The sequence below is a fragment of the Leguminivora glycinivorella genome, chromosome 10, assembly GCF_023078275.1.
Source record: "Leguminivora glycinivorella isolate SPB_JAAS2020 chromosome 10, LegGlyc_1.1, whole genome shotgun sequence".
NCBI lineage: Eukaryota > Metazoa > Arthropoda > Insecta > Lepidoptera > Tortricidae > Leguminivora > Leguminivora glycinivorella.
Window position 1 is genome coordinate 24,064,774 of NC_062980.1, and position 144,179 is coordinate 24,208,952.

At 37.5% G+C, this 144,179-nt stretch overlaps 1 protein-coding gene and 1 non-coding gene across 2 annotated transcripts; both read right to left on the minus strand.

The window, feature by feature from the left end:
- Positions 1-20,321: 20,321 nt before the first annotated feature.
- LOC125230708 (RING finger protein nhl-1-like) lies at positions 20,322-63,731 on the minus strand. The gene is given in 11 exon segments (XM_048135964.1): positions 20,322-21,213; positions 28,242-28,459; positions 29,680-29,820; positions 35,959-36,099; positions 51,139-51,311; positions 51,409-51,465; positions 51,468-52,340; positions 52,425-52,632; positions 52,833-54,257; positions 54,359-54,516; positions 63,610-63,731. Coding segments are annotated over 10 exon segments (3,585 nt in total). The 5' UTR covers positions 54,494-54,516; positions 63,610-63,731; the 3' UTR covers positions 20,322-20,999.
- A 13,398-nt stretch (positions 63,732-77,129) lies between these two features.
- On the minus strand, positions 77,130-77,203 carry Trnas-gga. The gene has a single exon. It is a non-coding gene; the product is annotated as a tRNA-Ser (tRNA).
- Positions 77,204-144,179: the final 66,976 nt, after the last annotated feature.

Below are 144,179 nucleotides of genomic sequence, written 5' to 3' on the forward strand. Positions count from 1 at the left end.
GTGGTGGATTCCGAATTCGATTTCCACTTGTACAGTTACTAATGTAACTTAATCATAAGATAATGTACACATATTACCAAAAAAAACTTGTATTTTTTTTTATATTTTATCAATAAAATTTAATGATCTATCTATCTATGTGTAAGTTTCTTTTTTTTTTTCAAATATTAATTGTTCATTATTGCAATGTATATAAAATCTTTAACCGAAACAAAATTTAAATTAAAAAAACCCCGACCGCGAAATAGTGGCCCGATTTTCATGAAACATGGCTAAGAACACTCCCGACTAACTCAGCTTTCAATCAAAAAAACCTAAATCTAAATCGGTTCATCCGCCATGCCACAGACAGACACACACAAAGACAGACAGACAGACACGTCAAACTTGTAACACCCCGTCGTCATTTTTGCGTCGGGGGTTAAAAACATAATGTCAACATTTACACATGATACACAAGAAGTTTATTTAAAAAGTTTAGTTCCCGTCACAAGATGTCCTTATGTTAAGCGTACATTTCTCGGTAAAGCGTCCGTACGTGAGTAAATTTGAGTTCTCAGCTAAAACATGTCTAACGCCTCCGTTATCGTATTACATACGATATTGCGGTAGTTATCTTATAATTGTTCTAGTGATGTGCTATTACGGGGAATGTGAGGTCCGGGAATGTAACGGGAATATAACAAAAATGTTCTGTTTTTTCAAAATCACGGATCGAACGCGATGTAATAACATTATTTTAACTTTCTTCAGACGATCTTCCATGCTGTTTTGCATGACCACGACTAGAGTAACCTAATATCCTAAACGTTGAAAAATTTAAATAGTACCTGCATTACGCTACAAGTGCGAAAAGGAAAGAAAACACAGTATAATAAAGTTAAAGAGTACTATCGTATCGTATCGACCAAAGGGTTTTTTTTAAATAAACACGAGACAGTTCTAAATATTTAACAAAAACCAGCCAATTTAATATTAGTTTGTGAAGCACATAAACATCTTTAGATTATTTCTGTTTTAGTTATGTTCCCGATGCGTTTATAAAAAAGCCTCAATACTGCTGAAGAAAATATGTTCTTTTAAGTTGTTTTGAATACCTTCCGTCGAAGTCTCAATGAGGAGGCACACTGACACTTTATCCCGTCTGGCTTCTTATACGAAAGAGATAAAAAATATATCATTTTCTCGTTCACACGTATGAAATTCTTTATCTATGCAATGGACTAGTAATGTGGCTTCATCTGTCATAACCTTTGAGTGTGCCTCCTTACTCGACATTCCCATATTTCGGGAACATAACCAAATCAGGAATATTCATCCCACGACTACTCCCAGAGCCCACGTAATCCATAACGCGCCCTAATCACCCGGAGCCGTAACTGACACCCTTTTTAACTTGAAATACGCCATTTTGAGTGACACCAGACCCTACCATGAGTTTCGTCGATTTGGAATACGTAAACTTAGGAAATTGTAGGTATTTTATGAAATCGGGTGTTTAATTAAAAAGAGCCAAAAAATCCGAGTAGCGTACTAACCAATTTGAGGCGAAGCCAAAAATTGTTAATAAAGACGCTACGAGTATTCTTTGACTCAGTTAAACACCGTTGCATACAATACTTTTTCTACGACCAATAATTGTTTAGTAATATTTCTAGAATAACTTTCGTGAAATACACACTGTTTCCAGGATTTTGACACAAAGGTTGACAGCTTGAAAAACATGTCTATGGTTCACATGACTGTATTTTTATCATATTTCGAAACGCAAAGGATAATAATTCAAGAGGTAACTCGTAAATTTTGCGGCGTTTTCTCTATAAAATTTGTAAATATTGAGAACTAGCGCCATCTAGCCGAAGATCAACCAAAGGTGTAGCGCCATCTAGGCGACCGTACATTTCTTTTGATCGTTCTGAGGTACGTTTTGGTTTGTCTATAAGTACTGATATTATTAAAATAAATAAATAAATATTATAGGACATTCTTACACAGATTGACAGGCCCACGGTGCTCAAGAAGGCTTGTGTTGCGGGTACTCAGACAACGATATATATAATATATAAATACTTATATACATAGAAAACATCCATGACTCAGGAACAAATATCTGTGCTCATCACACAAATAAATGCTCTTAACGGGATTCGAACCCGGGACCGCGGCGCAGCAGGCAGGGTCACTACCGACAGCCAGACCGGTCGTCAAACGGGTCGGGATTATTTTTGTAAAGTTTATTGTATTGAATAAAGTATTCTACGTCAAAACTCGCGGTACAGGTTTGTATGCACGACGTCGCGCAGATGATGGCGTGGTGTGCGCTGAATTTGACGTTGGTTTTACTTAGAGACACATTGTACATAATATATAATTTTCTCGTTTCCTAATAAATCGTTTGTCGGTCTGGCTTGGTGTGTTAGTGATCCTGTCTGTGAGTTGTAACCGAGAGCGTTTAGCTATAAGAGCAATTAGAATAGAATAGAATAGAATAAAATTATGTTTGTGATGAGCATTTGGCTAAAAGTAAGTCCCGAAAAACTCATTGGTGCGGGCCGGCGTTCGAACCTCCGGTTTGAAAGTATATAACCTATCTAGTTCTGTTACCTGTATTGACCGGACAACCTACATATTCTGACTGTGTATATATGCCACCTATATACTTCAGTATATAAATGAGGCAATCGACAGCCATACGTCAAACAAATAACCATTACTGCCGGTAATCGACGATTGTTCCCGGGAGGCGCGAACAGAGGGGTCTTGTTAGAGAAATCGCTTGGTGTGTGGTTTAAGTTGGGAGATTACAACGGTTTTTGAAGGTCAGGGTCAAGGACTCAACATGGCTACAGACACAAGTTCGAAATTCAAAGTAAAACTTCTAGGTCTAGGTATTTTTGCCTCTACTATTATAATTTTAAAATTATTAAATACGTATTCTACAGCGTGCAGTGTAAACATTACAGAAAATTACATTATATTGAATGAACCAAGTGAATAACGCCAATCAAGCGGTTAGGTACTTAATCATCATCGTCCTCCTTGCGTTATCACGGTATTTGCCACGGCTCATGGGAGCCTGGGGTCCGCTTTGAAAACTAATCCCAAGATTTGGCGTAGGCACTAGTTTTTACGAAATCGACTGCCATCTGACTTTCCAACCTGAAGGGTAAACTAGACCTTATTGGAATTCGTCCGGTTTCCTCATGATGTTTTTCCTTCACCGAAAGCGACTGGCAAATATCAAATGAAATTTCGCACATAAATTCCGAAAAACTCATTGGTAGGAGCCGGGGTTCGAACCCGCGACCTCCGGAACGAAGTCGCACGTACTTACCGCAAGGCTACCAGCGCTTCTTAGGTACTTAATAAATAAATAATTGAGTCTATATACGTCCCACCGCTGGGCATAAGACTAAAGCATGATGCTCGGGCTATTAGTCCCCACGCTAGCCCACTTCTGATTGGGGAATTCGCATACACATTTGAATTCCTTCGCAAATGTATTACCTAATGTAGGTTTCCTTACGTCGTTTTCCTTCACCGAAAAGCTAGTGGTGAATATGAAACGAAATTTCGCACGTATAAGTTCCGAAAAACTCATTGGTACGGCTACTTTTATCGCTATAACCAAAAATCGCATAAAGTACAGCGGGATAAATCCCGATTGGGGACCAATTGTAACTAATCCATTTTTTTTCCATTCTGACACTATTAGATCAAGAGCCCAGGCCCGCCAGACCTTCCTCAAATTCTCAAGGATGAAACTTTGGGACAATGTAGAGTTCACATCGGCGTTTAATGTGTGCATATTTTCTAGTTCGGCCCATCGGCCAATTTTTTGCTATCAAGTGATGAAGGTGAAAAAAAAAAGTGCTTACTTTCCTTAAATTCTCAAGGCTGATTTTTATATATGTGTTAGAGCACGTTGTTAGAAATTGGTTATCATCAATGCCAGACCGTTTCCGCCGGCCATAACTTTTACCAGACGCGACAAAGTTGGCAAAAAACGACTCTAACTTACCTCATTTTCTCAAGCCTGATTTTGATATATGATACGCAGGGACCTGTAACTAGACCGTTTGTAAGCAGCCAGACCAATCGGATGGACCCAACCATCCGCCAGACCGACTTAAAGTTTCGATATGAGCATTAGTAGAATTGAAATATTCCGGGTCTATAAAAGCTAAAAACTTGAATTTTCTACATTAAGCTACGTGTTTATTGTATACTTGACGTAATAAGCGACTTTCAAAAATTTTACTTCTAAGGAAATAAAAAAATTAAAGTTTATATGTGGTGCAAGATTAATTTTAAGCTATGAATTTTATTTACACTGCGTAAGTACATGTGTATTTTATTATAAATATAACTTTTACCAGACGCGACAAAGTTGGCAAAAAACGACTCTAACTTACCTCATTTTCTCAAGCCTGATTTTGATATATGATACGCAGGGACCTGTAACTAGACCGTTTGTAAGCAGCCAGACCAATCGGATGGACCCAACCATCCGCCAGACCGACTTAAAGTTTCGATATGAGCATTAGTAGAATTGAAATATTCCGGGTCTATAAAAGCTAAAAACTTGAATTTTCTACATTAAGCTACGTGTATATTGTATACTTGACGTAATAAGCGACTTTCAAAAATTTTACTTCTAAGGAAATAAAAAAATGAAAGTTTATATGTGGTGTAAGATTAATTTTAAGCTATGAATTTTATTTACACTGCTTAAGTACATGTGTATTTTATTATAAATATAACTTTTACCAGACGCGACAAAGTTGGCAAAAAACGACTCTAACTTACCTCATTTTCTCAAGCCTGATTTTGATATATGATACGCAGGGACCTGTAACTAGACCGTTTGTAAGCAGCCAGACCAATCGGATGGACCCAACCATCCGCCAGACCGACTTAAAGTTTCGATATGAGCATTAGTAGAATTGAAATATTCCGGGTCTATAAAAGCTAAAAATTTGAATTTTCTACATTAAGCTACGTGTATATTGTATACTTGACGTAATAAGCGACTTTCAAATATTTTACTTCTAAGGAAATAAAAAAATGAAAGTTTATATGTGGTGCAAGATTAATTTTAAGCTATGAATTTTATTTACACTGCGTAAGTACATGTGTATTTTATTATAAATATAACTTTTACCAGACGCGACAAAGTTGGCAAAAAACGACTCTAACTTACCTCATTTTCTCAAGCCTGATTTTGGTATATGATACGCAGGGACCTGTAACCAGACCGTTTGTAAGCAGCCAGACCAATCGTATGGACCCAACCATCCGCCAGACCGACTTAAAGTTTCGATATGAGCATTAGTAGAATAGAAATATTCCGGGTCTATAAAAGCTAAAAACTTGAATTATCTACATTAAGCTACGTGTATACTTGACGTAATAAGCGACTTTCAAAAATTTTACTTCTAAGGAAATAAAAAAATGAAAGTTTATATGTGGTGCAAGATTAATTTTAAGCTATGAATTTTATTTACACTGCGTAAGTACATGTGTATTTTATTATAAATTTAAAGAATAAAAGTAAATTAAACTTTTTTTTCGGTCGTCGAACAAGGTGGTTTAAAATTAGTTTTAAGATCGATCCTTTTTAATTTGTGGGCGAGGGATCTCACACTATGTATAAAAGCACTATGTGTATGTTGCATATAATATCAAATCCCTCGCATACTACAAAAGTTATTTAAGCATTTATATAAGTTCAGTTAAAATGAGGTGGAAAGTATAAGTGTATATGTTGTGTACACACGTAAAGTATTCTAAACTTTTTATAACGGCATACATGTATTTGAAGAATGCCAAAAATGTATTCGTGTCTGAAAATTCAGCATCTCCGACATGGGTTATAACGGGGTTGATGATGTTCGTATTGAGTACAAATGTTTAAACTTCCTAAACTTGTAATTCTAAAGTTCGTCACTTAGGTATGTTACCATGTTTTGTAGGAGAAAGGAAATTCGTTTAGTTATATACCGTTGTAACATTGATTGTTTACTTCTTTGAATTGAATATTTAATTTATAATGCACTGTACCAATTTGTTTTTTCCTTGTTTACGTTATTTATAATATAAAATGAAAATGAAAATATGAATATACAAGTTTACAAGTATTATTATTATGGTACAGATAACAGTGTGAACAAACGACAGTCGATTTAAGTGATATTGCTCTACAAAATCTGTATAAATCTACACGGCCATATAAAAAGGACTAGCCATAATTTTGCACAGTGAGTTTGATGTCAATAATGAACAACTTTTATAATGAGACCAATCTCGAAAAAATGCTGAAATCGCGAAAAAAATTGGCTGTTCGACCGACGTGACGCCGCTCATTTCCATGGAAAAGCCATTTTTTTTTTCGCGATTTCGGAACTCGTTCCTTAATAAAAGCTTATGTTCATTATGACCTCAAAAGTCACTTTGCAAAGTTTGGCGGGTTCTTTTTATTTCAGAATGTCTAACTAAAGGCGGGCCAATCAAATTAAACAATTTCGGTATTACCCACATTTGCAATGTTTATTAATAATTGTATAGACATGTCATACTGAGTTGTGCTTAGATAGACGTCACATATATATTAGTGAACAAAAACCTTATTAAAATACATTTTTGTTCCAATACGGATATTAGAGAGAACACTTTCCTAACTCCGTTTATGAATAACAATCTGGTTAAATAAAGGTGTCTTTACCTATTAATACAATACGTAGCTTAATGTAGAAAATTCAAGTTTTTAGCTTTTATAGACCCGGAATATTTCAATTCTACTAATGCTCATATCGAAACTTTAAGTCGGTCTGGCGGATGATTGGGTCCATCCGATTGGTCTGGCTGCTTACAAACGGTCTAGTTACAGGTCCCTGCGTATCATATATCAAAATCAGGCTTGAGAAAATGAGGTAAGTTAGAGTCGTTTTTTGCCAACTTTGTCGCGTCTGGTAAAAGTTATGGCCGGCGGAAACGGTCTGGCATTGATGATAACCAATTTCTAACAACGTGCTCTAACACATATATAAAAATCAGCCTTGAGAATTTAAGGAAAGTAAGCACTTTTTTTTTCACCTTCATCACTTGATAGCAAAAAATTGGCCGATGGGCCGAACTAGAAAATATGCACACATTAACCGCCGATATGAACTCTACATTGTCCCAAAGTTTCATCCTTGAGAATTTGAGGAAGGTCTGGCGGGCCTGGGCTCTGGGTCTATATTAAGATGAGTTCCACATCTTACGCTACCATATATAACCGGTGGACACTCTATTTAATAATGCTAAGATTGTAAAACGTGGAAAAAAATTAATCGCTGTACCTTACATTTTCCGTGATATTTCCGCTACCAAGTCATGTCAAAATCTTATTGTAACAGTTATCAGGGTAGCTTAACAATAAAATCATAACAAACAATAAAAGTAAAGCAACTCAAACATGAATTAAATAAAAATCACATGCAAACTCCCATTTTAATGGTTCCTCCATTATTCATTCTTTGATGTTTTTCCTGGAAGAAACATCCGCTTCCGCTCCGTATCTTGGCCTCGTTAGTTAAATTGATCTCACTTCCATTTGAGTTCAATTTTATATTATCTAAGGGCATTTTCAGAATTTGGGACCCCCCATTAGCGAAAGTTGTGAACAAAAATTAACTCACTGTCAGTTTTGTGACGATAATTAAAACAAAATAAAAATAAAAATATTGTTTTTGTGTTAATTAATAACATAAACTTTAAGCGATAAGATACATTCAGAATGTGAAAAAAGTAAATTTTTAGACAGATGTTATGCTTAATTGTCGTCACAAAACTGACAGCGAGTTATTTTTTTTTTAACTACTTTTGCTAATTGGGGGGACCCAAATTCTGAAAATTCCCCTAGTAAGGTGATTATCGTCGTTGCTCAACTAAAATTATCTCATTCTTTGTATTAAATTAACGCAGTGTAAACACATTTTTATTTTGTTGTCGATTTCACTTTTCTGCTCAAAATCTCATGAGCCTTTTCGATTCTAATAGAAAAGAAATGTCCCAAAATTTCCTTACATTTTTGTCTTCCTCTGAGTTACGATCAAACAAGTTGTATGACAAATTGTAACTCAGTGGGAAAAAAATGTGAGACATTCTTTTTCTCCTGCGGAATCGAAAGAGCTCATGATTCTGAGTAGAAAAAGTACAAAAAATCTCACATCTGGAAGAAAACATAAAACAGACAAGAAAATAAAAATATGCCCGTAAAGAGCGTACCCTTTATTGGCATATTTTTATTTTCTTGTCTGTTTTATGTGGCCAGTTTGAACTGTGTGCAATATTTTTCATCATTTCTTACTTTTTCTTTAGGGATTACAATCGCTTCTACATTTTTATTCGCAGAAAGACAGAGATTTATTTTACTTTATGCCCCAGTACTTACTTGGCTGGCGCAATAGCCCAAAAATCCGATGTACTTGGGATATGTTTTGGAAACTCAACGATAGAGGGCATGAAAAACAATTATATGCCGTAGTGTAAGTTGTTCGCTAGATGTCACAGTTACCCCCGCAAACTGAGTAAATTGACTTGTTGTAAAATGTGTAAGTATTTTTTGATGTCCAAATTTTTCGCTAGATGTCGCTGTACCACCTGCAAACTAGTGAACTGCATTCTACGGTTAATTATATGTAATTAAATGGTAAAATTTATTATTGTCATCTTTTTTGACAAATAAGTCTGTGTAGAAATATTTATATGTGTGATTATAAATTGGTTGATGGATGAATGATTACATTAAAGATCCCGCCATAAATATGTGGCGTTGCATGTTTAAATGGTCCACATGCTTTATGTGCTACAAGGAACCTTTAGGCATGGAAAGTCACATGAAAAGTTGTCGTAACTTAGTATCTATTACTGCCCTGCATTCGAAAATCTTGACTGATAGCTCTATACCATACTATTCAATATACTCTATCCCCCTTATTCATAAACGTTCACTAAAGTTATCAAGCCGATAAAGTTCGTTTGTCCCTTTCTATCACACCAATACGTCGGAAAGGGACAAAAGAACTTTATCGGCTTGATAACTTTAGTGAACGTTTATGAATAAGGGGGTATGACTAGCAGCAGAGCAGAACGGCGTCCATTCGGTCTCCCCAAGGTTAACTAATTTGAAATGGTGTCCAGAAAACGCATTGCGAAATAGTGCTTTCAAACGCGTGTTTAACGCTTCCCGCTACGCTTAACGCTCCGCCTGACACTCTCACCGGAGACCGTACGCAGAGAAATCGCTCGCACTTACAGGCCCGTTAGCGATAAGAGAAATAAAACGAAACGCGCCACCGTCGCTATAGGCGATAGTTTCAGTAATCTGTGACGGCAAAGGTTACAACTGTTTGTGTAGAGGCCTTTAGAGTTGTATTTTGTTTTATTGGTAGAAGAACTTGGCAAAGCCCTAATCTATAGTGATTTAAAACTATAGTACATTGAGCTAAGAAACAAAATATTAAGAGAGTAGTAATGCCACCCATGGTAATAAAGTAGACGAAATATAATTTGACCCAATTTTTCATACAAGTTGTTTGTGAGATTGACCTTTATAATTTCGTAAACGGTAATTTATAGTAACCTAAAATGATTTTTGGCCTCCAACACAAGAGCACGCCATTTTGCTCGTTGTTGAGCGGTATCGCGCCAGCTTTCGCCGACGCCGAGCTCACGGAGGTTTTGGGTTATCGCGCCACCCAAGTAAGTAAGTAGTAGTAAGTATAATTTATAGTAACCTTACTGCCGGATGCAAACGTTTTTGTCTGTTAAAAAAATATAAGTGTCCATAATCTGTACTCTTAACACCGCTGCGTACGTTTCCATTGGAAACCTAGGCCATTGTAGAACTGTGTCATGGTGACGTTATAAATCAGATTGTAAGAAATCTTTGTCATTTTGACATTGTTGTGGAGTGGCCCTTGTAGAGTTGACGTTTGTAAGCAATGTTTGATGTAACTAATAGTTTTGATGACAATCCATACTTTTAGGTGAGGCTTCTGAATATGCCATAATTATTTTTCGGATTTATCTAAAAGTGATATTAATAAACCTGATAATAAACCTAACAACTAGGGATGTACCGACTATTGATTTGGCCGACTAGGCCGACTACCGACTAGTCGGCGCTTGGGTGGCCGATTAGTCGGCCGACTAGTCGGCTAGTCGGCCAAAACTTAATTTTCGACTAAATTCACATTTTGAATGTCATTTTTGGTCCTTCGAACGCGCTTTTCATGATTTTTTGCAAGTTCAAAGGTTCATGACAATGTTTATATACATTTTCCACTTTTGACAACCGGCTTGGCTTAGTGGGTAGTGATCCTGCCTATGAAGTCGATAATCCTAGGTGGGATATTTATTTCTGTGATAAATATAGATATTTGTTATTTAGACAAAAAAAATGGGAATTACTAATAGTTACATAATACAACCATAATTTTCAGATGGTAATTTAATTTTGTACTGTTTTTCTATCACTAATGAAGTGCCGACTAATCGGCCCTTTTTGCCGACTAGTCGCCGACTAATCGCCGACTACAAATGTGGCCGGATAGTCGGCATTCCCGACTAGTCGGCGACTAGTCGGTACATCCCTACTAACAACGTGTCAAATGAAAAACAAAAAAAAACGGCCAAGAGCGTGTCGGGCCACGCTCAGTGTAGGGTTCCGTAGTTTTCCGTATTTTTCTCAAAAACAACTGAACTTATCAAGTTCAAAACAATTTTCCTAGAAATTCTTTATAAAGTTCTACTTTTGTGATTTTTTTCATATTTTTTAAACATATGGTTCAAAAGTTAGAGGGGGGGGACGCACTTTTTTTTCCTTTAGGAGCGATTATTTCCGAAAATATTAATATTATCAAAAAACGATCTTAGTAAATCCTTATTCATTTTTCAATACCTATCCAACAATATATCACACGTTGGGGTTGGAATGAAAAAAAATATCAGCCCCCACTTTACATGTAGGGGGGGTACCCTAATAAAACATTTTTTTTCCATTTTTTATTTTTGCACTTTGTTGGCGTGAGTGATATACATATTGGTACCAAATTTCAGCTTTCTAGTGCTTACGGTTACTGAGATTATCCGCGGACGGACGGACGGACGGACGGACGGACGGACGGACAGACAGACATGGCGAAACTATAAGGGTTCCTAGTTGACTACGGAACCCTAAAAAACATGGTGTAGACTATTTCCTTGACAAAATAAAAAAATAAAAGTTCGTCAGTCCAATCTAAAGCCTGAAGTTCACGACTGAAAATAAAACCGCGCTCCGATAGTTCCCGTTAATGGAAAAAGTGAGATCCTTTCACGCATCTAAATTTACGACGAAACCTCAAATTTCGACTTAAAGCATCAAATTTTAAGTTGAAATTCGAATGAACTTGTGGACGAAGTAAGTCGGCTTTTGTTGATATCTTGAAATTCTAAATTGAAGTCTATCTTTCGAATTTCGAACTTAATTCTTGAAAATAGAAGTGAAGTTAGTTAGAGTTGGAATATTTGGTAATTCTGAGATTTGGAAATTTGCCGTTTGCCGGGCATTTGCCACGGCTCATGGGAGCCTGGGGTCCGCTTTGACAACTAATCCCAAGATTTGGCTTAGGCACTAGTTTTACGAATGCGACTGTCATTTGTCCTTCCAACTCGAAGGGAAACTAGACCTTATTGGAATTAGTCCGGTTTCATCACGATGTTTTCCTTCACTGAAAAGCGACTTGCAAATATCAAATGACATTTCGCACATAAGTTCCGAAAAACTCATTGGTGCGAGCCGGGGTTCGAACCCGCGACCTCCGGAACGAAAGTCGCACGCCGCTAGGCTACCAGCGCTTCAGATTTGAAAATATTATGGGATCAATCGTGAGTATGTTAATAATTATAATCTAAGCTAGGTACAGTCACTTACTATTTAGCACCGCCGCTCAAAAAGATGACTGCATAAATATCTGACATACTCTTATGGCTCTAGAAATAAAATTGTGTCAGATATTTTTGCTGCCTTCTTTTTGTGCAATGTTTTTTCCGGTGACTGTACAATGTACATTCGTGAGAGTAAAAAGGGTAGGTTAGGTTAGTTAAGTACTTTGCCACAACACTTACAAGTACTTACGTGCCGCTCAATAAAATTGTTCAATTGTTCATGGCCCGGTAATCACGAGTAGATACTTACGCGCTCTTGCCGTTCAAAAGGTTAAACGAAACGATACGCAAGAAACAATAAAAATATTATTCGGTCTATCATTTCATTTATCCATAATATGGGACTCAAGCAAGAAAATTGCAAGGAAACGATCGGAATAAGTAAGTAGGTTGGATGTTTCCTAGGGTCCACTTTTCTGGAATTAGCAAATCTAATAGTTATCAATCAATGCCCCTTAGTCTATGAAGCCATTGTGCAAATTTTCAGCTTTTTAAATCAACATCTTCAGCCTCCGCATTAGGTTTGAAAAACTCATACAAACCTGAAATTTCAACTTTCAGATAAAAAAAATTTTTCGACAGTATTATGTTCAGTATACATTATTGATACATATTATTACAAGAAATTACCAAAAGTTGCGAAAATAGCGTCAAAAATCGCCAAAGTTTGCCTAGTTTCAGTACATTGGCCAAAATAGCCGCTAAAATACTGAAAATTGGCGATTTTTAACGCTATTTTCGCAACTTTTGGTAGTTTCTTAATGTATCAATACGTGTTTGTCTGTCTGTCTGTCTGTCTGTTCAGTCCATCGGTACAGTTCATCGGTTCATCGGTTCATTCATTCGGGAGCTACGATGCCACAGACAGACACCTGTCTGTGGCATCGTAGCTCCCGAATAGATGAACCGATTTAAATTTAGTTTCTTTTGTCTGAAAGCTGAGTTAGTCGGCAGTGTTCTTAGCCCTGTTTCATGAAAATCGGTCTACTATGTCGCGGTCGGGGTTTTTTTTTAAATTTTAATTTTGCGAACATTAAGGGAGTGAACCTTCTGTACTTGTCATCGATTAATATAAATAAATATTATAGGGACATTTTTGTACGAATTGACTTATACCAGTAGGAGTAGCATTAGTCACAATTTTATGGCATAAATAAATAAATAAATATTATAGGACATTCTTACACAGATTGACTGAGTCCCACGGTAAGCTCAAGGCTTGTGTTGTGGGTACTCAGACAACGATATATATAATATATAAATACTTATATACATAGAAAACATCCATGACTCAGGAACAAATATCTGTGCTCATCACACAAATTAATGCCCTTACCGGGATTCGAACCCGGGACCGCGGCGCAGCAGGCAGGGTCACTACCGACTGAGCCAGACCGGTCGTCAAAATGTCCCATTTATTCACAACGCAATTTCAAGTGATAAAATTATCACTTGAACTTGAGAGATAAATATCTCTAAACTAAAATAAGTGTTACTTTCACGATATTATGCATAGATCCTTCAATTTGCAGCTGTAGTTCAAATAAACACGTAATGAAGTCGTGACTCACGTTACTTTTACGTAGATTCACCCGTTTGTGGTACTAGGATAACGATATGAATAACATAAATAAATAAATATTATAGGACATTCTTACACAGATTGACTGAGGCCCACGGTAAGCTCAAGAAGGCTTGTGTTGTAGGTACCCAGACTACTTTTATACATAGAAAACATCCATGACTCAGGAACAAATATCTGTGCTCATCACACAAATAAATGCCCGTACCGGGATTCAAACCCGGGACCGCGGCGCAGCAGGCAGGGTCACTACCGACTGCGCCAGACCGGTCGTCAAAATGTCCCATTTATTCACAACGCAAGTTTAAGTGATAAAATTATCACTTGAACTTGAGAGATAAATATCTCTAAACTAAAATAAGTGTTTCTTTCACGATATTATGCATAGATCCTTCAATTTGCAGCTGTAGTTCAAATAAACACGTAATGAAGTCGTGACTCACGTTACTTTTACGTAGATTCACCCGTTTGTGGTACTAGGATAACGATATGAATAACATAAATAAATAAATATTATAGGACATTCTTACACAGATTGACTGAGGCCCACGGTAAGCTCAAGAAGGCTTGTGTTGTAGGTACCCAGACTACTTTTATACATAGAAAACATCCATGACTCAGGAACAAATATCTGTGCTCATCACACAAATAAATGCCCATACCGGGATTCAAACCCGGGACCGCGGCGCAGCAGGCAGGGTCAATACCGACTGCGCTAGACTGGTCGTCAACAATACATCAGATATTACACACGGCCGATTTGGATCTGGTTTGCAATACTTCGTTTATGTATGGAAAACACCGTGACATGAAAAAAGTACTGGTAGCCTCCGCTCGGACCTGACCCGGTCTTTGTTAGTGTGAGGGTCTCTCCAAACCTATCGACGTGGAATCGGATTTCACAGACTATAAATCGCTCATTAGATATATTTATTTAGACTAACACGATTTGCACTCATAATTTTAGAACAAAACGGGACTTAATCGCTCATCGGGGCTCATTAGATGTATGAACATACGTCGTCATACTAACGAGCGATTTTGGTCGGCTATTAGAGACGATTCCTTGTCGATACGTCGCGCGGTTTGGTTAAACCCTAAGTGTAAGTGCGTTTTCCGATCCGATATCGGATGTAGGAAGGATTTCAAAGGCAAAAATCAAAGATGGCGGCTTAAATGTATGGGATATCGGTCTTACATCCGATATCGGATCGAATAATTTGAAAACGAACAAGGCCTGAATGGACGCTCGGACCGTTTGTTTGAGCGGGGCGTGCAGCGGAGCGGGAGAGCGTGCGTCCACCCTATGCAGCGTCGACTCAGGACACTTGTATGAGCTTCAGTTGTTTGACATGCACGCCGCACGCCCCGCCCCGCTGCACGCACAATATGAGCTTTTAAAACCCGGCCTCCGGGTTTTTTTAATAATTGGAATACGCCTATCACAGCAAACACACTGATATGATAATTATAATCATGTCAGCGGGAAATAATTTGTTAGAAATATCAATGAAACAGCATTCAATAACAAATCCTTTTATTAAACTTGAAAAACTTTACAAAATGTATTGCAACATACGTATAGATATATTATTTACTTAATAAGTCCTAGTCTGAAGCGGTGGCTTGCGTGGGCGACGGTCGCGCGATGATCGCGCGACGGCGATGCGACGCATACGAAATCAAACCTTATCGTTATGGAAGTAGACGATGCGATGGCGACGGTCGCGCGACCGTCGCCCACGCAAGACAGGGCGTAAGGTGAATTAGGGTCCATTTAGACGGTACGAGAACTCGCATACGAGTTTTATTACGTTGCGGTATCTGATGGCTGTGCAAAATTGTATGTAACAAACAGCCCGCAATGTAACTAAAATCGCATGCGAGTTCGCACGCCGTCTAAATCAGGTCCTTTGTTTTTTGTGATTATGACAACAAAATTATATCCACTGTGCATAATATATATTGTTTTTATATTTAATAAATACGTATATAAATAAGCAAACTTAGGTTATGTAACTGCACATAATGAAGCATTAAAACACTCGCGTGATATTTTAATGAACACAAATTCGTATTTCAATGCCTTCCATTTTGTAGGTAGCAATTACATAAACTACTCGTACTATTAAGTTGAAGCATAAGATGCATTATGAAATAAATAAATATGTTAAAAGTCCAAAATCGTTTCTCGTTTTGAATATTATTTGGCATGTATGACTAGATAAATATTTTTGGTAAGATATTTTTAAAACTAAGTTTGAATTCCTTCTAGGATTAATTTACTCTATAAATTTGAGCTAAATTTCGTTAATAACCAATCTCACCTAAGCATATACATAGTGATTAGAAATGAAAAATTGTAATACAAATTTATGGCGGTAAAATAATACATTTACCCTTTTGTCTGTCAATACGGAATAAAAATAAAAATCCTTGCTGTCCCAAAATATTTCCACGAAAAAAGTACCACTATCGCAGATTCTATTTCAATTTGCAGATATAGCAGTCCCGAAATACGAATTTTTAACACGCTCTTAGAGTTAAGGTAATCGTAAAGTATTCAATATAGTTGCGGACAAACAGCCAAAAATTTGGTTCTATAACCACCGTGTAAGCAATAAATTCATGTATACATAATTTTGGCACTTTGGTCGCATATATTGTAATCCCTTGACTTGACAGTACACCCCATAATTTTCGCGCACATTCCTTACGTCTTAGCTTGTTACATTTGATTAATGTTATTTATATAATTAAAGAGGTATACGAGCAGATGAATTTTATTGTCTGTTGAGCAATTTCGTTATTACAGAGGGGCGGAAATGTCAGATTTCAAGATAGAAATACCATCTTGTTTCTTAGATATTTATGTCAAACGTACTTTTGTAAATCTGTATTTTACCGTTTACTTTTTGTTATGATGTTTGTTGTGATGAATAAAAAGAAACTTAGATACCTATTTATTTTTTCTTGCAAGCAAATAACTATCAATGTGTTGAAGTCGAACCGATGACACTTGATTTTGAATAGAAGGGAATTACTTTAATTATAAACAAAAAAATATCAACCAAATTTAGATAAGGTCATCTGCATTAGTGTTGTATCTGTGCCAGTCTTATGTAGTCTACGATAAAGGTAACACGGCGTTTCCTATACGACACACGTAGATCGTAATCTTGTGTTTGGAAGGCTGACTCCAAAAAAATGAGGTCGAAAATGCTTTTAGGGCAGAAATAATGTACTTTATGCTCTTGGTATAGAAAAACTCAAAGGAAGGACTTTAAAGATGATTGAATGGATTATAATATTGTCATTTTTTTGAAATACTTTTTTTTATTTTCATTTAAATATTTTTTTAAAGAAAGCGAAATACTTAATAACATATTTAAATAATATTGTCTTCGGTTACCGCGATAGTTACTCATGAAATAAAACTATGGAAACGGATTAAATCGCGTATAATGAATTTAAAATACATCCCGACGTTTCGAACTCTTTACAGCGTTCGTGGTCAACGGGTGACTGAGGAAAAATTAAAATATGCAAAAGCTACCTACTTACAAGAAATATTAACGAACCATGACCACAAATAATATAGATTTCTAAGGCAGGTTCACACACTATTAATAAAGCCAGTTATACAATATTCAAGAAATTTTTTACCATTACTTTGTTAAAAAATAATTAACCAATTAATCTACACAAAATTGACAAAGAAACAAACTGCAAATGTCCAACACCATACAACACAAATGCCTCACAGCCTTCGTCGTGCTTGTTCCATTATCAGATGTACTACTGGATCCCAAGCCGGTGGTAAAGTAAAGCCATCCTCTCTATTAAAGTTTGGATATTTCTTGATCTCAATGGCCTCTCGCAACATTCTGGGTATATATCGCTTCTCCTTAGCGAGAACCAGAGGCTTGTCAAACTTTATAGCATGATTGACTTTATCCATGACATGTTCATTATACGCGATTTAATCCGTTTCCATAGTTTTATTTCATAACATATTTAAATGTTTATAGAGATGGGTATGTTTTTGAAATTAAGATACTTATTTTCACTTTTTTGCAGTGCATAATTTATTTTTTCTACTCCCGTGTTGTTATTCGTCATTTACCGTGTCGTGCATAGATCGTTAAAACCCTACGTAAAAGATGCCCGCCCCCGGCCGGCGCCCCGCGCACCCACGCATACGTTATAGCTCTTACAGCATTGTTACGATGCCTTTAAGGGATATAGCGGGCCGCGTGGCGCCGGCCGGGGGCGGGCGGCGGCGCGGGGGAGTGCGAGCGACAGGGTGAGTGCAGAAACATTGCAGAGGACATGTCAAAATACTTATAGGAAACAGTGCGTATTTCACGAAATTTATTCTAGAAAACTATTCAAAAGTAAGTGCATGGTCGTAGAAAAAGTATTGTATGCAACGGTGTTTAACTGAGTCAAAAAATTCTCGTGGCGTCTTAATAACAATTTTCGGCTTCGCCTCAAATTGTTACCTACGCCACTCGTCTTTTTTGATCTCCTTTAAACGCCTGTTGCATAAAATACTATATAATTTTCACCCTACACAACGAAAATTCTAGACGAAATTTTGTTTTGATGATTATTGAACTAAATATGTGGGTGAATTTATTACTTATTTCTTCATTTCATTCATTTTTATTAAATTTAAAAAAATACATAACTCCCCCTCGTTTTAAAACTGAGAAAATAAAACATTTTTTTTTTCATAATTCCATCATCAATCATAAATAAATTATTGTTTTTTCCTTATTCCATCAACCAACAGAATTTACAGTAAGCCCTTATGGAGAAAAAAATCTTTGTACACGAATGACTACAAGTAAGTTATCAATAAATATTTATGAAGCTCTGTACACTAGTAGGTACCAGATCCCTAGTGTATTTTTTTTATTTACATTACTCTCGCTTTTCATGTCGGAAAGATTATTCTGCGTGAGCGATCTGAAATGTATCAAAATAGATACAATGTCATGATTAAAATGTATCAAACTTGATACAGTATTAACGAGTTAACTGAGTTCAATGCCCATTTTTATATTGCTTATTTTCAAGTTTTTATTTTTAAAGAGTGCGTTATGGTTTTTTAATGTGTTATATTTACAAATTTTAGCAAAAATAACTTCAATAACGAATCCACCCTTATGTTACAAAATTAATTGATGTATCTGTAGCCAGCCAAAAAAAAGTTCAAGAGACACTTTAAAATTGAACATAATTTTTGGTAGCTCGAAACAAGCTATGTAACGTTACAAATAGACCAAAACACTTTACAGACAAATAATAATTATCGCTGCTTTAATCAAATATTTTAAATTATTCATTTATATTTAATATTACGTCTTTGTATAATTAATGTGAATCCTGTGAAATGCTCATGTAATTCAGACATCCTTTCACCGCGTAATTGTCAAAGCGTTTAATGATTTTTCAAAGAAATACCAAAGAGGAATCTGTTCTCAAATACATCAATTATTTATATCTATAGTCTGTAGTACCTTATTTATACCTTAGCCCCCTTATTCATAAACGTACTCTAAAGTTATCAAGCCGATAAAGTTCGTTTGTCCTTTTCCGATGTATTGGTGTGATAGAAAAGGACAAACGAACTTTATCGGCTTAAAGTTTTACAGTACGTTTATGAATAAGGGGGTAAGTATTTAAATAAATGTAAGCAAAATCTACCCTAAAAAGGCTTCTTGAATCAGTTGAGGGTACATAAATAAAAAGATTACACGACCAAATAAAGAGGTTAAAACCAGGGTCACTTAGTAACAGATCCGCTCGGTTTTGTATTTGATTGATTAACCAACTAGTTTTGTGACTACCCGAAATTTTACAAATTATTTGTTTACGTCTTTTTAAACGCCTACCTTAAAAAGAGCATAGATATGATATGGATAGAATATGGTAGGTTGCATTGGGGTAATTTCGAAGCACAGAAAGGCTCGGGTAATTCCGAAAGGTCAATCTTGATAATGATGGAAATTATGGTGATTTTTATGTGACTTTTGAAATTAGACGACTTTCGGAATAACCCCAATGCACCTTACTGACAGCTCGGTTGATATGATATCGCAGAAACATCTTACTCACATGAATATATTTTTCAAATACAGAAAATTAATAGTGCATGTGCGAATGATAAAACAAGATGAAATTAACATCAACATGTGTTCGAACCAGCCCTGTTTGCTTTGAGTAAACCGATTGGCGGGACTGTTGGAATTTATTACAATTTCTTTTTATTTGTGCAAACGTGCGGAAGTGCCGAAAATGTATGGGATATTACGCGTGTATAAATGCATGCTCACTCGTGTAAATATATTGTTATGTTATCATAAAGGTCACGGTTTGGGCATCAGCGGGTACATTTAAACGGACGAGTTTAAGCGAGGCCATTTAACAATCGAGACAGACGTACCCTAGACAAATTAGTTATTTATATTCTTAAAATGCAAGAACATCAATTATATTATTATATTTACGATAACATTTTTATGTATGGTACAAGTCAATATTATAGATGTAATAAAATAACTAAGAGTTTTTTTATATCTTTCCGTGCATTTTTAAGAAAAAAATATAAAGGAATATTAATGCATTTGTATTGTTAAAAAGCAAAAAGCAGTGAAAGCAGAGGGCAATGCGCAAACCTAGAAATAATAAATCACTGCTAGTTTTAAATTTGTAATAAATATAAATATAATACATAATATAACTCATAATGTGAACAATTTATTATAGATATATGATAGTAAAGCGGTGCAAAATAGATATAATTATAATTATTTTTTTTACTATTTACAAGTAAATATAATTTGACTAATAAAACAAAATGTTTAAATGATACAACCATAGGGTACAATTATTCAGAGCTCATAATTCATTAATGCTCAGAATACAGAAAACGATATATTTTGTCATAACAAAAAAATTAAGAATAAAAAGCATACGATTTTGTTTAATTTCTGGCTATATAGAAAGACAGTAATTACATATTTAAGTTATAAATGTTTAATCAATCTTCAACACTATTCTTAAAAGTAATATCCTTCAAAAAATGCTCGTCGGTAAAAAAAAAATATCAAAAGTAGTCTGGTTATCAATTGCTGTAGTTATAAAATCACTTGCCAGCTAAACAGTTTGATTTAAAACATAAATAAACCAAAGTATCATATAATTTGATACACTTACCAATAAAATAGAGCTTCCAACTCAACTATAGTTACAATCAAAACCAAAACAAATATCCCCATAAACATTAAATAAAGATTTCTAAGATTTATAATATCTCCATAAACCTTAAGGTTCATAAAAAAAGGTAATTTTCAATCCTGGTCACGGCACCAATTGAAGCAAATACTCAAAGGAGTTTAAAGTTAAATTACTAAAAAGGCTCCTCAAACCCTTAAAACACTTGTACCCTATGGTTCTCCCGATCGCACACGATGATATTTCCACCGCTCATGACGGCGATGCCTTCGAGACCCTTGAACTCTCCGTCACTGGAGCCCCAGGAACCGAAGGCACGGAGGAAGGTTCCGTCGGGGTGGAAGATCTGGATTCGGTTGTTGCCGGAGTCGGCTACTACTATGTAGCCTTGGTCATCAACGGCGACACCCCTGGAGACAAAGAAGTTGAAGTAAGTATTATCCATACTAATAAATGGAAAAGTATGTGTCCCTCTTTCATCAAACGGAACGATGGATTGACGTCGTTATTTTTTAAGTGGAGATAGACGGAAGGATGGAAAGTGACATAGGCTACTTTTATCCCACTCCCCTAAAATTGTGTGTGGTGAAAGTTTGTATCCAGCACTCCGAAATCTTCGAATTCAACGCAAGCGAATCCGCGGGCAAAAGCTAGTGTTTATATAAGTAAATGTTGGGGACACCTTACACAAATAAACTTAGCCGCAAACTAAGCAAAGCTTAAGATAATAAATGGAGATAACGTTTACATTATCAAATGATAATTATTATGATTCGTTATTTATACAACAGCACTGCATAAACAAAATTGTTTGTTCTTTGATGATAACAAACTCAATTTACATAAACGATATTTTAATTTACCTACTTAAAACTACATTACGTACATTTTAGTAGGCATATCTTTTAGAAACGTTGCTTTATTGCGGTTACCATTACTCATTTAAATAAAAAAGTTCCAGTCTAAATTCCCGAGCAGGATCATAAAGATTATATCAAGTGGACTAGTAATAAAGATACAACATATTAAGATAAAACATATTTTTATGATATTTTGGCAGCAAAACGAAACGCTACTAAGGCACTCGTTCCTCAACAAGTGCGAGTTGTACTCGCATTGCAAGGGTTCCGTACACTACAAGAAAGGCTTAAGCGCATCATTTTTTGCTTATTTTCTTAAATTACTTGAAAATTACTTTACTAAAAATTATTTAAAAAAATATTTTTGAAATACTTATAAAAAGCTCTTACATTTGATATGTAAAACAATATAGTTCTAGAAACTTTGATTTTTAATTTTCACTTTTACCCCCCAAAAATGGCTCCTATAATTGAATTTTCTTAATTTAAACTACATGTCCGTCTTTGGGTAACAGGTTTACATATGCGTGCCAAATTTCAAGTTAATCGGTTTGGTAGTTTCGGAGAAAATTGCTGTGACAGACGTACTCGTACATACAGACACACGAGTGATCCTATAAGGGTTCCGTTTTTCCTTTTTGAGGTACGGAACCCTAAAAAGCAAGTAAGTGATTATCTATCGCTAATAAAAACGAACAACAGATAGTCGCTCCCGTGTAAATAAAAGAGAGAGCAAGCGATTCATAGTAGAACTATAAATCTTCTTTCTTCTTCTTCTTCTTTAGAATTTCTTCTTCGAGTCTTTAGAATCTTGCCGATAGCTCATCACTTACTTGCTTCTGGTGAGACAAGTGCCTAACAGTATGAAAATATATCTTCGTTCCATCTATAGCTAAGGCCCAATTTAATTTCAGACCACGAAGTTGTCAACTTTTAGCTGTGCCTAAAACTCGTACTGTATCCCATGGCAAATCACCACTTGTCCGCGCTCTACACTGAGAAAAAATACAACCAGTTTTCATGTTCGTTCAACAAGTTTTTTGGTTAAAATAGCACCTACGTGCTCTTTGGTTCAAACAACAAGCTACTTGTCATTTGAATCGGCAATATATTTGAATCAACAAGTCGATTTTATAAAAACAACCTGACACATATTGTTTTAAACATACGTTTGGCTGATTCAAACGGATAAACCGCAACAAGTCGAACTTGTTAAATTCACAATGCAAATTTCTCTCAGTGTACAGTATATCAATGCGCTGCTCGCATCAGCACCGGAATGTGATGTGTTTGCAAGTGGTTGGTTGGATCTGTGTAAAGAATGTATGAGGTTCTGTGAGATGATGGATAAACGTGAATCTTCTGTCTTGTATGAGTTTATCTGTGTTTTACTTTTTTTTTAAATTTTAAAGATTGTATTATGTACCTAGTTAAGTATAAATGCTGTCTGTTATAAATTTCACAGTGTATTAGTCCGCTGTAATGCAGTGTAATTTTTTTGGATCAATAAATAAATATCTAGATTAAAAGACACAATATTTCTTACACGTCATAAACTTTTCCTAAACATTTTCAATTAACAAATGTTTCGAAGTTTCGAAGTTGGAAGCAACCGCCTGGCGTATTCATTTCCCTCGCAGCGACATTTGTATGGAAAATAACAATTTTTGAGGTCCTCGATGGCCCGGAATGATTGGATTGCCAGGCGGAGTCATTGAGTTATACATGAGCGCAGCTTAGAACAGCTGGAAAGTTATTAAAATTAAACGCCTGGTTTCTATGAGTCTGCCAATCATTTATTTAATAATAGTTATTTGTTTTACACGGGGCAAAGTTGTTGTTTAACCGCACGTCCGTACCCGAGAAAGCGACAGATTCCAATATTGAACCGCGATCGTAGCGAGTGGTTCAAAAAGTGGAATCTTGAGCGTATCGAGGGTTTCAAGACTTTCAAGGCAAGGCAGGCATTCATTATTAATTTTACCAAAAAGAACTCATAACTATATTCATTTAGTAGCTCTTGCTATAGTTCTGATAATCCATCCATCCATATCCATACTAGTCCATACTAATATTATAAATGCGAAAGTAACTCTGTCTGTCTGTCTGTCTGTCTGTCTGTCTGTCTGTCTGTCTGTCTGTCTGTTACGCTTTCCCGCTTAAACCACGCAGCCGATTTTGATGAAATTTGGAACAGATAATCTTTAGACCCTGAGACAAAACATAGGCTACTTTTTATTTCGAAAAAAAGGGATGAAGGGGTTGAAAAAGAGGTTGAAAGTTTGTATGGGATTTCTTAATTTTAAAAGATAAAACCATGAAACTTTATATTTTAGCACTTGATAAGAAATCATTAAACATATATTTAAAGTTACATACAGGTCGAACGCGATTAATTAACATTATTTTTACCTTTAAAATAAACATGGTGGGAAATAAACATTAACTAAAAGCGGGTAGATTATATTTATTTGTCTACCCCGAACATTTATATAAATTAATATCGGGTAGTTTTGTGTTGTTTACATCTCCGGTGACATTTTGCTGGGACGTCAGTCTTCCGCGACCATGGCCAGTGCAACCTGGCCGAAACGTTGGGAAAAAAGGTAAAAATAATGTTAATTAATCGCGTTCGACCTGTGACTTTAAATATGTGTACAAAGCGCGAGAACTTAAAGTGTTATATCATTAAACATCTTGATAAGGGATAGGGATAGCGATAGGGATAGCGATAGGGATAGCGATAGGGATAGGGATAGCGATAGGGATAGCGATAGCGATAGGGATAGGGATACGGATACGGATAATATGGGTATCGTTAGAGGGATACGGATAATCGGTCGGCGGTCTCTTACAATCAATGTGCTCTAAGACGATCGTTGTTTGCTTGCTTGAAGATTACGTTTGCGATAAGTATAAGCAAAATGTAAAAAATTGTAAGGGATAATAGAAAAAAGTACTTTTTACCCACCGATCATAGTGTCGAAATACGGGCTATGTGGGATGTTTATAAAGGTTTCCCCAGCGTATATAGAATTACCTACGCTGTGGTCGATGTGTAATATTTCTACAATCATTGCAAGCAAAAGTATTATGTGCAATCGAAATAATCGCAGATAAATATACCTACAGAGAAACCTAAGTATCCAAATGAAAATCTTAATGAATACTTTTATTACGCGGGCGAAGCCGCGGGTAAAAGCTAGTACGTTAATAAATTTAAATATAACGTATTATCGAATTTAAAAGTATTAATCGATTTTGAAAAAAAAAACACATTTTGTGTGATTTCATTTTCATTTTCAAAAATGCATCGTTGCCGCAAGTATTATCGTTGTCAAATGAATACGATCATGTTTATCAAAATTTTCTAGCGTTTTTCTTCCACTGACTTTCCTGTTATATTCTACGTACTGTATGTTCGACATAAATAAACATAGACATTCGGTACTACAACACAATTCGCTCCAGAGTGCCTGTCTCGGGTGTCGAGTTAAGTTTCGTCGTATCTGATATTGTTATGTTAACTATTGTACTGAATAACGGTTCTGGTTTCGCGATTTAATATGGTTATGTTAAATACCGTTATACCGATAGTATCGATACCGGTTCTGATTTTAAAATTTGATATATAGACAGTCAACCAAATCTTGGCACTAAAAAAGGCGGTAGAATAATGGAGGGCTCAGTCGCCAATAAAATTGTCTTCATAAGGGACTATACACTACACACACAGGTGACGCACGTCGTAAGACGCGGAACGGACATCAATGCCGCGCCGCCCGAGTGTAATTTAAAAAACGTCTCCTCAGTTAATTTTGTATAGGAAATACGTAAGACGGGCTCGCTTGGGGCGCGTTCCGCGTCTTACGACGTGCGTCGCCAGTGTGAGTTGCCGCTCAAACGAGTGCCTTCCAAAACCTTAGCGTAATCATCGACGAAAGTAGGTATTGGAAATGTAGGGGTAAATGTTTAATTCCCATAGAAAATTAGAGTGTTTATGCCTTTTTAGTGCAGAGATTCAGTTAACCTTGAGTCAGTTTGAGCTGCTGTAGAGTGTATACGAACCTGTCCAGGTGCCGTAGCCGAATGGCATTATTTCTGCGACGCGAAACGAAAACGTAACGCCGCGAAAAGTAGTCTGGCTCTGTCGCGCCAATACGCAAGAGCGATAGAGATCGATATCTACGAGCATCTTGTCTTGTGAGCCATTCGGCTACGTACCCTGATGGTAAAAAATATCGCCTGATCGGATTGTGGACGCAGAAATGATTTTGGCTCGCCGATTCCAATTGCCGATTCCATACAATCACGCCTGTATCCCATAAAGGGGTAGGCAGAGCACATGAACTACTCAAGTTTCAGTGCCACTCTTGGCAAAAAGGGGTTGAAAGAAAACGAAAATTGTGACATTGCAGTGACAGGTTGCCAGCCTCTCGCCTACGCCACAATTTAACCCGTATCCCACAGTCGACTTCTACGACACCCACGGGAAGAAAGGGGGTGGTGAAATTCTTAACCCGTCACCACACGGGCACGTTAAGTATATGCCATTCCAATTTATTCTATTTTAACCTTTTTGATTTATATTAGAGATGTTTCTTGACTTTTCAAATACAATAGAAGGCAAAAGCAATAATGCCAATTTTTGACGTAAATGAAATAATTTATAAATTTTACACATTTTAAACGTCAGTGAGCATATTGCAATGCAGATTAAGGTCGCAGGGTCGACAATTTGTGAGTGTGTGTTTAGTAAAACGTCTCACTTTGTCGGTTACTATTCAGGCGAGATTAACTTGTATCTATATATGTATGAATAAACTGACAAAGCGGCTTTATACAAAGTGGGACGTTTTTCCGTGCACACTCACATTTTTTGTCCGTCCATCAACGTCAAGAGTCTGTTTAGCCTCAAGATTAGAACAAAATGAAAACTCTAAATCAGAACCATTAGCAGAGAATTGGCCTACTGTTTTCGCAACACGTTAAACAATACAAGAGACTTAAGCCATTTTGAAACTAACTACATTATTGTTGTATTGATGTGATTATGTCGAACTTCAAAGTGTTGGGAGCTATTGGTTAATGATTGGAAACCATTTCGCTGTCATCTGTATGGTTTCCATTAATAGTAAACTTACGACAAAGCGTTTGTATTGTGGGTACAAATTTAAATACCTATGTACATGTGACGTGTAAAAGTGCCCCTGTGGCCTATTTGCTGAATAAATTATTTTGATTTTTGATTTTGGGGTGTTTATACACAGCAACTTTGACTATGAGAGTGAATTGATATGTGTTTAAAAATATTTATTATTTTAAATTACACATTTAAGTACCCTGTGTTATTTCAGGTGACTCAACAAACACTTTATGTAAATTGCCCTAATTTTAAAAGTCTACTAAAATTTTTACCACATCATTTATCATACATACTTACAATCGTACCTGTTTCCCATTAGGGATAGGCAGAGCATATGAAACTACTCAAGTTTCAGTGCCACTCTTGGCAATAGAGGGTTGAAAGAAAAAGAAATTGTGACATTGCAATGACCGGGTTGCCAGCCTCTCACCGACGCCACAATTTAACCCATATCCTACGACACTCACGGAAAGAAAGGAGGTCCCATGACAAATTATTTATCAGAAAGTCCAAAACATAGAAATCGCAACTAAAAGCAGACTTTTCAAATAGTTTTCATATTCGTAGCTCTAAAAGCTACTAAACACTGTTTAATAGCGCGTTTCATGTACCATTAAAATATATCATCGTTAACAAAACTGCCAAGTAGGACATAAAATAACTTAATGCAGTTCTATATAACTTCCTTTGAAAGATATCACGGAATCTAGTCCTTGCATACTTAAAATTTATTACTCGACTGTTCGTGGACGGTTCTTTATTTATATTGCAATATTTATGTTCTTTGAGCGTTTTCATGTTCTTTTATTATAGAGTGTGAGATTTTTATATGTAGGAGTATATCGTAAGTCTTGATATAAATTCTTAATACTCTGCATGTTAAGTATGAGAAACCGCTCGTTAGTAACTATGAAGACGCTTACGCGAAGGAAAGCTAAAAACATGTTTTTCATTCGTCTATTCATATGCCCTGGTAGTTGGAGCCAAACAGCAACACTCAGTGGTTCCGGACGATGAAAAGTGGTGATATTCCACTTTAAAAACTTATCCAGAAGTAATAGTTGGAGGTGGTGAAAAGTTCAAATTCTAATTATTAAATTCGTTGTTTTGTAGTGAAGACTGTCTTGTTTTGTACTGTACACAACGATGCAGTGACTTCTATTTTAAAGACTGAATGGAAAAGTAATGGTTAAAGAAATAATTTTGATGTTACAAGCAAACTTAAACTGTCCATCCTCAGACCCCTTATCTCCGAAAGACGATAGCACCCGTCCGTTGTTGATATCAAACACCTGGATTCTATGGTTGTTAGAGTCTGAAACTAGGACTCTGTTGGTGCTGGACACAATGACGTAGTCACGATACTCCACTTTGCAGACTATCCAGAAGTTAATGATGAAAGAACTACATTTTTGATGTAACTATGGCTCACCTTGGGAACTTAAACTGTCCATCTTCAGAGCCCTCGTCTCCAAAGGACGATAGCACCCGTCCGTTGACATCAAACACCTGGATCCTATGGTTGTTAGAGTCTGACACTAGTACTCTGTTGGTGCTGGAGACGGCGATGTAGTGGGGATGCTCCAACTGGCCAAGCTTGGAGCCGAAGCTGCCAAACTTGCCGACGAATGTGCCGTCTGATTGGAACACCTGGAGGAAAACCTCTGGATAAGTCATGTGTTAGTAGGTCTCATACAAAACGGGTACATGACATTTATATTTAAGGTACATTACATTTTGAATATCTTGAAATAAAAGTTTATTGCAATCTTAAATTAAAAAACATGTTACATAGCACTTTATAAACTACATCCACAACGCAGGCTTCGTCAAAGTATGTTACCATAATTTATGTAAAATGGGTCATTAATACAAATCAGGATATAAACGTTACAAAAACCAAAATATTCCTCGCCTTTTCGTACCTGGCCCAAAAGTCTCCATTATTCCCGCTGCATTACAGTCGGGTTCGTAAATATGTGCACATTTTTTCATCTCAATAGAGTTAAGGTGAAGAAATGTACACTCGACTGCACCACACTGAACTGCAATGGAGACCTGTTGGACCAGATATGAACCAGAACCAGGATCGCAGCCCCTCTCCCGCAAACGACGCCCTAATTCTTTGAAACAGGAGCGAAATCTTGAAATTGACTTGAATGCATTTGCTTTTATGTGATATTTCACGGCAATTGCATAACTAAGCACTTAAACAGTAAACCATAACTGTCATCTATAGGTTATACTATAAAACTTTCCAAGTGGCGAATCATACCGTAAAATGCAGGTACCATTACTTTTTACTTCCTGCACTACTGTTTTGATTTCCGCTCCATAAAACTAACTGCGAAAAGGATAGTTGATTCAAATTATTTGCGACCTCTCTCACCATTTAGTTTTGTTGCACGAGTGTTGCACGCAAACGCAAATCAAATTAATTTTAAAAATGTTTTGTGTATAAAGTAGTCTGCCTGTCTGTATCATAGAAAGGTACTGGCGCCTAAGATAGTCCGGTTTTTAAGCTTTGCTGCAAAAATTGGCTACGTCTGTCACCTAAGAGCGTATCAGAGCAACTCAAGGGTACGGTAGAACCTCAGTATAATAAAGAGTACTATCGCAGTATGGCCACTCCCGCTCCCCGCAGAAAGTGCCGCCCACCCACTCTCGGTTACCACACAGTTAACGCCTGTCGAGAACGCGACCAGTTGACCTGTATACCTTACTCATAAAAGCATGGTACGCGTTCACCTACACCAGCTTAGAGCGTGTGCGTAGGAACGCGCCTCTTTCATATATTTGATCGCCATTATCTGAGGTGTGTTAGAACGCACTCGCTGGCTGACTAAACGGCTGGAGACAGATGGACATACCTGAACTCTATGGTTTTCCTTGTCACACACGTATATGAAGCCCAGCGCATCCGTCGTGATGCCCCACGGGTAGTTGAACTTGCCGTCTCCCGTGCCCTGGCTGCCGAATGCCCTCAGAAACCGGCCTTGAGGGTCGAACACCTGTGAAAGAAGGACAAAAATGTTGTTAGCTATAATATAGCTATAAATCTATAGGCTTCGACGACCGGTCTGGCCTAGCGCGTAGTGACCCTGCCTGCTAAGCCGCGGTCCCTGGTTCGAATCCCGGTAAGGACATTTTCATTTCGTTACTCTTTGAAAAAGATCCTCGGAAACGGATTAAAAACGTGAGTAACCCTCTTAAAATATTGTAAATAACAACGACAACAACAACATACAATCACGCCTGTATCCCATAAAGGGGTAGGCAGAGCACATGAAACTACTAAAGCTTCAGTGCCACTCTTGGCAAATAAGGGGTTGAAAGAAAACGAAACTGTGACATTGCAGTGACAGGTTGCCAGCCTCTCGCCTACGCCACAATTTAACCCAATCCCACAGTCGGCTTCTACGACACCCACGGGAAGAAAGGGGGTGGTGAAATTCTTAACCCGTCACCACACAGGCTATTGGTATTGTAAATAATTATGTTTGAATCTCACGAGTTTTAGAGTTATGAGTGAATGTTTCTATAAATGTATATGTACTCGTATTTCCAAATGAATTACGATAGAGTGTAACCAATTGAGATTCTGAACTATAAACCAATTTTCCAAGCCAATGGGTCAACAAATACATCAAGTATATTAATAACAAATTAAAAACAATAATCGTAGTTGTTAAAGAAGGCAATGAATAAATTCGAATAAAAACATAGTAGAATTTGGATATGAAATTTAAGTAAAAATTACTTACAACTAACGTTACAACACAATAATAACTATTATTATTTAATACTGGACTGACAAAGCGCAAAACAAAAAAGCGTACCCCTGAAATCTATGGGCCTTTTAGGCTTGAAACTAGATGGCGCTGTTCGCAGCCTGGAAGTGTCCAAAATCATATTTTCAACAAATGTTTTTGCGTGTTTTTATGTTTTATAAGAACAAATGACATATTTTTTTTTTATTTTAAAATCATGATATCACGTCAATTCAATACACATTTTGGAAAAAATGAATTTGTAGGCATCATCGGTGTAGTTATGATAGTATTTAATAGGTGGCGCTAAAAAATCGAGGTACGATTTTTAGAATGAAGTATGTTAATCCTATATAAATAATCCTTGTTATGTAGGTATACTCACTGAAAAAGTATTAAAATTAATGTTCGCATTAAAGCATCTTCCGTATCTAACATTTCTCCATAAACGAATAAAAACTCCGGTAAACACTCGACTTACTCAAAGAAATACAAGAAATTGAGCAGAATGTTCTATCTGCCTTTCAAAAGGTCTTAACTGCCATATATTTCCAATGTTCTTAAGACCTTTATCGGAGCTAAAAGTAACTTTACCTCTGGGAAATCTACTGTATCAAAACCATTCTACTCTTTGGGGGATTTAAAAAGGTTTTTATAATACATTTGATAATTATGTTTCTTCGTTTAGTGTCTTATTTTAAGTGTAATGATATTATTTGATTCTTAGTATCTGTTACGTTATTTGGTTTGTCTCCTTTGTATTTATATTTAATCTTTGATTTAATCTTACTATATAATTATGTAAGAAATATCTCCTGATTATATTTTTTGTATTTTGTCTATCTACGCAGCCGATAGGCCACAGGCGATTTCCTGCATTTTCTCAAAAGTAGATTAGAAAAGCTATCACATATTTTCCAAAGAAATAAGTTTATAACTGTATCCTGTGGCCCTTTTCACCACAGTGACATTTGTCACTCGACAGTGACACTTCACCGTTCATTGCTGTTCAATAAATAAATATTGACGCTGAGTAACAATGTTACTTATCAATCCAGACATAGGCACAGAATTGTCAGTGTCAATATGTCACTGTGGTGAATTAAGCCCCTGTATATTTAATCAATATTTGAATGTCTCACGAAAATTTAACGTCTATAAGCCACTGTGTGTTCTGAGTTTTGTATCACGCAATATCTTACCCGCGCCAAATTTAAATTACCTACAGTTCTCAACCCCCGACGCAGAAACGACGGGGTGTTATAAGTTTGACGTGTCTGTCTGTGTGTGTGTCTGTCTGTCTGCCTGTTTGTTTGTCTGTCTGTCTGTGTGTGTGTGTGTCTGTCTGTGGCATCGTAGCTCCCGAACGGATGAACCGATTTAGATTTAGTTTTTTTTTTGTTTGAAAGCTGAGTTAATCGGGAGTGTTCTTAGCCATGTTTCATGAAAATCGGTCCACTATGTCGCGGTCGGGGGTTTTTTCAAATATTTAATTTTGTGGTTAGGTTATTGCGAGACTTTTCTATGAAAGTTGAGTATGAAAAATATTAATAATTTTCCGCTCACTTCACTTTGAGTTAAAAACGAAATTCATCTTTCTCCAGCACGTGAGTTTCAGGTTGTATTTGTTTCAACGGATTCTGTCAAGAAATTTTCTAAAGCAATATGTCTGTGTCATGAAATGCAGTCTGCACTTGATATTTTGATGGTTCAAACCTAACGATTCGAAATGAATTTTTCACCACACCAACTGGTTTCGCGCTCGATTCTTCAAAACGTTGAAATTTTTTTAACCCCCGACGCAAAAACGACGGGGTGTTATAAGTTTGACGTGTCTGTCTGTCTGTGTGTATGTCTGTCTGTGGCATCGTAGCTCCCGAACGGATGAACCAATTTATATATTTTTTTGTTTAAAAGCTGAGTTAGTCGGGAGTCTTGTTAGCCATGTTTCATGAAAATCGGTCTATTATATCGCGGTCGGGGGTTTTTTCAAAATTTTAATTTTGTGGTTAGGTTATGTTAGTTTTTTTAGCTTTTTATCCACAAGAGTGCAAAGTAATTTCATACAACTTACTTAATTTCATACATTTTAAATGACTTTAAATGATGATTTGAACCGTAAATGTTCATTTAATTGATATACCTATTTGTTTAGTTTCATGTTTTAATATTTAGTATATTTCTGGTGTTGGTGTGGTGAAAAAAAAATTGAATTTCATTCGGTGGCAAAATTTCTTCTTAACCCTTGCAGTGCTCAAGAACTTCTCGAACCATTCCCTACCCTTTGCGGTTCAATATAAGAATCTTTCGCTTGCTCGGGTATCAATATTGACACATTGACAGGTTCGGTTAAATAACAACTTTGCCCCCTTGTTAAACAAATAACTATCGAATGTATTGAAGTTTAAATTTTGTTGAGTTAACAATAAAATACAGGTCTTGAAGCATCAAAATTTAATGATCCGAATCCCGATAGAATTGTGAATCTTGACTACTTTAAAGTTTCTAAAGTTTCGGGCGTCTCCAAAGTTTTTATGACACTGCTTTCCAAGACGCATACATAATGTAATGCTTTAGTAACTTTAGGTACTAATATAATACCTACGTTACTCGTGACTTTTTATGACAAAAAATGTCTTTTTTAGGGTTCCGTAGCCAAAATGGCAAAAACGGAACCCTTATAGTTTCGTCATGTCCGTCTGTCCGTCTGTCCGTCTGTCCGTCTGTCCGTCTGTCACAGCCGATTTACTCGGAAACTATAAGTACTACAGTGATGAAATTTGATGGGAATATGTGTTGTATGAACCGCTACAAAATTATGACACTAAATAGTAAAAAAAAGAATTGGGGGTGGGGCCCCCCATACATGTAACTGAGGGATGAAAATTTTTTTTTCGATGTACATACCCGTGTGGGGTATCAATGGAAAGGTCTTTTAAAATGATATAAAGTTTTCTAAAAAACATTTTTCTTAAAGTGAACGGTTTTTGAGATATCAGCTCTCAAAGTCGTAAAAAGTATGTCCCCCCCCTCTATTTTTATAACTACGGGGTATAAAATTCTAAAAAAAATAGAGGTGATGCATGCTAATTAACTCTTTCAACGATTTTTGGTTTGATCAAAGTATCTCTTATAGTTTTTGAGATAGGTTGATTTAACTGTAATTTTTATTTGCTGCTACGGAACCCTTTGTGCGCGAGCCCGACTCGCACTTGGCCGGTTTTTGCTTTTATGGAGAAAAATAATTTGAGTAAACGTTAAACTAAATTTATTGAGTATGTCGTAGGTAAGACTTATACTGACCGGAATATAAACCGTGATTACTTTTCGCGCTGTCTACGCAACTTTGACATCCACCCGCCTTCGTCAGTTTTCCGTGATCATGATGCATGCAACTGCGTCGAAATATCGGGAGCTCGACAAAAATCAAAAAGTTAATGACGGTCTATATCCCGGTCCATATAAGTCTAATGAACATAACCGTGAATCATTTAAAACTCTTATTTTGTAGGTTTTTTTTATATTTTTAATAGGTGTCTCTATTATTGCAGTTGTTTATTCATTATTAAATTGGTTACATACCTGTCCTGATGATTAAGCGGGTACCTAACTACGCAGACGTTTTAATAGGTAAATAATTGAGCATATACACGTCCCACTGATGGGCACAGGCCTTCACGCATGAGAGGGCTCGGGCTATAGTACCCATGTTAGTCCAATGTTGATCGGGGACTCCATAAACCTTTGAATTTCTTCGCAAATGTAGACTTTTTAATTCACAAAATTGTAATAATTTCAAGTGGCAAATAACTGAAATAATACTTAATAGTTATCTTGTAATTTGGTTAATTTGATAATATAACTAGGGCTTGCGCATTAGTGTAATTGTTTTACTGTCATTATGATACTTTAGAAATTTTATGATACGTGTCAAGTATTATTTACGAGGACATTAATGTTTTATCGCCTAGATGTTAAAGTTGCAAGATAAAGTTTTAAATATTTTTGGGACGAAACCGTTGAAGGCGAGTGTATTAAATTAATAGCATTGTTACGTAGAAGTTGACTGTGTGATATGGGTTCGATCACAGAACTTAATTTAGATAGAAGAAACAAATTCATATATTTGTATAGGGGCCGAGCGTGTCAAATTTTGTACTGAAGTTGATTCTTGCCTGTAATTTTAAATATGTCTCAGGCTCTTGATTGTTCATAATTTTTGTGTTGTTGCAATTGAATATCACGCAACGAGGCATTTTTTATGTTTTGGTTGACTTCAACTTACAAAAATTGACGCCCGAATGCTGCAAGCTGCGAGTAAAGACGGACAACTCAGTGGATTTCACTGAGTTCATTTGACACGCTAAGTAGATACGTTTGCTTGATCTAATGGTATATATGACATCTGTGGGTTCGATTGTGTGAGCGATAGGCTAGCAAGCTGTCACTTCAATATCACAACTTTTCACCTTTTTGCTAAGAGTAGCATGAAAACTTGGTTTTGCCCTGCCTTCTCAATTTTGACATACAGTCGAAGTTATGTGTATATATGCAGGATTGTATCTATCTATCAGCTGCAAAAGTGGATGGCGAATTTAACAATGAATTCATTCATAATTTTTCCATGGACTTTTGCAGTTGATAGTACATTACTGTCTAATTTCCGGCGGCTATATTCCCGAGCTCATATTATAACGGTTATAACCCGGCAACCTTCAAATTAAGGGTGAACAGGCATCTTCTGGATAAGGTCACTCCATCGTAGGCCACGGCTTTGCCCATTTTATATAAAAAAGAAACTGGTGGACTATTTTGTCAAATCCGTGAAATAAGGTATTTTTGGGTGTTACCCTTATGCAATGTTTATGTCGGTTAGCAATGATGACATGTATTGTCCGAATCGGTTGACATCGACGCCGGAGAGGTTCTTTCACGGTTATCTACTCAAACTTGATAAAGAGGTATTATAAACAGCGCTAAACAGTATTTTTGTGTGTTACTTGTATGCGATGATTCTCCGATCCGATAACGATCTTCTTATGAAAAACGATAATAATAACTGTTCTTATATCGTTCTCTGTTTTGTTGACGTGTAAAAGTGCACCTGTGACCTATTTTCTGGATAAATGATTTTGTGTTTTTTTTTTCTGAATGCGATCGGTCAGCGATGATGTTGTCTGATCCGGTTGACACCAGCGAACGACTGTTTCTAAGCCAATTTGTTCAAAACGGTATTATTCACAGCACTAAACGGTATTTTGGTGTGCTACCTGTAGGTATGCTATGGTTCTTTAGGTCCGCGATGCTGTCGCTACTGTCCGATCTCATTATTTATCTTATGAAAAACGTAAAAAAATGTTTTTTTTTTAAATTTCTTACCTGTATGCGGTGGTTGTATCGGTCAGCGATGATGTATTGACCAATCCGGTTGACGGCGACGCCGGCGAGACAGTCGAACTCGCCCTCCCCGCTGCCGTACTGACCGAATTCTTTCACGAAAATGCCGTTGGAATCGAACACCTGCAACAGATTTGAACCGTTTAATCGCTGTTTAATTTTAGCACATGATTAATTTTATTAAATAGTGTAAGTGCAATTTCATATTATCCGATCCGATATTGGATGTAGGACCGATATCCCATACATTGAAGCCGCCATCTTTGATTTTTGCCTTTGAAATCCTTCCGACATCCGATATCGGATCGGATAGGTAATTTGAAAACGCACTAAGGCCGGTGTGCCCGCTCATATTGGACGTGAAGCGGGGCGGGGCGTGCGGTGTCCAATAATTGAAGCTCATACAAGTGTCCTGAGTCGACGCTCAGGGTGGACACACGTTCGACCGCCCCACTGCACGCCTTGATCCGATCGCTCCGATGAATGCTCTGATCGTCCTATCAGGGGCCCGTTTCTCGAAAGGTACAAGCCTTGTATTACAAGTGTGTTTCCATAACAACCCATACGATTTGACAGTTCGCGCACTTGTATTACAAGGCTTGTACCTTTCAAGAAACGGGCCCCAAGCCTTACACTTTAGACTATTTAAAAATATGAATATTGTTTTGACCCGGATGCATATTTCTTAAAATTTTACCGCAATCGATCGTTCAAAAACTGAATTCAAATCGCATGAAGGTATTGAAGGTAGGTGATAAAATAGTAGTCCAATTTGAAATTGTACTAAAGGTACCACAGATAAAAATACCTCACATAATATTACGTGCTCATTTAAAAAATGTTTACTACTATTTAAATGAAATACCTAAATATAAAATGAGGTTTATCTAAGTAATTAAACTGTATCTTATAAAACGAAATAAAACTAAATAGGTACTTAAAACGGCGTATAAAACTAGAAATGTGTTAATGTTTTCATTTAATTCTAACAACAATTTTATTGTTAAGCCTGTTTTATTGTTTGACATATCGCTCCTTGAAAAACATAGTGTCATTAAATGAAAAACGTCTTTTTTGGGTACAATGGTTTAAAGTTTTAAAATTTTTGAATTGTCAAAAATTGCAATTTTTACAACAAACTTGTAATTTTTTGGCAGATCTTGTTAGTTTTGTGACTAAACCTGATATATATAATAGTAAATTGTATTTTTTTTATTTTGTTTCTAAGATAATTAAGCTTAAACAAAATGGTAGTGACACTTTTCCATTTATTTTTGTTTAGGGACACATGACAATTTTATATCTTCGTTTTACTTTGTGGAAAAATGACACTATAGCCATTTTTTTATGAAATTTACCTTTTATTTCAATGAATAATTAGCAATCAAACCACTTTTTATGTATATACATTGAAATTTATTGAATTAAATGACATTCGGTCTCAAGCCCTGTATCTATTTAGCATTACTGCCCTTAAAAACTAGTGTAAACACTCCTGGCTTGCCCTCTTAAACAATAAAATATAATTACTTAAAAAAATATTAGAAACAAAAATCACTTTCAGTCTTGACATTTGCGTTAGTAATACAACATTTATTTTAATATCCATAAAATTCATGACATTTTATAAAAAAAATTAAAATTGTCAGGAAAAAGTAACCAAAGTGCATTCAGGTTAAAATTTAAAAAAAATCAAACGCAATAAAATCAACAAATATCGAAAAAATGACTTAAAATTAACCTTAAAACCCAGTGTTCCTCCCTCTGGCCCTTCCTGTAGCTTCCATGCGATCAGTTATGGACCTGATCAGTGTTACGATCAGTTTTTGAGGAATATTTTCCCATTCCTCAATAACTACGGCTTCCAGCTCGTTGACGGTGGCTGGAGCAGGATCCCGTGACCAAACAAGCCGTTTTAACTCATCCCAGAGATGTTAGATGGGGTTCAGGTCGGGGCTCGTTGCTGCCACTCCATTACGGTGCATTCCGACCTCATGCATCAGGGAGTCCCGCACTATCAAGGCAGTATGGCAACGGGCGTAGACGTGCATGAATTGGAAATCAGGTCCAAAAAACTCAGCGTACGAGACCATACGTTCTTCTAAGATCTCCATAATGTAACTGCCTGCAGTTAAGGATCCGTTTTGCCGTCGATGGAAATGCCGCCCCAGAACAAGCACGAGCCGCTCCCGTAACTGACTGTTTCTTCGGTGAAGACTGGTGTAAACTGCTCTCCTTGACTCCTGTACACCCTTTTGCATCTATAGTTGGTGTAAATGATCTCCTTCGTCTCGTTGGGGAACAAAACTTTCCTCTATTGCTGCAACGTCCAATCCTTAAGCCTTATAGCAATTCGATTGGGGTATTGGCTCTGGCTTTACAATTGGTAGCCTCTGTCAGCTCTTCGGGGTAACATTTTCTTCTCCCTCAATCTTCTTCTGATCATGGAGACACTCACTACAGTTCTTCGAGCTGTTCTAAGCAGTATCTGCAGCTCAGGAGCGATAAGAAAGCGGTTCCGCAAAGAGGCCGATACAATGTACCGGTCGTCTCTAGCGGTGGTGGAGCGTCTTCTCTCAGATCCTGGCCTCCTGATGTAGCTACTGGTCTCCAGAAACCGCAACAAGACTCGTCGCACCCAGAAACGGATTATGCTTAGGCGTTCAGCAACTTGCTACTGCCGTAGTCCGTTTAGGAGCAGTACCACCACTTGAGCTGATTTTTCTGGTGTTACCCCTATTGCCTTCAAGGCTTTTTTTTCTGCAGGCGTTCATCCTCGGTGACTTTTGGAGTGCAAAAGATCCACATGACACCTTTACAGCTCCTTCTAAAACCGTCTGGGGTAGCACACCTAGAGTCCCATTAAAATCGCATCAATACCTTTTTTTTTAAACCACGGCAGATTGGCGATTATTTTTTTTAAGAAAGTTGTACACCTTTTCTCTTAAAGGGCTTTAATTGTAATTTGAAATGATACAAATATTGATAGATTACAGTCAATAAGATTAGAGATATTTTTGCTTGAAACGATTTTGCGCGAGGTGCGATTTTTTTTGACGACGTGGTATACCCTATAACTTATGCAAAGTTTAGTCGGCCGCTTGAAATGTGCATGTTCGTGGCGATGTAGCAAATAGGTGATCTGTAGATGCTGGTGTGTTTATACTATTGATGATTGCTTTGAATTTTTGAGCCTTGAATATCGTTGAGCCATTTTTTACAAATATACTTATTTATGCCTAATAATTTAGTTATATTAATGCACAAGAAATTTATCCACTAGCAATCATAGTTTTTATATTGTATCTTAAATTAGTAATTGTGTCTTGTAGATCACAAAAATAGCAATTACTTCGTAAAAAATAATTATACAAAAAATAACCTTCATTTTTATTAGCGCTGTTTATAGGTATTTTACAAAAAAATAGAGTAAAATGTCTTTTTCATAGAATTTCATCAAAATTGTGTAGATTTATGTGCTAAACTTAAATAGAACACTGGTATTAAACATAATATGTCTAGAAGGTAATTAATCATTAACTGTTTTTGTCGTAAATAGCCCCAAAATATAGGTAAATAACGATCTCGTAGGTTAGATTTAAGATAATAAATAATAAAGAAATATCGATTTATATTTGTTCTTTTATTTCCCACCAATCCTAAGCACTTCACTATACGACTGAACTTTAACTAGTAGATTCTTACTTACCCTTAAAAAACCCAAGCATAGTTCAGTCGTAAATACATAACTATATACCAAAAACAAATGGCAATTAATATAAAGTAAGTATCTGGCACCGATACTTACAATCTAATTAGAATATTAATATATATACTTATAAGAATGTATAAGAAGATTGTTAATGTTTATCTTATAAGAATTATATTTGAAAAATAAAGAATTGCTGTTACACGATAGACACACATAACACCAATACATACTTGACGAATGGTACACGAGTCTCGCGGCCGGGAAAGCATATATATACCCGCCCCGACGCTCGGAGCGTCACTTGAACACCGACGGCGAGAGAGCGCGCACGCGCTGCTCCCCCATACACACCACCGCAGCAAATTGAAAATAAAAAACTGGAGTTTTTTTCTTCGTAACCTGGTAGCCGCCTCCATCTACAGTCAACAATGGTCCTTCGAACCGGATATCATCGTGCCAGTATCCAGCAACTAAGAAGAAAGAAACACATACAGTCATCGATATAAACTAGACGAGTAGCGCTAGCCGCGAAAATTTAGTAGGACTGATTTATCAGTTATCGAGAAAAGTAACGTGGGTAACGTAACCTTAACGGTGGCGACCTGGACGACATTCTCCCCCTCCTCAGACGGTCACCTAACGGTGTCAACGACTGTCGTGAGCCTGGGCAGCGGGTCTTCGTGTACGAACGAGAACGTACACCGTGTCACGCAAGTGATACGTACATACTCGGCTGTGTGTGCTGGCACGCAGTGTATCGAACGGTGGATTCTATGCCGTCTAACGGATTGAAACCAGGCTGTTAAGCTGAGGACATTCCCAGTCATCAGTGGGCACCCGTAAGGTACACTGCCACTACCAGAGCAGTTCCGCAAACCTTATCCTATCCTGATCGGATCCCCTACGTTAGTACCCGGTCAGGCCCTAGGGACGATAGGGACCGCGCACGAGTCAACCTATCAGGGGGTTGACACGTTGCATAGGGACAGTGAAGTGCTAGGATTGCGTTATTGCCAAGTGTAAACATATACAGTGCCACGTACAAATAATGAGTGTGTAGAGTCACGGGTTGTTATATAAGTGTTATGCGTAGTGGTTAAGTCAATCATAATATAAGTGTTAATTTGTTTTGTTCGTTTTTGATTATTTTTTGTAGTTTCCATTGTATATAGTACTAATTATTTGCACTCATTATATAGGGCGTTACCGTGTGATAGAGATTTGTACGATTCAATCATGAGCGAAAGCGGGAGGGTATTACGATCGGGTAAGCACACGCCGTTAGTAGGGTCTCGTACAAATACAGCTTCCGAACAGGAAAGCGTAAGCGGTAGCAAACGCGCGAATAGTACTGAAACGACAAATAAGAACGAACAGGCGTCACCCCGTCAAAGCACAATGTTGGACGACACGGTTGTGCCAGTGGAGGCACCGCGGCCTACGGTCATCGACAATAGTTCTCACGAGAGAATAACCGAGGCTAGGTTACTAATACTCCGCAGCGAACAGGCCGTGCGTGACGCAGAATTAGCACAAGCTAGGGCGGCAGCGGCTGCCGCCAGTAGCGCATTAGCTCTAGCCAAAGCAGAGGCGGAGTTTGCCGAAGTCTGTACTCGTAAACAGACACCTGCGACGATGAACAAACCCGCACAGGTGTCAGACGTACCCCGGTACAATGTTGGGTTAACGAACAGGCAAAAATAGAACAAAAAGATACTATAAGACCGAGAAATACGGCACCGATGCCGTATGTAGGTACAAGTAATAAAATAGCAAGTAATGACATTGAATTGTTAGCGCAACGATTTGAGAACGCGGTAGGTAAAGGTAGGCGCGACCCGGTAGTACAACGGCACGTTGCCGAGTTACCCAAATTCGACGGTTCAATATCGGAATGGATAGCTTTCAAGGCTGAGTTCAACGACACTGAGGCTATGTTCTCAGAAGTAGCAAATGTAGGTAGGATTAGGCGCGCGCTACGCGGCGACGCCAAATACGCAGTTAAAGCCCTACTATATACTACGTCGGATCCTTTCGAAATTATGGACATGCTCGAGTTGCAATTCGGCAACCCCGAGGCCTTAGTACTAGCAGAAATAGAAGAGGTCAAACGGTTACCTAAACTATCCGAAGACAATCACAATATCGTATCGTTCGCCGGCCAAGTCGCTAACGTGGTAGCCACCATCAAATCACTGCATCAAGAACAATATCTCATGGCCCCGGAGTTGGTCAATAGGCTAGTCGATAAAATGAGTGTTCTAATGCGACATGAGTGGAATAAACACCGCGTACAAAACCCTAAGGAATTAGGTTTAGTGTCATTATCAAAATTCCTAACAGAGGCCAGCAAAGCGGCAGGTCTAACTGTTACCCACGCATCGCGTAGATCCGCACAGAAAAAGCATAGCGTAAACGCGGTAGCACAGTCGCGACACCGTTCACGCTCACGGTCGACGAGTAGGGAATCGTATAGCGAAACGGAATATTCCTACAAACGTTCAAGTAAACCTTTCATTGCACAGGTCAGTAAAAAACCAGTAGAGAAAAAATCCGTGAAAAATAATAAACCTAAAACACATACGAACGCCCCGCGAGTTAGAGAAAGTAATTCAAATAAATGTACGGTATGCAGCGGCGAACATTATATAACGAAGTGCGCCGATTTTTTAAAGCTTAATGTTGACGAGCGATGGACGAAAATGAAGGAATTCAAATTATGCTACAGATGTTTAGGGCCGTATCACAGACGCTTTAATAGATGTAAATACGTACCGTGCGGAACGGGCGATTGCGAGGCGGCACATCATAAATTACTACACGGCACTAGAAAAGAGAGCGAAACCCGCAAAGTGCAGTCGTCCATAAGCCACTTACACGATAAAGATACCTATTTAAAGGTTATGCCAGTCGAAGTAAGCGGGCCATTGGGCTCCGTACAAACATACGGGCTTTTGGACGAAGGGGCGGGGCTTACTTTAATAGAGCGCCATATAGCCGACCAAGTTACGCCTAGAACGCGTTCGTGTGAATTATCTCTAAATACAGTAGGAGACAATACTCTGGTAGATAACGAGTCGTGCGAGGTAAACGTGTCTATTCGCGGACTAAAGAGCGAGAACGTAAATAATCTTACGGCATTTACAGTCGAAAAGTTAGGATTACACCCGCAAGGAATAAATAAAGAAGTGTTAAGTAAGTGCGCTCATCTCGAGGAACTACGAGACGAACTCACATACGCTACGGGTATACCTACTGTACTTATAGGCCAGGATAACTGGCATTTAATTGTTACTAGAGAATTGATAGAGGCCGACGAGAACCTGCCCGCCGCATCCTATACCAAGTTGGGCTGGGTCCTTCACGGCGCGGAAGCAAAACCGCGAAAGTTAATAGCAACAATTAATCACGTATCTCGTCGCGACGAACAAGATACGCACGAATTAATAAAACAACATTTTAACATAGAGTCGTTAGGAGTAGAGCCTAAAATAAACAGATCCGATCCTAATAACCGCGCTTTCGAAATCCTAAACGCAACATGTAAAAAAATACAGGGCGAAGATAGGTACGAAGCAGGATTATTATGGAAAACGGACAACGAAACTCTACCTAACAACAAAGACAAAGCAATGAAACGGCTAGTAAGTTTGGAAAAAAAAACTAGACAGGGATGACGGGTTAAAGGCAGAATACTCTCGACAAATACAAAACCTCCTAGACAAAGGGTACGCCGAAAGAATACATAAGCCTAACACGTCTCCCAGGGAATACTACCTTCCACATTTTGCCACTTTCCATCCTCAAAAGGGTAAACCTAGATTAGTATTTGACGGAAAATGCAAAATGGCGGGTAAAAGCTTAAACGAAGCACTATTGGTAGGGCCAGATTTACTGCTATCATTGTTCGGTGTGTTGATACGATTTCGCGAAGGCAAAGTGGCCGTCATAGCGGACATAGCCGAAATGTTCTTACAAGTTCGCGTGATAGAGCAGGACAGAGATAGCCTCCGATTTCTATGGAGGGGAGATAGGCGCGAAGGCCCGGCCGATGAATACCGAATGACTTCGCTAATATTCGGCTCCGCCTCTAGCCCTACTATCGCACAGTTCGTAAAAAATAAAAACGCAGAAGAACATAGTGAAAAATACCCACTAGTAAAAGAAACTACGCTAAATAACTTTTACGTAGATGATTTATTAGCCAGTTTTGACGACCCGCATGTCGCACGCACGTTAGTGAACGATATTGTAAAAATACACGCAAAAGCTTCCTTTCATTTACGCGGGTGGGCTTCTAACGTTCCCGAAGTTCTAAAAGACGTAACCGACATCTCTAGCAAAGAGGTATCGGAATTAGGGAAGCACGAATGCGAACGAACGTTAGGCCTATTATGGCATAATAAACAAGATAAACTAGGGTTTAACGTAAACTTTCGCAACACACCTAAAGAAGTACTGGAAAAAGGCGTCATACCTACCAAACGACAGGTGACCTCGGGGGTAATGAGCTTGTTCGACCCCATCGGTCTTATTTCTCCCATTACGGTAACGGGAAAAGTACTCATTCAAAACATATGGCGTACGCGTAAAGACTGGGATGAAAAAATCACCCCCGAAGATCACCAATTATGGTTAGAATTCATAAATAACATGAATAAATTGCGCGAATTAAAAATAGAACGGTACGTTCCCGCGCCGAATCGAAAGGTCGTAACTCATACTTTTTGTGACGCGTCAGAAAAAGTATACGCGGCCGCGGTATACATGGTAGGTACGGACGAAGAAGGGAACAAACAAGCCACTCTAGTAGCCGCGAAGGCAAGGGTTTGTCCTTTGAAACAAGTGTCAATACCTAGGCTCGAACTGCAGTCCGCTACGTTAGCTAGTAGATTAACCGAATCAGTAAAAAGAGAATCTAGTTACGTCATAGAAAAATCATATTACTGGTCAGATAGTTTAACGTGTCTGTCGTGGATAAGGTCGGGACCTCGTACATTCAAAACCTTCGTCGCACATAGATTAGCCGAAATAGAGGAGACTACCTCGCCAGAGGATTGGCGATGGGTGCCTACCTCACTAAACGTAGCCGACGACGCCACACGCGGCATACCTAAAGATTTCGACGCCAACCATAGATGGTTTCGTGGCCCAGATTTTATAACACAAGACAGTAGTTCGTGGCCCGTAGAAAAACCCTCGGCACAACCGTTTCCACCAACAGGAGAAGAACGCGTACAACAGAAGGTAAATGTCGTTAATAAAAACAAAACTTGCGTCTGCTTACCCGACATAGATAGATTTCCTACCTATAAACGATTATTACGCGCGTCCGCTTACGTACTATCAGCAGTTGAATCGTTCAAGTCTCTCATACGCGGCATAAAACTTACACTCACTACAATGAATGAAAAACTTAAGATTGCGGAATTGTTATTAATCAAACGAAGTCAGAGAAAATCATTCAGAGAGGAAATCGCCAACATAGAGGCTGGGCGGCCTATATCAAAGGGGTCACCGCTGAAGAAGCTCGCCGTGAACGTCAGCAAACATGGAATTCTACTACTAGATGGGCGCACAGATCGAAACCAGTGCATACCAGTCCTACACGCAAAAGAAGCTCTAACAAAGTTACTCATAGCACACTACCACGCTTTGTTTAACCACGCAAATCATGAAACTGTCATCAATGAGCTACACAAACAATTTCATATAGTAGGACTGCGTAGTGCCATACGGTATATTAGCAACACATGCCAATGGTGTCGCGTATACAGAGGTACTACCCACAAGGTGCCTCTGGGCGATTTACCTGCTGAAAGGCTTACCGCTAATCAACCTGCATTCACAGCTACAGCGTGCGATTACTTCGGACCTATGACAGTTACAGTAGGCAGACGACATGAAAAAAGATGGGGCGCACTGTACACTTGCCTAACCACTAGGGCAGTACATATAGAACTAGTGCCTTCCCTATCTGCATCATCTATGATATTGTCACTCAGACGCATGATGGCTCGTCGAGGTCAACCTACTGTATTATATACTGACAACGCTACCTGCTTCATAGGGGCCGAACGCGAGATAGCTGAAGCATTAGCAGACATAGAAGAAGAAGTGCAGTCGTTCGTAACAAATAAAAACATAATCTGGAAAAAGATACCACCTGGCAATCCAGAAGCAGGAGGATCTTGGGAACGACTGGTGGGTGCTACCAAAGCTGCTCTTCGCGTTACACTGAAAGAACGGCATCCACCGGAAGAAGTGCTACATACCTTACTTCTAGAAGCCGAACATATCATCAACTCTAGACCACTTGTTCCAGTCCGATTAGATGACCGTCAGACGGCTCTGACGCCCAATCATTTCCTGATAGGAAGGTCAAACGCCATGTCACCATTCGGCGTATTCACCGACATTCATCTCACAGAAAAATCATGGAAAACGGCACAAGCTCTATCAGATATGTTTTGGGATCGATGGACAAAAGAATACCGTCAAACGCTAAGACCAAGACGAAGCCCCAACGATCCCAAGTACGAAAATATAAAAGAAGGAGATATAGTCATCATAGCTGACGGCACTATGCCTCGTAATACCTGGCCACGCGGCAAAGTAGTAAAGACGTTTCCTGGTCCAGATGGGCGAGTACGAGTTACAGAAGTTGAAACCGCTGCAGGAAGAATTCGTCGCCCAGCCTCACGACTTATCGTTATAGGATTTACTCCGTTGTAACTGTGTTAAAAACACGTAGGGGGAATGTCGTAAATAGCCCCAAAATATAGGTAAATAACGATCTCGTAGGTTAGATTTAAGATAATAAATAATAAAGAAATATCGATTTATATTTGTTCTTTTATTTCCCACCAATCCTAAGCACTTCACTATACGACTGAACTTTAACTAGTAGATTCTTACTTACCCTTAAAAAACCCAAGCATAGTTCAGTCGTAAATACATAACTATATACCAAAAACAAATGGCAATTAATATAAAGTAAGTATCTGGCACCGATACTTACAATCTAATTAGAATATTAATATATATACTTATAAGAATGTATAAGAAGATTGTTAATGTTTATCTTATAAGAATTATATTTGAAAAATAAAGAATTGCTGTTACACGATAGACACACATAACACCAATACATACTTGACGAATGGTACACGAGTCTCGCGGCCGGGAAAGCATATATATACCCGCCCCGACGCTCGGAGCGTCACTTGAACACCGACGGCGAGAGAGCGCGCACGCGCTGCTCCCCCATACACACCACCGCAGCAAATTGAAAATAAAAAACTGGAGTTTTTTTTTTCGTAACCTGGTAGCCGCCTCCATCTACAGTCAACAGTTTTGTAATTTTAATTACCGCAAAGCATGACATAAAACATAAAGTGACAATAATCAGTCATCGCGCTTAAAGCTACCATTACCAGTTAAAGTGGCTTTAAACTCATAACAGCGGTATTCCATTTCTTTGCAAGCGTAATAAAGGTAATTCATACAATCAAAAATGACACTAAACAGATAATGACGATTCATTCATGCAAATTCTTTTTAGCGAGTTAAGACCATAACGTCATTTTAAGTAAAAGTACAGTACAACTTTATTTTTAACCTGCATTAAGCCTAATAGTTTAAAGCTAAACCGTCATTACGTGCACAGTGTCACTATACCTATCTCAAAACGTTTAGAATTGTTAAAGTACTAGTGTCATTATAGCAAAAATGACACTGTTACTTTAAAATGAAACTCAATATTGAATAGTTATTACAAGTTCAAAGTGACACTTTAAGGATTGATTCAATGTTCCATAAGAAAATTGTCATACTTACCATTCAATCTCGCGGAACACCGTCACTAAACACAAAATGACAACTTTCGTCTTAGAGTTCACTACATTTTGATCGGCGTCCAGGTCATTAATGCAAACATGACATTGTTCCCGTCCCCCACGCGTCTATTCCCACTATTCGCCATAGTGACATTAGCGCCCCCTGTCGCTTCTAAGCGAGCTAAATCGATAGGTGTCTTTGCATTGCGTTCGTTATGAACGCGCGACCTAGATGGCGTTGTTAACTAAAAACCTATGTTTTTTGGATAGTGTCACTATGTTTTTCAAGGAGCGATATTAATTTAGCTAATGGAATTGAAGATAGATTTCAATTAAATAAATTGATTATTCTATTAGTCATTTAATTTACTGTTCTGACTTTATAAGCACGATTGCACACTACTCGCATTGATACATGGTATACGGTACGGTGTAAAATTCCAAACATGACTGTGTTTGTAATGGGTACAAGAAGTGAATATGGTACAGTGTGAGTGTGAGGTGCAAAATTGCACGGCAAAGTGTGGTGAGTGCTGAGGACTTGGGGGTCCAGTAATTGAATTATTAATGAATTCATTCATAATTTTTTCATGCAATTTTGTAGGTCACTGTACATCACCATGAATTTTTTTTCTATTTGAAATATTGTATTAAAAAATATTTAACTATTGCATTTTTTTTTCGTCTGTTTTTAATCTGTTTTTTTACTATTTTTGTGCTATACGTATTGTTTTTATTTTTTAGTTTTACAGTGCATTGATTTAACTGTTATGCTGTGTAACTTATTTGAATAATAAATAATAAATAATTCCGCAATAGCATATTAAACTAAAACATTAAAAACTACTATACCTAATTAGAGAATTTCTTTTTTTTTGCCAATAAAAAAATTTTGATTGTTTTAGGGAATTTTAGGTCAATTGTACTCAGAATCACGAGTACTTTCAATCTCACTGGGAGACAAAAAGTGTCCCAAAATTTCCATACATTTTTGTTACTTTCCTCTTTTGTTACCCCATACAACATGTACGGAAAATGGTAACAAAATAAGAAAAAATCGAAAAAGCTAGTAATTCTGAGTAGGAATAGCATATTTTTTTTTTCAAAAATATCACACTTCAAAAAAACAGAAATGCTCATTAAGTTTTGACTTTAAAATACACATTTATTATTTAAATATCAACGATGTTGTTCGTCGAAATTTATTATGGTTATTATTCTATATCTATAGTAAAATGGCCTATTTACTTGTACTCAACAAGTTCAGTATTCTTAATGCCTGTTCTGGGAACCGAATTTTGAATTTTCATCATTCTATTTCGTGATTTACCTTCATTATACAGGTTGGAAAAAATGGACCAGCCATCACTGAGAGAAATTTGCATTGTGAATTTAACAAGTTCGACTTGTTGCGGTTTATCCGTTTGAATCAGCCAAACGTATGTTTAAAACAATATGTGTCAGGTTGTTTTTATAAAATCGACTTGTTAATTCAAATATATTGCCGATTCAAATGACAAGTAGCTTGTTGTTTGAACCAAAGAGTACGTAGGCGCTATTTTAATCAAAAAACTTGTTGAACGAACATGAAAACTGGTTGTATTTTCTCTCAGTGCATGTTTAAAAAAACAAGTTTATCCCGTAATAAAAGTTGTTCATCATAACCTTAAAAATTGCTGTTCAAAGTATGGCTTGTTTTTTATTTCGCCCAGTATCTCCACTACCAGGATCAGTACCACTAGATTCCCAATTTCCCAATGTCTCTCACTCGAATTAAAACAGAGCATTTCAGAGATTTTCGGGTGACGAAATCGAGCGCTCCAATTTCAAAAATCTATTGCCACGCACATTTATATTAGTCGAGCAATATTTATGCAATTAACAATTTTTTAAGATGTGACTAACAAGCCTTGAAAATACTGTGCGGATAAACAAATTGATGTTAAAATTTAATGTAGTATTCATTTTTATGTATATTTATTCAGCTTAATACGATCCCATCCTGTAAGTATATAAATAGAAATGACAGCCCAATTAAGCACTGAGTATAGAAGTGTATATCAAAAGTTACACCTATAAATTTTGTATTCATGTAAGATTCGAGGAATGTCTGGAGGTCGCATATAATCAATAATCAAACATAATTGAAGTGTATTCAAAATAACAAACTTAGTAATAGAGCAATTTACTACAAACAATGAATTAATTTGCATGTACTCGAAAGATTAAATAGAAAATACAATCATTTTACTTTAGTTAAAATAATAAGTGAGTAATATTGCGATATTTCTGCGTTATTTAATTTAAACCGTGCAATGAATAATATACAGCGTGTAATCGCAATACGGGCGATAAATTAAACCAGGCATAGAATTCATTGGTGTTATCATTAATTGAGAGGTGTTTTTGAGTTTTTTTATACCACGTCGCGTCGGTGGCAAACAGGTATACGGTGCGATCACCGTAACCTATGGACGCCTGCAACTCAAAGGGTGTCAACTCAAGGGGGGTCACTCTTAACTCCACCCCATGGTAATTTTTTGGAAATTTTCGCAACGGCAATGTACTTTAAAATTGATTGCAATGACAAGCAATGACAACTGCCAACGAACGTAACGCGAGTATGTTTGCATTACATTGCAGACTGAATTATTTTGTGTGGATATTTTTTATTTAAGTTTTAAGTAAAAGTTTTCTAATTACATTTCTTATGTCCTACACCCGTTAAGACATTTTCCCGTATTATCTTTACACACTGTATATTAAACTGTATTGTACGTGTAAAAAATAATCAAATCATCGTGTTACCCAACAAGGCGTAAACTCTATAATAGTTCGATCGTGCAAATTCCACGAATAGTTGTTACATACGCTGACATTTTGGCGCAAGTTCAAAATGAGACGATAACTATTCCCGAAGTTTAATGAGAATGTAAACTGTGGACGGACGCTGGATAGTTCTCACGACGAAAGACAAATATACGGTTAGTCTACTTACGATTAGTGTAAGGCCTGAGTGCACGCTCATATTGGGCGAGGGGTGGGGCGTGCGGCGTGCATGTCAAACAATTGAAGCTCATACAAGTGTCCTGAGTCGACGCTGCATAGGGTGGAAGTATGTTCGCCCGCCCCGCTTCTCTCTCTGCCGAACGAGCGGCCACTGTCCTTACGGCTCAACCACGACATTGGTTTAAGCGCGACAGCGGTGAGCGGCGGCCATACATTGGAGCAAGACACAGCGATGGGACTTTTCATTCACACGTATGGCTGCCGCTCACCGCTGTCGCGCTTAGACCAATGTCGTGGCTGGCTGGGCCGTTACCCTTAGGATGCTTAGATTCTGTCAGTTCCAATCCAAACATAAAAGTAGGCATTGAATTCAATGGCTGATTCAATTGCTGAGAGAACGTGTTATTTTTGAATGGCAGAAACATTGCAATATAAAATTTTACACCCAATTTTGCATGCCTCGGCAATATTGGTAGCCCCCATAAACCGACTGCATGTGCAATTAAGTTCTGAATTCAATCACCCAGTTTAATGTTCGGCACGGTGTAAGCAACGCAATCCTTAATGCTCCTTTAATTTGAACAGTGCTGTAAATAGACTCACCTGCACTCGGTGGTTTGACGAATCGGCCACGACCATTGTGTTGTCGGGGCCCACAGCGATACCACGAGGCCAAGTAAAACAACCGGGTTCGCTCCCCCGACTCCCCACGCTGAATTGTAAACGGCGTTTCTGCAGATACTGGCTCCTAGGGGAGGAACCTGCTGCTGCGAAACCTAAAGAAACAAAAACAGCGTTAGAAAAGGAAGTGATTGTAAACCTCAAGTGAAACCGAAGCGGTAAACCTATGTACACGCCACGCGTTTTTCTAACCTGCTACCGCTGCTGTAGCCGCCGTAGGGGAGATGGGGGAGCCTGCCGCGTTTTTGAATCGTCATCAGAACTGGCAAGCTCGTTAGCCGAACGTAAGGGCAGCCCGAGAGACAGGCGGCGCGACGTGCTCGACGCGCTGCCGCTCGTGTCGCGATCCTTGCCCCGCGATCCGTACTTATTCTTCAGGTACCTGGCCCATGAGCTCAAGGCCGCACCGTCTTTCTCGCCGGGCGGTGGGCGCTCGGGCGAACTTTCTCTAGATTTTAGCGCGTGCGATGATCGGCTACGAGACAACTCTGTACCTCCGGTGCCAGAGCCGTATCGAGCCGCGAGATACGCGGATGGCGACGCCGTCGTGGGCGAGACCGGTTCATCTGCGTCGTCGTCGTCTCCCATGCCAAAACCGGTGTGAGTGCTCTTGCTTCTCGCGAGACGGTTGCGTCTCTCTTTCAGCGCAAGGTATCTCGAACGCGCAGTTGGGTACTTCGATTCATCATCGATGGAAGATACCGGTTCTTCTTCTTTTGGCTTGGTGGTGCCGTAACGGTTGCTGTACGAAGAACCGCTGGCGCCGTACCTAGGCTCCTCCTCGGCTTGAGACGTTGTACGTGTACGGTACCGAGACGGGGTAGGACTCTCTTTGGTCTTATTGTCTTGGGCGTCGTTGCGGGCATTGGTGCTTCGCGCGAGAAGCGGACCGATGTCGCTGCGAGCTATCGCCTGGCTCTCGGGCTTCCTTTGCGACGCAGGCTCCTCTTCGCTCTCCTCTGACGAGTCGGTCTCCTCCTCGGAGCTCGTGTCGGAGTCCTCCTGGGCCGGCTCGGCGGGCGCCGGGGCGGGCGCGGGCCGCTGAGAGCCGATGAATCGGCTCTGGACCCGTTGCGCGCCACCGACCGTTCCGTTCGTTGTCGCCGGAGCTGTTCTATCGTTGCCTGCGGAAATAAACGTTCTGGTTTTTGATTGTGGCTCATAATTGTTATATTTGGCTTTTAATTCTGCGATGGATAGTATCGCACCTGTGTGTTTAACCGCCGAGCCGGAACTTTCTGTCGAAGCGCTTGACTCAGTGCTAGGTGCGCGTCCTCCAGGGCGATGGGCGGTAGCTTCCGTTGCTGACGGTCTCCTGACAGGTGTCGGTGCCGGTTTAGGAGCTGGAGCAGCATTTTTACGCTGAGTTCGTTGCAGCGATCCAAGGGATTCATCGGATTCACCGTCGCTGGAAGCCTGAGGAATATATTGAAATTCGGTATTGACACCAAAACGGTAAGGACATTTTGTATTGTGTTGTGTGCATGTTAATTAAACGTGGAGTGTATTTTATGGAATGCCGTTAGTTGTCGCGTTTTTCTTGTTAGTATATCGATGATCTGCTAAATTGTCTACGTCGCTTCGCTCGTTCAATCTGTATCTTCTTCCCAACTCACCTCCCGGGCTGGTGTGGGCGGTTTACGAGCGATCGAGGTGCGTTCTTCCTGCGCGGGCGCTCGGTCAGGTTCTTGGGAAGACGCCGCGCCCTTGTTCTGCTTCTTTAGCCGGGAGATCTCGTCATCTTCACTCTGCTGCCTCTGCGCTGGTGGAACTCGTCTCTGAGGCTGAGGTGCTGGCTGCACTGGTTTCGGCGGTGGAGGTGGTTCCTTTTTTTCCTTTTTTTTTTTACCACTGTCCACATCCATTATCCTCTGCATGACACGAGGACAGTCACTAAGCCTGAATATCCCACTAAGTGGACCCCGAGTGGCATCTTCAGTATCTGCGACCTTCTCCTTTTCTTTTTCTTTTTGCTCTGCCTTTACGGTACGAGTAGGTTGTTCCGTATCAGAATCATTATCTTGGTGACTCCTGACAAATCTTGAACGGAATCTTCTAGAAGGCCTATGTTCGGATTCATAGCCACTGTAATCATCCGTTACTCCATAGGGGTCCCTTACTTTTTCGGGTGGTGGGGGTCGCCGTTCTCCAAATTTACGCCCACCTAAGACCGGTTCGTCATTCTCAGTGTAGCCTTTAGATTCTTCTTGTTGACGGAACTGTGTTGCAAGACGGTGATCACTCTTGGAACGGGTAAGTCCTTGGTTTTGTTGTAATGCTGCTGAATAAGCGTTAGGCTGGTTAATATTAAGTTCACCGTAGCTTGCAACGTGCACGACCAGTTGGTTAGGATCGTGTGTCATAACAAACCTAATCCTGCGGTTATAGTCCCCAGCTTCATAATCGAAGTTTCTTAAGAACTCTACCGTTTTGAGGAAAATTTCTTTGGTATCCACTAATTCAGTGTCTTCCCATTCGACATCGTCGTTCATGTACTTGTCTGCAAGATCACAATTACTTTGTATATTACTTAACTCTAGCTCGAGGTTATCTTTTAGATGTGTGAGGTTTCTAAGTTCAGTAGCTAGATAACGATCAACTTCAGTCCTTAAGAAATCAGTTCTATCTTTAAGTGCTTTAGCTAGTCTTTTGTGGATCTCATCAACCTCCCCTGCCACTGCAGCGCAGTTTGTTTGCAGGTTTGTAGTGTTACGTTCGACGATTGAAAGAATATCTTGAAGCCTGTTGACTCCTCGACGTATTTGATTGTTGATCCTGGCGATTTCTCTGCGGAGAACTTCCATGTGCGCGGATTTGCAGTCTTCGCAGACTTTCTTGTCGCAATGAGCGCAGGGCGCGCAATACGCCTTTTCTGAGCAAACATTGCATCTTTCCATCACCTGCCCAGCTGTGGGGTCAGGTAGCTCTCCTGCTATGTTAGCGTGTAGCTCTAGAAACCGCTGCAAGGTGACATTGGTCGGGAAACCTTGTACACCTTGGTACGGAATACGATGCTCTGCACGGCATTCTGGACATTTGACCTGAAAAGATAAATGGAATCATGGAGTAAAAGCGTCCACTCAACAAAATCCATAGTTTTATAATTAAATGACCGTTATAGATGGTCTCTTGTGATGCTTACCTGTCGTCTGACGTAGTCGACAAGGCCGTCCATACACGGTTCCATGCAAAAGCTGTGCTGGCATGGCAGCAGCTTTGGATTCCTGTACCGGTCTAGGCAGACGCAGCACGTCAGAAGTGACTCGAACTGCTCCATATTTTCTTTGCTGCTTTACGTATCTGTAGGAAAAAACGTATAAATTTCACACTTCTGGTACATTAAGGAATTAAGGGGCGTTTTAAAGGGAGGTTCAAATTAATAGGAGAAATTCATTGTCAAATTATTTACAAAATTAGGTATTTATCTACTGCTTAGCGAAAATAACAAAGGGAAACAAATGAAATCATGTGCATTGAAATCAATACTAATTAATTAAACTTAATTGAGATGTGGCCGAATTTTAGGCAACTATTTCAGGCAAAAAGGAGATGGCGGGACGACCTGGACGCATTCTACCCAAAATGGTGGGAAAATGCCAACAACAGGGTCGAGTGGAGAAAGCGAGGGGAGGCCTTTGCCCAACAGTGGGACACAAAAGAGGCTAATTAAAAAAAAAATTCAGGCATATTAAAGTTCATGAAATAATATTATGAAATCTTATATAAATTTTATAGATACATTATAGACTGTACTCTAAAATATCATGGCATATTCTAATTCAAAATCATTCAGCTTTAAACTTTACATTAAATTATGTAAATTGAAAACTCAAGTTAAACCATATATCACTAATTTCATCAGATACAATTCTAAAAATACTGTTATTAGATCGAAAATAAGATGAATTTTCTCATTGATTACTAAAACCGGTTCTGTTTAGAAAACCGTTTCCACAGATTTAAAGTATTCACGTGGAAGCTATATTTGGATATCGCTATTCGGCGAAGATCCGTCGAAAATATAAATAGATTCTACGACTGCCGTTCCACGCGATTTAAAAGTGGAAAGAAATTCGTCTGAGCAAAAGAAAGTGGATGCGAATTTGGCTTTTATATAATGGATTTTAAAGTCTTTTTTGTATTTGAGCAAAATGTAACTTTAGAAATAGTGTGACAGTTTGGCGATGAGGTAATTACTTGTGTCTCATGTGATGTGTCTCGATAGATGAGACGTACTATTTTGTTTTTGAGTCAGAGTATTGTAAATTGGTCAGTCTGAGTGACTTGCTTGGCAGTAGTACCGGCCAAAAGTTTTTCTAGTTAAACTTCTGAGTAATCAATTTAGTCAGCTTTAGAAATGTGTCAACAGTAAAACACTTCAAATGCCTATTGAAACTGTTAACCTACATTTGTGGATTCATTTAATTTTAGTTTGTGTTTACTTGCGTCCTAATAGTTAGGTATGTTTTGTAGAAACACAGTCATAACATTCTTTTTCATAAAACTGTAACTCACTGAAAACTTTATTATTAACTAATCACTCTTCATTATCGAAGTCATCAGCAACTTAACCATTAAGAACTTTAACTATACTTTGACGAACTCCATCAATTCTTTTTTTGATGCTATCAAAACTTTCTGCTTCAGTGACGTTGTCTTTATTTTTAAACTTCCTCCGAGCCGCGTCAGAGCACGCGTCATTGTCTATTCTCGTCACATTAACTTTCGATTTCATTATCTTGTGATAATAACATGGACTTAGTAAATATAGACATGTTGTGTAGTCAGCATTGATAATATTGTGAAAGACAAAGCGCAAACAAAAATTTGTTACCGTATTAACAAAAAAAAAATATCGTTTATTTCAGACCAAATGGCTCATATTTTTCGAAGTGATAATTTTGTTTGTTTTTACTAATAACTATGTTTTTGCGTGATCTTGTAAATGACGGTTCATCTCTCGGCAGCCTTAGGCCCTGCCCCCTAGCAGAGGCTGCTGGCAGGACTCTAGATTAGGGTTTTAATAATGTGTTTAAAAAACAATTAAATATATACAAGATAATAAAAAAAACATAATGTTTTGTAAAAACACCTCATTCTTTCATTCAACCCTTCACATTACATTCATATGTATAATATACTAGCTTTTGCCCGCGGTTTAGTTCGCGTTAGAAAGAGACAAAAAGTAGCCTATGTCACTCTCCATCCCTTCAACCATCTCCACTTAAAAAAATCACGTCAATTCGTCGCTCCGTTTTGCCGTGAAAGACGGACAAACAAACAGACATCACACTTTCCCATTTATAATATTAGTATGGATTCATGAATATATCTTATGTTCTTATATTCATGCATCACATTTAGATTTCGATTTCATTATCTCGTGATGACAATCAATCTATTTTCGACAATGGATAATAATAAACTACGCGTGTTGTGGCAATGCAATTATTGAACATCAAAACTTGATTATGATTATATTACATTATAATGGTTAGGTATTATAGATAATAGGACACTTAATGTTAATTCAAATTGGGTGAAATTGGGTTATGGTAATTTGTATTGTTTTGAATCTATAGTAAATATTTCGTTACAGAGATTCATGATATGCCTCCTAATCAGTTCCATGCCCGTGACTAATATTATTGGTGTATTTTTTTTATTATGTACATACGTAAGTGTAACAACTGCGGCAGAAAAGCGACGACCCTAAGTCCGGCCATTATTAGTGCAGCAAATTTTGCTTGTATACAAAGGCAACGTTATCAGTGTATTTATTACGAGATACATTTACTAGGTTACCCCTATCGACCCCACTTAATTTATGTAGGTATTATAGTAAAAACTTATTTTTAACCCCCGAAGAAAAAACGACGAGGTGTTATATAAGTTTGACGTGTCTGTCTGTCTGTCTGTCTGTGGCATCGTAGCTGAACGGATGAACCGATTTAGATTTAGTTTTTTTGTTTAAAATCTGAGTTAGTCGGAAGTGTTCTTAGCCATGTTTCATGAAAATCAGCCCACTATGTCGCGGTCGGGGGTTTTTCAAAATTTTAATTTTTTGGTTAGGATATTAAGTATTTTTGTTACTCAAAAACCCGTACCATTATAATATGTACTAGTAAATATCCTTTTGGATTTTATTTTGTTTTTAAATGTATGTAATTATATAATTAAATAAATAATAAATAAATAAATATTATAGGACATTCTTACACAGATTGACTGAGGCCCACGGTAAGCTCAAGAAGGCTTGTGTTGTGGGTACTCAGACAACGATATATATAATATATAAATACATAGAAAACATCCATGTCTCAGGAACAAATATCTGTGCTCATCACACAAATAAATGCCCTTACCGGGATTCGAACCCGGGACCGCGGCGCAGCAGGCAGGGTCACTACTGACTGCGCCAGACCGGTCGTCAAATTATAATTCATATGGTCAAGTTTAAAAAAAATGCGAAAATATTTTTTTTTTTTAAGTTATTCCAGGACCTACAATATTGTGTATTGATAAGTTGATTGACAAATACTCGACTACGACTTCCAAATGTAACACAATTTCAGTTTAATGCAATGAGTCAAAGATATACACTTAAATGTAATGAGTCAAAAACACATGCTTCATTATGACCAAGGCACTTCCTCAACAGTTACATCAAAGATTAAATATAAGAAGATCATACCATCCCATACATTAAAATGCGACCGCCTAAGAACGCGCATACACTACACCACACATAGATGGCGCCACAAAAAAATGTTTTGTAGCTTTCGATTATACTTGTAGACTTAACGAAGTGTCACTTTTGACATAGTTCAATGGCTGGAAAGTGACACCACGCCAATCTACAAATAATTGATGGCAACAAGGCATTTTTGTGGCGCCATCTGTGTGGTGTAGTGTATGCGCGTTCTTAGACGGTCGCATTTTAATGTATTGAATCCGATTCTTCTATTTAATCTATGGTTTCATTCACAGTCACGTCAGCCAATCAGCGTGACGCATGTTTATATGGAACCCGCCCACTGCCGTAACCAAATAAACATATATCGTCATTGCTGAAATTGCTAAAAATAGGCGAACCTTGAAAAAGAGGTGTAAACACTTTCTTTAGGCCCTGAGAGGCCCAGTTTGTTGGCAAAAATTATTGTCGCAAAGAAGAGTGCCATTTTTCGATCGCAAAAGCTGACCAGCCTAGATTTTTTTCTGAAGAACAGATTTTTTACTAACCTTAGTAATTGTATAGATAACAGGCTATAAATGAAATAAAATGTGATACTCATACAAAGAAACATGACCAAGTATTTGAGTAAATTAAGTAGTAGGTAGTGTTTTAATAGTTGTGTGAGTACTTACTTTAAAATACATATTAAAATATTTTCTATGAAAATAATTCAATTTGTTCTAACAGTGATAAAAGGCTACTATTTATAATGACAATTAAATGTGATCTAAGACATTTTTTACTCTACTGGCTTAGGTATGTAATCTGCATGTAGGTACTTTAAAATCTTAGTGGCTGTAGGTACTTACATTAAAATCATGTATACATGTTTTTGCACTGTGGCTGTATTCATATTTTTGTTGCTGGCTGCACTATCATTATAAGTATGTAGTGATCACTAATAATCCACAAAAAAAAACATATTTCAAAGCCAAAATGTCTAACAACGTTCAATTATGTGTACTTCGGTTAGTATTCGAATAGCCTTGACCTATATTGGTCTTAAAATTTTCGCGTTTCATTTCAACTTCCGAAATTTTATTGAGGCCACCTGAACGCGCAAGGTTACAAGAGAAATGTGAATTAATTTAGAATTTCAATTATATGCAAAATAAACAGTGAATAAAAAAAGATTGGATAGAAAAAAACCGCGTTTTTACTTTTTAATTTCGTCGAGTTTATGTGGGAGGTGTGCAAAATCGAGGCACCTAATTCTTATTTAAAAACTTTTTTTTTTAGTATGAATAGGTAGACATTTGACCACGATCACACCTGATGGTAAGTGATGATGCTGTCTACGGTGGAGCACGCTTACCTATGAGATACCTATTTACTTTTGCTTTAAAGAGACTTGGAACTTGTTAGGGTTTTAATGTGTCCTTGACTATTTTCTTGGTGATTGGCTCATGATTAGCCACAAAAAAGGTCCTATGTGTAAGGCCCGTGTGGACGGGACAGCGGGGCGGACGAGCGTGCGTGCACCCTATGCAGCGTCGACTCAGGACACTTGTAAGAGCTTCAATTGTTTCACATGCACGACCAATATGAGCGCGCACTCAGGCGTTATAAGCTAGCGCAAGATCTCGCTACGAGCGTAGCCGATGCAAGGAAAAGCGCCTACGAACCGAGAAGCCAGCTAGCGGTTCGCTGAAAGCGTAGCGTACCGATGTGTTAAATCCAAAAGTGATGTATACGTACGAAATCTTGCCGTGAAGTCATTGTTTCATCTTAGAAGTTATGCAGAAATTCTTTTCGACACATTGCCGACGACGCGCGAATTAGAAATGCCGCTATGTGGCAAAAAATGTCGTAATAAAAGCCTTTTAGTGAACCAAAATATTTGCGGTAGCCGAGCTACCTACGGTCATGATATCGGCCATTTTTAGATTTCGACGTCATATAGCATGGATAAAGGAAAAATAATAATATACATACATACATATAATCACGCCTGTATCCCATAAAAGGGTAGGCAAAGCACATGAACTACTAAGTTTCAGTGCCACTCTTGGCAAAAAGGGGTTAAAAGAAAACCAAATTGTGACATTGCAGTAACAGGGTTGCCAGCCTCTCATCTACGCCACAATTTAACCCATATCCCACAGTCGACTTCTACGACAACCACGGGAAGAGAAGGGGTGGTGAAATTCTTAACCCGTCACCACACGGGGCCATATAATATAAATGTTAAATAAAATACATTGAGTGGTAAAGATACATTACTGGTAATTCTATAATCTGAATCTTTTACTAACTTGTTAAGAAGTGACGCTTTTCGATGCTCAATATCACGTGTACAATGAAATTACGACTTGTCAACCAAAAGGAATAATTCCCGAAAACTGGAAGCTGAGGCCAAAATGTGTTCTCCAAATGATATCACAGTTATAAACGACTTTGGCACCGGTTCTTATATTTTTCTTCCTTATTTCTTGTTATTTCGTATTTGGCGTCCGGACGGACAAAGGAAGCGTATATATTATTACGCACTTAATGTGTCTTGTGTTGATTTTATTTAGTTTCTTTTGTTAAAAGTGGAGGGTTTCTTATGAGGAAAGACGATCGCCTTAAACATTTTTTTACTAACGTAGCCCTCAGTTTTCTGCCTGAATAATAAATAATAAATAAATAAATAAATAAATATTATAGGACATTGTTACACAGATTGACTGAGTCCCACGGTAAGCTCAAGAAGGCTTGTGTTGCAGGTACTCAGACAACGATATATGTAATATATAAATACTTATATACATAGAAAACATCCATGACTCAGGAACAAATATCTGTGCTCATCACACAAATAAATGCCCTTACCGGGATTCGAACCCGGGACCGCGGCGCAGCAGGCAGGGTCACTACCGACTGCGCCAGACCGGTCGTCAAAGTCGTGGTCGTCTGAGTACCTACATTGTGCAACAAGGGAAGGAAGTTGAGTATTACTAACGAGAGTAAGTTTTAAAGACTAGTAGTTACACTAAATGCAATATTTTTTAACACACTTGCAATAAATATAAAAAAAAATCTAAAAAAAAAAGTTAAATCCGGTACTAGAAATTTCATAACTGCCTTCGGAGGACGATTTTTCTAACTCCATGCATGCATAATCATATTTAGTGTGCTAGTGTGATGAAAATATTTATTTTTACTTAATTATATTGATTTTAATAGTAGCTTAGAGGCAACCCTACGTTTATTTAATGGTTGTAAAATAAGGAGGTAAAAACTAATATTATTCACATTTTGAAATGCTACTCTCATAATACCTATAATTATTTCGAAAACTTGAAAAAACCTGAAGACATATTTGAAAAAAAAAATGGCATCAAAATGTTTAACCGTATTTTTTTAAATTCCAATGTCCCCCAAAGGAAAAATTGCATCTGGGACATGTAAACAAGAAGAAAATATTTCGCAGATTTGAATATAAAGAACGAAGAATTACGTACCATTCGATTAAAAAAAAAAACTTGGGGTATCAAAGTAACCCCAATGTCAGTTTAAGTTTGATCATAACGTTTTTTTCTTTTCTTCTCCGTACATTATTACTTATGTTTGCTTTTAAAAAAAGTTGATGATCCCGTTTTTTTTTTTCTAACCAATTAATTTAGATTTTAGAGAAGTTAAAACTTTAAAATTGAAAATGAAAAATGAAAATGAAATATTTATTTTTCAAGTAGGCATATTACAATGCGCATATGAACGTCAAATTGATCAATGTAACCCCAGTTTACGATACCAGGGTACCACGTAGCAGGGTAAAGACGAGGAATAATTACGATAAAAACAATAAACATTCTTTTTATTTGTCACCATCCATATAAAGTTCGTTTGTCCCTTTCTATCACACAAGGGGCAAACTTTAGTGACTTAAGTGGACGTTTATGAATAAGGGGGTTTGTAGATACTTGTATACTTTGCATTACGTTGTCTATCAAATGGATACTCAAAAAGAAGTATGAATAAAATGCCTTATATTGTATGCCCTTTAGAGGAACGCTGCTGATGTTAAGCCGCCCTAAGTACACAAAACCTTGACTCAGAGTTATCCGAAAAGTGACCACAATTGGGAAAAGTATGAAGTATTCAGACTTTCGAATATATCTTAAGAGGTCAAGGATAAACTATACTATTTTTTTTATGTCTTACCGAACATGTTAAATGACTTTTTTTAATAGCCAATGCGTTGTTTACGGTCCGAGAATTTTATATTAGTAAATGTAATTTAAAATGATTAATGTAATTTTTTTTATTCACATTTTTTTTGTGTCGTTGTTTTGATTTTTTTTATATATTGTACGTCACCGGCAAAAATAAGTGATGATTTAAGTACCTTGTTATATTAACGTCTTGTTTGAAATGCCATACGAAATTGTCAACGATTAAAAGCGACAAGGTACAAAAATCATCAGTTCTTTATGCCGGTAACTGTAGGTAATGTTTTTTTGTTGTATTTTTATTTTTGACATGACATGACTGTGTTGTTTTGACATTAAATACATTCAATTCAATTAAATTCCTTTTTGCTGTGTACTTAACACAGCAAAAGGGAGTGTACAAGTTTATAATAGGGTGGCAACGCGCTTGTGACACTGTTACGGTGACAGCTTTACATCAGGCGGGCCGTATGCTTGTTTGCCACCGACGTAGTATAAAAAAAAAATGTAGGTAATCCTTAATTTTGGGTTTGTCCTCACCGTGGGTGCTCACATTTGGTGGAAACAATATCTTACGTCAGCTGATTTTAACAAATTACAAATTTTGTAATTTGTTCACACTTCAACTTTATGAAATGTCAGAAATTCGAAAACGTTTACCGAGTCATTTATCAGAGTTAGACGTTCAAATCATAAAAAAGAAGGTCTATGTTATTTACTAATAATCTCAAGATGAATTATTGTCAATAGTTCTTTTGAAGCAAATTAAAACAAATCAAGTATTCGAAAGACTCAAATTAAAATATTCAAGTTACTATTGACCCTATTCTGCACGTATTAAAATAATGAAAATTTAATTTCTGACTCCATATTATAATTTATATCAATGAACATCCGGCATTCAATTGTTTCAGCAAGCATTAAAATTAGCTTGAAAGCGCTTCATTTTGCATGATTAGTTCTCAAATAGCGCCCCATCTCTTTCATCCGCATACTGAAAGAAAGAGTCGGACAAAAATATTTGCGGAATGACGTTGCGTCAACATCCCGAAACAGATTTGATTAGGATTTAAAAAGTGGCAATGCATTTTAAATTACCAAATTAAAAAGGCATATTAATCGTTGAAAATAAGTTAGTACTTTACAATGGGGCATATTAATAATAAAAAAAATGTTTTATATACAAACAGGACTGACAATTGTCACAAAAAACAATATTTCGAAATGGAATTTGAAAAGCTGTTTTAATCATCGGATAAAAATATGCACTAGGTCAAAGCGCTTAGGCTTTAATATTATCAGATATAAATAATAAATAAGAGGTTAAAATTATTCATAATGTTAATAGTAATAATTGCTATAACTATTCAAAATTTGAAGTATCTACTTCTTCTGAGACGTATTTCCGAGACCAAAGAGACTCCGTATTAAGAGCTCCATCTATTGAGAAAGTATTGCACTAAAAGACAATTAAAAAAAAGCTTTGACCTAAGCGGTACTTACACACAAACACGGTATCCGTTAGTAAAAACACTAGAAATTACTTGTCATGATGAAGATGACGATCACTCGACTAGGTTTATCACAGGCGGTGCTCACAGCTTTCACAGCGGTACTGAGGAGAGGACACACGATACGGAGCAAGAGTCTATTTCTGGATGCGCGTGCGCGGTATTTTCACCGTGATATTTTACTTTTGGACCGGGAAAGGTCGTTGCACAGTTGGTTTTGTCAAAACACGTTGACACTGCCGGTTGTGCTTTTGCAAGACACGGTGGAGACGGAACTGTGGGACCCACGTGGACATAGAGTGAGAGAGAAACAGTTGAAGGACGGAGAAAGTCTAGGATGTTATCGACACGAAGTGGACAGAGATTGACGCCAGATTTGATAAACACCCCATCCTCTGTAGACATACGTCAAATATAAGAACTAGACTATAAGCCGTATTAATTAAATGTCAAAAGGATTGGCTTGAATGTAATCTGCATAATTTTATTCATGGGCCACTAAGAATTACTGAATACAAACACTGAACATTGATGAAAAAACCGGCCAAGAGCGTGTCGGGCGGACCACGCTCAGTGTAGGGTTCCGTAGTTTTCCGTATTTTTCTCAAAACTACTGAACCTATCAAGTTCAAAACAATTTTTCTAGAAAGTTTTTATAAAGTTCTACTTTTGTGATTTTTTTCATATTTTTTAAACATATGGTTCAAAAGTTAGAGGGGGGGGGACGCACTTTTTTTTCTTTTAGGAGCGATTATTTCCGAAAATATTAATATTATCAAAAAATTTTCTTAGTAAACCCTTATTCATTTTTTAATACCTATCCAACAATATATCACACGTTGGGGTTGGAATGAAAAAAAAATTCAGCCCCCACTTTACATGTAGGGGGGGTACCCTAATAAAACATTTTATTCAATTTTTTTATTTTTGCACTTTGTTGGCGTGATAAATATACATATTGGTACCAAATTTCAGCTTTCTAGTGCTAACGGTTACTGAGATTATCCGCGGACGGACGGACGGACGGACGGACGGACGGACGGACGGACGGACGGACGGACGGACGGACGGACGGACGGACGGACGGACGGACGGACGGACGGACGGACGGACGGACGGACGGACAGACAGACATGGCGAAACTATAAGGGTTCCTAGTTGACTACGGAACCCTAAAAAAGCAGCAGTCCAAACGGTCGCAGTTATCCCGTCCAATCCTTCACTCAAGTGATCACTGATTATTGTAAAAATCACATACCTAAAGAGGTCATGTTTGAAACTCGAGAAGTGAATGTCAAAAGTGAAGTTTTGACTAGAATTTATTCTGCGGAAAAATCGGAATCATTGAAAAACAAAAGATGCTGTTGAGTTTATTTTAAACCCTAAGTTGTTGCAGTTTTGTGATAAGCAATAAACTGCAGTTAGGTGAAAATACTAAACGGGTGAATCAATTTTTTCTTGCTTGTTATTGCCATGGTTACGGTATCCTGAGTCACGCTGGTTTTATGCAAAATTATGCTACTTAAACTATGTAAACATGCATTTTTCTGCTGTTAACAAGCCCTTTCCTTAATTTGTCACCTACAAACATGGACTACATTACTTTATAAGTTTTTAGCATTAGTGTTCATATTTTATAAGGTTTTAGCAAAAGTGTTTTTTATTGTTTTTGTAGTGTGTGTACCACACCTTACCTACACATGTGCATAGCTTAGTATATATTGGCATGTACTTGTTATTTAAGACACATTAAACGTATACTCCATACGAAGTAGTTATCATTTACGCTCCACATCACATGGCGATCCTGCCAGTGCGGCCTCGAGCTGCACTGGCGGCGCGCCGCGCCAGCCAGTATTACTGACCGTGAACTTTCGTAAATAAATATTTGGAACTCTAAGTGAATGAAAAGGACTATTATGGCCATTTCTCAAAATTTTGGCACCGACAGGTGAAAGATTTGTGTTTTTTTAAATGTCGCATTTTTAAATTTTTTTTTGTAGGTATCGTTTGAATGCGTCTCAAACATTTCAAAAATGTCAAAGGCACCGATATCAATTAATTATTTTAGAAGTTATGATCGATTAAAATTCAGGTGAACGACATCATGATCAGGTGAAGGATAAATATACACAGGTTATCGACAACAGCAGCAGGTTAACGACAAATTGGTACAATCAATCAAAATCAATCAATCAATCAAAATATTCTTTATTCAAATAGGCTTACAATAAGCACTTTTAAATTGTCAACAGTGTACAATATTCATCTTATTCTAAATATCAGAGCAATTTATTGGTGCAATAAACAATATTGTTTTAAAACTACATTGATTTAATAAAATGATATCAATCTAAATTGTATAAAAAAATACTAGTATAAAAACTTCTAGAATAAATTCTAAATGTCAAAAAAATTGTGTAAAATACATTGAATTATCAATATCATCATTAATAAGCTATATAATTAATGGTTTTCAGCAATACTTGTATCCCACAGTGTTTCATCATTCATGTAGTCTTGTGTGCTATAGTAGGCTTTAGAGATCAGTATACGCTTTACATAATGTTTAAATCGATTAAAAGACAGTTCAGTGATGGCATTAGGAAGTTTGTTATAAAATCTTACACAATTACCCATGAATGATTTTTTAATTTTATGGAGCCGAGTGAAGGGCACTGCAAGCTTATGCTTATTTCTAGTGTTTATATTATGTACATCACAGTTTTTCTTAAATTTACAAATGTTTTTATGTACATACATAATATTCTCATAAATATATTGACAATGCACTGTCATTATATTAATGTCCTTAAACTTATCTCTAAGTGAGTCTCTATGGTTCATTTTGTATATTGCTCGAATAGCCCTCTTCTGCAGAACAAATATGGTATTTATCTCAGAAGCACTGCCCCATAGTAAAATACCATATGACATAATGCTGTGAAAGTAACTAAAATAAACTAATCGAGCTGTTTCCACGTCTGTTAACTGACGGATCTTGCTCACTGCAAATGCTGCAGAGCTCAGTCTATTCGAGAGGGTAGCAATATGGGGACCCCACTGAAGTTTAGAATCTAAAGTTATGCCAAGAAAAACTGTACTATCTACCAGTTCCAATTCCTCATCCTTCACAACGACACTTGCTTGTTCATTTTTAGCATTACTCGTTACAAACTTAATACATTTAGTCTTTTTCTCATTTAACAATAAGTTATTAACACTAAACCAATTAACTACTTCGGAAATAGCATTGTTTACATTTTCACAAGTTTGTTGCTGACGTTTGACTTTGAAAATAAGGGAAGTATCATCTGCAAACAATACTATATCATGGTGGGTCTTTACAAGATATGGCAGGTCATTAATGTAGATAAGGAACAGGAAAGGCCCCAATATTGATCCCTGCGGTACACCCATAGAGACTAGTGACCCCGGTGAGCGCTGTCCATTCACGTCGACCCTTTGTATTCTATCGTGTAAGTAAGATTTGACTAAATTCAGTGCCGATCCTCTCACTCCATAGTAGTGCAATTTCCTGATCAGTGTTTCATGACAGACGCAATCGAAAGCCTTAGATAAATCACAGAAGATACCCAAGGCATCCTGTGACTCCTCCCAGGCATCGAAAATCTGTTTGATTAGCTCAACACCAGCGTCGGTTGTTGAGCGACCCCGTGTAAAACCAAATTGTTTATTGTGCATTAGATTATTGATGTTAAAATGTTGCAATAGCTGAAATAACACTAACTTTTCAAAAATTTTGCTGAATGTCGGTAACACTGATATCGGTCTAAAATTAGTGGGGTCGGATGTGCTACCAGATTTAAATAATGGAATGATTTTACTGTGTTTCATAAGATCAGGAAACTCACCACAATCAACACTGTTATTAAAGATAACTACCAAGTCAGGCGCTACAATTTCTATTAAAGATTTAACACCATGGACAGAGACTCCCCAAAGGTCACAAGTTTTTTAACATTAATTGATTGAAATGCCTTAATTATATCTGAGGTACTAACATGTTCAAATACAAGGTCTCTACTACATTCTGTGACATTATCTTCTAACAATGTAACGGCAGATGCAGGTGATGAATTTAAGTGCCTAGTTGTGGAAACTGGTATATCAGTGAAGAACTTTTCAAATTCTGTTGCTACTTCTAAATTGGAATCTACAATTTTGCCATCAATTTTTAATTTCAGTTCATTTGTTCTTTGCTTTGATCGACCAGTCTCCACGTTAATTACTTTCCACGTTGCTTTAATTATATCGGAACTACTTTTAATTTTCTTGCTTAAATAATTACGTTTAGCGGTATGACAATCTAATTTAACAATCTAATTTTACAAATTTGTATGACACATTTGACAAGTTAACGACATGCGTCGCTAACCTGCGTCCGTAGTCGATCACCTGTAGTTAGGTGGTCATTCACCTGATATGGACGTCATTCACCTGCCCATCAGAATTATAATAGTTTCCCAAATCTCAAGGAAGGGGATTCTCAATTCGTCAGTATTTTATTATTATTATTTTTTATGTTTGTTACTCGATATCTCCGTCGTTACTGGACCGATTTTGAATATTTTGTTTTATAATAATATTAGTTCTTAGGGAGGAACTTTTAATAAAATTAGTCGGTTATTCAGTAAAATGAAATATGAAACCAAAATTAAATACAATTTAATTAAAGAAAATACGATTACAAGTACATTTTCAATATTTGAATTAAATTTATGATTAAAAATCTGAGAGCTAGTATTTAAGTTTGTAAGATGTTAATCGAGCGAGCGTCTACGGCCAAATAGGCAGAGTTTCGGTCCTCGCAGCCTGAGGAAGGGGTCCCGTCGGGTGGTCGCGTTGCCTCGTCAGCAGTTTGCAGACATTGTAGCTAACACGGCCTCTCCTGACATGCAGCGTCCTCGATGCAGTTCTTGAGTTGTCTTGGATCCAGCTCCAGGGCTGCTTCAGTCTGGGTTCTCGTCATCTGCGGAGTAAACACATACGTTAGTACGTTAATACATCAAATGTGCTCTCCGCATTGAGCACACATCGTGGTCTGTTGACCAATCCACCTCTCGTCCACATCATTCGTCTAAAATAATTATCATCCAAGAATATTCCAATGCCATAAAGGCCACACACGAGAATACCCTCATCGATGCCACGGCGGGCCTTACACGATAATCCCCACATCGATGCCACAGCGGGCCTTGCACGATGTAAAGACAGTATTCCGATGCCACTGGGGCCTTACACGCGAATACATACATCGATGCCACAGCGGGTCTTACACGATCTCAACACAGTATTCCGTAATGAGCCATAAACCCCAAATATGTCTGCATTGGGATATCAGTGGCTGGATTTAGCGTAGATCTATCCTGGTACTACTTCTCTGTGTAGAAACGAAGTCACCTTCTGAAACAATCAACTAGGCTTTAAAACTGCCTATTTATCTATACCGTCTTCGATGCTAAGCTAATGTTTTCTTTCCGTTCGGCCGACCTGACCATTTCTAAAATGTGTGTTGCATTAATGTAATTCGTTAATAAAAACATCCCTTTTCAGTAAAATTACAGGACAGCATTGCTTGACAAACCTTTCTCAAGTAAAATTGATCAAAATAAATGTTTTGTTCCATACCAACACAAAAACTTATTTTGCCGCTGATCTATACGCCAAAGCACACCTACATTATCTTCAAATTTCTGGGACCTAGCAGAAATCAATTACCACTTCAAAATGCATCATCATTTGAATCTTAACAATGTCCACTACCAATAAGTTACTTAATTGTTTCCACCCGTTTTCGAATAAAGTGCGGAAAAGTCATACATTTACCACTTCTCGCGCAGTCTCAACACTCTCAACCAAAATAATTTTATTTTTCAAAACTAATTAAATTATTCTCAATAGACATAAGATAACCATGATCAAAGTCATGATAGCATTGAAGTATCAGGTACTATCCAGCGATAGCTTACACCAAATTGAATTCATCTATTCACGAATTCATTTCCTTTTTCAATAAAACTCATACTCGATTTGCAAGACATTAAAATCATTAACATCAGAACTAATCAGAACCATTCTCAATGGTTAAACAAAAACATATTAAACTTTTCAGTAGTTGTGTCATCAAAACTTCAATAAGCATTCAAATTTTACTATGTTGCTCGACACTTGCTTTTATGAGATTTATTATAAAATCGTTAACTCTCACACTACCATTTTGAATAGGATTTAATTTGAATTCCAAACACAAACCTTATGAAAAGGTAGCAAACCTTATGAAAGAATACACTCCCAATATTGTCATATCCGCGTAAAATTACTTGAAGATTCTATTTTTAACCGGTAGGTACCGCACTACACTATAACACTCAGCTCTAATCAGTCCAATATTTATATTTTGTACACTTTGTTCTACTAAGGAAGTAATCTGAGCATTTGTTTAAACAAACATTTTTTTCGTTCGTCTCCGAAGAACAGCATTGTTGATTAAGTTTGAGCTGCGTAGTCGATTTGCTACAATGTGTTACATAGTTAACATGGGAACCACAGACCGAATCAGTTAGGTAGGTGTTTACTGAGAAACGCGATGAATGTACTCAGTGTCTAACTACTTCATAATTATTTAAGACATCTCTATGTACCGTTAAGTACTTGCAGATAAAAGTGATGTACTTAAAATTACGGTGTACTGTACTTGTCAGAAGAGTGCGTAGATGGTCACCGAAAAGTAATTGTGGTGACTGTGCAAGTACGTTTGCACATAAATACATAAAATCTTTCAAAAATTTTACTGGACTTGCTGTATGGCCGCATACGAAGAAAATGAGATAAATAAGTAGAAAACATGACGGTACTAAAGATCAACAAAGATCAAAATCCATTGACAATCAATCTTTCTCCACGAGCGAAACGCATTTTACTACGTCTTTCATCTGTACTTTCTCACAAATATATTAAAATCATAACTCTTAAACCAGCTTACATTTCAGTTTACTGTAGTTTGGTAAGACACCATTTATGATTAAAGACTATAGGCAAACTTTTAAAATTTCAAACCGTTATCAATCTCAATTTTATCGTCAAATGTCTCTGTCTTAACTATGACAATACAATTACGCGATCGTCGAACATGTAATGAAATTGAAATGAATCATAGCGACATTGTTTTATGTTTTAAGAACAGCTCACAATTTCATTGTCAAACTTTAGTAGACTTGAAAGTAATGAAATCAAAGTAATATTTAAATAATCACAAATCTCTCAAACCCTTTCGTAGTAAATAGTCCATAGCGGCAACATACGTGACATCATGCTTATAACAAAAACTCATCTCTTTCGTAAAAATTACGGTTCGAAATCAAAAGACTAACAAGGAATGCCAAATGGTTAAAGAGTTACCTTTTTTGCATCAATATAATTTCTGTAACTCTGTGTTTTAAATACCGGATGTATTTATAACTACAATCCAATCTGTATTTGGCACTAGAAAGTTGCTATCCCAATCAAAAGCTCACACTAAGCACTCAATTCTATTATTAGATTCAGTTGCACTTGAACTTGACAAAAACTCTACATTGTTGTGAAAATCAACATAACGTTTTAAGTGACGGCTCGTCGTATTACATTGAGAATACTTTAAGGCGCAATAATCTCATTCAATGACAAAATACTAACTTGAGCTTTTCAACATACTAAGTAAATAACCGTAATCAAGATTTCAGCACTGACTTCATACTAATGTGACGCCCTTTTCAGATTCTTTATTCATCACAACTAGAAGTTATACTCGTAGTTTAAAGAGTTAACTGATGTTACAACTGTTACGAGATCTTACTTTTAATATATCAATGCAAATTCTAATGCATTCATTGCATTTATATGTAATCTGATAATCTCACATGACTATTTAATGCATCGTTACGCCTATCACTGATTTTGCGAGTACCAAAATACAAATAATCACACCTCACAATAGCATCATATTCACTGAGATCAACATAAAGATAATAATGATTTGATCTCACCGGGTGTCCAATAAGATGCTCCATCATGTTCGCTGAAGCCACTCCCAGCGGAATCGCTCAGGATACTGCTGTCTGGTGCTGTCAGGTGCACGCCAGGAACCAGGTCACACAGGCCGCGGTAGTAGCACGCCCCTCCAACGCCAGCGCCAAGGTAGCTCGGGATCACCGCCCAAGTTGCTTGCTTCCAATCCACCTATATTAGGGAAAGAAGCTGGCGAAGACGCACGCTCTCGCGATAATCGTTTTTCATTTCCCATGAATTCACAATGCTCAGTCTAATCAGAAATGGCAAAAAGCGGTTTCATATTGGCGTTCTATCCCTGCTTCTGATATTAGTTCTTAGGGAGGAACTTTTAATAAAATTAGTCGGTTATTCAGTAAAATGAAATATGAAACCAAAATTAAATACAATTTAATTAAAGAAAATACGATTACAAGTACATTTTCAATATTTGAATTAAATTTATGATTAAAAATCTGAGAGCTAGTATTTAAGTTTGTAAGATGTTAATCGAGCGAGCGTCTACGGCCAAATAGGCAGAGTTTCGGTCCTCGCAGCCTGAGGAAGGGGTCCCGTCGGGTGGTCGCGTTGCCTCGTCAGCAGTTTGCAGACATTGTAGCTAACAACCCCTCGTAATGGTTCATCTGGCTTAATGACAAGTGATCGACGTGTCGGTTTCCTGTCACTGAGTCGTTCACCTGGCTTTATCGCACAGGTGAAGGACACACACCGCAAAAAAGCAACAATCCTTTGAGAAATGCAGCCTAAACCGATATAACAGTAATACTTTTCTCATTTAACGCACAAAACAAATATTGAAGGTGTAAAAAAGTATTATTACGATTGGTAAATTTATCATTATTGTCGTCACCCTGTCCAAAAATGTCGTTCACTTGCCTATTTTAGCCAGGTGAACGATGCACAGGTGACCGACAAAATGCCAGTTATTTCGCCAAAACTCAAAAAGTATTTGCCGAACGAACTAAATATTTAGATGCCTAAAACTGAGCTACAAAATACGAAACATATGTGACAGTTAATGCAGTATCTCAAACAATAACGAAATTATGATTGACAGAATAACGACTACTTACCCGTTACAAACTCCCGTTCGAGGTAATTAAAATTTTCTATTTTCTAATCAAGGCGTAGTGAGCACGTGCCGTTGCTTGCAGGTGATGGCCGATACTGGCGGCTGCGATTCATGCGGGGTGGGGTGGCAGAGGTGGAGTAGGGATCGCACAGTGCTTGCGAGTTTGTCTCGACAGGTCAACGACAAAAACGGCCGTGGACAAACTTTAAAGCCAAATAACTTGGAACATAAGTGTAATATTATTATCAGATAGTCTAGTTTTAAAAGTTAAGGATATATGCAAATAAAATTCAGCAATAAAGGTAAGTAAAGTTAATAATTTGTGTACTTTTAACAACTCGAAACATGAGTACTCCGCGTTGGGACACGGAAGGTGAACGACAAAACTTAGTTACAATTATTATTTATTTCATTAATATAAAATTAATCGATTTCAAAGCATCAGGCCTCTATGCAAAAACTGTCTTTTAATATGTATTGATAATTTATTTATGAAGATATTGTATACTAAAAAAAAAGTTCTAACATAAACGTACTGACAGGTGGGGGTGGCAAAATTTTGAGAAATGACCTTATATATTTATAGTGACAGTGAAAAGTTTCAAGAGAATAAATAGAACTTACGGATTGGACTAATATATCAAATATATGAGTATCATATAGTGAAAGTGAAAAGGTTACAGAGACTAAATCGAAAGTTACGGATTGGTGCTTATTGCAAATAAAAAAAAATATGTGCAGTGTGGACTAAATTACATTTCTAATATCTACTTAATAGACTCATGTTATCAGGAGATTTTGAAAATAAATCATTTTTTTTTTCGAATAAACGAAAGTGGCAAGTTGTAAGTTGTAAGGACGTTGCAGCTGGGAGATTGTTCGCGGCACGGACCCCGGGCGTGGCCTTGCCGACGTTGGACGCGAGGACGAGGAGACTGGACAGTGGACACGAAGGCCTGGTCCCGCCACACAACGGTCATGGAATGGTCGTAATCTAAACTAGGTGGTTATATGGTTTTAGTTAATAAGTATAAGCAGTTGATTGACAGTTTCTTCTTATGTTTAAAATAAATATGAAGCGTGTTATATGCATTATTTTCATTAGATAACTATTTTAAATTTCGTTTTTTGAGTAGGTAATAAAAATTAAGTTTCAAAATTGTGTCTGTGTGTACGTAATATTAGCAATTTCTATTATTTACGGAAATTAAGTTTAATAATATTGCGATGTAGGAATACAATGCATATGCAAATTAAATATTATGTGGAATCTAATTAAATGCTGCTTGATGACGAAATAGTAATATGGTTAAAAGTACGGCACGTTTTAATATTACATCATTCGATCTCTACTTTGCATTCAGTAATTCAAATTGGTAAACTTAACAAATGATTTCGTGCACTTGGATACAACATTCGTCATAGCGTACAGGTGGGCCGCGTCATCCGCGACACGTGTTCACATATAAGGGATCGCGGTATGTAGCTTCTGTTATTACGTCTCGAATTTCAGTTTCAACATAATGCATTATTAATGTATTGTGCAATAATTTAGATTACTTCAAAATTATCGTATTTATTGGCAATTGCATATAATTATAATCTTACCGACTTTTGACCATATTAAACTGAAAATTAGTATTTAGAACTAGATTGTTAAGAAATAATAATGTACTAGAATGTTTCAGATTTTTTTTCTCGGAATTGACTATAATATGTTTTACGGATTTAACAATTTGTGGAAAATAAATATATTTGAGATCTAATAAGAGATAAAAAGTTAGATTATTTTTAAATTGATGTAAAATGGATATGGAATTTGTTGGTATATGAAATGTTTTTGTTATTTAGGTATAGGAGTGTTCAAGTTTTGTTTTATTTTGCGACGGATTTTATGGCTAGAGGTTTTATTAATGTTGGTAATTGTATGTACTTATAAGTAAAGGGTGGAATAGATAAGAATGGTTTGTGTTTTGAAATTAGGTATGTGTGCGAGATTTTGGAAGTCGAGTAAACTGAAGCAGGTAAGTTTTTCAAAGAGCGACTGGTCTGATCAACCAAGGGTTGTTGAAATTCTTATTTGTTGAAGTTTTATGGGGTTGGATTGATTGTGGTTGGTATTTGAAAGTTTTTTAATGAATGTAACTGAATAGAAATAATTATATGCCTATTGTCTCTTCGGCTGCCCAAGAGGGGCCTTAAGCGATAGGTATAGCAAGGGTACGCCAGGGTACAAGGCAGGTAGGGAATCCTTGGAGATCTGATCATGATTTGATCGAGCATCAATCGTGAAGACTCCTTGGACACATGGAAGGTTATTATGAAAGGATGTGTTAAAAGAACTGCCTGTATGAGTAAATATATTGTATGTGTGCGCGCTTAAAAATAAATATCCTTGTATCCTGAGCAAATAAATAAATAAATATATAGTAAGGTCGGCCGGCCAGGTAAGTAAATGCGTTGTGTACCCTTGCCATAAAAAAGAGAAGCACGCTTTAGATGCACAACTATATACAATGTTATTATTATAATAAACAAAATGAAGACGTCTATCAATTAAAAATAATACTTGCAAGTCAGTAAATTATGAAATAAGAAATATGATTGTTCCCAGGTACCCAGGGTTGGAATTATATACTCTTAACGTACGTTGAATTTGGATTTAAAATGTATCGACGGATACTTATTTGTATGTGGAAATGAAATATATACCTACTTAGTGATGGTTTTAAGGTTTTTTTTAATCTATGATGTTATTCGTAGTCTTTTCTGCTTAGTTTAATATAAATAGATAGGTATATTGTTTAACACACGTTTCGTCATCAACGCCGTCATAAAAGTAACTGTATAACCTATAAGTTGTATAACCTTTATAAAAATACATGGGTACCCACCCATGGTAATAACTTTTGTATGGTGCCTTAGCGTATAATGGAAATTTGTGTTTATATTAGACAAATTTCGTAGAACTTGTAATTTTCAATTATTGAAAAATGTATGAGTACTTAACTCTTTAAATTGAATTTATTATTCAGCAAATATTCTTTCTTTCAACTTCAAAGTGTTTTTACTGTACCTACCTAATACTTGTATAAAAAAAAGATTTAATTTTGTATAATACATACTTTCACTAAGAGCTTTTGCTTACATTAGATAGTCTTCCTTACTTTTTTTACTTTGTGTAATTCATTTTTTTTTTAATTTAGAAAAAAAAATATTCCTCATAGTATAGAACAATTTTTTTTTTCTCTGAGGGGGAAGGTGTAGTGTGTGTACCACACCTTACCCACACATGTGCATAGCTTAGTATATATTGGCATGTACTTGTTATTTAAGACACATTAAACGTATACTCCATACGAAGTAGTTATCATTTACGCTCCACATCACATTTTAATGTGTTATTGGATGTTTTTAAAAAAATGGACTACATGCGTGCTCGTATAATTTCAGTAGAATAATTTTGCATAAAACCAGCGTGACTCAGGGGACCGTAACCATGACAATAACAGGCAAGAAAAAGTTGATTCACCCAAATAACGTTTTGGTATAATTTTATTTGGAACATGTCTGGTTTTGTACTGATTCTATGAAATCTTTAACAACACTGTTTGGTTATTTGCGTTCACTAAACCAAATATTTACAGCTATATTTAATCCACTCTTTATTTTAGTCTACGAAAAGCTGCCCAGTAAGCATTAAAGATGAAAAACTATTAATAAGTCACTTTGTAATACTAAAACTAAAATTTATTGCCTGAACTAAACGATTTATAACATACTAGCTTTTGCCCGCGGGTTCGCTCGCGTTAAATTCGAAGCGAAATGCTCAATACAAACTTGCGCCCCCGATATTAGGGAAATGGGAAATTGAAAAGTAGCCTATGTCGCGTACCATCCCTTCAACTATTTCCGCATAAAAGGGCATGTCAATTCGTTGCTCCGTTTTGCCGCGAAAGACGGACAAACAAACAGACACACACTTTGCCATTTATATTATTAGTATAAGTAAATATTGTAGATCAAACGTCTCTTTTATTGTTAAAGGTTATTCTTTCGTTTCTTATTTTGCTTTTGATCACAATTTCTTCCTCACCAGGATTGTTTTTGATAAAATAACAGATTGAAAGTTCTAATCGCTAAGAAATATGGCAACGACAGCGATAGTTTAATAATATCTTTCTTGGACATTGAATTTATTTGTGCAGTATTTAATGTAATTCTGCTTCTGCTTGGAAGGTCAGATGGTAGTCGCTTTCGTAAAAACTAGTGCCTACGCCAAATCTTGGGATTAGTTAATTTTTATTAAGCAGAAACGTCTGCAACGATTCTAAACATTTTTATATTAAAGGAAAAAATGGAAAAATTTACGCTTCCGGCGGGACTTGAACCCGCACCATTTTTGCAATCCGTGCAATGCTCTTACCAATTGAGCTACGGAAGCCACGCCGGACGTCACCCCAAGACGTGTGTACAAAAGGAAAGGCATGGAAAGATTTGCGAAGTCAATTCAGCTTTAATATAAAAATGCTTGGGATTAGTTGTCAAATCGGACGCCAGGCTTTCATGAACTGTGGCAAAAGCCGGGATAACGCAAGGAGGATGATGAATTTTGCCTGAAACACAGGAACTATCCTTAATCAGGCATAATTTTCTCGTAAACGAACGAAACGACGGTACAGTGCGTTGAAGTTTCGCGTGACAAAGTGAAAAAAATGTTTTGTTAGGGTACCCCCCTTACATGTAAAGTGGGGACTGATTTTTTTTTCAATCCAACTCCAACGTGTGATATATTGTTGGATAGATATTTAAAAATGAATAGGGGTTTCCTAAAATCGTTTTTGATAATATTAATATTTTCGGAAATAATCACTCCTAAAGGAAAAAAAAGGTGTCCCCCCCCTCTAACTTTTGAACCATAATTATGTTTAAAAAAGGTGAAAAAAAATCACAAAAGTAGAACTTTATAAAGACTTTCTAGGAAAATTGTTTGGAACTTGATAGGTTGAGTAGTTTTTGAGAAAAATAGGGAATACTACGGAATCCTACACTAAGCGTGGCCCGACACGCTCTTGGCCGGTTTTTTATGTAGTTGTCTTCCCTATTGTTTAAAAATAGTCAAAAACTCCAGCTCCAAATTAATAGTCCAGCTTTCCCTAAACGTAAACATAAGTAATTAATCCCTTTCATCTCTGTACTAATAATATTTAGCTCGTAAGCGGGCCGTAAATAGCGCATGATACCACAAAGTACGCGTTACCGGCTGTTCCGGCACCGGCAATGTCGCGGCCAGAAACTTGGATATTAATCACCATACATTTTAGTAAGGAATTCATTCATTTGATTCCAATAAGGTCTAGTTTACTCTTCGGGTTGGAAGGTCAGATGGCAGTCGCTTTCGTAAAAACTAGTGCCTACGCCAAATCTTGGAATAAGTTGACAAAGCGGACCCCAGGCTCCCATGAGCCGTGGGAAAGGCCGGGATAACACGATAACCGAGGATTATGATGACATTTTAGTAAGGAAGAAGAGGCGGCTATCTCCGCGATTCTTTTGCCGAGCTACAATTATACGGCGGCGGCCGCGCTTTCGCGGTACTTTCAGTGGTACGACCTTCGCGCGGCGCAGTAGGACTCAATGTCGGCTGCTCGCGTGCGGTCCGTTTGTTAATGTAGGTAGAAGAATTAGGAAAGGCGGCATCAAAGCAGTGATCATTCTGTACTTGTACTGTTATAATATTCTGAAATTACATTATAACTATTTTTAACCCCCGACGCAAAAACGACGTGTTATAAGTTTGACGTGTCTGTCTGTCTGTCTGTGTGTGTGTGTCTGTCTGTGACATCGTAGCTCCCGAACGGATGAACCGATTTAGATATTCATTTATTTATTTATTTATTTAAACTTTATTGAACAAAATATACAAAAATGTACAAATGGCGGACTTAATGCCAAAAGGCATTCTCTACCAGTCAACCATAGGGCCAAACAGAGATTCAATACAAATGGTGCACAGAGAAAATAAAAAGGTGATTTACTAAGAAGAAAAGCAAACCATATTGGCAGGGTGCAAAGCGAGTGGAGGGGGTAGCTAAAACGATCACAGCGCACACTACGGCCAAAATTGACATCTTAGTCGCTGACTTACGCTGTCAAATCCATATTGCTGTAAACATTTTCATATCGTTTTTGAGATAAATTTAATATGGGCCTAGTAAAATTTGTTATGGTGAATTGTAATAACTCCAAGAAAAATATCGACAAAATTATAGCTATTTCCATGACCGTGGTGAAAACGAAACCACCGTTTAAGTGAATAATTGCCGTAAGAAGAAAAGTGTCGTCCAACCTCTGAAGTATTACTTAAAAGTGCGTAATCTTTTGATACAAGTATTGAATTGAATTTACGGTGAATTCATAGTGCACATTTTATTGGAGGTAGAAAAGCCGATGTGGAAGCCAATCCCAGTTATGTTCCAAAATCATTTTATTTGTTTCCTTAAGTGTGCTCATGTGTACAAATCGAAACGGATTGACGAAAATGCGTAAATATCGACGTTTCAATCGGACGAAGGAGCACGAGAACAATAAAAGCGGAAGTAGTCCATCCGCTGAAGGCTTATCACATTTTAAATAAAATTCCTGAGAACTTTTTTCATCGCATTGATGATTACATATTTGATGTGATATCTGCTAAACCTCCAATATTTTCAAGTAAATGAAACAAGTTTTTGTAATGTATACTATAATTAAAAGTTATTATAGCTAGTTTGTTTTTATTTTACAATAAACTTGTACCCTGTAAATGATATTTATAATACCTATAGTTAGCCTATGAAAATGACATAGCATAGCAGTGAAACTGATCAACAATTTCAAAAACCAATGATTTATTTTATACTTTATTGCACATAGGTACAAATGGTGGAAAAAAGTCTTCAATCTATAGAAAATGCCCAGCTAGCACCATTTCTTGTCTTTATTCATTGTCTTAGGTTGGAAAATGATTTCGTGAGCGATGGCACGAAACCCCGTTTTAGTCACCAGTTTGTTTATTTCTCACTGAAAACAACAATTTTAATGTTATTGGCGATAATGTTGTAACCACCATCGTCCAAAATTGTCTAATATAGTAAAATAACACAAGATTTCATTAATTTTTTCACAATTTTTACTTACTTCTCGCTTAACAGCGGCGACAATATTGTCCATAATGGTCACCTGTCACGTGGCGTGTCGTCGCGCACGGTCCCAATACATATATATACATACATATGCAGCATATACTACACATACTTTTACATAAATAGATATTTAAAATAAATATTTTAAATATTACATATAATACATACAATGAAATACATGTAATATTGGTGGATATTATTCGAATTCTTGTTTTAGCAAGATATTGTTTTTTTTTGTTTGAAAGCTGAGTTAGTTTTTTGTTTGAAAGCTGAGTTAGTTGAGTAGCATGTTTCCGTCACGTACACATAATTATTCTTTTAATAGCTTGCTGACTAATAATATCTATTTAATTTAGCTCGCAAACGGTCCATAAATAGCGCACTATACCACAAAGTACGGTTGTTCCGGCACCGGCAATGTCGCGGCCAGAAAGTTTGAGATTTACGAGTATCATGGACAATTAATTATTGGTAGTTTGCTTTTATAGTATGAGTGCGTTGGGCACATACATTACGAATGTATCAGAAAATGCAGGGTTCCCATACAAGACATAGCAATAGCCTCCCTACTATCTGATGAGAAAGCATTAAAATTGTATGATCTTATCGGAAACTCTCAATTTTTCATTTCTGACAAAAACTTTGTATGAAATTATGGATTTTGATGGGCAACAAACAACCCGACCAAGAATAAATATTTTTCATCACACCCGCACTTTAAATGTGCTATTGCACGCAGGCGGAGCGTGAGTTATAGAAAAATCGTTCTTCCAAGGAAATAATGAAATTTCTTGTACCGTACTTAACTTTTTTACATCTATTTACATATTTTTTACATTGCGAGTGTGATGAAAATCATTGTGTGTAACTCGGGGAGTATGAATATTACTAACTCGAGTCTTTAAATCGCTCCGGCAAGCCGTCGCGATTTAACTTACTCTCGTCAGTGATATTAAACTTCCTCCCCTTGTTGCACAATGTACTATTGTCGCATCGGGTATTTATTGTTTTGGCACATGTATATATATAATGATACATTATATAATCAAATCTGAAAAAAATACGACGAACAGATTAGTATTAAAACAAATCTCGTTGTTACTATAACGTCATACTATCGAATACAGTACAAACAAATTGAGCTTAGTCAAACCTTCATTTTGTATCAAAACTTACTTAATTTAAATCCTAGTCCTTCAAACTGCTTGTCTATAAATTAAGTTTCAATAGTCGCAATTTAGCTCTCTCACTGTCATCTGAATAATTCCAGCCAAAAGTGTTTAATAATCTCCTTCAAATATCTCTGAAGCTTGCGAAAAAGACACAAGTTGCTGAACGCTTGCGATAGAATGACTTTGCTTTGACTTACAAACAAGAGATCTGACTGGCAAGTTTGTACTACAAATAATAGGTATGACTGCAGTAAAAGGTAGACAGACTCATTAAAGATTCATTCTCATACTTAAATGAGAACTGACTGATTTGTTAATTAAATTTGGAAACAATACTAAGAACATTCATAGGAAGCATACTTAAAAAAGTTCTAGGATTTGACTGATTGTATTGAATCAGACTCAAAAAGAACTATTCTTCCTTTAATTTTTCATCAATTTCAACTTTTGATGATGTTCCCTAATTATTAATAACTATCTCCAGCTAAAGTGCACCTTTTATGTGACGAAAGCTATCTTGCATACGTATTACATTAAATAGTCGAGCAGCTAAATTATTCATGTTACTAAAAAAAAAAAAAAAACGCAAAGTTCAATGACAGCCCCCGACGTCTGTTGTTGGAAATTTTATTCATAGTTAGTTGATGATTAAGTTTTGTTAACCGCCGCCCCAAATCTCAAGCAAGGTGGTTCTCAATTTCGTCTGTATGTTTTTTTTTTTAATGTTTGTTCCATCGATATTTCCGTCGTTACTGGACCGATTTTGACAACTTTTTTTTGATTGAATGTTTGCAGAACCCCTGTTCTGATGATGGGATCCGGAGGATTAAATCTGAACGGCACGCTTATAACGACTTTGGTATTTTTATAAGAACAGCTTACGTTTACATTCAGATCAGTGACATTTGGTGCAGTGGAACTTCTGACAATGATCAGAATGGAACTGCTCAAATGTGAACGGAACGAAACTTCGTATTTTTCAGTTCATAGTTAGGAACAGCATGCATAGTTCAGAACAGTCACATTTATTTGTTAGGAGATTTGTTCTCTTTGTTATGTTTACATATTGATTTTTAAAATTTTGTCAATCGTATTCAATTTTTATAATCGGATATCGGATTCGTGAGGAATTGAGGAAACTCTTTAAACCTTAACGGTATACGTATATTCATTTGTGTTTCCATCAAATAATCAAAGATTTACACTTTTAAAAAATACCTACACATTTCTACATAAACCAACACTCGGAAGTACCTTTCACCAGAAGCACAAAAGCGGCGGTTTTTTTTTATTATTTTACAATTCCTTCAAGTCGGGGGTTTTAAAAATATTTTATACTTTGTAAAATGAGGTCTCCGTTGTGGTTTTTTTTTTAATTTTTATAGCAGGAGCAATAAACAAATCTATATACATCTATATCATAAGTTCTCTATAATATGGTTAAGAGCAATAAACAAATTTGTGTATGCTAGCACATCTTAATTTTTACTTTAAGATATGGGCAACCGATACTTTAATTACATTCTTTATAAGAGTATTTCTTTTTTTTTTGCCAATAATTTATTTTTTATTGTTTTAGGGAATTTTAGGATTGTACTCAGAATCACGAGTACTTTTTAATCTCACTGGGAGACAAAAAGTGTCCCAGAATTTCCATACATCTTTGTTACTTTCCTCTTTTGTTACCCCATACAACATGTACGGAAAATGGTAACAAAATAAGAAAAAATCGTATGGGACAATTTTTTTCACTACTAGGATTGAAAAGGCTAGTAATTCTGAGTAGAAATAGCATATTTTTTTCAAAAATATCACACTTCATAAAAGTGGCAATAAAAAAAAATTCCCATAAAGTTCTGTTCTTCTGAACAGGGTGGCTAGCCGAATGGCACAATCGCTCACGAAACGCTCACGAAACGAAGCGCTAGTAGATATCTATCTCTATCGCGCTTGCGTATTGGCGCGACAGAGCCAGCGGCGTATCGCTTTCGTTTGGCGTCGGAGAAATGCCATTCGGCTACGGGGCCTGAACTTTATGAGCATTGAAATGGGAGTTCATCTATCAGTCATTTGTATTTTTTTTTTCATAATTATATCGATTGTTATAAAGTGAACTCAGTCATTCACTAGTTGATATTACCTCTTACCTGAACTAAGGCTATAATATATCTATGTCTACATTTATGTAGACTAAACATTTATGTATACAACTGTACATAATTAGGCATTAAAACATTGGTGTTATCTTATTATGAAACTCACCTTTCGGCTCGTTTAATAAACACATACATACATACATACATACAATCACGCCTGTATCCCATAAAGGGGTAGGCAGAGCACATGAAACAACTAAAGCTTCAGGGCCACTCTTGGCAAATAAGGGGTTAAAAGAAAACGAAACTGTGGCATTGCAGTGACAGGTTGCCAGCCTCTCGCCTACACCACAATTTAACCCATATCCCATAGTCGCTTTCTACGACACCCACGGGAAGAAAAGGGGTGGTGAAATTCTTAACCCGTCACCACACAGGCAAACACCACTTGCTTTAATGCCTCTCATTGTGTATCAGTCACATAAATAACTATAGGCTACTAGACTCTTATCGAATTTGGCACAAGAAATGATTGTTTCCTGTAGTATATCGCTCCGGCAAGCCGTCGCGATTGAACTTACTCTCGTTAGTAATATTCAACTTTCTCCCCTTGTTGCACAATGTACTATTATATCTTCGACACTTTCACTTGTGTTCCCTACGATCGAACTTTACAAATGCCAATGACTCCTCGTAAATAGATGCGGTAGGTGCCAGATTTATTTAGGTGTTCTTTGATGTCGATGTTTCAATGCGCACGCATGCCTATCTCGATCAACTTTGTTGACGAAGTAGTAGTAAAGAAAATAAATAATTAAAAAATTAAAAAACACGACTGCGGTTTTAAAGCGAACTGAAAAGATGAAAATAGAGTGGCATCAGTGAATTCGACGCTGAACTAGAAGCTTTTAGTAAAATCCACATTACCTGTGGCTATACTTGTGCCAGGGACCCAGTATTTAGTGCATCACTTTCATCCAATAGCCCAGTTCATTTTAATAGATTCCATTAACTCTCAAATAGTCCTTACAGCCTGGCGGGTGCCCCTGTGTGCGGCCCGTGACACGGGTTAGGGCGGCATCCGCTCGGTGTACCCCTAAGCCAGCGTTCCCACTTAAGCGTCGCGTGTCTCGGGGCGCGCAACGGACGTACATTTTGTATAGGAAGGACGTAAGACGCGCCGCCAAGCGGCGCGGCGCGCGCCACGCCGCCGCCACGCCACCTGGGGCGCATCTTACGTCCTTCCTATACAAAATGTACTGAGGAGACGTTTTTTGAATTACACTCAGGTGGCGTGGCGCGGACGTCCGTTGCGCGCCCCGAGACACGCGACGCTCTGATGTGGCCGGTCCCTTACGCCGTGGCTTGTGTGGGCGACGATCACGCGATGGTCGCGCGACGGCGATGCGACGCATACGAAATCAAACCTTATCGATATGGAAGTATGAGACGCGACGGCGACGGTCGCGCGACAGTCGCGCGACCGTCGCCCACGCAAGACACGGCGTTACATTTCGTTAAAGTGTCAAAACGGTCTCTACGCGTTTGCTTCGGCTCCGCGCACGCCTCCCAAAGGTCCGAACACCCTTGTTCTGTGATGGGAAAGACATTAAAGTTAGTGTCAAGTGTCTGATGACACATGTCAAAACAAATAATATTTAGTCCGTTGCTTCTGGAAAGTTATGTATGAAAATGTTGGCATAATTAATGGAAGATTTTTTTTTGATTTTTAACATTACAGGCCGAAGTTATTTTTCATCAACCCTCCCCATCCCTCCCCCCTCTGCGTCACCCCTCTTCCCCCCCTTAAATAGCCGAAAATGCGGTTTTTCGCGATTTTTGACAAAACCGTTGTAGATACAGAAAAAGCGTGTAGGAAAAAAGTAATCCTTGATAAATTTACTACAAATCGTTCATTGACACTTTGGTTCTAGCGCTTATAGGTTTCGCGTGATCCATCACGAAAGTTGGTCCTTTACTGCAATTTTCTTTAGTGAATGTTAAGTTTTCTCCCAAATTGCTTACGAAATATGTTTGATATTACTAAAATATTATAAACTGAAAATGAATTTCAGGGGGAAAAATCACTACCATGGGTGGGACTTGAACTCACGGCTACTGGATTGATACTCCAGGGCTCTACCAACAGCTACCAAAAGCTCATCCCCAGTCATAGATACACTATATAGATCAATGGTACTCCTAGCGACTACTACCGTGAAAATATTACGTCTTAAATAGTTACTGGAATTCCAAGACATATTGGAAATTCCACTCATGGTAGTGATTTTTCCCCCTTAATTTTATTTTAGTCATGAGTTACAATATTTTAGTTATATCAAACAAATTTCGACGATTTCGTATGCATTTTGGGCGAAAACTTAACATTCACTAAAGAAGATTGCAGCAAAGGACCAACTTTCGTGACGGATCACGCGTAAACTATAAGTGCTAGAACCAAAGTGTTAATGAATGATTTGTAGTCAATTTATTAAGGATTACTTCGTTCCTACGCGCTTTTTCTGTATCTTCAACAGTTTTGTCAGAAATCGAGAAAAACCGCATTTTCGGCACTTTAAGGGAGGGTAGAGGGGTGACGCAGAGGAGGGAGGAGTGGGGAGGGTTGATGAAAAATAACTTCGGTCTATAACGTACATATTTCAATTTAAAAAAACCTTCCATTAATTATGCCGTAATTTTAGCTAATTTCCCCCTGCTAATTAGGAAGTGGTAAAGGATGGCACACACACGTGTTAAGTCATTAAATTTATTTTTTCAATGACTCGATAACCTTAAGAGTTAAGGCACTAGTTTCTTAGAGAAATTAATTGTATTTGACCTAAAGAACCTTCCTTTAAAGTTAACCTATACATGCCCATTGGGTCGTTTTCGACCCATTCCTGAAAACACGCTACTACTCATTAAAATAAGCAGGAGAATGAGGTTGTCACCTCAAAAAATAGGGGAAAAAACATATTATGTTATGTTAACATATTATGTTTTTTCCCAATGGGCATGTATAGGTTAACTTTAAAGGAAGGTTATGTGTTGGGCACATATGGGTTAACGGAATTCGATAAAAACACGGTGTAAAATTTGTTATAGGTGCGATAAGTGAAAAACCTTCTTCCATTAAAATATTCGATGGAATCAGGCGTTACTTTGCGGAAATACATGTTAATCGTAAACTAGAACTTTCCTTTGCTAATCCGCGAATAGATAACGTGCAAGTCAATCGGTGCTAACCTGTTATAATTACTTGCGTATTTTTTACGTGCAATTAATTTTCCCACCCTCCCACCGCAAATTACCCCACCGCGTATTTATTTTTATTTTTGCGGTGGGAGGGTGGATTTTGTGGAAAAATACGCAAGTAATTATAACAGGTTAGCACTGATTGACTTGCACGTTATCTATTCGCGGATTAGCAAAGGAAAGTTCTAGTTTATCATTAAAATATTGGTACAGTAAATGTGAATTCTTTATTTACTCCTTTGTCTCCATACGGAGCATCTTCAGCCGGCCTTGGCAACATTAACGTCACCTTGGCACGTTTTAGCGTTCGTCATTTGCGTGAGAACTAAATTAAAGCTTTCTTTGTTCTTGGTAGCGGGGCAGTAGTGTGACTAGACGTTATGTTTTTGGAGCATTCCATGAAATAGTCTACAATTGTCCTGCACAAACGTGAATTTTCCGAAAATTGGCTGGTGTCATAGGATATTTTATCTATAATATTGTATGTAATATTGCAAAAAGGCCGGTCAGAATTACTCGAAACCGACGAGCGTGTATGAGAAACGTTATGAAAGTGTGTGAAGCGAAAGTGGTTTGTCAGGATCGTATTAGTAAATGGAAATCCGTGATCTCTGCCTACCCCTCTGGGAACAGGTGTGATTGTATGTATGTATTGTATAGACAAACAGGTAGATTAATTGCTTTTGGCCGAAAAAATATAATGTGTTTGTACGGGCGTGCGGATGCCGATGCGTTTGCAAGCATTGCACGTGAACAATTATTTATGACCTAAAAGTTTGAAAAATTACTCGTAAGACTCATATTTTATGTGTGTCGAGAGAATACGCGTATAGCAAATAAATATTCTTATTGTAATTAATGGTTAAGGATTAGTTAATGGTTAGGAAATATTGTAAATACGAGTAATTATGGTTAAGGTTTAGGTATGAATAAGATATGGACTGTTATTTTTTCAAACCCAACGTATCAAAATGATGGATCTGATCACACTGATAGATCAGATGCATATCTTAAATACCTTAATTTAAATCAATTTTGTAATAAATGGTTGAATCAACTTTTTCTTGCCTGTTATTGCCATGGTTACGGTTCCCTGAGTCACGCTGGTTTTATGCAAAATTATGCAACTGAAATTATGCAAGAATGCATATAGTCCATGTTTGTAGGTGGCAAATTAAGGAAAGGGATTGTTAACACCAGAAAAATGCATGTTAGCATAGTTTAAGTAAGTAGCATAATTTTGCATAAAACCAGCGTGACTCAGGGGACCTTAACCATGGCAATAACAGGCAAGAAAAAGTTGATTCACCCAAATACGTCTGACTAACATGTTCTTTACAATATAGTAAACTAAAGTTATAAAAAAGACTATATCAGACGTAAGAACACACTTAGAAGTGACAACAAAATTAAAGTTTTTCAAGCCAATTTTGACACGGACCTAAAAAAGAACGTAAAATCTGTCCGGCGGAATATTACTCGGAAAACCTTTCTGTCATAGCCAAGGAAACCTTTTTCTATGTAAATGACAGTAAGCTTGAAATATTGTGCCCCCCCCCCCCCCGTCCGTCCGTCCGTCCTTTCAGTGGGTGAATTAAATTCTAATAATGTATTAGAAAAAATACGGTAATGTTTGAGGAAAGTAGCTGCTTGTGTATTCATGGTCTAATATAGGCTTTCATATGAACATTATTACGTTGTTTAAAGCCAGAAAAAAATGAGGTAAAGCCACAAGTAGATGCTAGTTTACATTTTAGATTATATTTTAGATTTTAGATTAGGTTAGATTTGACGACCGGTCTGGCCTAGTTGGTTGGCCTGCCTGCTAAGCCGCGGTCCCGGGTTCGAATCCCGGTAAGGGCATTTATTTGTGTGATGAGCACAGATATTTGTTCCTGAGTCATGGATGTTTTCTATGTAAGTATATAAGTATTTCTGTATTATATATAATATCGTTGTCTGAGTACCCACAATACAAGCTTTCTTGAGCTTACCGTGGGGCTCAGTCAATCTGTGTAAGACTGTCCTATAATATTTATTTATTTATTTTATTTTGGTTATTAGCCATTTGAGTTATGATTTGAGTTATGACCGCAGAGATTTGGAGCAGCGCTACTAAATATAAAAAAGTAACCAACGCCCTACTCAGTCTACAAAGAGGGTTTGCAATCAAAATCATCCGAGGCTTCCGTACGCTCCCTACCATCGCTTCCATAGCCCTAGCAGATCTCATCCCACTTCATCTGAAAGTCAAAGAAATAGCAGAAATTGAACAAACCAAACGCACCGGAATCAGCAAACACCTACGCTCAGATATTATTCTAGACACGAAAATACATCCAGCAAAATTACTTCACCCGTCCCAAAGAATATCAACAGAGATAAACAAAGTGAACAACACTGAGGACCTCGAGATTTACAATACTATAGATATGCATCACATTTACACCGACGGCAGCAAACACGACGGAGGAGTTGGCGCAGCATTTGTCATATATTATTCAGACGGCAAGAGAACCATCAAGCAGATAAAACTACATGAATGTTGCACGGCTTTCCAGGCAGAATGTGTTGCTATAGAGGCAGCCTGCGAAACATCCCTAGAATTGAAACTCCAAAATATAACCATCTTCTCCGACTCCATGGCAGCTCTTCAAGAAATTACTAACAGAAGCAGCACCAACCACACCGTAAACAAAATCCACAAGGCAATTAAACTGTTACAACAAACTGGGTCCATAACTTTCTGCTGGATCAAAGCACACGTGGGAATCGCAGGAAATGAGGACGCTGATAGAGAAGCAAAAATCGCCGCTACACTTCATAACACTCCTGACTTCGACCGGATCCCCGTATCTTACATAAAACGCCTTTGCCGAACAGAGACCAAAGAAACTCATAAAAACATATATATAAGCTCTACCACCGGACTGCACTTAAAAAACTGGCTACCAACATTGGACGACATCCAAAATCTCAGAAATAAGATCACGCTATCATTCCACCTCACCCAAATTCTCACCGGCCATGGCTATCACAAAACGTACCTCCACCGCTTCAAAATCACCCCCGATGACCTATGCCCATGCGATCAAACCACTCCACAATCCATAGACCATCTCCTTAGATATTGCCCTAAATTTATAAACCCACGTCTCGACCACGAAATCATATGTCAAAACCTCAAAATTGACCCTTATAACCTTTTGGAAATTATTACAAAAAACACGACTCTAGAATCATTCTGTAAATTTATCACTTATATAGTTAACCAACTCAAAAAATTTAATGGTACATAACTCATTATCATTCATTTATTCATCAGTACATTATTTCACATATTTCATTATTACACACAGATTTTATATACTGTGCATACAGGAACAAAAAAAAAACACGATTATTTGAATTCAGCCGCCCGTATCATTCGCGGGGACTGGAATCAGAAGTTACAGGATTAAAAAAAAAAAAAAGACCTCAAAAGTAATTATGCAAAGTTTGAATGGTTCTTTTTATTTCACCCTGTATAGTATTCGACACTTTGAACACATCACATGAAGGAAATAAATAACATATTATTTTACTGTTCATGTGTTGTTTTCTCCCGCACTAATTTGTAAAGTATTAAATTTCTTGTCAGGTCAAAGCTTCACAGGGGCACGCCATAATATGTACGTCGCACGATGCATGAATTCGTAAATCGTGTCGATTTGAAACATTCTCTTCGGTCATGTCTTTATTTAATCGCCACTCATTTCAATACAAAACAATACAATACAAATCATTTATTCGTGATAAACAAGATACAACACATATAAAACACAAGCACATTCAAAAAGTAGTAGTAGTAGTAGGTAGTTTTGTGGTGTTTGACATCTCCGGTGACACTTTGCTGGGAGGACGTCAGTCTTCCGCGACCACGGCCAGTGCAACCTGGCCGAAACGTTGGGAAAAAAGGTAAAATAATGTTAATTAATCGCGTTCGACCTGCATGTGACTTTAAATATGTGTACAAAGCGCGAGAACTTAAAGTGTTATAAAGCACATTCAAAAGTTAACAAAAAAAAAAACAAAGAAAAACTTCCTGTTTTCCGCACTTATCATCCTCATCCTCTTTGCGTTATCCCGGCATTTGCCACAGCTCATGGGAGCCTGGGGTCCGCATTGACACCTAATCCCAAGATTTGGCGAGGCACTAGTTTTTACGAAAGCGACTGCCATCTGATCTTCCAACCCAAGGGGTAGACTAGACCTTATTGGAATTAGTCCAGTTTCCTCACGATGTTTTCCTTCACCGAAAAGCGACTGGCAAATATCAAATGACATTTCGCACATAAATTCCGAAAAACTTATTGATCAAGCCGGGGTTCGAACCCGCGACCTCCGGAACGAAAGTCGCACGTACTTACCGCTAGGCTACCAGCGCTTATTTTTTCCGCACTTGTAGCGTAATATATCTCAAGCCATAAACGCTAGATTACTCAGAGATCACGCAAAGAAGATAAAATAAATGGGGATTGCCAAAACACTCCCCGCTGATTATTTTCCTGGATCTGTACGTTCAAAAACATCCTCTATTCACTGTGAGGTCTACGGTACTCAGATTCCCGAATGCTGAGCCCAATAAAATAACTATGGGAGTGTATACATATAAATAACAAATAACACTTAGATTAGACTTAGGGCCAGTTGCATCAACCACATTTGACAGACACATCATCGTCACGCAGCAGATGTCTTTGGAACTTCCCATACAATAAAATTTTACGAACGTTTTAACGATGACAGACGGTTTGATGCAACCGGCCCTTAATAGATACTGCAATTGGCTGGGACATCAGTCATCCGTGACTACCGTCAGAAGAAAGTAAAATAATTATATTTAATCGCGTTTGACCTATGTGACTTTTAATATAATGTGTACAAAACGCGAGAACCTACCCACCCATTATTGTATACTTATGTGAAAGCATGAATAAATGAATATGAATATGAACATAAAGTATTATAGATAATACATAAAGTGTTATAAATGTAATTGATGTTAAGTCCTGCTTGAAAAATGTACCTATGTAGATATTATTTTTGGCAAATAACCGATTTGCGATTTGTGAATACATAAGCTGTTACAGAACCCAAATCACGAATCAAATAAATGTGTACCTTAACGGTACACTTTTTTCGGCAGTGCTTTAGAGTCAAAATCGCCAAAATCGGCTGACCAAGTTGACCGCCCCATTTTTTGAGACAGTGTGTAGTGAGTCTAAAAAAAATTACTAAATTAACTTAGACCAAATATTTTACATATATCACGTAGTTTTTTGCTTAAGTTTTGTAATATTTTTTACTGGTTGATGAATAAAGACAGAGCGGGCGTTTGTGAACGCCCCGTAGCCGAGCGCACTCGCGTCATTAAGCTCGTTGCGCCCCGTGAGGTGCCAACGTACCGTGGCCGGATTTTTGATATGATAGTTTTAGCTAAGAAGATAACTAAAACTTTTTTGCTTAAGTTTTGTAATATTTTCTACTGGTCGATGAATAAATTCGCCTTCGGTCTCGCCTTAGTAACATTTTTATAACAATATTTTAGTGGTCGACTTTAAACTGTTGATGACGTGAATTATACGCTAAGATAACTAAAACCGAATATTACATACACGTCATGTATTTTTTTCGCTTAAGTTTTGTAATATTTTATACTGGTTTATGAATAAAGACAGAGCGGGCGTTTGTGAACGCCCCGTAGCCGAGCGCGCTCGCGTCATTAAGCTTGTTGCGCCCCGCGAGGTGCCAACGTACCGTGGCCGGATTTTTGATATGCTATTTTAACTAAGAAGATAACTATTTATTTTTTTTTGCTTAAGTTTTGTAATAATTTCTACTGATCGATTAATAAATTCGCCTTCGGTCTCGCCTTAGTAACATTTTTATAAAAATATTTCAGTGGTCGACTTTAAACTGTTGATGACGTGAATTATACGCTAAGATAACTAAAACCGAATATTACATAAACATCATGTATTTTTTCGCTTAAGTTTTGTAATATTTTCTACTGGTTTATGAATAAAGACAGAGCGGGCGTTTGTGAACGCCCCGTAACCAAGCGCACTCGCGTCATTAAGCTCGTTGCGCCCCGCGAGGTGCCAACGTACCGTGGCCGGATTTTTGATAATATGCTATTTTAGCTAAGATAACTAATTTTTTTTGGCTTAAGTTTTGTAATATTTTCTACTGGTCGATGAATGAATTCGCCTTCGGTCTCGCCTTAGTAACATTTTCTTAAAAATATTTCAGTGGTCGACTTTAAACTGTTGATGACGTGAATCGTACGCTAAGATAACTAAAACCGAGTATTAGACAAACATTATGTTTTTTTTTGCTTAAGTTTTGTAATATTTTCTACTGGTCGATGAATAAAGATAGAGCGGGCGTTTGTGAACGCCCCGTAACCAAGCACACTCGCGTCATTAAGCTCGTTGCGCCCCGCGAGGTGCCAACGTACCGTGGCCGGATTTTTGATAATATGCTATTTTAGCTAAGATAACTAATTTTTTTTGGCTTAAGTTTTGTAATATTTTCTACTGGTCGATGAATGAATTCGCCTTCGGTCTCGCCTTAGTAACATTTTCATAAAAATATTTCAGTGGTCGACTTTAAACTGTTGATGACGCGAATCGTACGCTAAGATAACTAAAACCGAGTATTAGACAAACATTATGTTTTTTTTTGCTTAAGTTTTTTAATATTTTCTACTGGTCGATGAATAAAGACAGAGCGGGCGTTTGTGAACGCCCCGTAACCAAGCGCACTCGCGTCATTAAGCACGCTGCGCCCCGCGAGGTGCCAACGTACCGTGGCCGGATTTTTGATATGCTACCTTCAAGATAGACTAAATTATATTATGAAAATATAAATTCAGAATTTATCACAGAATATAGAATGTATTTATACAGGTCTACAAAAAGATCCGCAATGGCGTCTATGTTTCACGGATAACTTTCAATTACCATTTTTATTATATAATCCCCGCGCATAGCCAGGGCAGGCCGCTAAAATTGTATAAATCCCTCGACACCTGCTGATCCGTAAAAACATGTAACAGTTTCAAATCTTGTATGTTGTTGTAGTTGTGGACCTTAGCCCGCCCCCCCTCCCCCATATCTAGCGTCGGGACAACTGTATGGCCAAACCTGACGACGCGTCGTTTTTCTATACAGTTAGGCCGACGCTAGATGGGGGGGCTAAGGCCCCAGCCTTCAAGAGCGTGCCACGCTAATCTTCAGCAACCCTTGTGGCCTCGCTTCAGCTCAACCCGGCAAATCTTGTATTATTAAAATTGTAATTCTTAAATAGAATTTTATTAATATCGTCAAAGAAGTTGAGCGACCTCTTATTTGCTTCGCAATGACCAGAAGAAATGTTAATAGAAATTCTTTCCATTTTCTTCATTTCTTAACCACTTTCCAACATCTTTAATACATATTTAAAAATGCAGCGGCGGATCTGCAAGTGAATGAAGCGCCATATTAGAATTTCCTTTCATTAGGGATCATTTGAATTTTTAAAACCTCATTCTTTTATGTACGATTCACTTTTGTATACAAATGTAGTTCATAATTATCTTATAAATACTTATGAATCTTATGATTAATTAAAAAATATATATAATTATAGCACTAGACCCTACTCATAGTGTTGTGTTCCTGTCGGTGAGTAAGGCTGCCAGAGCTCAACGAGGGTGCGGTGTGCTGATGACGGGAGGACTTACGGAACTAACTTGTTCCGTTTATTGTCCTTTGAGTCGTCGGCAACCCGAACCCTCCTTGGAACGTGTACACTCCTTTTTGCTGTGTACTTAACACAGCAAAAGGGAATGTACAAGTTTCTAATGGGGTGGCAACGCGCATGTGACGCTGTTTGAGTTGCAGGCGTCCATAGGTTACGGTGACCGCTTTACATCAGGCGGGCCGTATACTTGTTTGCCACCGACGTAGTAAAAAAAAAAAATGTACCTACACCCATCGTGGTCCATTTCATAGATTCAGATAAATAATAAATAATAAATAAATAACTATTGGGGACACCTTACACAAATCAACTTAGCCCCAAACTAAGCAAAGCTTGTACTATGGGTGCTAAGCGACGATATATATACTTAAATAGATAAATACATACTTATATACATAGAAAACATCCATGACTCAGGAACAAATATCTGTGCTCATCACACAAATAAATGCCCTTACCGGGATTAGAACCCAGGACCGCGGCTTAGCAGGCAGGGTCACTACCGACTGAGCCAGACCGGTCGAGATTCAGATATATTTATTGATAAATGTACATCTCATTTACATGTCAAAAATAAATTATTATAATTAAATTAAAATTAAAATAACAACAATATTACAATTAGAAATAAAATACAGTTATAAATACATTACATTTTTGTATCAACATTGTGATTTTTGTATTGCCAGCCAAATTATTCAACATTTATTTAATTTTTAGACTAGCTTTTGCCCGCGACTGCACTTGCGTTAAATTCGAAAATAAAAACAGATATTTAGAATTAAATTTCCATCCCCCATTTTAGGGAAGTGGGGAGTTAGAAAAGACAAGAAGTAGCCTTTGTCACTCTCCATCCCTTCAACTATCTCCACTTTAAAAAAAAAACCGGCCAAGAGCGTGTCGGGCCACGCTCAGTGTAGGGTTCCGTAGTTTTCCGTATTTTTCTCAAAAACTACTGAACCTATCAAGTTTATTAGTCAATAATTTTCCTAGAAAGTCTTTATAAAGTTCTACTTTTGTGATTTTTTCATATTTTTTAAACATATGGTTCAAAAGTTAGAGGGGGGGACGCACTTTTTTTTCCTTTAGGAGCGATTATTTCCGAAAATATAAATATTATCAAAAAACGATATTAGCAAACCCTTATTTATTTTTAAATACCTATCCAACAATATATCACACGTTAGGGTTGGAATGAAAAAAAAAATCAGCCCCCACTTTCCATGTAGGGGGGGTACCCTAATAAAACATTTTTTTCCATTTTTTATTTTTGCACTTTGTCGGCGTGATTCATATACATATTGGTACCAAATTTCAGCTTTCTAGTGCTAACGGTTACTGAGATTATCCGCGGACGGACGGACGGACGGACGGACGGACGGACGGACGGACGGACGGACGGACATGGCGAAACTATAAGGGTTCCTAGTTGACTACGGAACCCTAAAAATCACGTCAATTTGTCGCTCAGTTTTGCCGTGAAAGACGGACAAAGAAACAGACACACACACACTTTCCCATTTATAATATTAGTATGCATTTATGAAGTTTCCAGTAAATCAAAATAATAGCAAGTTAAGCTGGCAAGATTAGTATCTGAACAATAAATACGTCATAATTGTAGTCACAAAAAGACTTCATGGGTGAATCAACTTTTCTTTGCCAGGAAAATTTCGCATACTTCGACTACATGTGGTCAGAAAATTTAATTGGGATTTAGTCTAATTAATGTATAATTATTATATTAAAGACAAATATAATAGCTACGCAATACAACATGTAATTATAGGATTTCCTATTTTATAACTTTGTTTCGAGCAGTGACCCAGTGGACATAGCTGTCCCTCACTTTTGTATGAAAAAAGTGTCTCTTCCACTGGGTCACATATTGTTTTAATTAAAAATGAATCGTTTTTAAATTTTTCCGTAATTGGTATACGTGAAATAAGGATCTTTATTCACGATGGTAAGGTTAAAAATCACAAAAGTAGACCTAATAATAAGTAAGGGTAATTCTTGCAAAAAGCAAGAAAAAGTTGATTCACCCAAATAATTTTATTGCTCTTACCTAATCTTACCTCTATAATTATTGTTTATTCTAATAACGATAATTAGCGTTCTTAATGTATGTTATATCCCCACATGATAATGTCAACTCATCTGTTAAACAAATACATTATGTTTGTTCAAAATCACAATTACTCTACTCAAACATTGACAAACTAGACCAACTTAACTCTGCACTTCTATATAATAATTTACGTATCAAAATTGGTGTAAAACTCAGATTATAAGGAAGGAGAACTTATGATTTTCATTTCGTCAACATCCAAGTTATGTTTGTACGTGTTACGTGATTATGTTCGAGGGTCATGCCAAAAGAAATTAGATACTCAAGATTTACATACTTTATTCTTTATTACAGCTATCTATTTTTTCGAAGTATTCACCGTGAACACGTATACACTTTTCCATCCGTCTAAACCACTTAGAAAATACCGATGACCACTCTTCTTTAGACACCTCAGAAATTTCGTAATTATACGCAGCCAGGGCATCTTCTTTGTTCTCAAATCGCTTTCCTTTTAATTTTTCTTTAATTTTAGGAAAAAGGTAAAAATCACAGGGGGCTAGGTCAGAGGAATATGGGGAGTGGGGCAGAATAGTCACGTTTTTTGAGCTGAAATAGTCAAGTGTTCTAGCGGAAGTGTGCGGGGCAGCGTTGTCGTGGTGCCAGAGCAGGTGCCGGGTTCCTGACTTCGGCCGCTTGTCACACCAAGCTGACAGTACTCTTGGGGCACAAACTGTCACATACCATTCTGAATTAACTGTCTTTTAGCAATATGTCCCGTCTTGCAGAAAAATGAGGCAACCATTTGTTTTTGTGTGCTTCGGGTTCGGCGACATTTTGTTGGCGTCGGCTCATCTTCAAAACACCATACTGTGGACTGTCGCTTTGTTTCGGGATCGTAGTTATATAGCCATGTTTCGTCACCTGTAAGTATATCATATACTTTTTTTTTCTCGCCTGCGTGGAATTTATCTATCATAAATTTGCACCAATCCACGCGACGGCCTTTCTGTAAATCGGTGAGCTTGTGCGGCACCCATCTTGAACAACGTTTATGAAGAGACAGATTACTATGAATTATAGTTTGCAATGCTGCTGATCCAATGTCCAGTTCACGCTCGAGCTCTACATATGTAATTCGTCGGTTCGCACGAATATTTTTTTCCACAGCCTGTACATTTTCTTCAGTGACTGCGGTTGGCGGCCATCTGGTCTTCGCCTCATCTTCAAAGCTCTCCCATCCTCTTTTAAATTTAGAAAACCAATTAAAAACAGTTGCACGTGAACACGCAAACTCTCCAAAAGTCGAAACTAAAAGTTCAAAACACTCATGAGGTTTTAAACCTTTTTTAAAGTCATAATATATCATAACACGAAAATCACGTCGAGTAAGCTCCATTGTTGCAGAAAATTCCCGCCAAAATTATTTAGAAAAAAAAATAATTAAATAAAGAATCCTAAGAATTTCCAAGTGTTCCATTTTTTAATTTATAAGCAAAAAACCTACCTTTAAAATGGTGTATAACTGGCCAGTATCGATCAAATGACCATGGAGTATCTAACTTCTTTTGGCATGACCCTCGTATGTAATTAGCATGAATTTCCTCTTTTGAGAATAACGCGGGTTCGCACGAAAACTTTGAAAAGTTGAACGTCTGAAGTTGGTTAAGACGTCAGGGTTTTGGAATTAAATAGTCTGGCGTTTAAGGCTTGAGTACACGCTCAGTTTTTAGGGTTCCGTAGTAAACTAGGAACCCTTATAGTTTCGCCATGTCTGTCTGTCTGTCCGTCCGTCCGTCCGCGGATAATCTCAGTAACCGTTAGCACTAGAAAGTTGAAATTTGGTACCAATATGTATATCAATCACGCCAATAAAGTGCAAAAATAAAAAAAATGGAGAAAAACGTTTTATTAGGGTACCCCCCCTACATGTAAAGTGGGGGCTGATTTTTTTTCATTCCAACCCCAACGTGTGATATATTGTTGGATAGGTATTTAAAAATGAATAAGGGTTTACTAAGATCGTTTTTTGATAATATTAATATTTTCGGAAATAATCGCTCCTAAAGGAAAAAAAAGGTGGGTCCCCCCCTCTAACTTTTGAACCATATGTTTAAAAATTATGAAAAAAATCACAAAAGTAGAACTTTATAAAGACTTTCTAGGAAGATTATTTTGAACTTGATAGGTTTAGTAGTTTTTGAGAAAATTACGGAAAACTACGGAACCCTACACTGAGCGTGGCCCGACACGCTCTTGGCCGGTTTTTTTGTTATGGGATAGGAGGTAAACGAGTAAACAGGTTGCCACACAAGTTGTATCATTAAAAGTATGCTGAATATACCAATATGTAAATATACAAAAGCGCTAATATATAAAAGAGCTGGTAGCCTGGCGGTAAGGCGTGCGACTTTTGTTCAGGTTGCGGGTACGAACCCCGGCTCGCACCAATGAGTTTTTCGGAATTTATGTGAGAAATATCCTTTAATATTTGCCAGTCGCTTTTCGGTGAAGGAAAACATCGTGAGGAAACCGGACTAATTCCAATAAGGTCTAGTTTACTCTTGGAAGGTCAGATGGCAGTCGCTTTCGTAAAAACTAGTGCCTACGCCAAATCTTGGGATTAGTTGTCAACCCCCAGGCTCCCATGAGCCGTGGCGTGCCGGGATATCACAAGGAGGATGATGATGACCAATAAATATACCTTATAAGTTACTGAAGCCAAGCTGAAGTGGGATTGGGCGGGACACGTCTGTCGGATGCATCCGGAGAGATGGGCCAAGGTAGCGACCGAATGGGTGCCACAAATTACCAGAGGCCGAGGTAGACCAAAGATGAGATGGCGGAAAGACCTGGACTCATTTTGTGGCGGCTGGCGAGAGCATGCACAGAGCCGTGACGAGTGGCGGAAAACAGGGGAGGCCTTTGCCCAGCAGTGGGGCATAGGCTATTAAAAAAAAAAAAAGTTACTAGCTTTTGCCCGCGGCTTCGCTCGCGTTAAATTCAAAAATTGCAGAATGCTCCATACAAACTTCCACCCCCCATTTTAGGGAAGTGGGGGGTTAGTAAGAAACAAAATGTAGCCTATGTCACTCTCCATCCCTTCAACTATCTCCACTTAAAAAATCACGTCAATTCGTCGCTCCGTTGCGGACAAACAAACAGACACATACACTTTCCCATTTATAATATTAGTATGGATATCATCCAAATGTGTCCCTGATCCAAATGTGTCCCAGCCTAACGGGTAAGATCTTACAAGTCGATCGTTTCGTAAATGTAACTGAATTGAAGGCGTTCTCAAATATTTATCGCGTCCTTCGCCCGAACACTTAACTCCGGGAATGCAAACAGGACGTTTCACGGTGAGCAAGTCGAAGGTTTTGTAAAACGCTTTAAGATTCGCTCACGATTCGTGAGCGTTTCGTGAACCATTTGTGCATTCGGCTACGCACACAGATGTCCTAAAATAAAAATGAAAAAATCTATACAAGGTGCTCGCGAGGAACCCATATAACTTTAACGGCATATTCTTGGTCACATTTTAAGACTAAAATGTCATATAAACTTTTCTAGATTTCGTCTAGTTTCAGAGTTATTGCCAATTTTAAAAAAACATTTCCGTATTGTTACTCAGTAGAAAAGGTTTCATAACCGCGCTGATGCGCAATTGTGGAGCATAGTCTCACAGTAGTCATTGATAGATGTCAAAATGCGACAAGAAAAACTTCCAAATAATTTGGTTTTTAGAAAAATAAATGAAGGTAATTGCCAACTTTATGGATAAAAAAATGTTTTTATGTGAAAATACGTCCAAAAAAGTAAAAAAAAAAAACAAAAAAAAATTTTTTTTTTGGCGAAAAATTTTAAATTCATATAACATTTTTTCTTTCTTTTTGCCTCAGAAACGCGTGGTTCAAGTTATGCGGGTTCCTCGCGAGTACCTTGTATATCACAAGCTTGAGCTTCTTTTTTTTTGAGAAAGATCGCCCAGAAATTGCTGAGTTATATGTGGTGGGAAACATAAGCGCTGGCAAATAATTTCACTCCTTGGCAACCGCGTAGAAGATAAAAACACCTTCAGTTTCAGTTTCTTGTGATCTGTCTACCCCTTTCATACCTACAGGTGTGAGTTTAATTATGTTTAAAAAAGAAAAATATAATTTTAGATAATCGCTTTTTGCTTCTCTGCCCAAATCTCTGACAAAATGCCTCCAAAAATATCTCCTAAAACTTTTCTACCTCAAGAGATGGCGTTGTTTGGAAAAGAATGTCTTTAGATACGGGCATCATAAAGAAGAATCGAATTTTCCGAGGATCGATCTTATAGAGAAGGCGCGCTGTGATAATTAAGGTGCTTGTACATAAAGAGATACTGTTAAATAAGTAAAAAGTTAAAATTGTAAGCGTTTTTTGACTATGCAGAAACGTCTGCGAACGATATTACATTCTTTTATTTAAATTGAAGGACCGCCAAGGAATGGAATGCCCTGCCTGAGTCTGTGTTTCCGCATGAGTACAATTCAGGTCTCTTAAAAGCAAGAGTAAATAGGTATCTCATGGGTAAACGTGCTCCACCGCAAACCGCATCATCATTTACCATCAGGTGTGATCGTAGTCAAACTCACACCACCGGCAGGACTTGACCTGTCTAGATGGCGCTACACCTGTTGTTGGTTCTCGGCTAGATGGCGCTAATACTAATATTTTGTCAATTTTAACACATATCAAGTTCTCTCAACTGAGGTTCAAAAGTTTTAAGCCTGTGTCGAGGGATGACAGTCTATGCAGTGTGAATACACATTTTATTTTGACAGTCATTCTATATATACTTTATACTTTTTGATGTGAGTAAGTAATTATGTATCAATCAATACAATAAAACTTTGTTCAAATTTGGTGTTTAATGCATTTTCTACCAAAAATACTTGTAGATAGCTAGGCTCGTAACCTATCCCAATATTCTTCTTCAACCTGGCGTTTTCCCGGCCTAACGCCAGGGTCCGCTTTCCTGCTCAGTCTTCTCCACTTCGCCTGGTCTTCGGCATCCTCTTAGTCGTAAGATTGTTCTCTTGCATGCAGCCTATCCCAGTATTGTTGTGTGATGAAACGATTTAGCCGTATTTTTTATCTTTTATTGTTTCATCAGCCAAATGTGTACGACCAGTTTCAAACGTAAAAATAACCTCTAGAGGAAAAAATTAAGATTTCCAAACCGAGTATAAAGGATTCCTAGACTGATTCAGATTTCAAAACTTGTTATTATTATCAATGCTATTTTGACAATCTTTTTGGAACCTGCCATCCATTTCACATGTATAAGTATAGGAATTTCGATTGTTGAAGGCTTTAAGGTATCAGAAATATTTTGGCGTGCTGCATACGGCCATGATAGTCAGTGGACGCTGGTTTGATTCCAGCCTTGGTCACTTATACTTTATATTTATATTGCATTTATTTCAGTGACTTTCACTAATCTTCAATATTGTTTCACAGAATATAATATAATATTACAAATTATACAGAAGGCTCACTGCTTTGATCTTTACAAAAGCCGCCTTTCATAATTCTTACCTACAATAACAAACGGACCGCATACAAGCAGCCGACATTGAATTCTATTGCGCCGCGGGAAGGTCATCGCCACTGAATGGGCATGACAAAATTATTAGCTCGGTGAAGGAATCGTGGAGTGAGCCACCCCTGATTGTATCAAGATATCAAACTTTTAACAAATCATGGTATCTAAATCGGCTTCTGAAGTCGCTGGAGTTCCGTTATCCCCATTTTCTGAATTAACGACTTCGTTTAAGATTTTAAATTCGTTTGAATTTATAATTATGATGTTGTTTTGATCATTATCCTTAAATGGACCTATTTACGACATTTTTAGGGCAGATTGTGATTTGATATCTGAACAAAATGGTAATGCTCATTTTTGGCGGTTATTAATAATCTTATCCTTTGAAAACAAAATAACAATCAGACAGGGTGAATAAATTTTAAAAGTGGAAAATGTCTTCCTTAAGTGCGACTTGAAATCACGGCCTCTCCTGATCTATCCAAAGGCCGTGAGTTCATGTCTCACCTAAGGCAGACATTTTCCACTTTTAAATTTATTTTAAGCCTGACATCGATTGCAGATGTTTCTGCTAATCAGCAGTTAAAAATACAGGTTGAAATAAAAAGGATCATCCATTACTTTGCATAATGAGTAATGTCTATTGAATGGAGCCAATGCTGAAATCGCAAAAAATGGCTATTCCGTGCATTCCGACATTGGCATGTCGTGATGCCACTCATTTCCATAGAACCTGTATTTTTGTCATTTCATTTCATTTCATTTCTTTATTTATTTAATATTTACACAACATTACAGTTAGGAATAATACACTGTTAAACGATAAAATGACATACTATAAGTACGTAAAACTAAAAATAAAATTAAAACACTTTAAAAACACTAGACTCCCTCTTATCCATCACCTCACAAAATCTCAGGCATACCTTACACACATCAGTCCATCGCCACGCAAGTAGGTCACACTCAGGTGTTGAGACCAGGAGCGCATTCAGCAGTGCTAAGGCACGAAGAATCGGCGAGTTTCTATACGCCACCGTGCGTGCCGTTGGCACCGCCAGTAAAGGCCGCACTCGCGGTCTGAGGGTTATTTTTTTTAGGTCCGGTACAAAGAATTTTACTAGCCTCTGTACCAATTCCGGGCAGTCAGATTCACCACGCAGGACCCGATATGCAAAACTTAGCAAGCAAGTGTTGCGTCTCACCTCCAAGGAATTGAATCCAAGAATCCCAAGAATGAACTTTGTAGGATACAGGAACGGATAGTATCCATACAATTTCTTATATAGCATTCTTAGGAAAGTTTTCTAGACCTTTTCCAAGAGTAAAACGTAGGTAGATTCATGAGGGTTCCATACTATTGCTGAAGCCTCCAGTTTGCTTCTTACCAGAGCATAGTAGAGGACTCTGATGGCCCCTGGATCATTAAAGTCTTTGACATTACGAATGACAAACCCTAGCCTTCGAAAGCAATTGGTAGCAAGGGCTCTAATGTGATCATGAAAGGTCAATAGTAACTGTAGACAGCGCTGCGAAATTCAGCTTCCTTACTTAAGATATTTATGAGAATTTCTCTCTTTAATGTGGTTTATTTTTTGTGTACAAATACTCGTTTCATTTTTCTCAACAAATAACAATAGATATTTAATATCTTTCCACGTGTACAGATTCCAGACAATTCTCCTTTTGTTTCCAAACCTACACGAATAACCAACCAACTCAAGGACAATCAGTATTACGTTACAATGGACGATCAAGATGGAAGTTTTCTCTGAACTGATTTTAATTCTTTTTTTTTTAAGGGGAACAGGTAAACCATTTGACCACAATCTCACCCGATGGAATGTGCCGAAGCAGTCTAGGATGAAGCATGTTTACCCAAAAAATGTCTATTCACTCTTGATTTAAAAAGTAGTGCCTACGCCAAATCATGGGATTAATTGTCACTGCGGAGAGCAAACCCCAGCCTTCTATGAGCCGTGGCAAATGCCGGGATAACGCAAGGGATGATGACGATCAAAAACTTGCTCGTTACAAAAATTTTGTACACTTTCGACCTACCGTCGTTTGTTTCTAGATCAAAAATTGTTGACAAAATATTGAGCAGGGGACGCCACGAGCCTTCGGAAATTATCTCATACTTGGAATTTTCGACCCTTTATTTCGTGATCCGACAGCCGAGCGGCTTAGGCAACCGTCCGGTAAACAGAAGACGCTGGTTCGATTCCATCTCGGGACACTTGGAGGCCTTTAGTAAGTTTTTCTTTTTATATCTCATTTATGTCAAGTTTACAATAATTGAGCTTAGAATCAAGCAGTGAGAAAGTACGATCAACAAAACAGAGGTTTTGTCGGGCTGAAAACTCGTTATTACCACTCTGCGTGCTTTGAGTAGAGTTAATTAAGCTGAGAGCGTCAAATCATTTAATTAAAGTCGGAGCCCCGTGTGGGTAGACGGGCGGGTTGAACGCGGCGGTTTTTAATGTTGTGCTGTTAAGATTATTTTGTAGGAGACCGAGGTGAGTTGTGACAAAGGAAAGTTGTAACCACGTCGACTTATTAACTAGCTAAATCGCAGGATTTTTAAGTTTAGGCAAGCAAGTCGCAGGTAGTAAGGCAAACAAACGCGAGCTATTGCGTTCTTGCTATTAGTTAGTAAGTAATAAAAATCGATGTTGTCGCAGCTGGATTTGTATTTTACTTGCATGAGTTAGAATATACCTCTTTCCAACATGAAAATTAGGTTTTGTGATAATTTTTGTAAACATTTACGTGTCTGTCCCACGTTGGGCGCCAATATTGTAACAATTATATTGTTGTTATAAATAATATTGGCGCCCAACGTGGGACAGAGTACTGGCTGTAGTGTGCATTTGCACACACTTCTGATTCTTAGGGCCCATTTGGACGGTACGAGAACTCGCATACGAGTTTTATTACATTGCGGTATTTGATGGCTGTGCAAAATTGTATGTAACCTCAACAGCCCGCAATGTAACTAAAATCGCATGCGAGTTTTCACGCCGTCTAAATCAGGCCTTACAGTGTACAAATTGCTATATAAAAACTTTAATTTTCATTACCAACACAGGCTTTTATACCCCACTGCTGATATAGAAACGAATAAGTAGCAGATAAATCACCTCCTGGTTACCAATTTTTATCAGTCACCGATTATTGTTCTAGAAAGATTTTTCAAACAGCTGTATTACAAATTCAGTTTTTCAACCGTAATGTACAATGAAGTAGAATTATTAGCGTCAGCATGCTCCATTACTTGCGATATGTTTCTGAATGTAAGTGAAAATTAAGAAAGAAATCAGTCATTTAAATGCTATAAAGCGTTTCAGACGCAAGTATGCGCTTCCCCGACCACATAAAAGCTGTACTCATTATTTGTCAAACTCCGTCTTTAACATTTGTTGTTGACACAGACTTGTTTATTACCTCAATATGTAAAATTACATATAAATTAACCACTTTGTAAATTAGTAAAATACGGTATTATAAAACAAAAACATTGGTACTCTTACCTGCTGTGCAATAACATAGTATAAAAAGAATACTGTGTTGGTTGTTAATAGTCAAAACTGAGGATCAAAAGTTTGATCCTGTATCGAGAGATGACAATCTATGCACTGTGACTACACAGTACACATTTTACTTTGAAAATATTTTCTGTTATACTTGATCTTTTTTTATTATAAATGGGCTTACTCTTGGCCATAGACTAGCCAATTCAAAGACGTGGCCTACGATGGAGTGAGCTCGTCCAGAAGATGCTTATTCACCCTTGATTTGAAGGTTGCCGGGTTATATGAGCTCGGAAACATGGCCGCCGGCAAAGAATTCCTCTCCTTGGCAGTCCTCAACCTCCTCCATTGCATTTCTCTTTCATTTCATTTATTGCGTTAGATAACAAAGATAAGTCAAGGAGGGGTAAGATTTACTAGATCTATATCTTGCTTCAATTTCTGTATGTTCGTTATCACTAACTAACCTTCATCCTATGCTCATTAATTGTGCAATCTACCTCCAGCTCCCGTCGATCCCTTTATCTTGTTAAGTTTACTGAAACGCTGTTCTTAGCAACAGTCGTGTAGCTTCCTCTAAATTATGAGATTATCGATGCAATTTTTATAATTTGATACGGTTTTGATAGTTTTAGTTTGACTACCTTGAAGATTGCTGATGCTGATTAATGAATGAGAAATGTGCCTGAGTTCAAGCTCATATTGGGCGTGCAGGCGTGCATGTATATATTTTTTTTTAGATGTACTTTAACACTTAGAGACTCTATACATCTCTAACATCTCTTATTAATCATAGTAGCTTTGTACTTTGTATAATTTATAGGGATGTACCGACTAGTCGCCGACTAGTCGGGAAAGCCGACTATCCGGCCACATTTGTAGTCGGCGATTAGTCGGCGACTAGTCGGCAAAAAGGGCCGATTAGTCGGCACTTCATTAGTGATAGAAAAACAGTACAAAATTAAATTACCATCTGAAAATTATGGTTGTATTATGTAACTATTCGTAATTCCTATTTTTTTTGTCTAAATAACAAATATCTGTATTTATCACAGAAATAAATATCCCACCTAGGATTATCGACTTCATAGGCAGGATCACTACCCACTAAGCCAAGCCGGTTGTCAAAAATGGAAAATGTATATAAACATTGTCATGAACCTTTGAACTTGCAAAAAATCATGAAAAGCGCGTTCGAAGGACCAAAAATGACATTCAAAATGTGAATTTAGTCGAAAATTAAGTTTTGGCCGACTAGCCGACTAGTCGGCCGACTAATCGGCCACCCAAGCGCCGACTAGTCGGTAGTCGGCCTAGTCGGCCAAATCAATAGTCGGTACATCCCTAATAATTTATTGAAATGAATTTCTATAGAGTAGGTACCTAGTCTGTTAATATTTCTTTTTTTGATGAATACTTTTGCTGATTAAATTGTATCTCGTCTTTTTAATGCATGTTAATTATAAGATGTAATGTTTTGAAAAGAAGTGGCCCGCCGAGTTTCTTGCCGGTCCCATAGTGGATACCCCCCTCCAACTGAGGGGGGACTGAAATCTTCTCGAGACTGAGGCGTAGGGTTAGAGCCGGCGTAGTTTTATTTGACGTTCATAAGCGCATTGTAATATGCCTACTTGGAAAATAAATATTTCATTTCATTTCATTTCATTTAATTTCATTTTATTTCATTTCATTTCATTTCATTTCATTTTATTTCATTTCATTTCATTTCATTTCAAAATTCAAAAATTGAATCTCATACAAGTGTCCTGAGTCGACACTGCATAGGGAGGACGCACGCTCGGCCTTACACTATGTGTCTTGTATAATACTTAAAAACTGTCAAGGTACTTACAAGGTTTATAACTCATCTGGAGCTGCAAGTGTCTATTATAACTATTCATACGCATCCAAAAATTGTGCCTTTCCGTTGACCAACAACAGAGCCACGGAAGCCTGTTGCGTGGATCTGTGCGAACTTCTTCCATGCATACCCTCAATTTCAATCCCTTGTGGCGTATATCAATATTAAACAAGGTACTCTTATTTTTCACCTAATGGACCCTACGAAAGACCAGCGCTGGCTTCCAGCTAGCACTATGCTGAGTTGGGTCCATTTCGTGATGATGCGCACTTAATGTTCTGTTCTCTGTTTTTTGTTCTATTCTTGTGTGCACATGTACGTACGTGTTTGTGAGCGTCATAAATAAATGTATTTTATCTTTAATCATGCTAACCTAATTGCCGGTGCAGCCGTTATGACGTCGCAGGTTAGAGTAACGCCGGATGTGTGAATTTTCCTATGTTTCCTTTAGGTAGTTTAAAAATATGTTTTAACATGTTGTAAAGTCTGAATTGGCTTCTAGTTCCTGTTCATATACGGGTCTCGAACAAAGTGACGTCTAGTTCGAGCTCTGTGTTGAATACAGTAGACTAGAGTGAACTTGTCAATTGGAGGTGCAAGGAAGAGCATTAAGCGATAGATTATAGTTATTTATGTGACTAGTACATAATTCCTTATTTTGTACAGTTCGTTGGTTTGTTGGCTCAATGTGTGAATGACATACGGAAGGTTGCGGGTTGCGGGTCACAACTGGATGAGACTAGCTCACGACCGGGACAAGTGGCGTACTAGAAGGGAGGCCTATGCTTTGCAGCAGTGGGCGATAAAAGGCTCATCTGATGATAATGATGTACAGTTGTATACATCCATATTTGACGTTCATAAGCGCATTGTAATATGCCTACTTGGAAAATAAATATTTCATTTCATTTCATTTCATTTAATTTCATTTTATTTCATTTCATTTCATTTCATTTCATTTTATTTCATTTCATTTCATTTCATTTCATTTCATTTCAAAATTCAAAAATTGAATCTCATACAAGTGTCCTGAGTCGACACTGCATAGGGAGGACGCACGCTCGGCCTTACACTATGTGTCTTGTATAATACTTAAAAACTGTCAAGGTACTTACAAGGTTTATAACTCATCTGGAGCTGCAAGTGTCTATTATAACTATTCATACGCATCCAAAAATTGTGCCTTTCCGTTGACCAACAACAGAGCCACGGAAGCCTGTTGCGTGGATCTGTGCGAACTTCTTCCATGCATACCCTCAATTTCAATCCCTTGTGGCGTATATCAATATTAAACAAGGTACTCTTATTTTTCACCTAATGGACCCTACGAAAGACCAGCGCTGGCTTCCAGCTAGCACTATGCTGAGTTGGGTCCATTTCGTGATGATGCGCACTTAATGTTCTGTTCTCTGTTTTTTGTTCTATTCTTGTGTGCACATGTACGTACGTGTTTGTGAGCGTCATAAATAAATGTATTTTATCTTTAATCATGCTAACCTAATTGCCGGTGCAGCCGTTATGACCAGGTTAGTTAAATTCAATTTGCTGCACCTTCTGGTCGCAGGTTAGAGTAACGCCGGATGTGTGAATTTTCCTATGTTTCCTTTAGGTAGTTTAAAAATATGTTTTAACATGTTGTAAAGTCTGAATTGGCTTCTAGTTCCTGTTCATATACGGGTCTCGAACAAAGTGACGTCTAGTTCGAGCTCTGTGTTGAATACAGTAGACTAGAGTGAACTTGTCAATTGGAGGTGCAAGGAAGAGCATTAAGCGATAGATTATAGTTATTTATGTGACTAGTACATAATTCCTTATTTTGTACAGTTCGTTGGTTTGTTGGCTCGTTGTGTGAATGACATACGGAAGGTTGCGGGTCACAACTGGATGAGACTAGCTCACGACCGGGACAAGTGGCGTACTAGAAGGGAGGCCTATGCTTTGCAGCAGTGGGCGATAAAAGGCTGATCTGATGATAATGATGTACAGTTGCATACATCCAATAAGTTTTCTACAAATTAAAATATGTACAAATGGTTTTATTCCAGATTAAAAAGTATTTGCTATTCATTTCACTTTTAAAACGTTTGATATTTATTAACTTTAATCGCAATCTTTTTTCTGAACAGAACGTTCTAAATATTTGTAAATTATAGGAAAAATTAAAAAAAGTTACGCCTCCTAAACCTGCGAACTTCTGGATTGCCGGTCCAGCCGCTCTGGTCAACTGCCACCATGGATCAGTTGGCCGTGCGTTATATTGGGCGTGCGTAGCTGGGCGCGGCGTACGGCCTGCATGTCAAACAACTGAAGCTCATACAAGTGTCCTGAGTCGACGCTGCATAGGGTAGACGCACGCTCGCCCGCCCCGCTGAACGCCCCGCCAAACCGAACGCTCCAAACGTCCACTCTGGCCTTACACTTATTTTAGTGCTCCCAGGCCCTGTAGCCGAATAGCATTTCTCCGACGCCAAACGAAAACGAAACGTAGTCCGGCTCTGTCGCGCCAATACGCAAGAGCGATAGGGATAGATATCTACTAGCGTTTCGTTTCGTGAGCGTTTCGTGAGCGTTTGTGCCATTCGGATACGCACCCTGAACTTATCCGGTCGGTCCACGTGACACTAAAATCAGTCATAAGTTCCTCACTTTTACCATACTTAAAACGTATATGTGTCACTTTAAGTCCCGTATCTAAGCTCCAACACCGCACAAGTTTACATTCACGAATAAGCATTCTGACAACTTCTATTTGGTGCAAATTTGGCTTTGATTTCTAACTTAAGTAACTTACCTACTTTAGGTGATACTTTGGAGTTTAGAGCGTTTCTGGTGAATATAATTATATATAGGAGCGGACTTAACTGATATTTGTATGAAATTGAATCTTTGGTATATCTAAATTTAAAAAGCTTTCGCTTCGAGGTGGAAAAATAGGAGTTTAGATTGACTGGTGTGCTTAGCCCCGGAAACCTAGTGATGTGATATTTGGATATGTATTTATTGACTATATGATTGAAGGTTGAGGAAATTGACAAACGTGGCTTATGAGCTGCTGTCATTCGCTCCTTTATTAGTCACTTAAGGTATTCTTTGAAAATCATCTTATGCACTAAATTGTTATCTAGCGATTTTTGTGAGGTGTTAACTTATGTTAGTTTAGGAGATTACTTTGCTTATCCGCGAATAGATAACGTGCTAGTCAAATGCCAACCCGTTATATTGGGTATTTCACGTTTTTTTTTTAGGTTAGAAGAAGGAAGTAACGGGAGAAAACCGAGAAAATGGACTGTGTAAAGGATGATATGAAAAAATAAATATTACAGGACATTATTACACAGATTGACTGAGCCCCACGGGAAGCTCAAGATAGCTTGCGTTGCAGGTACTCAGACAACGATATACATAATATACAAATACTTATATACATAGAAAACATTCATGACTCAGGAACAAATATCAAATAGGATATCAAATAGGATATGAAACGGAAACAAGTGAATAATGAGATGACGGGTGATAGAGAGGAATGGAAGAGAAGGTCATGCTGTTCCGACCCCAAATGACTGGGATCAGGGCAGTCAAATGATGATGGGTTAGCACAGATTGGCTAGCACGTTATCTAAGTATTCGCAGATTAGGAAAGTTATGTTCTAGATTTTGCAAGTACTTTGCAATTTTCATTGCATTTAAGTGTACCTACTATCGTCAATTTTCCCAACCTTGTGCTATAAACCGATTCAATATCGGTATAACTTTAAATCGATACACTTTACAGCTTCGAAATGACGGGGCGGTAACGACGGATTTACGACCCATAAGAAAATAAAGTTGCTTTATAAACGTTATATAGCTTATTATAAGCGTTGTGACACCTAGTTTATGCTTTATTGTTTGAGGTTACTATGTAATATAAAATTAAGTTTAAAATGTGCGATCGTAAGTGCGAAAAAAAGGAGTGGCGATAAATTAAAACACGACCGAAGGGAGACACGAATTTCCTTTTCGCCCGTGTATCGTACGACGTTTTTCAGAACAAATGGCCCTCCGAAGTTTCGACCTGACATAATTACCTATAATGAACCACTTCTCGCTCTAGTGCGTAAAAATACACTATCGATCTGGCCTGAAAAAATCAGTTATTGAATAGTAATGGGTAAATATAATAGATGGATATATAATAATTAAAAAAAAAGGAATAAGTAGAGATATCTAAAGGGTCGGCAACGCGCATGTTACGCCTCTTGAGTTGCTAGGGTCCCCTATGGACGTTTCTAACAACGCTGACTGCTTATCATCAGGCAAGCCGTTTGCTTGTTTGCCATTTTGCGTTATATTAAAAAATACACTAAAAAGAAATGTGAGAAAAGTTGTGATTTGATTAGGTACATTTTGTTGGTTGTGTCACTTGTGTCCACGAATTAACATATTATCAAAATCACAAAACTAGATTTAGATAGAAGAAACAAGTACATTTATTGGTATAGGGGCCGAGCGTGTCAGATTTTGACTGAAGTTGTTACTTGCCTGTGATTTTAAATATGCCTCAGGGCCTTGAGTGTTACTTTTTATGTTGTTGCAATTAAATATCACGTAACGAGGCATTTTTTTATGTTTTTGTTGACTTCAAATTACAAAAATTGACGTCCGAAAGCTGCAGGCTGCGAATAAAGACGGACAACTCAGTGGGTTTTACTGAGTTCATTTGACACGCTAAGTTTGCTTGCTTGATCTATGGTATACATGACATCTGAGGACAAAATAAAATTACTGAAAAACTTTTTTATTCCCCAGAAATTCCGATAATCCTATGACTGTACATGTACTTACCTACATATTATTATATTTCCCTATTTAAAGAAGATGATGCTATAACATAAGTTAATATTGATGTAATAATGTAAAAACTGAATATTTATTGGCCAATTCCACAATAAGCCCAAAATACTTAGGCCACTTGTCATAAACTTTCACGTGTTACCAATTTTATGAGTTATGAGACCTTCCATTTGAAATCTAAAAGGACGTAAGTTACAAGACATTTGTTTTAAGAAACTACGTTTCAGAATATTATTGTCTTATACTCCTAGCGATTTGTGAGGCATAGTCTCATCCCTATCAAATTGGGACGTTTTACGCAATTGATTTTTTTGTCGACGGCGATATTGGCAATATAAATGGGTTGTAAGATTTTGTGTTATATTGTTATCGTATAGTTGAATAAAACGTTCCTGTTTCAATTTGCCTATAACATTATTTTTATTACATTACTCATGTGTTATCGTGTAAAACTACGTTTTCCTACATTTAAGTCCAAGTATTTTATTACTGTTTCGTATATGTATTATTGTTAATTACAAATAGATATAGCCTAAAAATAAAACTTAATTAAATCTAAAAACCTAAATACATAACCCTAAAACTAAAAATGGTAGAATAAATTATATTTAACAAACACATTTTACCGCATCATCCGTCAAACAACCCACCACGAGTCATTCCAGGTGCAAAGGTTCCCAAGACGTTAGCTGCATTTCCGCGCTGGACCGCGATCGATAACCTCTGCACCAGGAATGACCCGGAGCGGGGATTGAGCCCCCTCTCCCTCAGCCGACTCCCGAGCTCCAAAAAGAAGACCCGAGCCTCCGAGCACCAACACCCAGTGGTCTCCACCGCGAGTGGAACAAACAAGTAACCCCCCAAGCACGAATATTTTTCGCGTTTTTTAATAGCAGCCGTCTCAGCAGCTGCCCCCGCTAAATTCACCGTGCGAGTGACATGGGAAGCAGCAAAAGTGCTGACGCATGTGGCGTCCCATAGCAGGCACTTTCCTCTCTCCCACGGCACTAAGGTCAATCCATCCGGCCTCTTGCCATCCGACCGACTAAGCCCCGGAGATTGTTAATTTAATATTGCACCAAATTATATTTCTTGAAATTTTTCCTCTTAAAATTTTCATATCTAAAGTTTTCGATTGAATTACCTTTCAAAATTATGACACATCTCAAGTTCAATTTTGGAGTTTTCCTTAATTTAAGTTTAAAAATATTGGATCCCAAGAAAAAGCCGTATTTTAAAATAGACGTATGTTACTGAGATTTCCTCAAAAGGGACGCTTTTGTGAAAAAAGGTTTTATCGCAGAAGATAATCGCGTCAAAATGTCCGCGCGATCCTTACTTGGACCCGTATTCCCATACAAATATAATTTTAAAATTATTTATTTTTTATTTTTTCTACTTTTTATGATATTTGGGGAAAATATCACTACACGGAAAGCTACAATTACTACCCGTAAACACCTGCAACACGATGTTGCCAACACCAGAGGAGTTAGAAGTGCGTTGCTGGTTTTTGAGATGTGGGTTTGCTCAGGATCACATTACTTTAGAACTACCATAAGCGACAGTTGATTCCACAGTATACCTATAGCTGTGGAGTTTCTGTAGAAACGCACTGTTGAGAATGATAGGGCGATGGAAATAAAAAGCGATAGGAATTGATTTGAAAAATTCATTGGATCACCTCCCTGTTATACAAAATTAAATGATAGGACTAGAAACACAATACCAAGCTGGGTAGTCTAGTTTGTCTGACACATACCGGGTGCCCGGTAATGAATAGACAACCTTTCAACCACCAAGAGGGCACCTTATACTGGTCCAGAAAATCGACTTTAAGGTTTAGTAAAAGTCGCCTGGTTTTCGAGATTTTTAAAATTTGAAATTTTATTCACTTTTAAAATTTTAATAATACCTAAAATTTTAAAAAGTTTGAAAATCTCGAAAATCATGTGACTTTTACTAAACTATAATGTTGATTTTCCGGACCAGTATAAGGTGCCCTCTTGGTGGTTAAAAGGTTGTCCATTAATTACCGGGCACCCGGTATAATATGTAAACAGGATGAGAGTAGCCTAGGACTAGACTAGGATCGGGATAAGTGGCGTAAACGAAGGGAGGCCTGTGCTCAGCAGTGGGTGATTAACGGCTGAAATGATGATGATGATGATCTAAGCATTATCAAGGAGCCTGGCTGAATGCATAATTTAGTGACCACGCGGCACTCCACCGAGGACGGTGTAGAAATTCATCGGTGGTTGAACTATAATTATAAATCTCTCTCTCTCTCTCTCTATCTCTCTCTCTCTCTCTCTCTCCTCCCTCTCTCTCTCTCTCTCTCTCTCTTTCATTTACACGGGAGCGACTACCTGTTATTCGTTTTAATCGCTGATAGCTCATCGCTTACTCGCTTTGGGTGCCATGAGTGCCTTAGACGGTAGTCTGGTGGGTTAGTCCGTCATCGCCCCTGGTTTCCCATGCCCCCCATTCATGAGAAAAAATAAATAAAAAAAATATTTAAAAAATTAAAAACACTACTGCAGTTTTAAAGCGAACTGAAAAGATGAAAATAATCTTTATTAGATATGCTGGTCAGTCAACTTGATTAATATAAATTGGAATAATGAGTGTTTACTAAACACTCATTATTCCAATTTAGCTAATTTAGAACCTGACTAAACACTGTTTAGTCAGGTTCAAAATTAGCTAAATCAAAAGTTAATGTCATGGAGGATATCGTGACCGTACCCGGATATTTTATTTCCATTGCAGTCGGGAGACAATGGACAAAGGTTCCCCGCCTTATAAGTGCCTTAGACGGTAGTCTGGTGGGTTAGTCCGTCATCGCCCCTGCCATGTCCCCAATGCATGAGAAAAAAAAAAGAAATAGCGTGAAAAAAAACTGTCATTTGTCTGTCTACCGCCCTAATCTTATTCTATAAGGTCCCGGTTGACGCATTCCCAAACTCGGCAAGAATTTACATTTGGCCGCCATCTTATTTGGAGAATGGCCGCCGTGAGCCGCCGTAGGTGTTTTCATAATAAGGAACCAAGGAAAACCATTTTGGAGAATATGCTTAAAAAGTATGCTGGAGTATGATGAAGTCTTTATATGAGAGGTTATTAAATTGTGAATTTCATTATGCCGGGGTGGGTCGCTAGTAAATTATTACTGTGTGTGATCGTCTGATCGATCAAAAATGGAGTAGGGAGTACACCAAGGTGATACTACCTACCCTTACCCGTGCCATGGGATGATGGGACGATTGACACGCACGGGGAGGTCACCCTGGTCGCCAATGATATCTATGCTATAGACGTCAATGATGTTGATGTAAGTAATAAGAGTTGATGCAATCTTACGGACAATCAAAATTAATAGACCAAGTACTAGTAACTGTCACGAACTTTAATTGTTAATCCATTTCTAGCTCATTTTATACTGGACATCTCATAGTTAAGCATAGTTAAGCTATGACGTTCCAGTATAAAATAATGCTAGAAGTGGATCAACAGTTAAAGTCCATGACTGTACATTAGGATCAAATAAGTGCGCTTGTTGTAGAAAAACGATAATTTTTCATTTTAATGCGTACAAGTATTCCGGTTTATACATATTCACACAGCGTAGCATTTACACTTCTCATTAAAACGTGAATGTTACCGGCATCCAACGACCGAGCCTAACATCCTTTTAAAATTACAATTAGATCCAATGTAGTACTCTCCCCTTTGATACTGTTGAACGTTAGAAGCTGGTATATTCAAGTTTTTATATCAAAGGAAAAATGTAAAAATTTGCGACTCCGTCAGGACTAGATCCCTCATCAACCGTAGAACAGGCGGCCGCTCTTCACCAATCTTCGCAAATCTTTCCATTCCTTTCAATCAATAAATCAATCAATCAATTATTTATTCGTGATAACTACAAAATACACAAGTAAGAAAACAGAAACAGCAAATAAAAGAAATTTAACATATAAGTTACCACGAAATGGTCCCGACTCAGCATAAAATGCTAACCCGAGGGTCAGCGCTGGTCTTCCGTCGGGACCATTTTGTTGGTCACGAACGCAGCCTGTACGACGCGGACCTGTGACACAGTGAACTCAGCGCAAAGATAAAACTAAACGCAGCGGCGAGCGCCATCTTGTTGCCGCTAAGACGTCATGGGTCATGTCATGGTGACAGTTATGTCATCAGCCCACGTCGCACAGTATGTGGATACGTGGTGGATACAATTATTTTATATAAATGTTATTTTATATATTCCTTTCCGCATTCACAACATTGCGCCGGCGTATAGCGACATCTACTAAGAGACAATTACATCATGTAATGCAGGCTGCTCCAACACTGGATGTTATAAATGTTATATAACAGCCAGTGTGGGAGTGATGATGCTTCTGCCAGAGTCTTAAGCCGTATTGCAGTAGCTAAATTATGTGCTATGAAAAATTTATTTAGCTGGTATATTGCACTCAATAATTTATTCAAACTCAATAGTCATTAGTTACCTTTTAGATTGAGACTATACCTACCACTACTTACTGTTTGTATTGTCGAGTAAATTTTTATAGGCGTCGATGTTCAAAACGCTAAGCTGGAAAATGTTTTTAGAGTTTTGAATGATTCACGGTTATTTTATGCATCATGATGATGGGAAACGGTTCAGGTAATTGCGTCAAAATATCGAAGCTAGATAAAAATTAATAACAAAAAATAAAACCGCCTTCAAAAATAAGCGCGTTACAAAACACGGAGAAACTAAAAAGCCAAAAATAATAAACCTTTGAATTCAGATTTCTTATCGTATTGCAATAATCTAAACATCCAAATTATAAACAAATCAATTATTTTTGAAGTCGGTACCAGACCTGTTTGCCCCTCCCAACCATACGCAGGCTGGCCCCGCCTTCAAAAATAATTGATTTGTTTATAATTTGGATGTTTAGATTATTGCAATACGATAAGAAATCTGAATTCAAAGGTTTATTATTTTTGGCTTTTTAGTTTCTCCGTGTTTTGTAACGCGCTTATTTTTGAAGGCGGTTTTATTTTTTGTTAAAAAGTTTATTTATTTGTTGATTTTTAGTGGTTCCTAGTGATATTATATGTATCAGTCTGAATATATGTACAGTAGTGAAAGAATTATCCTTTAACTCCTAACCATTGAGGAGTTGACCTTCCATCATCAGCTCAGCCACATAAAATTACTACCGTCAGGCGTAAATACTGGTGTACCTTTGAAAAATACACTAAAAACCTTACATGTGCCTATAACATTTGAAGAGTTCCCTCGATTTCTCCAAGATCCCATCATCAGACCCTGACTTGGTCCCAATGGGACCATCTCGGGGTTATACCCGTTCGATCAAAAAAAAAAATTTTGAAAATCGATCCACGATTCTCGGAGATATCGAGTAACATACATACAAAAAAAAAAAAAAAAAAAAAAACATTCAGTCGAATTGAGAACCTCCTCCTTTTTTGAAGTCGGTTAAAAATGCAATCACGGTTCGGTCAATATATTAAGTCTAATGAGATATGCATTACCTAATATAAAGTATTAATTGAGTATTCTAGGTTGTAAGGGTGTCGATATTTTAGAGATTGATGTACCAGTTCTCCACAGTTTCGTTTTGCAAGCCAGGAATTTTCCGAAAAACCTTTATATTATCCATAGCTATCTCATTGCAAGCGGTAAACAAGATTTTTTTTTGTAAAAACTAAAGCTAAACAAAAAATGAAGGGAAAATTGTTATAAATTGTCATGTACCCTATATTTGTGTATCACCCTAGTCGCGCGATAACCACTAAAAGCCCACCACATGAAAACTAATTGTTATTCGCGAGCTTGTACCTCGTAGAAATTGCTCTTGAAACAGTGGTTCTAGCGGATAGGAAGCGCTAGAATTTCACCTGAAATCATTATCGTAGGTGGTTTAATTTAGGTACACAGTTTATTGGTGTTTCATAATTTTCGTTTGCAAAACTTATATGGAAATGGGATACAATAGAATATTATAAACCTAACTTAGTATCATCATCGTGTTTGCGTTATCCGTCACTGGTTGCTCATTTGACAAATGATGTAAATCTAACTATTAAATATATAATTTCTAAGGGCTTGAGGCATAGGGCATAGTTATTAAGATGTTGGCAGCATTTTCTCGCTGAATCTTAGCTTAGCCAGCTTTTTTGTCCTCCCTGACAATGGGGATTTATATTATTTTGTTGAAAAAGTACTGCAAGGTAAGACGCAGGTACATGTAGGTAAGTATAGAAATTGTACGTCGATTGACAAATCATATACTTATTTTTTTAACAACCAATTACAGAACTAAACTTATCAATTATCATGACCAAAAAACTTAAATAAACAAGTAAAATTATATAAACTAGGTACACTATTAAAATGTAAACGCTTGCTCCCGTTGAATATCCCTATCTTAAAACGAAAATTGTCCAAAAAATGTTGTTAAATTACCTGTTTTTCCGAATAAACATAGAAAACGTAAAGAAAGTAGCTTCACTAACATTCCTGCCGAGGATCTCTTCAAAAGTTCCAACGCAAAGTTATTTGTTTTACAACATCAACATTCATCGTTGCAAGATGAGCTCAAACAGCCAAAAGTCCTCTTAAGTCAAAGTTCTGACCTTAATTAGGCCGCAAGGGGTCTTCCGGTCATCGCCTTTGCGGTCACGGGGGTCGCAACCCGTATCGATTGACAGTTTGATTTGTTATCTATTGGTTGGGTTGGGACATATGTCTGTCACGTCATAAGAAGGGATGCTGTAAGAAACTGTCGAAAATATACTGTAAGAAAGGTTACATACACATCGTGGCATGTAAAGATGTGATTGTGGCATATAGTTTGAAAATTCTTAGCCGGATAACTTTTCGCAGTCTATTAATTCATCATGATCATCATATTGGCCCTGTACCTATCGCCCACTTCTGAGCATAGACCTCTAGTACCTACGCCACTTGTCCCGGTCCTGAGCTAGTCTTATCCATTAGTGACACTCAATTTTCCGGATGTCGTCCACCCAACGAGCCACAGGACTTCTTACAATAGGCTATGTATAAATAAATAATAAATAAATAAATATTACAGGACATTCTTACACAGATTGACTGACTCCCACGGTAAGCTCAAGAAGGCTTGTGTTGTGGGTACTCAGACAACGATATATATATTATACAAATACTTATATACATAGAAAACATCCATGACTCAGGAACAAATATCTGTGCTCATCACACAAATAAATGCCCTTACCGGATTCGAACCCGGGACCGCGGCGTAGCAGGCAGGGTTCACTACGCGCTAGGCCAGACCGGTCGTCGTATAGGCTATTTATAGGTTGTATAGGAGTAATAAATAATTTCATTTCATTTCATTTCATAGGCCTGTAAGCGGTCATCATTCCGTTAATATTTTAGTCCACCTGCCATGTATTATATACAGTCTTTTCAAAATAATAGCCAGCGATAAGCTAAACATTTTAAACAATTTATTAATGTTTTGAAATATTAAATTACTAAGTAAGTAGGTAACTACTTATTTCAAGAATAATTTTCGCCAAACACTCACCGTAAGAGACCGATTAAAATTAACAAACTCATTATGAGTAGGTACCTAGGTATAAATTGATTTTGATACGACTTTTTCCATTATTATCATTCGCTTGCCCTTATCCCAGTCATTTGTGGTCGGCGCAGCATGTCTTCCTCTTCCATAATTCTCTACCGTCCGTCATCGCAACATTCACTTGCTTTCGTTTTGTTTCATCTTTTACGCAGTTCACCTTTTCCTCGGTTTTCCTCTCCCGTTACTTCCTTCGATATTCATTTGTAATCTAGGGTTTACTGGTGAAACCCGATAAGTTGAGCAAACTGGTTTTTGTAATTCGAACTTTGTGTAATTTCCACAATCTTGTTATTTCAAGGACGAATTATCTCGATTTATCGGGTTTCACCAGTAAACCCTCGTAATACTTATCTCGTAACATGACTTTCATGACTTGGCGTCACTTTTCCGGTTATTATGACGTGAATCACGGGAATCTAACTTCATTTTGAAAAGTCAATTTTTCCTGAAAATAAATCATAATTTTGAAACGAGAGATCTTTTCAATCAATCATTGTTGTCGTGGTGAGCGACTGCCGAGGTCCATGAAAATATAACACAAGATGAGGAAGTGCGTTGTCGATACTTAAGTTGGGAGTACGTTCGAGAATCTAGTTAGTTCCTTAAATCAAAACCCTGACAATTTAATACATCTGAATAGCCGCAGCTGTTTATCTCAAGAAAATGGGTATTTAAGTCGGTGAAACTCGTCGCTTGATAAAATCAGCCGTTAGGAAGAAAACGCATAATCTCTCTCTCCGCAATCGGTCCAGAGGGGAGCAGTGGCGAGCAAATTAGGTTAAGAACTTACTTATATTTTGTTGAGAAACTGGTTTGAACTTACAAGAAAAGTTCGGTTTTAAGGGGCATAAAACTAATCAACACTTATTAAATTACCATACCGTGCAAATTCTAAGTCATCGTCCTCTTTGCGTTATCCCGGCAATTGCCACGGCTCATGGGAGTCTGGGATCCGCTTTGACAACTAACCGCAAGATTTTACGAAAGCGACTGCCATCTGACTTTCCAACCCGAAGGGCAACTACTGTAACTAGGCCTAATTTGGGATTAGTCCGGTTTCCTCACGATGTTTTCTTTCACCGAAAAGCGACTGGCAAATATCAAATGACATTTCGCACATAGGTTCCGAAAAACTCATTGGTACAAGCCGGACTTCGAACCCGCGACCTCCGGATTGAAAGTCGCACGCTCTTACCGATAGGCCACCAGCGCTTCTTTAACACTTACAGTGCAATAATTTCTAAGTGACTTTAATATTGTAACATAATATCATGTCTAATCATAAGTTTCAACGTATCTATAAACTTACTTATTTTGATTTAGATTTTTGATTTTTGATCGTAGATACGCCAGTCAGGGTATATTTAAGGCTAGGACTACTATTTTGGGAGTCGTTAGAATCTTAACTGAACTAGCTTATCGGGTGAAAGCGGTGGGCTAGCCCAATATGGGCTAGTATAAAAAGCATGCTATTATTGAAGTGATTTTTCTAATGGTTTACAAACTAAAAACAGTCACGGCAACTTTGCAAAACACATTTACAGTCAAGTGTAAAAATATGGGCACATCTTACTAAAAAATATGTCCTATAGCATCTTAGTCCGGTGTAATAAGAGCGTAGTACCAAATTTATGAGACGATTATTCGACCTACTCATATCGTCCTTAATTTCTATCCTCATACCTACAGCCAATGGCAAATTTTACAAACTCAAGCCCTGGGCAAGACACTTTCATTAATAAGATGGGCCGTTACATGTGAAAGGCCCATCGTTAAGTCAGTCGTTAAGCAAAATCGCCGGGCGTAATTGTTTTCGCGCCCTTCATTTTAAAGAAGCGGCGGATAGGATCAGCTTTTGTTTTTAAATTGGATTTTAGATTGATGGTTACTATAATTTAGAGGGATGTGTCAAATGATATTACAGTCTGACCAAAAAGAGTAGAAATTAATAAGTTTTTTTGCAAAAATTTCATTATCGCCGACTGTACCTTTTTTTCAACAGTCATCTACTGCTCTCCGAGACGTTTCTAAAAAACCCCTTACTCGATAGGGATACGACGTTTCATAATAGAGTTCCTATGACCTTGACCTTTCTGCTCCACGATCAGATCAGCTCTATGATACCATAAATTATTGTATTGTCACGTGATTTACATATGTGTGCAAAATTTCAGCTCAATCAGAAACCGGGAAGTGGGTCCAATTAAGCTTCTACGTTTTGATCTATAACATATTAACAAGGCAAGTTGAAGAAAAGCTTGTAACTTGTAAAAAGTGGCAACATTGCAGTGTCATCCCTTTCAAATCAATGTGTGAGAAAACGGGAAGACACTACGATGTTGCCATTTTTTTCTACTCTTTTTGGTTAGACTGTATTGTTTTACAGTTTGATTCTTTAGATGACGGGTCTATTAAATATATGACTGGCAAAAGTTGATCTCCAAAAATTCATATTTTTTTTATAAAGTGGGTGAGTCAAATGTACCTATTAAAAGTACTGAATTACTCAGTATTCAATTTTATGGATCTATATCGGAATCCCTAAAGTTTTTTGAACTATTTTTATATTGCCTAATATTTTTTGGCATAATGATCATTTGGCCTAATTTAAATGTCCTAATATTGTTTCGCCTAACGCCGTTAAACCCACTTTTTTAGAAGCGATTCGGATTTGTGTGAGGTCACGGTTCTAACCTAACCTAAACCTACCTTTCTAACAGCGAATCGGTTCTGGGTAATGTCATTTTTGGGGCAAAATTTAAATTATGCCAAATGATCGTTAGGCCAAAAGAGCGTTAGGTATTTCATAATTCGGCCAAATGAGTTAGGCCAAGTGATTTTCGAACAAACGTTATTAGGGATTCCGAGGGAGACCCCAATTTTATATTTATAAAGGCTTTTATTTATAAACAACATATAAAATAATACAATAAACACTTACATTAAAACTTATAAATAAAATATTTGGCCCAGGTCTTGCTCGTTGGGTAAGGTGCCCAGAAGGCTGGCCGCATTGCCCCGCTGGATAGCAATGCTGATCCGCTGAGCAAGGTATTGGCCAGCCCTCTGGTCACCAGAAGCGTCTACAAGGCGCTTAGATAGCTCCTTGTAGAGGCAACGCGCACTAGGCCACCACGGCCCCATGGTTTCGACCCCAAACGCCGCAAATATGTAACTACTGCCGAGGGTGACATATTTGCGACGCTTGAGGTCTTCAGCCAAGGATGCAGCCGCCCCAGCACCAACTTTGGTGCCTGGAACATGGTACGGCGCCAGGGTATCTAAAGTATAATAACATTTTACGTAGGTAAGTTTCTAAAGTTTATATTGGCAGGACTAGAACGCACCTTAAACTGTGACGCATAACATCGTCTCGACTTACTTTATCCCACAAAGTTTATGGGACAGTATACTCAGACAAAATAAGAAAATAACTTCTTAGTTCCAGTTTTAATACGGTTAACTTCTTTCAGTAAAAGAAGACTGACAACCACCGTAAAATACCTCAAGAGTAGTAGTTTAGTTTTTTTTCGTCTGAATCTTAAAAGCATGATAAACTAAAATGTCCGTTATATAATATTGTCTTCGGTTACCGCGATAGTTACTCATGAAATAAAACTATGGAAACGGGTTATATCGCGTATAATGAATTGTAAATTCCTTATACACGATATAATCCGTTGACCCTTCCGGTATGGTCTTTGATCTAAAGAACGATGTCTTAAAGTTAACGGAATTCAATAAAAACAGGGTTGTAATAAAAACATCATAAAGCCCGCAAGCAATGAGTGTTTGTACGTCATAAACTGAAATAGATACCATACACTAAAGAAAAAGGGATCAAGCCTACTGGTGGCGAAGCCGGGAAACGAACCCGAGTCTCCAGCTAACGCGGCTGACGTGATAAACCGCTACACCACCCCGACCACCGAGGTACCCGTCGAAATTTCTCTAGTGTATGTTATCTCTGAAGGCTAGGCGCCTTTGACGAACTCTGTTTGTACGTCTTCAAACTTTTCTAATCCTTCTAACTACGAGTAACTGCGTATTTGTCAGTAGAAAAATAGTCGGAATGCAGTCTTATCGCAGTCCTGCAGTGGCCACATACATGGCTGATCCTTTAATGTAACGCAAATTATCGGGTTTAAACTCGCTTGGTGGAAACTTAGCTTCTCTTGAGTGCGCAATCGAACGAAGGTAGGTAGAAAAGTTTTCAACATGGTAACTTCACAGATATCGAGTTTTGATAAACGTAACAAATACTTATTTATTTTCAGTCGGAGGTTTTATTTTTCAGAGAGATAGTGGCACTACAATCGGTGTCGTACAACTACAAGTATTAGTTCGATGACAATAACACTGGTAAGATGTCATTATATAGTTCCGCCATGTCTGTCCGTCCGTCCGTCCGTCCGCGGATAATCTCAGTGACCGTTAGCACTAGAAAGCTGAAATTTGGTACTTACCAATATGTATATCAATCACGCCGACAAAGTGGTAAAAAAAAATGGAAAAAAATGTTTTATTAGGGTACCCCCCTACACGTAAAAAAATGTGCCCCCCCCCCTCTAACTTTTGAACCATAAGTTTACAAAATATGAAGTAGATCTTTATAAAAACTTTCTAGAAAAATTATTTTGAACTTGATAGGTTGAACAGTTTTTGAAAAAATACGGGATACTACGGAACCCTACACTGAGCGTGGCCCGACACGCTCTTGGCCGGTTTATATATTATTAAATTGGAGGTAATATTATGTTTTTACCATATCAACTTTATGTTATTTTCAGTACAAGAAAAGTAAAAGTACAGAGTATACATAACTGAACGCATCAGCTCCGCTGTGGGCTATATCACAGTGACATTGACACTTGACAGTCTTGACACTGACACCTATTTCTGGGTTGGTAAGTGGCATTGTTACTCAGCGTCCATATTTCCTTGTTAAACAGGCAATGAACGGCGAACTGTCACTGTCCGGCGACAATGAGGAGGCACACTGACATTTCATCCCACCAGGCGGCAAGTGCAAGTGTCTAGTCATGTCACTGTCATTCATATGTGTGTGAGAGAAAAAAAAAACTTCTTCTCGCTCTCACGTACCTATGAAAATATTATCTATCTGTGCAATGCAATAATAAGGTGGCGCCATCTGTCATAACCTTTGAGTGTGCCTCCTCAAAATTGTCACAGCTGTAAAATGCCACTGACGTCTTTAGTGGTCAAAGGGTTGAAACCTTCCTAAATCCACATCCTGTCTCAAAGGAACTTAGTTATTTACAATATCTTAGATCACACTAACATTATTACTAAACTTTCCCGTCCAAGACTATTCAAACTCTTGTTTAAGTACCTAGTAAATTTACCCTAAACCTTACAAGCCGATTTTAAGGTCAATGATATTAGAATGATATTTGAATTGTGTGAGCGCTGATAGCCTAATGCTAAGAGCGTGCGACTTTCGATCCGGAGGTCGCAGGTTCGAACCCCGGCTCGTACCAATGAGTTTTTCGGAACATACTAATATGGATTACCATTATCTTGCATATTTTTTTTTGTCATATTTTACCTTCGCATAACAACGCTTGGCAGAATCCTCTTTTCACAGAATGACTTTTTAATTTGCATAAATTTCCTGGCATACTGTCTTTTTGCAGAATTATTTAAGGCAGAGTAATACAATGGCATAATGGTAAATTGTATAATAGTCGTATAATCGATTAATTGTTTTGTCGAAAAGTGTGTCGCATTCTATTGACTTGGCATACTGTCATTTCGCACAATTCTCTTAGGCAGAATCTTTAATCAAAGGGCAGAATAATACATTGGCATAATGTTGATGCGCAGATTAATGTCACTTATGTTTTATTTATTTTTTACACTTAAAAGGCTTTTCTGGTTTACTCACTGTCAACCTAACATGCTCCTCCTCGACGATATTAGCAGTATGCTATTACTAATTCGGTGAAATGTAATGTATAGTATATACAATTCTGCTATATAAAAATCGACAATATTAGTATTCTGCTATCCAGAATTCTGCCAAATGAATTATATGCGATATGACAGTTATGCTATTTGTACAATTATGCAAAAGTATCATTCGGGTAAAAAATTTTCTGCGAAAGCTGCCATGCCGAATGTATTTCGGACAATCGATATTCTGCAAGATAAAGGGAACCCTACTAATATGTGTGAAATGTCATTTTATATTTGCCAGTCGCTTTTCGGTGAAGGAAAACATCGTGAGGAAATCGGACTAATTCCAATAAGGCCTAGTTACCCTTCGGGTTGGAAGGCCAGATGGCAGTCGCTTTCGTAAAACTAGTGCCTAAGACAAATCTTGGGATTAGTTGTCAAAGCGGATCCCAGGTTCACATGAGCAGTTGCTAATGCCGGGATAACGCAAGGAGGATGATGAGGTATAACAAAATGTGACCCATTAAAGATTAAAAAGAAGGCTTTTAGGACCACACTAATCCGGATATCAGTGTTCGAATGGGCCTGTAGGCCCAGAAATGGCGCGGCATAAACACGAACAATTCGCATCAATTTTGGAACTTCTCGCTATTAATTAAAATTGCCTGACAGTGACAGGCCCCAAAAATTAAGAGCGGTTCAGGTGCGTAATACAGGATGGATTTTAGAAGATATATGAACGTTTTAATTTTAATTAAAACCATAAAAAATCATGGTGGTCAACGGGTGACAGGAAAAATTACAATGCGCAAAAACTACTCACATACAAGTTATATTAACGAACCAGAAATAATATAGATTTTTAAGACTGCTGTGAAAACTGAGTTAATGAAACTAGTTACACAAAATTCAAACCAGAAATATATGCCTACTAGCTTTTGCCCGCGGCTTCGCTCGAGTTAGAAAGTGACAAAAAGTAGCCTATGTCACTCTCCATACTTTCAACTATATCCGCTTAAAAAATCACGTCAATTCGTCGCTCCGTTTTGCCGTGAAAGACGGACAAACAGACACACACTTTCCCATTTATAATATTAAGTATGGATTGTCAAGAGGACGCTGTTATTCTGATGTATTTGACACTTTAACGTATGAAAATAGTTAACACAAAACTAAACGCGAATGTCCAACACAAATGCCTCAAAATCTTTGTCGTGCTTATTCCTTCGCCAGGTGTAGGTACTAAATAGGTACAGGATCCCAATCCATAGTTTCTATACCGTTTTTAGGGTTCCGTAGTCAACTAGGAACCCTTATAGTTTCGCCATGTCTGTCTGTCTGTCTGTCCGTCCGTCCGTCCGTCCGTCCGTCCGTCCGTCCGTCCGTCCGTCCGTCCGTCCGTCCGTCCGTCCGTCCGTCCGTCCGTCCGTCCGCGGATAATCTCAGTAACCGTTAGCACTAGAAAGCTGAAATTTGGTATCAATATATATATATATATATATCAATTACGCCAACAAAATGCAAAAATAAAATATGGAAAAAAATATTTTATTAGGGTACCCCCCCTACATGTAAAGTGGGGGCTGATATTTTTTCATTCCAACCCCAATTTGTGATATATTGTTGGATAAGGTATTTAAAAATGAATAAGGGTTTACTAGAATCGTTTTTTGATAATATAAATATTTTCGGAAATAATCGCTCCTAAAGGAAAAAAAGTGCGTCCCCCCCCTCTAACTTTTGAACCATATGTTTAAAAAATATGGAAAAAATCACAAAAGTAGAACTTTATAAAGACTTACCCTACACTGAGCGTGGCCCGACACACTCTTGGCCGGTTTTTTTTAGTATGAATAGGTAGACGTTTGACCACGATCACACCCTGATGGTAGGTGATGATGCGGTGTACGGTGGGGCACGCTTACCTATGAGATACCTATTTACTCTTGCTTTAAAGAGACCTGGATTGTACTCATGTATTTGATGAGTGACCTCGCTAACTGAAGACACTATTACAAATTAAAGTGTTATTGGGCCACTTATTTTCAAAGTTGTCCACCACACTTTTTTTGTAACATGGGTATTTTTTACGCGATTCATACTCAGACTCGCGTGGTCTTTCGATCTTGACAGGAGAAAAGAAATGTCCCGTGATTTCCATAATTTTTACAAACATTCCATTACGTTACTGATTCAAAGATTCAAAGAATTTATTTGCATAGAACACAGTTCTGTTATAAGGTGTTACAGAATAAATAAATCCGTGCATTCAGTCTGCATGCAGGCGTGCAAATATTTGGAAAACAGGCAATTGATATTTACAAAATCATGTCAAAATAATAATTAAAAAAATCGAGAGTCAATACTTATAGACTAAACTTAAACTAAAAATAAATACTGCCATACATGTATGAAAAACTGGTAACGGAATGGGAAAAAAAGCTTGGGACACTGTTTTTCTCCTATGGATTGAAAGAGCTCGTGATTCTGAGTGGAAACCACATAAAAATGTCCAAATCCAAAAAAAGTAGGGTGGACACCTTTGAAACAAAATGGCCCTTTTAATATAAAATCCAAATATAGGGTAAATCCCAAATTAGGGCCGTTCCCCGTTAAAAAGGGAGCGATCCTTGAATATGGAATACATTATATAATATGGATTTAGCCGACATTCGATTAGCGTGATATGATTAATTAATACGTCCCTTCGCCGCTTGAATATTTTATTATGAAAATTTAAATATATTTGATAACCGATTTAGCCACGGTCCTGGTTTCGAATCACGGTGGGGTCATTTATTTGTTGTTTCTTAATCATGGATGTTTTCTATGTTGTAAAAGTATTTATGTATTATTTAAATCGTTATCTGAGTAGCCACAACACAAACCACCTTGAGTTTACCGTGGGACTCAGTCAATCCTGTATCAGAATGTCCTATAATGTTTAATTATTTATTTTAAAATATCGCTGGGAGGACAGTATGGCGGCGTATCTGCATCAGCTTCAAGTCTTATCCTTAATCTGCGGGGGCCTTTACGGATACACTTCGACCCATCGGGATTTTTTGTGGAATTACCCCTAACGATTCTATTAAGATCCTTCAGCAATTCAGGAGCTTCTCGACCATCTCCAATTTATGATGAGGCTCATGAGTAGCTGCGCCAAAGTGCTTCATAATTTGTCTGGCGAGGGCGTGACATTCACACATGAGATGTCTGACGGTCTCTTCCTCTTCACCACACATACGACAATCAGTGTTGTCAGAGTGTCTCATCTTAGCCAAATTTCCTTTGACCCCGTAATGGAGATGAATAAGCTTCAAGTCAGTGATTGGCAAGAGGGTGCGCAGGATCGGGACAGGTGGCGATCTCTCATTTCGGAGGCCAAGATTTACTTTTGGTCACTGAGCCAAAATATTTAGTTATTTTGACATATACCTTTTATAATATCTAGATTTATGTACTTTAGTATTGCCTAAGTGCCTACTTCATAAGCAGCAACGTTTTTTGTTTTTTTTTCTTCATTCCTTACTAAATTTGTATTTTTCTTTTGTTACCACTTAGTTTTTGCATGTTTATTGTATACCAAATTGTGGACATCTGTTATTGGCTATGTTAATGGTTCCTTATGTCATAAATTTCTTTTTTGTATTGCTGTTGACCCAAAAAAATAAAATAAATAAAACAAAATAAATTCGGGCATCACACTAACCTCTATTTTCTTATAAAAGCCATTTTACTGTCTTTTCTTAACCACTATGCAAAGAGACTATTCAGAAGTCAAACCCAGAGGTTTTAATTTCACTCAAACAAAACGCCGCTCATTGTCTACGGAAATTTATCGAAGACAGCTAAAACAATGCATATTTTTCAAGTTTTTCAACCCTTTGGAAAACCGATGAAAACATGTTTTCGTTCTCTTTATAAGATGGACTTAAATTGGAAATGTCCGAGACTTATCAATTTTATTTTTAAAATGGATTTTAAATGGAATCTCGAAGTAGTAGTACCTGTTTGTAATACAAAAACTAATAATATTCAAGGACTTCAGTAAGTATTTATGAGGGTGTGCTACGATTGGGTTTTTTCTTAACACTTTCGAAACCGGGCTCTACGCGGCGCTACGACATTTTCGCTACATACGGGGAAACCCATGTAATCGGCTACGCTTCTACGAGCGGTGTGCCCGACAGTCGGGTTCTTGGTAGCGAAAGTGTTAAACAAATTATATCTTGTATCGGTCATATACCTAGATTATTTTACTGTAAAAGTACTTGGTTGTTTATAACAGATAAAAGTCTAACGATACTAGCGCTTGTTACGTAATATTATATTTATATACCTAATCGAAACGAATGAGTATATTTTCCGATTTATTTTGTTAATGACTGATAAAAAACAAATTCCAAATCGGTCCAGTAACGACGGAGATATCGTGGAACAAACATAAAAAAAAAACATACAGACGAATCGAAAACCACCTTCCTTGAGAGATTTGAGGCGGCGGTTAAAAATAATTTATGATTAACTAAATGAAAATGAAAATGAAATGAAAATGAAAATGAAATGAAAATGAAAATGAAAATGAAAATGAAAATGAAAATGAAAATGAAATATTTATTTTTCAAGTAGGCATATTACAATGCGCATATGAACGTCAAAATGCGCATATGAACGTCAAAATGCGCATATGAACGTCAAGTGTAACGTAAAATGGAAGTCATCCATAACAGTCATCCATAGTTCTAATTTAGTAGTAATAAATAAAATAATTCGGCCTATACCGCGTGTTTTTATTGAATTCCGTTAACTTCAAGAGAAGGTTCTTTAGGTCAAATACAATTAATTCTCTAAGAAACTAGCATCCTAATTACGGTTATCCAATTATTAAAAAAAAACTACTGAACACGTACGTGGCCTCCCTTCCCACTTCCTTATGTTATTTATTTTGACATGTGCCATCAGAGACTTGACACTGATTTTAATGTTACGATTAAGGTCCTCTCACAATAATTATTTCATTATGTATGGAAACGAAAAAAGCGATATACAGGATGGTTCCTGCGTGTCGAATTTAATGGAAAACAAAAAAACACGGTGTATATTTGTCCCACTGCTAGGGACAGAGGCCTCCTCTCATGATTGAAATTACTCGAGCTATAGTCCCTAAGCTAGCTCAATGCGGATTAGGGACTTCACAATCTTATCGAATGAATACACCTTTGAATTCATTTGATTCCTTTGCAGGTGTATTGTATGTTTCTTTTCTACAATATGTTTTCTTCAAAGAAAAGTTGTCTACTAACTTCAAAAAAGAAATGAATTTAAAAATATTATGCAACCATTATTTAAGAGGAGGCAAAACGTGATACCTATTCGCATTATCCGCAGACCTTTTATGTTGCCAGATAGTCAAATTTAAAACGAATTACTACACAAAGGCCTCATACATACTAAGTTCCCAACTTACGTATTTGAATTTACTATTTTGGACACATTCCAGGCTTCTAATTGACAGCTTTAAAGTTATTTGGTAATTAAATTGCTGCTCTAACGCCACTCCTAATTTTATACATAAAGCTGGTAACTTATCAAACTACAGAGCCTTACTATGAGAAACTTGACGTTTTTAAGACAAGTTAAAAATATTACGTAAATATGTTTTTACCACAAAAACTGTTACGTAAAGGCTTACTTTGCTATTCGAAAACAGATAGCAAAATTGCATGTTATTTACAAGAGTGCAAAGTAAATTCATACGAATTTCAACTTGATGTCTTGGCTGGTAGAATTTACATATAAATGATTATTTTGAATCATAAATATTGAATAAGTACTGAAATTTATGGATTTGATTTATTTTTATGTTGTACGGTCAATATTTTGTTCGTGTTGGTGTGGTAAAAAATTTTGTTTCACTCGGTGGCAAAGTTTGTTTAACCTTCATGCCTTGAAACCCTCGCAACGCTCAAGATCCCACTTACCCACCACTCGCTACACTTGCGGTTCAATAGAGGAATCTTTCGCTTGCTCAGGTATCAATATTGGCACCTGCGGTTAAACAACCACTTTGCCCCCTTGTAAAACAAATAACTATTATAGGTACATTGCTGCTGAGTAAGTAATAAACTATACGATAGTTGAAAAAATACCAAAGAAAATTATTACATATCTTTCAACATCTTACAAGGAACAAAAATACAAGTCCAAACCAACATCTGTGTCACAGATTTCATTATTGTCCTCTCCGTGTTCGCAAAAACTTCCGTGCTTCTAAATTGCACGCCTGCAATGAATCTTCACGCAACATTGCTGGCCCGGCCGCATAATTCACCAAAGACCCTTTGTTGGCCGAAAACTTTTTGCGGTTTGTGAAACGTATCGTTGAATGTTTCATTGGATCTACCATTTTTCCTACTTATATTTTTCCTAGTTTTTATTCTTTACATTGATCTGTGAGATTGCTGGCAATGTTGTCCAAAAACAAGTTCGCAAACAAAATCGCTTCATAAATATGGTACAATACTTTTGTTACACCGGATTAAAATGCCATGGGACATGTTTTTGAGTAACATGTAATGTACACACATATTTTGACATTGCTGTAATAATATTACATACTCGTATATGGTTTACATATTCTGTAAACCATAAATTTTTACGCTTGTAGGTATACATATTATATATAACCTTTAAAATATGAACTGTTTTATTTGTTTCTAAGTATGTGGATTCTAAAAACCCAGTTTAAAAGGTGGATTCGCTACAAACAGAAACCCGGTAGGGTTTCATTCTTTTTTTTTTACGGTTTTATACCTTATTCAATTCAATAAAAATTTTATTACGTTTTCGTGCTTACTACAATATTATTATTCTATAAGTCAACACAAAAATCTAAACATACTTTTATCAAAATAAGTTTTTAATAATATTGTCTTCGGTTACCGCGATAGTTACTCATGAAATAAAACTATGGAAGCGGATTAAATCGCGTATAATGAATTTACGATTCATCCCGACGTTTCGAACACTACAGGCGTTCGTAGTCAACGGGTGCCCACCCGTTAATTACCGGGTTACCACCCGTGTGATTTAATCCGTTTCCATAGTTTTATTTCATAAGTTTTTAATACTTTTTCCAAAAATAACGCGTATAAAAGACAATAAATTCTCTCTAAGCAAAGCCCTGCAAAGGCCCCACACCTCAGGTGCGAAAGCCGGGAGCGAGTAACACGTTCAGCCCACATTTTTCACTACTCTCATTTTGTTTATTGCTTTCTGTATTTTAGGTTTTTTAGGCACTGAACCCAATTTAATGTTTAACTAGTTTTGACGACCGATCTGGCTTACTTTGGGCTCGAGTCCAGATAAGATAATTTAAATATGTATTTTTTGGTTCAATTATGTACAAAAAAAAACAAAATAATACAATCTCGCACGCTAAACAGCCAAAAAACGGGCTTTGTATTAAAAATAACTTACAATAAATGTGTCTTAAAGTTTTTAGGTTGTCTTTTGAAGCGAAGCACTTAAGACGTTTTTAGACAATACTAAATTGTAAGTTACGCATCCAAAAGTTAATTAAGAATACCGTAACCAAAATAATTGAAAATAACGATAACAATACAAACGTTTTAATTTAGAAAAACGCTCAATAAACGTGAATCATTCGAGCCGTTAGTATTTTAAAAGTAAAAAAATAAAGCTTTTGTTCTGAAACTCTTTAGAATTGTATTCAAGGGAGGTTTGAAAAAAGAAAGAAAATACTTTATGGTTGGCAGGATTTATTGTTAGCGACAAGTGAAATGGGTTATTTTATTTTATTTGTTATGTAAGGTTTTAGGGCTGAGTGGGCTTAATACCTATATGATTTCGTGGTACAGATAATGTTACTAGTTTTGGATATTCAACAGACTTTAAGCGGACTTGAATTTGTTTCAAGTATTATTTCAATATAGCTTTCTGGAGGGGGAAAGGGGTCAGAAGCTTACTTTTGTGTATATACAGTCATATTTAGGAATGGGAAGAGTTTTTTCTTTGTTTCAAAAGTTTGCCAAAAAATATGAATACGTTTCAAGATTTTAATTAAGTAAATAATTACGTATCCTATAAAATGTAATTTTTTTTTAAAGATTGCATAAAGTAAAAAAATGTCTGAGATCACATGTAATTGTTGACTAAGGCGGGCCTTAGCCTATAAACGTGATCTGGGCCCCGATAGGTATACTATTTTTCTGTTCGATCCAGCCGGGAAGAGGTAAGTTCGATTAACACAGCGACCTAAAATTTTACGTTATCTGTCCAGAGGACAGAAATACCTAGTTTATGTTGCTTAAAACATAATGATAAAATTGTTTTTATCGGAAGCTTAATAATTATTTTTTTTCCTTTTTACACCATAAAAAGTAAACGTAAATAAACTTACGGGCACAAGGCGGGCCCGGCCGGTTCGGCGGGCCCGCGACTCCCCTCGGAGGACCCCTGCTGGCCCGCGGTTTGCGCCACCTGGAATTGAGGGAAGAAAATATCGTTCAACATTCTGTTTGATTTGGTTTGAGGAAAAAATACACGAAAACTCTGGTTAAAAATTATCGTCACAAAACTGACAGTGAGTTAATCTTTGTTAACAATAACTTTTGCTAACTGGGGGACCCAAATTCTGAAAATACCTTAATAGAAGATTTTGAATCATAATTATTATACTTTATTAAATTCATATTACATTTTACTATACTCATTATCAGACAATGTAACTTTTCCTGCAATATTTTTATTATGAGTACTTGAAACGTCGGTGGTAGTCTTAAGACTTGTATTATAATAAGTGACTTTACATTGAGATCATCTACACTAATATTATAAGTGGGAAAATGTGTGTCAGTTTGTTTGTCCGACTTTCACGGCAAAACGGAGTGACGAATTGACGTGATTTCTTAAGTGAAAATAGTTATTCTGAAAATTCTGAAAACGCCCATTAAACGTATTTTCAATCAACTACTCTGTTCGTATTTGCAATCACTTGAAATAGGCAGAGTGCCTGGGAGATGGTTGAAGTAAACACTGTAGTCAGTTGTGGTCCATAGGTATAATAATATCTCCAACCTATCTTCTAACACCCCCCTTAATACTCAAGTACAGTTTCTTATACATGATTAACCTACGTGCTGAGAGGCAATCCCTTATCGTATGGAGAGGCGGTTTATCTGTATTCAATCACTACTACGTTGTCTACGTGATCAACGTGTAGGAATGTCTACTAGCCTATCACACACTACTCTGTAAAATGTACTCGTCTACGTTATCAGGCAAAAGTAACGTTGTAACCGGAGTTTATATTTTTGCCGTATCTGTGTCCCCAGCTGTTGGCGGCGAGCCAGTTAGGCTTCACTCAAGAAACCAGTTTGAAAGGTACATCAAACAATAATTAATGAATCTACGGTTGTACTCGCGTTATTATAACTCCTATATGCCTGAAGAGGGGCCTCCGATTAGCCCGAAACATGTCGCAGCAATAGAGATATAATAACGTAGATTAATTAATTAGGTGTTTGAATGTGTCTCACGAAAGTTTAACATGTATAATAACTCAAAAATTCAAAATAGATTAAGTACGGTATGGCTATATTATTCGTTAAATAAAGAAATTTTCACCACACCAACTGGTAAAGGCTTACTTTGTTATTCGAAAACAGATAGCAAAATTTCATTTTATCCACAAGAGTGCAAAGTAATTTCATACAAATTTTAATTTGATGTCCTAAGCTGGCTGGTAGAATTTACCTATAAATTATGATTTTGAATCATAAATATTGAATAGATTGATGGATTTGATTTAGTTTTATAGTCAGTATTTTGTTCGTGTTGGTGTGGTGAAAAATTTTATGTTTCACTCGCGACGCTCGCGGTTCAATATTGGAATCTCTCGCTTGCTCGGGTATCAATATTGGCACAACAACATTGCCCCCTTGTAAAACAAATGACTATTTACTGTTATAACTAATGTTGCACTAAAAAATAATGTTTTAATGTTATATCGTTTTTACTAGGCCTAGGTTACCCTTCGGATTGGAAGGTCAGATGGCAGTCGCTTTCATAAAACTAGTACCGTGTGCCGTGGAAAATGCTGGGAACGCAAGGAAAATGATGATGATTGTTCTTACTTGGTCTCATCGGAAGATCAGGGGATCGATTTTTGAATTTCGAAAGTACGAATTCGCCGTTCGAATGTCTGCGGAAAACGACGGAATGCTTTTGCGACGAATTTCACGAAATTGAAAGACCGAGATTCAATAATCGGCCCGCAGCGCTGGAAGTCACAAGCAGCAATGCTGATATGAGTGAGTGTGAGATGTGTTTTTGTTATAATGTGTAGAAAGTAGGTACTTTAAAAGGCTTGGATATCTACCAAAAAGTGGGAGCATGCAGAAAAAATCTCACACACGGCTAAAGTTTTTGCAGGCGACAGCTTCGGAAGATAGGACTGTATTCTCGGAAAGCTAATTTAAATTCAAATTTATAAAATTGTAATTTTGTTTTGCAACGTCCTATGTACAGTGATCTGCAAAAGTGCATTGCGAATTTATTAATGAATTCATTCATAATTTCTTCATGCAATTTTGAAGCTCGCTACTTCTTAACTTTATTTATACAAGTGAATCAAAACAAGTAACTTCAGCTAAGGTCTTATTTAATTTTACACTTATTTATTTATTCATTTATATATTTTATTTTATTTTTATTATAAAAGTACATCCACATCATATATATTGTAAATCACAATTAAGCGTTTGTTGTTATGTAAGGCGTACTACACTGTGAAGGATTTTATAGATGATAGGGATGCCTTTAAGGCGGTTGCTTGTCAATAGATGAATGAAGTCGTATATATTTTTTCATTTTCTCTGCATTGTGTAATTAAGCATACTAGTGTTCAATTGACGTATGAGAACATATTCTCGTCTGATTATATTGTTTTTATTTAAGTTTAGTTGTGGACACTTGGAGACCTTATACATCTCCAAGATTATGTGTTTATTGTTTATCTTACTTTAATTTTATTGTATAAATCTATATTTCCTTCCTTTGTAACATACGAGCACAGAATATAGTGTCTTACAGCTATGTTTTATTATTTGAATATTTAATTTAGCCTGGCAGCTTGAACATGTCATGCACACTTAAAAGTCTTTGCTGCGGTGGCGTCGTTGATCGGGTCGCCACCTTCCCGAATAAAGGTTGAGGGAGGCGATGGCTGAGATACGCGTCATACTCGTGAACGGGTGCCGTCTGTGAAGACCGGTCTGTTTAAGCTTACTGGGGCTGTTATAACTTAGTAACTTTAATTCTAATTTTTATTAAATTAGGACACTTTGTTCGGTTGTCGCTTGTTTCCTTTCTTTTAGTGAATATTTTAAATATATGATTTTGACTCATGGAGACCATATACATCTCTAAGGAGAATTAGATTAAGTAGATATACATTTTATTTTTAGTTGTGACATTTAGAGTCATTTGCACCTCTAAAGTAATTTTAGACTTTTTTTTTTGTATTTGTACTTTTTATATTAAAATTTAGTGTAGTTCTTGGTTGTAATTCGACATTTAGAGACCTTCTACATCTCTAATTAATTGTATAGAGTTAACTTTAGTTAGAACTTAGAATTAGTATATAATAGTATCAATTGTAATTTCAACTCAATTTTAAATATTTTTTTAAATACCTATGTACATGTGACGTGTAAAAGTGCCCCTGTGGCCTATTTGCTGAATAAATTATTTTGATTTTGATTTTGATTTTGACATAACAAACATTCAAACAAGTATTAAGTACTGATATACATGACAATTACGGAGTACATAACATTCTCTCATATAATGCAGCGAGCTCCAACTTGTCGGATTTAACAGAAAAAAAAATTGTAAAAAAAATAAAAAGTATTTGCTTTTTTCATTTGGTTTTATGACGAAGTAAGTAACATTGCAGACAATAATACCACCAAGGATTATTTTATAGGATTAACATACTTCATACTAAGAATCGTAAATCGATTTTTACCGCCACCTATTAAATACTATCATAACTACACTCATCATGAAACTTATTCTTTTTAATGTGTGTTGACGTAATATCATGACTTCACTTCTTATAAAAAATAAAAACACGCAAAAATATTTGGAGAAAATATGATTTTGGTCGCTTCCAGGCTGCGTACAGCGCCATCTAATTTTAAGCCTAAAAGGCGCATACATTTTAGGGGTATTAGTTTTTTGTGTGGGCTTTGTCAGTCCAGTATAAATCGTTCTTGATAGCACGTAGTAAAAAGACACAAAATTTCAGGATTAAACCTTATATTGAGCAAAAACTGCTCGCCATAGGGGCCGACAAAGGCCGTCCGTCACTGATAGCTCTTATCAACGTACGTATGACGGAAACGTTTCGGGTCATGGGTCCTATTTGATATGTTTTAGCTGCGTGGTAAAATGATGTTTTACTTGAGAGAGTTATTATGTAGGAAATTGCTGGCATAAGAGACTTAGGATACGTATTTTTAATGAAGATGAAGTAATAAGTAGTTTTTTTTTTAGGTAATTACAAACAAAAATCTCTAATGAATTACACAGTATCATTAAACCAATAAGGTTTGTCTCGATACCTATTCCATTCCGCGGTAGATGTTATACAAAATATGTTGTTGTTTACAAAATAAGTATTGCTTTCCATGCTTTTATACAGTGTACATTCACGAAGTTTGGTACAAATTATAAAGATAAGCGAATTTTCAGTACAGATGGTGTTTTTTTTTCGTACTCGTGCGAGAAGTGGTTCATTATACGTCAGGAAACTTCGGAGGGCCATCTGTACTGAAAACGTCGTACGAGACACGTGCGAAAAGAAAATTCGTAACTCGTGTCGATTTAAAACACTCCCTTCTGTCGTGTTTTAATTTATCACCAGTCGTTTCGAACTTCCTATTTTTCGCACTTGTATCGTAATGTACTATTTCAATACAGATGGTGCTTTTTGCCTGCACTAGTGCGATCCAAAGAGAATCTTGGCCTCCAAAACGAGAGCACGCCACCTATCCCGCTTGTAGCTGACACAGATCCGCCATCACACTGTCTTCCCAGCGGTATCTGGGCCGACCCTCCGGGTGGCCACCAGTTGGTCTTCCCAGATACGCCCTCTTGGCAGCCCGATCCTCTCCCATTCTTAGTAAGTGGCCGAACCAGCAAAGTTTGTGGGATTTTGTTACGCCGATGATATTCCCTTTAGTTGGAGAATTATAGCCGTATTTAGTCCTAGATAACTGTGCAGTTACCCTTTTCCACTGTCTTGTACGCACTTATACACTCCTTTTTTCTGTGTGATTAACACAGCAAAAGGGAGTTCTAATGGGTCGGCAAACGCGCATGTGCCTTGAGTTGCAGGTGTCCATAGATTACGGTGACCGCTTTCCATCAGGTGGACCGTATCCTTGTTTGCCACCGACTAAACAAAAAATATAATAAGGATTGAACTTCATTCCAGGTAAGTTCGTTTTATCCCGTCATTATAAATTATAAATCATAATCATTATAAGTATATAGATACCTATATATATAAGTATATATATATATATATATATATATATATATATATATATATATATATATATATATATATATATATATACATTTTTTCTGGATCCTGGCACTCAAGTACCTTCCATTAATTATATTTAATTTTATATAAACAAACCAAAGTCAAAAGCAGATTAATCCAAACATTATCAAATTCAAAATAATTTGTTTAATAATCAAACGCAAGTCGAATACTGAATGAACTCATTACTGAATCAATCTTTGATGTATGATCCGATCTTAATGAGGGATTCACTGAAATGCAAATGGAAATTAATAATTATTATTTAGACAAGAGAAATAATAATGATTGGAAAATATAGTAGACCAACCAAAATTTGAGTCTACAAGACTGTTTTAGACCAATTTTGATGTATGGGTGTGAAGCTTGGACACTGACACAGAAAGAAGAGAACAAGCTTTTAGTGGCGGAAAGGAAAATCTGGCGGAAGATTCTAGGGCCAATCAAAGAGGGAGATGGAACCTGGAGGCGCAGGAGAAATAGAGAGCTGGAAGAGCTAATGGCGGTGCCTAATATAATTGGCGAGATCAAAGCCACACGACTCCGCTGGCTTGGCCACCTGGAAAGGATGGGAGAGGATCGTGGTGTGAGAAGAGCATATGTGGGACGCCCAGGTGGAAAACGTCCGCGTGGGCGTCCCAGATATCGCTGGTGCGAGGAAGCCCTGAAAGACTTGTCCGCACTTGGTGTACCCAACTGGCATGAAGTGGCGCAGGATAGGGCAGAGTGGCGATCTCTTGTGTCGGAGGCCAAGATCCTTTTTGGGTCGCTGAGCCAGTGAAGTAAGTAAGTAAGTAAGGAAAATATAAAATTGGAGCCAAAAAGTATCTGTCGAGTTGTTACAAATAGGTACCGGGTGATGGAAACCAGACTTGATCAGCCAGGCAAGTATGGTCACGCGATAAATGATAAAACATCTGGCTGTCCCTATCACACTACTTGTAAGTGCGATGACGGCCAGATGTTTTATGATCTAACTAGATTATATTAAACAAAACAAAAAATATCACGCTTAAATGACACTCGCTTTAAAAAAACTTCAGCCACCGAGTAGAGAAAGCTCACTCAAAGCTATTGTTCACTAGATTACGCCGCACAGATTGGACATTACTGTTAAAAAATAAAATCTTGAAAAACCCCCCACCGCAACATAGTAGACCGATTCTCATGAGACACGGCTAAGAACACTCCCGACTAACTCAGCTTTCAGACAAAAAAACTAAATCTAAATCGGTTCATCCGTTCGGGAGCTACGATGCACGGACAGACAGTGTACACACACAGACAGACAGACATACACGTCAAACTTATAATCGTTTTTGCGTTGGGGGTTAAAAATGTGACGAATGTTACGATCACACATCCTGCACCAATTCTTTTCGTCGTAGTCGTAACTCGCAGCCATCGAGCGTGACCTCACATTTTATGTAAATAAAAATCAAAAGAAGGTCCCTACTGGATTTCCTTGTCAACCCGACCTTTTTTATTTTTATCATCGCAACACGAGCAAGGCATGAAATGGCCGGCGACATTGAGATAGGATCGCTAGGTGGGGAGAAAAAACCGCGGATACTTTTGTTGTTTTATAATCTAATTTTAACTTGAAAACTTACCAAGGAGACGTTTCAAAAATTGTAACAAGATGGTTGATTTAATTATAACTTTGACGGGTGAAATACTTAAGTTTTTTTTTAATACTACGTCGGTGGCAATTAAGCATACGGTCCGCCTGATGGAACGCGGTCACCGTCACCTACGGGCGCCTGCAACTCAAGGAGTGTCACGTGCGCGTTGCCAACCCATTAGAAACTTGTACACTCCATTTTGCTGTGTTAAGTACACAGCAACAAATAGTGTACAAGTTATATGTATCGGTTTATTATGTATCAGTTTATTTATAGTTGTTATATTGTTTGTTTTTCATTGATTAAAGAAATTTTAAGGTTGTAAAAAAAAAAAAAAAAGTTATAAAGAGGGTTTGGGATGCCGACGACTTAAAGGACAATAGACGGAACAAATTAGTTCTGTAGGTCCTTTCGTCACCAGCACACCGCACCCTCGTTGAGCTCTGGCAGCCTTACTCAAGGAAGTACTCAAGTATCTACAGAATTTTTCTCCATAGTCAATTTAGGGATGATAAGACATCTTAGCACAGAGTCTCGATCAGCACCTTAAGCCGGTCAGATGCAGAAGGTGATCTTAAATACAGCATTCAAATTCTGTCATTTAATGATTACCTATTGAAAATCAAGTTAGTTAATTTTAATCTCATTCTAGGTGAGTTAGTGGAATTTAAAAAATCATATTCTAAAGGTCATAGTCATCATCATCATCATCATATCAGCTGAAAGACGTCCACTGCTGGACATAGGCCTCCCAAAATTTGCCACAATGACCTGTCCTGCGCCACCCGCATCTAGCAGACTCCTGCAACCTTCACCAGGTGATCAGTCCACATTCTAAAGGTACTAGGGTCATGAAGACCAACCATTATAACAGAGTATATAAATGTATATCGTCCTCCCTGCATCATCCCGGCATTCGCCACGGCTCTCTGGGGTCCGCTTTAAAAACTTAAATGGCGTAGCTTTATTTGACGTTCATATGCGCATTGTAATATGCCTACTTGAAAAATAAATATTTCATTTTCATTTTCATTTTCAACTAATCTCAAGATTTAGACACTATTTTTACGTAAGTGACTGCCATCTGACCTTCTAACCCGGAAGGTAACTAGGCCTTACTGGGGGATTAGTCCGATTTCCTCACGATGTTCTCCTTAACTGAATTATCAAATGACACTTCGCACATAAGTTTCAAAAAACTAACTCGCACAAATTCGCACGCTCTTACCACTAGGCTACCAGCGCTCTTAGAATGTAGTATATAAGTCGCAATGAAAATATACACTGCTCAATCCATACAAAAATATATTCAAGTGCAAAAACAATAAAACCTTGCCCGCGGCTCAGGATGATGGCAGATTAAATAAATCGTATATCTTGCCCCTTTCGAGACCTATCGAGATACCGCGGGATGACTGATTCGAGAAAACTGTGGAGAAAATATCTATTACTCTGGGTTGGTTTGATGTAACAAGGCATTCAGTTGCCGGAATTCGCATCGTCAACATCTCTTGAAGATGCCTCGTAGAGACAAAACACGTGTCGAGTTTTGTAATTTTGGTGTGGGTTGTTGTCTTTATTTATACGTATATCTACAGTATCTAAAGCATTAAGAGTGTCGCAAAAAGCAAACCGAAAGTGGAACCTCCGATGGCATGAGTTTTCTCTGCCAAACATGTGGATGAGGCCAGGTGCCGAAGCCGCGAAAGGTAGTCTGGCTCTGTCGCGCCAATACGCAAGAGCGATAGAGATAGATATCTACGAGCGTTTCGTTTCGTAAGCGTTTGTGCCATTCTACGGACCCTGGTCGTGCCGCTCGCGAATCGGCCTCCACAGTCATCAAACCCGTTTATCTAAACAGTAATATGCAAATCGTCTGCAATAGACGCAAAGGTCTGTAATGACCTCTAAGTGTTAGACCTGAGTGGGCTCTCGGAGCCCAGCGTTCGGGGCGTGCAGCGTGCGGAACTTTCTAGCGGGAGCCTTGACATGATGTAGCGCCATCGTCTCTTCTCAAGAGATGACCGTACTTATCTTAGGCTCTCCTAGAAAAAACTCTCAGAAACCCGTATCATAAGTTCATCGCGTATGGTACAGTATTGTACCAGTCCGTGTCACTCCATGTGACCATTTTTAACCTCCGACGCAAAAACTGTTTGTCTGTCTGTCTGTGTGTCTGTCTGTGGCATCGTAGCTCCCGAACGGATGTACCGATTTAGAAGTAGTTTTTTTTGCTTGAAAGCTGAGTTAGTCTGGAGTGTTCTTAGCCATTTTTAATTATAATCGGTCCACTATGTCGCCGTCGGGGTTTTTTTCAAAAATTTAATTTTTTGGTTAGGTTATAAGCATTCTGATTTCTGCCAGCTGATAAACTCTCTTTTCTTTTACCATGGTCCAGACTAGGGCCTTTTGCACGACGCGACCCACGATCGTACTACCTTACCTACCTTACCGTACCTTAGACGAGTTTATGAGAATGTATCAGAGACGGGAGTGACCTTGAAACTAGCTCGGATATGATCATTACGTATTATATCCATCCTTATAATATCACATGCCCATTTTCAGCATTTCAGTTCTGCCACGTGTATAAAGGTACTCTTAAATAAAATCAGCATACTTTTACAACTCCCGTTCTCCTGGAAAATATACTGTAGATATTTATCCCAGTAACTGATTATATTAAGAAGCACCGAAGTTCTGAGAGGCCAAACTCCCCAAGTACTTTTTAAGTATCGATTCTAAGAAAAGTTCCCGTATTTTTGTTACGAAGTAAACGATACGCAGGTTTTCGAGGGTATTTGTAAAGGTTTAAGGTAGCTTAGGGGCTCAATTGGATATTTTTGCCACAGTAATCGCTCACGTGGAAAATATTTAAAAGTAAATCCTTATTCAGGAAGTGTAGCGGAATCAAACTGGGAGTACTTAAAGGCATGTTGGCGTGAAAATTTATTGTGCCGCCATAAGGAATAGTTCTTTTGAAAATATTTATTTCTAGGTAGTTTCCTGTCAAACTAAGTAAGAAAACCGGCCAAGAGCGTGTCGGGCCACGCTCAGTGTAGGGTTCCGTAGTTTTCCGTATTTTTCTCAAAAACTACTGAACCTATCAAGTTCAAAACAATTTTCCTAGAAATTCTTTATAAAGTTCTACTTTTGTGATTTTTTTCATATTTTTTAAACATATGGTTCTAAAGTTAGA